The sequence below is a fragment of the Polyodon spathula genome, chromosome 5 (genome assembly GCF_017654505.1).
Source record: "Polyodon spathula isolate WHYD16114869_AA chromosome 5, ASM1765450v1, whole genome shotgun sequence".
Lineage (NCBI taxonomy): Eukaryota > Metazoa > Chordata > Actinopteri > Acipenseriformes > Polyodontidae > Polyodon > Polyodon spathula.
In genome coordinates this window covers 51,070,432-51,214,610 of record NC_054538.1, presented here as the reverse complement: position 1 = coordinate 51,214,610, position 144,179 = coordinate 51,070,432, and the positions used below count along the sequence as shown (strand labels likewise).

The 144,179-nt window shown below is 38.2% G+C and overlaps 1 protein-coding gene across 2 annotated transcripts; it reads right to left on the bottom strand.

Moving 5' to 3' along the window:
- Window positions 1-78,848: 78,848 nt before the first annotated feature.
- On the bottom strand, window positions 78,849-140,164 carry fam120b (family with sequence similarity 120B). 2 transcript variants are annotated; one of them, XM_041250730.1, is made up of 11 exons: window positions 138,703-140,164; window positions 131,430-132,454; window positions 130,033-130,213; window positions 127,780-127,881; window positions 121,175-121,347; window positions 120,885-120,977; window positions 102,473-102,679; window positions 92,990-93,092; window positions 84,746-84,877; window positions 79,444-79,504; window positions 78,849-79,233 (listed from the first exon to the last, which is right to left on the bottom strand). In XM_041250730.1, exons 2-11 carry the CDS (start codon window positions 132,441-132,443, stop codon window positions 79,194-79,196), a joined length of 2,106 nt encoding a protein of 701 aa, XP_041106664.1. In that variant the 5' UTR covers window positions 132,444-132,454; window positions 138,703-140,164; the 3' UTR covers window positions 78,849-79,193. The 2 variants fall into 2 exon arrangements, with proteins under 2 accessions (XP_041106664.1, XP_041106665.1); XM_041250731.1 differs by having other exon boundaries at window positions 131,430-132,451.
- Window positions 140,165-144,179: the final 4,015 nt, after the last annotated feature.

Below are 144,179 nucleotides of genomic sequence, written 5' to 3'. Positions count from 1 at the left end.
AGAGCGTACAAAGGGGTTGTGGCCCATGGTTCTGTTCCTTCTGGCAAGGTACAGAGAGAGAGAGAATGAGAGACAGAGAGAAAGAAAGAAAGAAAGAAAGAAAGAAAGAAAGAAAGAAAGAAAGAAAGAACAAACAAACGGGTCGTTTTATTGTGGTCCAGCTAACCCCTCTCCTTTTATATCCTAGAGCATTAATGGGTCATGGGAGCATGTTGTTTCTGTGACGTGGATTGCAAAGGGAAGATGGAGTGTTTTTCGTTTGTTTATATATTGTTTGGGACTGCAACCCTTTACACTTTATGTGGCTTCCTTATTGTTTATTATTATTATTGTTATTATAATTAGTATTTTGTTGACTGTGCTTTCCCTGACCTGGGGAAGGAAATAAAAACCCCAGGCACAGAAACTGAACTGGAGTCTCCTGATTTTACACCACCACTACACACATTCTGCCACACCTAGTCAAAGTCCAGACCTAAACCCCATTGAGATGTTGTGGCAGGACCTGAAAAGAGCAGTTTATGCTCGAAAACCCACAAATGTCACTGAGTTGAAGCAATTCTGCATGATGGAGTGGGCCAAAATTCCTCCACGGCACTGTGAGAGACTGATCAATAACTATAGGAAGCGTTTGGTTACAGTTATTGCTGCTAAAGGTACCGTAAACAGTTATTGCGTCTAAGGGGCCGATTACTTGCAACTTTCTTTAATAAATAAATGAAATAAGTATCAAAATGTTGTGTTATTTGTTCACTCAGGGTCCCTTTTATCTAATATTAAGATTTTGGTTGTAGAGCTGATAACATTCAGTGTCAAAAATAAGCAAAAATGCAGAAAATCAGACAGGGGGCAAATACTTTTTTACAGTACTGTACTGTACAGTACTGTACACATAGTATATATTACAATTTTAAAAACGAGTGAAAAAGAGGACGGTACATTTTTGTTTGACTAGGGTGGCAAAAATCCTTGCACCAGCCCTGCCTGGGACTGAGCCTTGGGGGGACACCTGTCAAAAGAGAACAAGAGGCAGAGGGTGAGCCATGCCAGGGCACCTGGTACGTGCGATTGGAGAGGTAGGAAGGATCAGCCTCTCAAGTGTCAATATAACTACTCAAGAGAGACCGTCGCACACATACAAACTACCATGGAGTCACTAAAGCAGGACGTGATCAAACGTTGTTTACCTCCTTTTAATGCTCCCATAAGGCCAGTCCATAAACCAGATGGTACATGGAGATTAATAATTGATTACAGGGTATTGAATAAGTTCACTGCCATCTGTGGACCAGTGGTTGCTGCTTCTCCTGATGTAATGGCTGCTTTGTCTTCCAAGGTAACAGTCTACACAGCATTACACATATCTAACTGATTTTGATCTGTGCCTATGAATCCTGACAGTCAGTATGCGATGTAGAAAGTATAATTTACATTTGCTTAAATGAGAATATGCCCATTGACTGAACTCCTAAAATGACTCAGACAAAGAGATCTTGATAATCTCATATAGGACTAGAATACCACCTAAGACTATGACTCCTGCTGTATTGGTCAACCAGGCTGAAACTTTCTAAACAAATGCTGATGTTTATCAGATTTAAGTACCAAGCTTCAAACAGATTTTGCACCTTGCATCTTGAAACTAATAACAGAACCTGTTAACAGACGCGATGTCTGAGGAATGTGTGTGTGTATTCCATATGAAATATGGTAATAAAGTAATAGTGCCATCTACTGGACGATGGAGAGGGTTCAATTTAGAATTAAATTAACATTGTTTTAAATGGTAAAATATCTTAACTGGTATACAAACAGTATTCTTGTAAACTTGTAAATTTATAAACACTGAAAATGTAGTGTATTAAAAGCCATACTTAAATCACTAAAAAAATTATCATTCAGCAAATTGATTAAAATTTAATGAATTCATTAGAATGATAATTAGTTTATGTAACGGTATAGGAAAAGTTATTTCACAAAAGAGTATTTAACTAAATGCACTTTGTAAGATTTATGACCCATAGTTTGAATGAAGATGGGGAGGTATCTTTCAGATGAAGTTACGATGTCATCTGCTTACATTTAAAACAGGCAATAAAATTACCTGATGGAGAGTTGACCAATTGAATGACAATAATCAGAGAGACACACCTATTCTCAAATATTATAAAAAATACTTCCAAGATGGAAAATCAGTCTCTCAAAGCATAAATAGCTTGCAAAGAAATTCTATCTCTCTCAAAGCAAAAGAACACCTACACTCTCAATGGAAAAGCTACACAGAAACATCTAGGTGTGTACAATTGGACTGAATCACTAAAAAGACTCAACAACATTGCTGTAACATTTCAACTTGAAATGATGAATAAAAAGACTGTTACTACAAATGTAAAAATATGCTAAACTGCACAAAGTAGTAGTAAACAGAACAATAATAAAATTACTTAATACTGAAGTACTGTTTAAATCTGTTCAAGCTGGCGTTACATCACTGGGAACAAACCGCATTGATGCGTACAGGAAGAGGAAACCATTTGTTGTGAGGCTTCATTGTATTATGGGATATGCAGTCCTGAAGAAAAAGCCATCTTGTTTTTTCTTCAAAAACCCTTTAACTTGAAGAGGACTACAAACTGAAGACAGGTTTCTAAATGGAAATGTTTTAACCATGAGGAAAAAGCTATATACAGTAATTCTTCATTGTGAGACTGATTCTACTATCTTCACTTTTAAGGATTGGTAACTACTGGTAAACAACTTATGAAATGCCATTGTGCATAAATTGATTGTATGATTAATTCTGTTTAAATTGAGTATGAGGTAATATTAACCTTAATTAATGATATAATATAGTAATGCATTATTAAAAGTTGAATATATTTAGAATCTTAATTACAACTGAACAAGCGTCAATGAGAGAGCATCAGTCTAGAGAAGGACAGTTTGAAAAGGACGCTGGCTGTTTGTGGTTGTCCATGGAGGATGATATACTTGTAAACTCTAATAGAAGGCCTTCCCCCTCCAGCAGCGGGACCACAAAGAACATTCAAGCAAGAGAGGCATGACAACATATATAAACAAGCCTGTTTTCTACTATGTGCCAGTAATACAGTGCTTAAGCTTGGATATCGTCAACTGTCTATGATTTATCCATGTGTACAATGTTAGTGCTTTAAATTAATGAGTGTGCTCAGTGGAGCTACTGTGTGAACTTTAAAGGAAGGGCAGTTTGTGTACATCAATTCTTATAGAGATTAATTATGACTTCTGACTATATATATATATATATATATATATATATATATATATATATATATATATATATATATTATATTATGCTTTTGGTAATGGTTTACTGTAGTCAGCATGTACGATTTTAGGAATGATTTTATACAAAATATGTTTTTTAAAATGAAGAGCTGACAAGAAAATATGTTCAATGCAAGACTGCACTATATATATATATATATATATATATATATATATATATATATATATATATATATATATATATATATATATATATATAAAACTCAAGCTTTAAGTTTCACAACAATACCTGTATAGGTGCTCTGTCTTACCTGTATCTGTTCTCTGTCTTAACTGATACTTTGAACCTTGGGATTCCATCGTCCACCTCAGCTGGCTCCTTGGATACCAGTGGGTGGCATGAACAAGCTGCCTGCTCATCGCAACCAGTGGATAGCTGGGTGTCTGTCAAAAGAGGTTCAAGGAGCATTTCTTCTGCACCACTGTCCGGGAGGCTAAAGATAAAAATAGATTTCAACATTTCACCCAACCTGGCAAATGTAAAACTGTGGATAGCACAGTGCTCATAATGGGTGACTCTATTATTAGAAATATAACACTTAAAAAAACCTCACAGAAAGTGTCAGTTAGTGCTAGATTTTTCAATATTGAAGACAATCTGGATGATTGGCTGGAAACCATGATCAAATATCTACAGTGATTATCCATGTAGGCACTAACGATATTAGATTCAGAGAATCTGAGATTCTCAAGAAAAAGTTCAGAACACTGTCAAAAGGCAAAGCAGTCGTGGGACTCTATTGTTTTTGACAGAGTTAGCGAACTTCTATCAAGCCTTGCTATGAAGCACAATAGAATTGTTGTCTTGGGTGACTTTAATGTACATGTTGATGTAAAGAGAGATCCCCTTGGAAAGAATTTCCTGATTTTACTTTAGTCTGTGGGCTTTGCTCAGTATGTATCTGGTTCAACTCATACCCACAATCACGCACTTGATCTAGTTGATGTATTTCTAGATAATTACAACACAACCTTTAGCAATATTGGGACACTGTAGCGCCACTAAAAAATAAGTGTTTTTCAAAAGATTCTCCCCCTGGTTCAATAACACAACTCGTGTTCTCAAACAAACATGTCGTAAATTTGAACGTAGATGGAAAGCCACAAAATTTCAGTTTTTTTTTTTTTTTTTTTTTTTTACCTTGCATGGAAAGACACGTCATGAATTGCAAGGCTGTGTTATCTTCCGCCAGGTCGACTTATTACTCAAACGTAATGAAACAAATAAAAGTAATCCTCAATTTCTTTTTAACACGATGACTCAACTCACAAACCAGCAAAAATAACCTTCTAGAAAACATCAGTAACAGTAAACACGGATGGCTTTATGAATCAGTTTAATAATAAAACTGATGATATAAGAAACTAGATATCAAACATTGCGGGCAAATCCGATGACTCAAATTAAAATACTGACACTGTTACTTCCTTGAGTCGTGCTACACCAAAACACATTTTTGATTATTTTTCTTTACTGAGCGAACTAGATTTAACTAATCTAGTTATTAAGGCAAAACCTACTACCTGTTAGACCCAATTCCTACTAAACTGTTGAAAAAAAATATTATCTAAGATTGATTTTATTATTTTAAATATCAATAGCTCCCTTTTAGCTTGCATTGTTCCTGACTCATTTAAGGTTGCTGTGGTAAAACCACTGCTTAAAAAACCTACTTTGGATCCAGGAGGTCTTAATAATTTTAGGTCCATTTCCAATCTCCCTTTATATCAAAAGTATTAGAGTGGTGGCAACTCAACTAAACTTACTGCTCGCAGCACATAATATGCAGTTGTAGTCAGAAGTTTACATACCCCAATGGAAATATATAATTTCTAGAAATTTCTTGAAAACATAGAATTTTAGGAAAAAATCTTTTGTAACAAAAGTTTGGCTTTTGTGGATGAGGAAAAAAGTTACAAGAAATAGATGTCTACAATTATTTATTTCAGCCATTTTTTTTTGCAAAACTCCATGCAACAAAAATGCTAATTGAAAAGTTCTGGAATGGCCTAGACAAAGTCCCAATCTAAATCCGATTGACAATCTTTGGTATGAGTTGAAGGCGGCTGTACACAAGAGAAGTCCTCTGAATTTAAATGAACTGGAACAATTTTGCGTTGAAGAACTAAAGAATCATGCCAAAAACTCATTGACAAATATCTTACTCGTTTAAAAGAGGTTATATTGCTAAAGGTGCCTCAGCTAGATATTAATTACATTTTCCTTGGCAGAGTATGAATACTTTTGATTAGCATTTCTGCAATTAGAGTTTTACAAAAACACATCTGAAATAAAACATTGTTTCTTGTAACTTCTTTTCCTCATCCAGATCCAAGAGATTTTTCCTATAATTATGCTTTCGAGAAATTTCTAGAAATTGTAAATTTCTACTCGAGTGTGTAAACTGTTGACTACGACTGTATATGACAAATTTGAGTTAGGTTTCCATCCTGGTCAGTACTGAAATGACCCTTATCGAAGTGGTAAACAATGTGCTATCTTCTGACTCAGGCCTTGCCTCTGTCCTCATCCTTTTACATCCAAGAGCAGCATTCGACACCATCGACCGTCCGGTTTTAATTGATCGCCATGAGAATCTTGTAGGACTGTCAGGTTGCTCCTTATCTTGGTTTAAATCCTATCTTTCAAATAGGTTACAATATGTTCAAATTGAGGAGGACTCCTCTTCCTTATCTAGAGTTACTTGTGGTGTCCCGCAGGGCTCTGTTCTTTGGCCAATCTTGTTTTCTCTGTATATGCTCCCCCTGGGTGATGTTGTCTGTAGACACAGGGCAAACTTTTATTGCTATGCCGATGACACACAAGTGTAGCTATCTCTAAAACCAGATGATTCCACATCTCCAAATACCACAACTACCTGTCTCACTCATATTAAGAAATGGATGTCATAGGAAAGGTCTACTCAATACTTTTCTGTTGATGTATTGTGATTTATGATTATTAAATTACAAGTGTTAAAATAGAAAGTTGTTGGATACATGCACAATTTATAGTCATTCCTATTAGGTGGCATAGGGTTCAAACTAGAGTGAAGACATATTTTCATAATCTATCATATACATAACTACGACTATTACCTTTTTACTGTATGTTATTCTTTTTATTATTTCATCGTACTTATGTATTTAATTGTATATGCTAATTTGTTGGTCTGCTTCTAATGCTTACTGGTATGTATATTTTCTTGTTTTGCCCATGTGAAGCGCTCTGTGGCAACTTGTTGCAAAGGGTACTATATTAAATATTAATTAATTGATTATTACAATCCAATGCAATCTACGTCTTATTTTTGTAACTTTGAAATAAAGTATTGCTTTCAACAAGATTTATTTGTTTTGATTTTGTCTGCTGAACTGTACTGATATAATGATAACATTGAATAGAATCGATTGAATATTGTCTAAATCTTAAATCTATGCCGAATGAATCAATCACATTTATAGCCAAAATTCAATGATTACTGTAAAACATATTCATATGTTCAGTGTAGCTTTTGATTACAATTGAATGTGAATGTATTTTTTATGGTAAGATAGAAGGTATAGTGGTAAAACCCTAGATCAGTAGTAAGATTAATGTCTTGAGATAGTATCCAAATACATGTTTACTTGTCTCAAGCTTAAACATTTAAACACTATGACGTACGCACATACATCAAATGAAAACCCACTTGCAGTACCATGCCGTACATGCGTAAGTCAAGTTTCCCATTCTATTCTACTAGCGGTTTCTCAGCCTAGCGTTTCAGGTTTCATTCACTAAAGCAGTGCTAGTACTGTGGAAAGTTATCTCAGTGCAATGTAGTTTCTTCATTGTAATAAGAATTTTTTTTTTTAACATTTACATTTTATTTCTGTTTCTTCATAAAAAAAAGTTTTCTGGGGAGAGTAAAAAATACATTAACTTTGATTCATGTACTAAGGGTTACTCTAAAATGAATTCACGATACAGTTTATGGTAAACTGCGCTTGCATGACTTAGAAACTCGGCTGTCAGCTGAGCAGAATACCCCAAAAACTGGGCTGAATTAAAAAATGTTGAATTTTTGACGTTTTCTGAAAGCAAAGCGGCCCAGAATTTGGGACGTAAATGAAAACAGGGGCAGTCTATATGAAAAACTGTGATTGCATTAGAGATAAATGAATGTATCCTGTAACAAAACTGTAATAGTGTGGGTGATGACACATTCATGTGACAGACATGGACCAATCAAAATGCGAGACTGTTATGAGGTTCCATCCCAAAAACCGTGCCTGTGTCATATCTCAGCAAGTCCCAATCAAGCGCCCGTCTGTACACAATCAACTAATCAAACAAAACAACTCCAAAATGCACACACAATAAACCCATTCCCCCATGTAAATTACACCAACACTAATTTCCACATGTGCAGGGCAATCACCCTGCTACAGCATCGTTCCAGGATCATTTTTGGCTTTCATTCCTCTTAAATATAAATAAAAATGGATATGTGTTTCATTTAAAGAAGTAGCGGGGTTCCGAAAAATATAGTGTTATACATCCCCACGTGTTGCTACAACTGTTTAAATAACTTAAATGTCATTTTTCTTCTCATTGTTAACATCAGGACAACTTTTTTACACTTAGAACTTTAAAGGCTGTTTCAAAGCTCTTTTCAAAATGGCCGCTCTAGTGCACTGGGGTGGAGCATCAGTAGTTCTCAAACTTTTTTGTTCACGGATCACCTGATTTTTTTTTTTTTTATCTTGGCGGACCATGCAATAAACAGTATAGCTTATGAAAAATAAGCACATAAAAAATCACTATAATATTAAGAATAACCATAGACTTACATTTCTTTTTTTCAATGCGATGGGGGGGCCTGTTTCTGTGAGCAAAGTTATTTTAAAATTTACATTTTAAAGAATGGTTATAGTTTACTATTCATTAACACAAATTTACAGAGAGGAAAAAAACCTGGTGTAGTGTTATTTAGAGGTACACAGTGCACTGCACTTGCTCCTGCATGGTAAACAACTTCCGCTAAGAAAAATAAATCAGGGAAACAACTATTTAAATCTGGTACGTGTGGAAGTGTGCCCTGCCCCTGTGTGTATTTTACGTTTATATGTTGCATGTGGTGTGTTAATGTTGGTGTATATGTATTGGTCCACGGGATATAATGTGGGATATTTAGCAAATATAGTTGTATTTAGGCACAGGGATTGCACAATCACTCCACGTGCAGATAAAGTATTTAATAATATGTGAGACAGGGAGGGCACAAATGAATTCACGTACTTGAATTAGTTCAAGTGAATAATTAGTAATTGAATCCTGGCACAACCTTACATGTAGATGCACGTTGCACTCACTCAGGGGTTGTGTTCAGGGTGAAAGAATTGGAGGTAATAATAATAATAATAATAATAATAATAATAATAATAATAATAATAATAATAATAATAAGGTCACTGGAGAGGTTGTGGAGGTGGTCCTCTGCTACCTGGAGGCAGACTTGAGGAGAACAGCAGCCCAGGTACCAGTGTCTCCAGCGTAAGAGGGAGAAGCCCCACTGCTGTCTCCAGTGTGAGAGGGAGGAGCCACGCCTACCCCAGAGACCGAAGGAGAGGCCCACCAGTCCCTAGTGCTAGAAGGAGACTATGTGCTGCACTAGTCTCCACCACCAGAAGACTAGCCGCGGCTCCAACTTCCACCACAAGAGGGAAACTACCTGCAGCTCCCAAAACCACCACAAGAGAAGGGACCAGGGTGTGATGCTGGCATTCCTCAGCAGCTACTGCCGAGTACACCATTCCCTGTGTGGGCCTGTTCGCCATCGCCTGGGGAGGCCTGTTCGCCATCGCCTGGAGAGGCCTGTTCGCCATCGCCTGGGGAGGCCTGTTCGCCATCGCCTGGAGAGGCCTGTTCACCATCGCCTGGGTGGGCCTGTTCACCATCGCCTGGGTGGGCCTGTTCACCATCGTCTGGGGAGGCCTGTTCTCCATTGCATGGGGAGGCCTGTTCAACATCGCCTGGGGAGGTCTGTTCGCCATTGCCTGGGGAGGCCTGTTCTCCATCGCTGGGAGATCCTTGCCCTGGAGAGCGTTTGCTACTGACCTCCTGGGATTTGCTGGGGTTGGAGGAGCCAGCCTTGGCACTGTCAGCACATCTGCTGACAGCATTGCCAGTAGCAAGCTGGCTACTGGCAATATTTCCACCTATGGACCCCTCGTTGCCTCTGTTCCTGGCCCAGGACTATGACCGGGACTTTTGGGATTTTAAGGGAGGAAGTGGTCTTTGAGGCTATGTGTGCTGCGCACAAGGGGGGCCATGTGTGCTGCGCCCCTGTATGTGTTTTATGTTTATATGTTGCATGTGGTGTGTGTGTGTGTGTGTGTGTGTATATATATATATATATATATATATATATATATATATATATATATATATATATATATATATATATATATATATATATATATATATATATGCACGCACGGGATATAATGTAGGCTATTTAGCAAGAGTGTTGTTAAAATATAGTTGTATTTAGGCACAATCACTTCACGTGCAAATAAAATGTGTATTAATATGTGAGTACGGGGAGGGCACAGATTAGTTTATGTGCTGGGATTCACGTGAATAATTAATTAGTAGTTGAATCCCGGCACAATCGTATATATAGATGAACGTTTCACTCACTCTGGGTTGGGTGTTCAGGGCTAAAGAATGGGAAAGAGTGAGGAGATAATAATAATAATAATAATAATAATAATAATAATAATAATAATAATAATATAATAATAATAATAATAGCAATTGCTACATCGTGCTGGAGCACGGTACTTGTTTGTTGTTTTATCCAGTATTAGTTTCTGTCAATTTATTTTGGCCCAAAGTGCCATGTCCTGTTTTGTTTAACCTTTTTATTTGCAATAAACCGGCGCAAGCAAGCACATTCACCATTTCACTTTGCAGTACTGTGTGTTTCTTCCGGGTCTGACGTCAGCACCACAAGCTATCCATGACAGTATGTTATATTTTTGTGTTAGCTTCTCCAGGTCAACGGCAGTATTAGTAATGCATGGATAGCGAACTTTGTCTTTGCCTCCTTTTCTGTATGTTTCCATTATCAACAAAAATACGTGATTGGCATTTTTAAATGCTTGGTCACTAACAAGGCAAACATTGCTGGTTATGTCAGATCTGTTTACGAAGCGACCAAAACCAGCACTGAAGATTCATTCAACTAAACACTGAAAATCTCCAGTTTAATTGTTTGTGGGATTATTTTCTCTCCATTCAGTGCCTTGCAAAAGCATTCAGACCCCTGACCAATTCTCTCATATTACTGAATTACAAATGGTACATTGAAATTTCGTTCTGTTTGATATTTTATTTTAAAACACTGAAACTCAAACTCAATTATTGTAAGTGACATTGGTTTTATGTTGGGAAATATTTTTAAGAAAAATAAAAAACTGAAATATTGTGCTTGCATAAGTATTCAACCCCCACACATTAATATTTGGTAGAGCCACCTTTCACTGCAATAACAGCTTTAAGTCTTTTGGGGTAAGTATGTACCAGCTTTGCACACAGTGTCGGAGTGATTTTGGCCCATTCTTCTTGACAGATTTGCTCCAGGTTGTTCAGGTTGGTCGGACGACGCTTGTGGACCGTAATTTTCAGATAGTGCCACAGATTCTCAATGGGTTTGAGATCAGGACTTTGACTGGGCCACTGTAGGACATTCACCTTTTTGTTCTTGAGCCATTCCAATGTTGCTTTGGCCTTGTGCTTGGGATCATTGTACTGCTGAAAGGTAAATTTCCTCCCAAGCTTCAGTTTTTTAGCGGACTGAAGCAGATTCTGTATTTTGTTCCATCCATTCTTCCTTCAACTGTAACAAGATGCCCAGTCCCTGCTGATGAGAAGCATCCCCACAGCATGATGCTGCCACCACCATACTTCACTGTAGGGATGGTATGTCTTGAGGCATGGGCAGTGTTAGGTTTGCGCCACACATAGCGCTTTGAGTTTTGGTCAAAAAGCTCTATCTTGGTCTCATCTGACCACAAAACCTTTTCCCACACCGACGCTGGATCACTCTCATGCTTTCTGGCAAACTCCAGACGTGCTTTTAGATGGTACTTTTTGAGTAACGACTTCTTTCTTGCCACCTTCCCATACAGGCCAGTGTTATGCAGAGTTCTTGATATGGTTGACTGGTGCACCATTACTCCACTCCCAGCCACTGAACTCTGTATCTCCTTCAAAGTGATTGTTGGCCTCGCTGTGGCTTCTCTCACAAGTCTCCTTCTTGTTTGAGCGTTGAGTTATGAGGGACGGGTTTTTCTTGGCAGTGCCTGGGTGGTGTGATGCAGCTTCCACTTCTTGATTATTGATCCAACTGTGCTCACTGGGATATCCAAACACTTATGGGATATTAATTTCTACCCTTTCCCTAATCTATGCATTTGTATTACTTTATCTCTAACTTCTGTAGAATGCTCTTTGGTCTTCATTTTCCTTCAGATTCACAGCCTTACCAATGATCCTTCAACAGTGGGGTTTTTATCCAGAAAATGTGACAGGAACTTTAATGGTTCACAGGTGGAGGCCAATGGTAAGGTAATTGTGTCCTCGTTAGGGCAATTTCTTTCATCGGTGCAAACTAGGAGCTTCCACGGCACAGGGGTTGAATACTTATGCAAGCAAGATATTTCAGTTTTTTATTTTTCTTTAAAATATTTCCCAACATAAAACCAATGTCACCTTACATTAATTGAGTTTGAGTTTAAGTGTTTTAAAATAAAATATCAAACAGAACGAAATTTCAATGTACAATTTGTAATTCATTAATATGAGAGAATTGGTCTGGGGTCTGAATACTTTTGCAAGGCACTGTATATAGTTAAAGATCGGGTTTACTGTTGGTAGGTAATCAAGTGGAGCAGGTGATTGGAAAAGGAAATAGATGGGAAATCAGAGCTTGGAGAAGTGAGATGTTCTTTAATAAACAATTATTATTTTCCCTTTCAAGTGGAATGACAACTATTACCGAACGGGAAAGAGCCTCTCTGACCGTCAATCACTGAGCATATATAAAAAAGCTGCCCTATCAGGGCCCTGGTGTGGGGAGGTCCCTCCCACATCCTGCTGAAGAGGGACGTCCTCACAGTAGCATATCGCCATTTTCTCTCTCACCTCACTGAGACAACACACTGATTGCCTTGTGCTTTCCTTTGTGCTGGAAATTAGCTCATTTGTACGGTTTCTACCTACAAATTGGATTCATAACGGTAAGCTACTTAAATACGAGTGCTTTTGAGATTCCTAGTTGCCGTAGTCTCGCTTCGGTAGATTCTACTGATTAGAGTTGGTTTCGACCCCTCTATAGAGATTGGCGCTAGGCTTTTATTCTCAATTATTACCTTGTGTAGTTTAATAATACCGTTTGCTGAGTCGTGTGAGCTTTGCAGTGTTGTAGGGTGACCCTGCAGGCTCACGGTGCCATCCTCTACACCGATTTACTCGGCACTGACCGCGCTCTTCCTCGGGGCCGAACCCGATGCTGATTGAACCCTGCACCAGCTCGAACATCCTCGGCGCAGACACCGATTAACTCGCCACCGGCTGAAACAGCAATGACTGCTCGGCACCGAGCGCGCTTCCTGATGCTGACGGCAAGAGCTTGGCACTGACTGCGCTTCCTCGCACCGACGCCGATTGACTCGGCACCGACCACAGCCCGTTACCATCCACACTCATTGCAGCACCGACACCGACACTGATTGTTTGGGTGATCGCTGTGAAGGTACCGCTCTCCTTCCCCACGTAAGCACAGGCGCTCCCCCTCTCACGTTCCCTCCCATCGGGGACACGATTATGGTGCTGGTGCAAGGAGCCACCTTCACCAGAGGGGACAAAGACCTTACCTTCCCATCTAAGCCTTGCAGGACAACCGACACCATGCTAAAAAAGACATATGCTTCAGCGGCGTTGTCAGCAAGGGCGGCAAACGCCATGTCTATTTTGGTGCTCTACCAGTCGTAGCTAGCGGCGAGACTGCAGGAGCAGGCAATGGAGACAGACGCAGGGGAACTTCAGGAGGTGACGGGAGTGATGACTGACCTGATGGGGGAGTTAGGTCAGGCATCAGGCAAGTCTCTAGCGGTGCTGGTGGCCGCTTGCCGAAATCTTTGTCTGACCCAAGCCAAGATCATAGAGACTGAGAAGGTTGTGTTATTGGATGCCCCTATAACACGGGGGGCAGAAGTTCGGAGCAACCATTGATGTTAGCCTTGAAAGGTCCCACAAGGCCACGGAGGTTACTTCCAAGTTCTCACGCCTTTCTGCCTATCGCTCTAGGTGGCCTTCCCAACCTGCTGGGGCAACTGGACCTGAACGCCACCTTCCAACCTAGACCAATGTAGCGTCAAGGGTGGGGTCATCATATCATTTTGTGCATGAAAGTAACATAATTGGAATACACAGGGGGCAGTCTTAAACCATTCTTTGTGTCTTCTTGGTTTCTGGTCTCCAACTCCCCCACTGACAAAGAATGCTTTTAAAAAGAGCCGTAAACTAAATACTGGACACATGGCTTATCTTCGCAATCACTGAACAACCCAAACAATTCTAAGTGTCTTCACACTAGACGGGAACCAGTCCTTGTCGCACAAGGGGCCGTGAGAGAGAATCACGAAACCCGCTGACTTTTTAAGTGAGCTGCGAGCTTCTGCTGTGAGCTGAGGTTTCCAGTGTGCTACTCTGAACAAAGTTGCAGAGTCATGGGACACATGTTTGAATTCACAGAAGGCAAAGCCTGTTTTTGGAAGATTCCGAGAGAATCGCCACAAGAACATTGATAGAAACTATATAACTTCTCAATTGCAATGCATTAGCTGAACTGAGTTACGTCTGATCAACTGAACTATTCCCAGTGGGAAAACTGCCAACAACAAGGTAATCTTGCAAGCTTTGGAGATCAACAAGCTGATCTCTATTTGAAAAGAACTTATTTGTTTATTGTGAGCCTACGCAATACAATGCGTACAGCAAAGTGCCGTCTACATTGGAAGTGCGGATCTGGAGAGCTGCAGTATTTATCGACACAGATTGACTTCTATATGTGGAAACTGATAAGTATTCAACATGTCTAATATTAAATACTGTATGACTCGAGAAAGTAACTGAAGCAAATGCTATAAAGTTAAGTGGAAACTGTTCAAGGAATAGCATATAACTTCCTGTTTTAGAGTGTGTAAGAAATGTATTATGTTTGTTTGAAATGTGCAGCTCAAAAGGAGTTGCCTCGTAAATGCAGATAATTTCATCATTGCCCCATTTCTGAGTTAATTTGAATATATAATCAACTGAGGTTGATAACATATTATTAGTTTGGTACATCACGTCTAAACTAAATTAACATGGTAAAATGAGATGGCCGAGATGCCCCTGGTTTGTTCTCCTCTCCGACATGTTGTTGGGCCAACCATGGCAGCTTCCGCTACGCAAGGACCTCCTGAGCCAAGCGGGGGGGTTATTATGCCACCCGAACCCAGCCTAGCTCCAACTCTGGGCCTGGCCGTTGAACGGAGCCATCTATCCAGACGAGGTTTGCCAGATGCAGTGGTAGAAACACTTCAGTCTGCTAGGGTGCCTAGCACTAGAGCCCAGTATTCATATAAATGGAAAGTTTTCCAAGACTGTTGCATTGTTGAAGGTCATGATCCTGTGACCTGCCCTATTGAGACAATCCTAACCTTCTTACAACACCTGTTTGATGCGGGAAAATCTGCATCCACCCTGAAGGGCTACCTGGAAGCAATATCAGTGTGCCACAATAAAACTGACTCTGCGTCCCCTGGGGCACACTTCCTGGCAGTGCAATTTTTTAAAGGGGCTTGGAGGCTCTGTCCTCCGATGAAAAGCATGGTCCCTAAGTGGGATCTGGAGCTGGTGCTGGAGGTCCTTACGGGTCACTCATTTGAGCCCATGGCCTCAGCAGAGCTGCGCCTTGTTTCTCTCAAAGTGGCGTTGTTCTTAGCCATTGCATCTGCCAGAAGAGTAAGTGAGCTTCATGCACTGTTCATCGATGACACATGTATGACTTTCACTGGAAATGGCTTGTGGGTAACATTAAGAACAAACCAAGCCTTTTTGCCAAAGGTGGTCTCATCATTCCATATTAACCAACCAATGGTTTTGGAAACCTTCAGACCTCCCCCACATGAGTCAGAGGAGGACCGTAGACAACACACGCTTTGTCCGGTCCAGGTTCTGTGCTGTTACCTGGCTAGGACAGCGTCCTGGAGAAGTCGAACCAGCTGTTTGTCTGCTATGGGTCCCACTCTAGAGGTCAAGCCCTGTCAAAGCAACATCTAGCGCACTGGGTGTCAGATGCCATATGCTTGGACGGACTCCCCCATGCCGGGGGACATTACGGCCCATTCTACCAGGGGCCAAGCGACTTTATGGGCTCTCTTTCATGGTGCCTCCTTGGATGAGCTTTGCAACGCTGCTACATGGACAGGTAATCAGACATTTGTGCGTTTTTACCTCCTTGATGTTGCAAACCGAGCGAGGCCCTCTCTGGGCTCTAGGGTGTTGCAGGTGGCATGCCCTTAGGTGTCATGAGGGCTCTGAGGCTATCGACTCGAGGCTGTACTGTTGGTAATCTGGAGCCACGACAGCTTTGGTACAGCTTCTCATTCAGTAATGGTTGTCATTCCACTTCAAAGGGAATGTTAGGTTATTACCGTAACCCTGGTTCCCTGAAAAGAATGACAACCATTATCCTTCAAGGTCGAGTCCCCAGCTGACCTTCGATTTCGAAAGAAAATGGCGATATGCTACTGTAAGGACATCCCTCTTCAGCAAGAGGTGGAAGGGACTTCCTCCTCACAGCAGGGCCCTGATAGGGCAGCTTTTTTTATATATGCTTAGTGATTGACGGTCAGAGAGGCTACTTTCCCATTCAGTAATGGTTGTCATTCTTTTCAGGGAACCAGGGTTATGGTAATAACCTAACGATTCAAACTTAAACATTCATGAATGGTCCATGTGACAGGAAATGGCTGAGCGGTGAAGTCAGGCCAGAATGAGGAAGAACACACAGGTAACTGCAGTGCAAAAAGACACGGCGTGCATTGTTTTATTTTTAACACAAAAATAAATAAAATATTTAAACAAAAACCAAACACTTGCTCACAGAGCACACGCATAAATTAATAAACCAAACAAAATTTCGAACACAAATAAACCGGAATGAACTCATGATAATTTGCCCCCCCCCCAAAAAATTGCTCTGCCCCACTTTGTCCCCCCAGTTTACATAGTCTAGTTGCGCCACTGCATTGTGCTTATAAAGACCCTGTGCCTGTACTGTATTTTTTTCCAAAAAAACTAAAAACAAATTGCTTATATTACAGTTAATACAAAACTTACCTGAGATTTCTCCTGTTTCTCAAACGCCTTCGATGTTCTTGGTTATTTCGTTTGGGGACCCATAGTAGCTTTTTTATTCAAAATAGTTTTTTTAACTATCGCCACAGTAGGTTTTAAAATCCTTATTCTTTTTACACCTATGCCCATCATTGCCAGATCTTCCTCTTCCTTTCCCCCCTCTGACTCCGACATTTCTTCCTGTATCTTTACCTGCCTCTTACCCATCTCCTCCTGGATGCACTTGCATCATCTTAAATCTCTCCACATCTTAAACCTCTCCAAATAAGACCTATTCTTCCCCCTCTTCTTCCCCCTTTCTATCTCTATTCTTGAATCCACCACCCTCTCTCCCTCCTGATCCATCAAGAACCTCAGTGTCACCCTCGACTCTGCCCTCTCCTACTCTCGGCACGTCTCCACTCTGGCACGCTCCTGTTGCTTCTTCCTCAGCAACATATGCAGAATTCGCCCCTTCCTCACCACCTATTCCATGCAGCTCCTAGTTCAGGCCCTGGTACTGTCCCGCCTTGATTACTGCAATTCCCTCCACCACTGGTAAATTAGCTATACCCACCCTCCACCCCCCGCTTCCAGAGTCCGCTCCTTCTTCGCCTTTGCCCCTTAGTGATGGAACAACCTACCCACAGATATCAGGACTGCTTAGTCCCTGACCACCTTCCGGCGTCTCCTTAAGACACACCTGTTCTAACAGCATCTGTAAACCTACAACTCTCGACCATATTGCATGGCACCCAGTTGTACCAGTACATGCATCAGCTTGTACTTGCACTGAACTACTCCGTGCCTTGCCATATTCTACCACTGCTCTTAACTATAACTACTTCCTGTATTTTGTGTTTCATTTTACTCTTATAGGTATCCGTAGTCAAATTTTTTGTAATTGCTCTTATTTGAAATCGCTCTCATCCATTATTGTACTTACTGTATGCCCTTAATGGACTTTACTCATATAAGCAAATATTTTTTACCATAAGTTTAACTGCTGTTTGTTGAACTCGCTCTTAAATGGAATTACTTACTGTATTCTTTATTTTGCTCTTACATGAAAGTGATTTTATTTTCTACTGATTTTACTGTACTTTATAATTGCTCTTTTCTGTAATGTGATAATGGGTTTAATTTCAACACCAACCCTAATAAAAAAAAACTGTGCTACTGTTATTAAACAGTAGTAATCATTTGAAGCAGTGGTATTTCAAAATAACAGAAGCTTTTTTTTTACTTTAGTAGTCTACTATGTTTTTTTTTTCATTCAAAACGTTCGTGTTCAGCTTTCATATTGACGCATGTATATTAGTAATCAACCCAGGTACAGTGTAGAAATTTGCTTGCAGTTAAAAACGTTTTTCAAGTCAGGTAAGCTTGTTTATGTATAAAATAAGCATAGCTTATTTTGCAGCCAGTCATTTTATTAAAGGCACAGCGCTGAAATCATAACTTAATTAACATATTTTTGCTTACAGTCACCTTGTCATTCGTTCAGCCCTGGTTAAAGATATAAAATAATGCACCCAATCTGAAGCAAGTGAAATTTATCCCCCACTTTTCATTACAGTGTTTAATGCAAATATTTTTCAGGCTTTGTTGCTAGTGTGCTAGTGTCCAATACTAAACATTTAAAATCCACAATGTTTGTATAATATTGTATTACTTTGGTATCATAACTGTTATAAAATGTAGCCTGCATATAATTATTCAGTTCACACAACTCTATGCTAAATAACTGGAGGTTTGTTGAACACTACAAACATCTCATCTGGAATTGAGACACATACCCCCAAATAAGATCTTATGTGGTAAATTGTATTTCAGACACTAGATGGGGCTGAAGTACTACAAATAATCTGCACTGGAGGACTGGTGTTAAGCTATGGAGACTGGTCCTGAGATTTTTTTGTTGTTGTTTTGCAAGCTGCTGAAAAATCTCTACAAATAATCTTTTGCACAATTTGGCTGTATTGTATAAAGAAAAATATAAATAAATTGAACTATGAGGAATTTAGGTCAAATGTACTGTAACATCTAGAATCCTCATGAACTTCTATTGTAAACAGACATACACTGAACTTGGCTCAATAAAGTAGGTACACGATGGCACTAAAGATACAATGTCCTTTTGTTACAGCGCCACCTCTGGCGAAAAAGTTTATGTATGAAATTTTTATCCTGTTGTGTACAAACATATTAATGAATGCATTACTTTCAAACCAGCATCAATTCAAAGCGATTCCGTTCAGGGCCTGTCCCCATAGTTTAATGCCAGTCCTCCTTTTATTTTTTAAGTATAGCACTAACACAGTCTGGCCAGAAGTGGGAGACAGTGTTTGTTTAACCAAGCAAAATATATTGTTTTAAAGAGGAAGCAAGGCTAGATACTGGAGTTTTCTCTTCCTATATCCCCTACAGCTAGTCCCATTGCTATTTTTTATGAAATAAATATCTTTCAAATTTAAATACGTAAGTAATTTTATATTTACAGCATCATTTTATGTCCCCTTTTGAGGAGCCAGTGCTGCGATAAGATGTGGTTCATTTAGTCTCCTTTCTGATTAGATTAGAACTTTTAATTTTACCAATAATTATTCATGTGAACTGAGTCAGGTTTGAACCCAGCCCTCCAGAGATGAAATGAAATTCTAGTGAATCACCCTGCTGCTCAAATTAATCTCAAACTGTTAGTTTTGAATTCAAAGTTGTTAAAATGACATTCAATTGCATTTAACTAGGTATAAATAAAGTAATGATTAAATGGAGATTTTATATTATATTTTGTGTTTCAGTGTTTTGGTCTTTAGTTTTGAAAAAGGGCTATCTAGACTTGCCATTAGATCAGTTTGTACTATTATTTAATGATGATTCGAGACTTCAAATGCTTGAGTTCCAATGGAAAATTTAACTTGCTGGATTGACAGTGGCAAAGAAACTAATAGTACAGAGCTGGCTCCCTCCACATAGACTACCTTTGCAGCAATGGTTGTCATATTTCAATGACATAGTGGTGTTGGAGCTAACTACCACCAAGATAAATATGGCAAAAACTGCCACCTTAGAGACCTGGAGGGGAGCAGCGGCTGAGAGAGCCAAACTATTGATGGATGTCTAATTGGGATGGTTAGGAAATGTGGGGATTGTCGAGGTTCTTGTCTACCTGTTACCAAATTACTCTCATGGGGTTCGGGGAGGGATGAGGGGGGCCACCATGGGAGAGAGGGATGAGGAAGGAGGGGAAGGGAAAATGTGTTCATCATTGTATATAGAGATATTGATTTTGTTATGTATATAAACACATTAAAATTTTGATCACAAAAAAGGTCTATATGCCTCTGGATATATCTTTCAGAAGGTACCAACATTATTATATTTATATGTAAAACTAAACCAAAACCGCTAAAATTGGGAAGGGATTTTGCAAATGAGGTCTATTCAATATTCCACCTAATTTATTAAAGCTGCCGTTAATTGCGGGCCTGGTATTTGCTTGATTATTTAACTCTGAAAAGCAGGTGTTAATCTGCTGCAGTCAGACAGGAGACTATATACAAGGCAAGGTGATGTGAGAGTCTTGTCTGCAGCAAGAAGGAGACATTGTTTTCAAGAACAGGGCGACGAGCCCTGTACAGTATTTATTTTTAGAATGGGGTTTCCCCCTCCGCCCCTGTGCAGTTTATTTTGTATTTGTCTTATGATTTATTTATGTATGGATTTGTTGTATGTAAAAATGACGGCATGAGCTGTGTTATTGTTTTGACGGCAGGGTTGTTTTTGTATTATGTTGCAGCGTGGATGGGAAGCCCATCCACATTTATTTAAAAAACCTTGTGCAGAAGGTGGCCATCTCCCTAATTAAAATTAAGTGATTAATTTGTTGCTAATCGGGAGATGGTCACCTGCATAAAAGCCAGCAGCTCTCTGCCCTTAGTGTGGGTGTTCAGAGGAGGAACGGGAGAGTGAGAGAACAGAAACAAAACTAAAACTAAAATAGAGGATAAGTGAAGGCGATTGTCCAGCTTGACCTGTGTTTTTGTGTTCTGTTTGATTTTTTTTGTATTCAAATAAACAGTGCACGGCACGTCTTTTGCCCTGCAGTACCTTGTGCGTGTTTTGCTTTCTGCATCTGGCCTGACGTCACCACAACACCATCCTCTCACAAGGACAAAGAAACATTTAATAACATCTTGCAAAGAGCTCATTTTTTAACCCTTCTGATCAAGTCAATTTGTAAATTACAGTTTATAATACCGGTAATGTATTGCTTTGCAAACTCAATTTTTCAATACATGTGTGGCATTCTGGTATTTAACAACACTTGTTCAGGCAGTATTGTTAAATTCGAGTTGGAAAGAAAACTTAAAAAAAAAAGGACAGCGGGACAGATGACACAGTTAGTTTGTAGCTAGAGCAAATACAGTTTTTCGACTATATATACGATAGATATATGCTTTAAAATCATACACAGAGTAAGAAATGCAGACAAACATAGGAAATAGGAGAGTTGTAACTGCATAAGACTTATAGATATAAGTCATTTGAAGATATGTTGGAGTCGTAGCAGCTGTATTGTTGCTGACATATTGCTGTACAACAATGGAATGATTATCCACCCATTTGACTCCCATGGATGAAAGTAAATAAAACTTATTGTTTCTGAAGTTTGAAAAGTCTATATGCCCGGAATTATTCTATACAAAATAAGAAGTTGAACTAATATGTGAAGCACAGTAACTGGATGATGCATCGTAATGTATAAGCAACCTACTACAAACTCTGAAGTGGTACATTTGTTTATTAAGAAGCCACTGTACATTCCATATTTTATTCATTTGACCTGGTGATGTATTTCATGTGTTACAAGTACTGCTTGTGCCAAAATCTTCAATTCCATATTGGTAAATTTCAGTTTTTGCTTCTGAGCATCCTCATCACCATGGCTAACACCAGGCTGAGGTCTTTGTGTGCCATTCATTTTCTTTTGGAAGTGTAGCCTCCACTCGCAGGGTTGACCCAGACCCACTATTTATTGTGAGAGGTGTGTAATTCTCCACCGCTAATTGTGGTGAGGGGTATTTAAATTGGTTGATTGCGGAATCGCCTGCTTTACCTAATTAGTCTTATAAAATAGGTCAGTATTTTGACGATGAGTGCGGCTGTACTGAACACGCACATTACGTGGTTTTTGCAGTTGGTTTTTCCATTGTAAATTTGGGCCTTAGTGATTTGGGGGTGCAGAGCCCCCCATAACGTTGCCGTAAATTGTGTTTAGCCGCCGTAACTTCTGATTTTACCGGCCACTAAAAATGCAGCATATGTAAAGAATGGGGTTCCCCTGGTGTTCCGCTATCAAATTTGCACTTTCCCATCATTAATCCATTACAACTATATTGAAATGCGTTCAAATGATGAAAAGAGCATGGAATTGGGCAGGATCTGGATACTAAGCAGGCGGTAACATTACAATGTGATGTAAGGATTTTGCCCTCCAAAAACTTTACACCTCCTTCACGGTGCAAACCATTGTAGAAGTGAATAACTAAGAGCACACACCTGCAGAGACCTGTCATTGGCTTCAGGATGGCTGCTGTGGTACACTTCCTGATGTGGCGACACTTGGCTCTTGTGAGGAGAGGCAGGCACATGTTTGGAGGAGAAGGGGACGACAAAGAAGACCCTGCATATTCAATCCCAGCATCACTTTTTTGGGATGCAGGAGGATGCAGTTCTAAAGCTTCTGCAGGCCATCCTACACCTAATAGTTGAATTGAGGGATGAGCTAGACCCCAGCATCAATCTAGGGACTGCTATCCTGCACATGTGAAAGTGCTGTGTACTCTGCACAGTGTCTGGAGGGATAGCCCAATCCACCTTTTCCAGAGTGCTAGGCACATTTCTGGATATCATGCTAAAAAGGGCAAGCCAGTATGTTGTTGGCTGAGGCTTTTCCAAACAACTCTGTTCCATGCTGAGTGATCTCAGCCGTAAGGACTCTCAGCTCCTTCACAGAAAAGTTTTTTGTTTTTTTTCGTGTACCAAGAGGACTTTGCTGCCCTTCCTCTGACATATCTTTTGGTTTGTACTTTCATGCTCCACAAATGTCATAGAGCGACTACTGCGCTCTGTAATTGTGGATTATTATTTGTTTGTGTTGAGTAATTTGAATTGCTCTTAAGCTTACATAGGGCGCAGTGCAAAATAATTGCCTGGCCGCAATGCAATTTAAATTTTGCATCTGCAATTATTTGCACTGCGCCTATACTTACATCACCCCTTAATCTCCAATATCTGTAATAGATTGTCCTAAAGTGTGCCCAGATCAAATGTATGACAATTGAATAAGCACTACAGATTTATGTAAAATGTTGTTCAATATGTAAGCATTATGCATATGGACAGCGAGACATACAGACACAGATTCATATTCTGCTAAATTAGTTTCGTCTAATTTAATAAGCAGCGCTCCAGATATGTGTAAAAATGCACTGTACATAACGTATGCCCTCCACTACTACTGTATATCCTCCTAATAGAAAACGTAGGATGCTTTTTCCGTTCAATAAGTAAGAGATAAAAAACGGTAAGTGTTGTATCAATAAAAAATAATTCACTGTTTTCGAGTGTCGTTAGGCACAAACAAACAAAACCCAAACAAAAACCATTCCTATACAAAAAAACATTCCTATACTGGAGGATACTATTAGAAGATTCAGCCCTTTTGGCTCTAGAGAGGAGCTAAAGCACCACATGTGGTTTTGTGTGTGTATTTTGTCAAGAGCTGCACAAACACAATCAGCCATTGGGGGTGATACGTGTTTGTTTTGCCAAGTGAAGTTTGTTGACATTTTCTCCCTTCATGTGCCTATTTTATTTAATCTTTCCAAGCGTCTTTCCAAGAGAAATGCATTGTGGTATATCAGTTAATGCTGTTTTAACACTAATTTGAATTACGTTTTTTAATTATGTAAAAAAAAAAAAAATAAATAACTCAGTGACTGAATTTGTAAAATGAAAAAATATATTTAGTGGAAATTGTCTTACAAAGGTCCCAGTTGATACAGACTGTCTCCCACTTTCAAGGGACTGTTAAGAAGTGCTCTCACTGTTAAACTGAGTGCTTGTTGTGTCATCAAAATATAACTAGTAATTAGAACAGAATACATCAACAATCACAACACACATATTGTTTTATTGTTTTTGTAAGACATATTCATTAGAGCTAGGTAATCTCTAGTGCAACATGGTTGAAAATATACAGAACCACAAATATTTTTTACAGGATATTGAGCATCTGAAAAATACCCATTCAACAGTACTCAAACAATGCTTTGTTCCATTTTCACCAAGCTCATATCTTGTTCTTTTCACTGCATGAGACCTGATACTAACTTAACTAAGTTAAACATTAGTTAATCTTATGTCTCTTGAGTCAAGCTTTGCTATCAAGGGTCATCTAAATGGCTGCCGTTTAATCGCCTCATTTAGTGAGTGATTGCAAATGTATCTGTTATGTGTGGATATGCATGAGAGGATTTCTTTGGTACTGCCATATTTAAATTTTTTTTACTGGATTGGACTGGATTGAACCCCCTCCCACCCTGATCAGCTGACAATGGAACATTTTAACTCAAGTGTTTTGGCAACAGCCATTGTTTTTATGTACTTTTCATGATTTATGTTAATTTGTGACTATGGGCTTGGGTGCTGTTTTAAAGGTTACTGGAAGGCTCTTTGCAAGACGCAATGTCCTCCTTCTTTATTGTTTAATTTTGTTCCGCTTTATGTAGCTTATAAATAATAATAATAATAATAATAATAATAATAATAATAATAATAATAATAATAATAATAATAATAATGAGAAACTTATTATACCTCCAGTGCAACTAACGCTAAAAAAAAAAAAAAAAAAAACCCATATATAAACAAGCAAGCAAGAATGTAATTAAATGGCTGCTTTTTGTAGAAATCTGTGTATTCCAATATTTGTTAGAGGCTAGTTCTATAAAACAACCATAGACAAGTATATTAATGCATGTTAAAAAACAGTGCAAATAAAACATGGTGAAAATCTGAGAGACTTTTTACTGATATTTCATATTTCACAATCAAATATAGGCCATTAGAAGTTTGCACAGGTTTCATTGGTCGCAATCAGGCATTTTACAATCAGTTAAACTCATATTTTCAAGACTTTCATCTGTAAATAGATATTTATAGATTTCAGAGCAAATGCTAAAAACTCAGAAAGCCTTCATTTGGTTCACATTCAAAAAAAGAAAAAACAAATGCAATCAATTTTCACCCAAAACTTCTTGATGTGAGGGCAGTAAATGACCCTGATATAATTAGGGATTGTATCCATGCGGGGAGGAATAGCTAACCTAGCCATTCTTTCACACATTGCCATGTATAGGGGGTGGAAGGGTGTTGTGTTGGGAATAGATGCTGCCTACCGGTTACGTCATTAGCAACAGGAGCTCAAACAGTTTAGTAACCCTTGAGTTTCACTCTTTCTGTGGTGTTAACTAATTTAAGGTAGTGTGCTAAAGTCACTAAAGGAGTTTGGTGAGTATAAATATTTGACAAGCCTTATTTATTAAACTACCATTTGGAGGGGTGATGTATCAGTCAAAAAAACAGTTGCTACTCTTGTGCTCCAATGTATTGGTATCCTACCATACAGGACAACTCTACTTTAGCTCCTGTTTTGGTAAGAAAATTACAATTGAACCCCTGTCCCAATTGCTCTTTTATTATATGTGAATGTATTTTGTCAAATATTTAAAAAATAAGGTAAAAACATGATATTTATCAAACCAAAATGAAAATGAAAGACCTAGAAACCTAGAAGTGATAAAACCTTTAGTCTTCTAGTGAGATATCAGGTAATATACAAACTACTAGAAAGTCTAACAAGTTAATTCTCTTAGTGCCTGGACCAGGGGTACTCTTTTTTTGGGTAACATGTTTCCCAAAAAAACTAAAATAAATGAAAGTTCTCAAGGGCTGGACATACCCAAACTTATTTATCCAATTTAGCAATGGTCCTTAATAAATGATGTGTACATTCAAATAACTATGTAGAAATGCTTCCCTGTTTAATGGGATAGCTGAGTTTTCTTTTTCTCCTTCACAATATTTGTGAACTGCAGCAATGTATCACTTTCTGCCAGTCTTAATAACTGTTGTAGGTGTGAATCATTCAATGTACTGCGATGCACGAATTTCACTTGCTTCATTGAAGAAAAAGCACTTTCACAGCAAATAATGGAAAGACCTTCAAAGCAGCGTTCTTTATTGTTGGGTATTTCTGGTAAGGAATCAGAGACCAAAAAGCAAGGCTTGTTATGTAATTTCTCATTGCCTTTAATGATGAGTTGGGTAGCTGGTCAATCAGTCCCATTTGCACATCAGCTTTAGAGAAGCCCAGCACTTCACATGCTTCTGATACTTTTGTTAAATTGACTATATAAGGATCATCAATGCATTGAAGTAGAGGCGCCAGGGTTAGAAAATCCTGAAAGCGAGAGAGACCTATATTTTATCATTATTACAAAAAGTGCTGTTGCAAAAAAAATAAAAAAATCTTCCTCAAAACAAGAATGTTGTCAACCAAAAAAATGAATAATTTTGACCAATGAAAATGCTGTTGGATGCATTTGAGACGCATCAATATATAACCGTGTAGTTTCCCATGTTTACCAATTTCTAACAACAAGAACAGCACTACTTCAAGTATATCTGACTTTAACATTTAACAATGAAAATGAGCTCATAGCTTAATCTGGGTGCAATACATCTTATAACATGTCATAAAGGGTAAAAACTGTACGTTGCCCCTGTCAAATAAATAAATAAACACAATGCAATATTTCTTGATGGCTAAGGCCAAGGTTGAATTAAAAGTGAACGATTTGCGACAGATCTGCCATTCCTGTTTAGCTGACTGTCCAACTGTTACCAATATGCAGAAGAACAGCTACTAAATAATTTCACCTGGTAATTATGAAAAGTTGTAATTATTATTATTATTATTATTATTATTATTTATTATTATTATTATTTTACATTACAGCATTTTTTGTTTTTAGGTGGCAGCAATGTGCTTCCGTAGCTACATTATTCTTGCATCAGTACTGAGAACAATACCAGCTTGTTCTAACTACACACACACACACTGCAGTTGGCTCGACAACTGTATTTGCAAACGGCACTCACTGTGGTTGTTTTTTGTACACACACACACACACACACACACACACACACACACACACACACACACACACACACACACTGAAGTGAGTGCACTCCCTGTTTAAACAAACCACTGAAATCGGGCCACCATTACATGCCGATCGGGAGGTTTTGTGTGAAAACATGGAGGCTGAGTTTGTGTTTATGCTTTTGGAAGAAAGTACTGTACAATCGAGCGAGAGCTCGTCAAGCACAGCTATGCTCTTTTCTGTACACCAGTGGAGATGCCTTTTTGCTTTTTTTGCACTGCTAAATACAGTGGATGTGTATAGTCAGAAAAATTACAGGGTTCAGTCCTGAAATAATAACAACAAACACACTTTAACCCCCTCACTGCTAGGGGTTTTTCTTGAATTTGGGACTGAGTTGTTTAAAAGTCAAGTTTCTCACAGGTCTCTAAAGGAAACATAGGAAACCTATATATTGTTTTCAGCACAATTTGAACTTTTCAATAATGTAATTTACTTGGCTGTATCTACTCAACTGATTGAGATATTTCAGATCAAATGGGGGAAAAAAATGAAAAATTACAATTTCTATGCCACTTTAATGCCCTAAAAAAGAAATTTCCTAACATGGTAATTAAACAAATTTCAAGTGTTTTGCATAGCTAGTGTTAACTACCTATGGAGAACAAAAAAATAGGAGTTAGTATGTTTCTGTCATGGCTGTGTCAACATTTGTATTAATAAATAATAATAATAATAATAATAATAATAATAAAAAACATTTAAAACCGAACATCGTCGGGTCAATATGTAAATGTGAAAGGCTGGCTTTGCAGGGGTGACGTCAGACCAGGAAATATAAACCAAAACAAGGAATGGCAGTGAAACTGAGGTGTTACGGTGCAAAACAGAAAAAGTAAATGGCTTGAGGGCCAAAATAAACAAACACAAACAAACCACAAAATATGAGTACCTTCAGGATGGTTCACAGTAAGTAACAATAGTTCTGATTCTTTTACAGGTTATAAGCCGCCCGTCTCTCTCCAACTCTCAGCCCCCACACTCTGAGAGTGAAATCTTATATAGCAGGTAGTCAGGAGCTAATGAGACAATTGGCGATCATTTATCTCCTGACTACCTGCATTCCACACATGAAGGCAGGGAGAGGAAGTTAACTCACTCCCTGCTGAATCAACACAATATTAAATAGCAGACTGTTTTCGTTCGCCTGCATATATTTAAACAAAAGGGCTTTTCACAGTTCTATTTACATAAATCATAATAGAAAAACAATAATAAACAAAGTGGCGGGACACTCCGCCACACACGCCCCCCCCCCCCCCCTTGTGGGCAGCACACATGGACTTAAAGGCTACCTCCCCCCTTAAAAACCACCTCCCCCCTTAAAAACCCAGCATTCTAGGTCAAAGTCTTGGGCCAGGAAGGGAGGTGACGGCTGCAGCGGACCCTGGGGAGGTGACGGCGGCAGCGGACCCTTGGGAGGTGAACTCGGGAGGGGAGCCCCTGGTCATGAAGGCGGCAGCTGGAGCTCTAAGTCTCCCTCCCTATAACTGGTGGCTCCATAGGCAATGCGGAGCAGCAGGCAACCCCAGGCGATGCGGAGCAGCAGGCATCTTTGGGCGGAGCGAGGCAGGCATCCTTGGGCAGTGTAAGGTAGGGCAGGTGCAGTCCCTCCCATGGTGGTGGAGGTGGGAGTGGCAGGTAGTCCACCCATGGAGATGGAGGCGTTACCAGCAGGTATCCACTCTCTGCTGGTGGAGGTGGGAGCTGCAAGCAGTCCTTCCATTGCGGTGGAGGAGGTGGAGACAGAGGCAGCTCTTGCTGCTCTGCTCCTGGTGGTGGAGGTGGCAGAGGCAGAGACAGCTCCTGCTGTTCTCCTCCTGGTGGTGGAGGTGTCAGAGGCAGAGGCAGCTCCTGCTGTTCTCCTCCTGGTGGTGGAGGCAGAGGCAGCTCCTGTTGTTCTCCTCCTGGCAGTGGAGGTGGTGGAGGCAGAGGCAGCTCCTGCTGTTCTCCTCCTGGTGGTGGAAGCAGTGGAGGCAAAGGTAGCTTCTGCTGCTCTCCCTCATGTAGTGGAGGTGGGACACACTCCCCATTGGGCTTTGGACACTCGTGCTCCCCCCTGTCTTGTTGCTGGATGCTCTTGCTCCCCCCATCTGGGCACTGGATGCTCATGCTCCCCCCGTCTGGGCTCTGGATGCTTGTTCTCCCCCCCGTCTGAGCACTGGATGCATGGGCTACCCCCTTCTGGGCGCTGGATGCACAGGCTCCCCCCTTCTGGGCGCTGGAGACTGCGGGGCCCTGCTACCTGGACCCTGCTACCAGGGCTGCTGTTCTCTTTATGGCTGCATCCAGGTAGCAGAGGACCAACTCCACACCTTCAAAGGGGTGGGACACTCCACCACAGTAAATTATAGATATTTTTAAATGTAGACAAAAACTAAATTCAAAATATAATTTCCAACACGTGTCCTAAAATTTTGTAAACGATTACTCACTCGCAGCCTTTAGGGCACCGACATATTTTATAATATTATTATTACTACGGATGGTGCAGCATAGTCTGGGACAGTTTACAGCAGTCAATAACAATTGATTAGTTCAGAAAATAATTGTTGAAAATAAAATTAAATTTGACAAAAATATCTTCTGTGGGGCTGCTAAATGTTTTAGCCGTCGGGATTTACTCAAATCAAATCATGATCCAAAATATAAAACTCTTCAAATTGTTTATTTGACTTACTGGATTCCAGACTGAACAACATAGAGAAATCCTACAGGCCAGTTTAGGCATCAATCATTCACCGTTTGATTGACGTGATCAATCCACCATTCACATGTTGGAGAGACTAAACCCTTCCACACATATCCTAAAATGTTGGAAGTGATTGGTCAAAGACAGCGTGCCTAAGCCCTGAGTTAGTACCACATATGCCACGGTACAACAGAGACAGCAAATTGTAATCAATAGCGATCAGTTCTAAAATAACTATTGAAATAAGATTAAGTTTGATAAAAATAGGTCCTTAGATCCCCTAAATGTTGTATCCATTAAAAGTTGCGCCAATCAAAGCACTATAAAAAAATATAATACAGACCTTTTTGTTTGCATGTTTGACTTCCGCATCCGACATTTAATAATGAGAAATCGTATACAGGGCAGTTTACACGTCAATCATGCACTTTTTAAATGACACCATTCACATATTCTGAGAGTCTCCTCCAATCCATGACTGACACATTGCCTACCACATTAAGGCACTGACTTCTGGTATCATGGCCCCGCCCCCTTCCTGGATGGCCGGCTTCCGACTGACCCTGCAATGAACTGCCGAACCATCCATTACGGGGCACTCTGCTCCGGTTATACAGTTTCCTCACAGGTCGGGAGGGATATTGTTGATTAGGATTCATTCACTCTCTGTCACAGCATGTCTAAGGAGTCATATATGCATCTTTTTCATTTACTGAGACAGTTCCTGGTGTGCCAAAAGACACAGATGAGGCATTCGGTAATGGTGGAAAAACGAGTTGCAGTCACACTGCGGTGTTTGGGGATACGAATTGTCCCATATTGTTTCATTTAAATTGCAAAACCAAAAATACAATTATTTGTTTTCTTACAACAGAATATTATACAACTGTACTTTGATTAAATAAAATAAAGTATATTGTATGTATGCACTATTTGCCGTTGTTATGAATTTCCTAATCATCAATATTACAAAATCAATTTGGCTCATCAGGCACCTATATATTTTTTTAGCCATGTTTATCACGCGGAAATGTCTGATAAACAATGACATCATTAGTTGCGCAGAAATCCACAGAGCACCAACTGCGGTTGTGTTAGATTAGTTGTAATACACACACAAAGTGTGCATTAACTAACAGAACTGAATTAATAACTGCACTCTATATTTGCGCTGAAAAGGATTAACTAGTGAGGTTGTCTATGCCCTTTGTAACTGAACTGTGTGTGTATACAAACCTTATTAAGAAAAAAAGTTGAACTCACAACCGCATTTAGTCCTTGTGTGTACATAGCTTAAAGGCCCGTTCACAACCGGGCGTAGTGCAAATTCTGCCTGCTTGCACATGGTTCTGCAATCGTTGCAGACCACTGTTTACACCGAACGCGGCAGGGGAAAGTCAGTGGGCGGTATGTTGTTATGTCAAGGGTGCATGTACAAGCAACAAACAGTAAATGTCAGCAGGAAGGGAAAACTGTTTTTATTCAGAAGACACAAAGCTTAAAAAACTGTGTGGATTGGAGGATACATTTCACTTGCTACCAAAGGGGGCGGGACTGGAGGTATATCAGGGGATGTGGCCAAGCAATCTCTTCCTTGTATTATGGTTACGCAAAGACCTACGTGTACTAAAACCCTGGTACTAACCGTGAGTGTGTTGTTTGTTTTGTCCTGTCTAGTAACGTTGTATTTGTCATTGTTAGACGGCTTAACTATCAGGGGCCAGTTTCCAAACCCGAACTTCACATCCCTCCTGTGCACATTACCTGTATTTCAACATCTACACTAAGAGGACTCGCTGTGGACTTGTGACCGTGTTGTCTTTGTGTGTGTGACTTGTATCTTGTCATATTATTTTGGGACTGAACCTGTTGTTTTGCACGGAGCGATACACATTCTTGTGTAAAGCCTATGCTTATTATTTAAGTGTTGCTGGCACACAACCCAGTCAAATAAAGAGCTGTTTTACAGTGAACTGTCTTGGGTATATTATTCCTGAGCACCTCATCAGCAATACAGCTGCTCACTGCAAAGCCCTTTGCCACAAGCTTTCACCAGGATTCTGCCCAAACCACACCCACCTATCTTTACAACTGTCAGTAACAAGATATACCCCACCACAGCTGTAAATTCAAAACTGAAGCTATCAGTATGATGACAAAATTAATCTCTGCTACTGTTATGTATTGAACAGATGAAAATAAGAGAAAAAAGGAGACTGCTTGAAATTTCAAAAGAATTAACTTTCTTTTTATTTTGAGGACTTCAGGCAAGGCAGGAGTGTAGTGTATGTTGTACACAGCTTCCATTTTACTACACTACAATTATATAGCAGTATTATAGAATAGTCAGTGTTCACAGATTGCAGTAACATTTTTTATCACAATTTATAAGCCATGTTCCAGGGTAACATAAAAATGTAAGTGTGAATAACAAACAGATGGATGAATGGAAAGAAAAACTACCTATATATCTCTGGAATCTGATATTTTCAGAAATGTATTCTAAATAGTGTTAATACCATAGTTCATGACAACTGGATAAATGGGGCTTCAGATATATGCAAAATTGTAAGTGTAACATACAGATGAACAGACAGACAGACACCCCTGATATCTCCAGAATCTGATATTCTCAGTAACAGGCTAAATAATATTATTACCAAGTTTCATGATAATTGGATAAATTGGGCTCCAATATGGCTGCCTCCACTATATCTCCTTTCAGGGAATTTGCTCCTCGACGGAGGATAACAAGTGGCATCACACACTAGCTTTAACTGAGCTTCCACAAACGTAAAATTCCCTGTAAATACAATAATCTGTCATGTATCCAACTATACACTGCTGTAACAATTCCTATATTCACACAATCAGTGTTTTGAGATTCAGCTTTTATTAGGGAGCTCCCCTAAATCCCTTGTTTACAAAGATACAGGGTATTAATGCTTGTGACAGAGTAGCTGTGTGTGTGCGTGCATTCGCTGCTGAGTGAGAGGTAGGAGATTGAGACGGAGGTTGAAGTTGATACACCATGCAGGTGAACATATCAACACACTGAACAGATCACGTGGCACCACCAGCAATGGTAGCTCACAGAGCACATACAGCACAGTGTATGAAAGCTTTGGTAGGATCTACAATCTCTGAACTAATCTTCTCTGTTCCATAATAAACTAATGTTGCTGAAGAGCTTGATCATGGTGGACAAACGCTTAGGGCGGATATGTGGCGGGCAGATACGCGACAGATTACTGTAACTTTAAAACTGGATTAATAAGACCATCCTATCTGTTTTGGTTCTTGTACCACTGGGCAATCAACACAGTAGGTGTCTTATCAGTGTTTAATTGGCAGTAGCTCAGATGAGTTGCTGAGCTGAGCTATTGATAACAGGGCCTTTTTATTTCTGTAGGCAACTGTTTAAGTGAGGTAGTTATGTGGTTTTATCCATATGCATACAATGAGCATTACAAATCTTTTCAAGAGCCAACATGTTTGAACATTGGAGGCTGACCTCACTCTATCAAACATATTCGCTTTCTTTACAACTTGGCTTCAGTTGGTTCTATGCAGTCATTTCTAAAGTTAACACGTAAGGACAAATGTTGAATTGCAATATTACTTGCAGACATTAACTTCACATTCAGTAATGATCATGTGTCAATTTGAGTGGGGATATTGACTTTTTCCTTAGGCTAAAATATGTTTAGGATATTTCTGAAACTAGGGTAAAGATTTTCTGAACCAGGATGACAGGATGAGGGCTGATGTTCAGGACAAAAATCTTTTAAAAAGCTCTGTGCTTCCTGAAATTTGCTGTAATGTTTGAGACTGCCTGACTGTACTAACTGAAAGTAAACAGCTGAAGGGCATCACTCAACATAAATCCTTTTCAGTTGCTGCCTGTAAAGACTTGACATCCAATAGTAAACAATTACAAACACAGAGTCTTAGAGAAGTATCAACAAACCAGAACACTTGCTTCTTACCAAAGTCAGATGCTCCATCCTTGTAAAAAAATTATTAAAAAAAAAATCAACAAACGTCATTTCTGTGTTGATCATTTTTGTACATGAACGTCACTGGGTTTGTATAACCTGACGACCAAGTGTACTGTAATAGAGCTGTCCCTTTTATCAGAATACCTGCAGTAAATGTAAACTGCTATATTTCTAACAGACAAACTGAGTTTTAATTTTTTAACTATAATTTCTACCTGTCTTTTATTAAATTTGGAAATTATCAGCGATCAATGTAATCATGGGAAAAGGATATGAATGAAGTTAAAGTTTTGAGAACGGATGCTTTAAAGTATTGTTTGTTTTTACTTGTCTTTTACTGATTTCACCACTAAGTTGTATTTAGAATATTTATGTTTTGCTGAGGAGTTTATGAACATAAGGGGAAAATAATATAATTATTCTGAAAAGACTAAATTTATGAGTTGGTGTGGAAGCTTTTTCTTCTGCTGTGGTTTGTGGAGGAGGTCATTGAATAAGAGAAGAGGAGGTGGAGAAAACAAATAGCCTCAGACTGTGAGAACCAGTCGACAAATCAATCTAAATCAATTTGGAGACAGCATGCAGGCACCTTGTAACTGTTTCACTAAAAGAAATATAACAACTCCTCCCCTCCCACCACAGAAAGGGCCATTCACAACTACCGCTCTCTTTTAAAGTAGTAATATAATTTATTAAACTAAAGACTTTTGGGCAGGGAAGCAAGGCCTGTTGGACTGGAAGTGAATCTGTAAATGTGTTTCATGGTAGTGTGGTACTGAAAGACTGTGGCTGGGAACTGAATTGTCAGTAGGCCTGATGACAAAAGCAAATTGTGACTTTTAACTTAATCACCCTCAGTAGAGGGTGATGCTAATGTCTGACATTACCTCCCTGTAGCCTCTCACAGCCAGAAGACCATTATATTTGGCTCAGGGTAACAGGAACCTCAAATAAAGACAAGCTAAGATAGGGATGCAGCTAATGTGGGCCTCACTTAAAAACTATAAACTAATGTGATTCTCAGTTATAAACCAATTAAACAGTTAATCCTCTCATTAGCAGCATATATGTGTTTTACATTTTAAATATTCTCATTAGGAATGTTGGGGCATTATTAAAGAGAGTCTTTGTGAGTATGGAGTATTGCACATTATCCAAGTTGCAAAAAAACCATTCTAGCAATAACTACAGTATGTTAAACTGGGGCAACCAACTCTGTGCTAAGGAATATTTTGTCTCACGACCACTTCACTAATGGCTTATACCATTGTAGCTGCCCTTGTGCAACCTCCACCCATTGCAATGCATTATTATTATTATTATTATTATTATTATTATTATTATATATTATTATTATTAAAGCTGGGTAATCAGTGTTTAAAACATAAACTGAAAATATTTTCTTAATGTATCCACTTTATTAGCACAACAAAGGGCTTGGATGCCTTTTCAAAGTGGCAGCTTTGTTTTATTTGACATTTTTGGAGTAAACATAGCTCCACTACAGTCATCAAGTGTGGAATTCGTTCAATAGATTAATTATAATTATTAGCAGTCTGCACAAGTCCTCGGTTAACTGCTCACCAGTGACCCCTGTAGTCTGGCTGGGCGCTTGCGGGCTTGCCTGTAAGCTGCCCAGAGCAGCTTTGTCCTCCGACGCTGTAGCTCCGAGGTGGCTGCATGGTGAGTCTGCACGACGACGCACGCTTCGGAGGACAGTGTCTGTTCGTCTTCGCTGTTCCCGAGTCAGCACGGGGGTGGTAACAGTGAGATGAGACTAAAAATAATTGGATATTCTAAATTGGGAGAAAATACAAAAAATAACTGCCGACTACTAAAAAATTATGATAATAATAATAAAAAAAAACATGAATATGTGATAGTACCCAGGGATTTTCTACCCGTGTCGATCTCTAATAATTATATCACAAAATTGCTACAGGAAAAGCAGTGAGGCCAAGCTTTTTTTATAGGCTATCCTGTTGGATCCCTGATACACACATTCTACAGCACAGCACCTGCTTCTGTGTCTATGCTGGGGACTGATGCCAGGAGCCTAGCTAAGTACTACATGGATGGATAAATAAAATAGAAAAGAAAAAACTATCACAACATTGTCAATTCTTCACTTCACTTATTTAACAAGTCAGCAAGATGGTTATTGTTCTGGAGGGATGCATAACTGTGACTAATGATAATCACATCTCATTCCTTCAGGAATTGTTCCTTGTGCAGCATCAGTAATGCCTATGACCAGCTCTCAAAGTCTGTCAGATCTACTGTCTTGCTCACAGAACATGTCTTGAAACAGGTAGATGCATTTTGTTATATACTGTACAGTGTCCTGCCATATTAAAATGAGCAGTCTTGAAACAGAGGTGACACAACACTGAGCAGAAACAAACACATCAGTATATGGTAGCTTGGCCTTTTGCAGACATGTAGGGACTGAGTCCATGTAGACATGGAATCAGTGAGATTCTATATTACACTTTGGTCCAAATTGTTCCATACTTTGATGAATTTTAACCTCAATTCATTGACATTGCAGGTAGTGGTTGAGTTTATCGAGGCATTCCCAAACATGCTTGATTGTTTTCATGAGGAGTCCAAGCTGAAGCCTGTCTTGTCTCTTTTAGGTAGTGGTGAGTCTGGCGTGTGACATGTGGCGTCATCGTCCTGCAGATGATATGATGTAAGCTGCAAAACCCCTTGGCAGAACAATGGCATGGATGATTCTGAAGGATAGCAATGCAGCATAAGAAGTCCCTCGAAGAACACCACTGAACCAAATCACACCTCCGACTCTCTGGAACTCTCTCTCAGGTTTGGTTTGTGATGCTCCGACTGTAGCTCACTTTAAAACAACTCTCAAAACCCACCTGTTCTCTTTTTCTTTCTATGCTCCTTAAGCCTGATATCTGTTATTAGCTGCAGCTACTATTTCATGTATTATTACTATCATGTATTCTGCACTTTCCACTGTGGTTAGTGTACTATTTCATGTATTATGCACTTTCCACTGTATATCATGTATTATGCATTTCTCTATTTGAAGTATTATGGATTTTCTTGTATTTATTGCATATTGTAAAGGGCTTTGTGATGGTGTTCCACTGTGAAAGGCGCTAGATAAAATAAAGATTGATTGATTGATAACTCTGTCTTTGGAGTCTTACCTAAACTTTAACAAGTTCTTAACTATCAGCTGGACAGCTAAGTTGTTTACCAGTAACCAAACATATATACTTTACAAAACCTATTCCCAGGTCTGTTCCCACAGGCTTCCTCTAGGCCTCACACAGAAGAAGACCAATTCCCACCTGTCCACATTCCACAATTTTCTATTAATCAATCAAACATACAAACAATTAAACAAGTAAACAGATGGCTGTGTAAAATAAGTCACAAAACACCCATTTTGCAATATATATATATATATATATATATATATATATATATATATATATATATATATATATATACACACACACACACACACACACACACACACACACACACACTGCCTATAGTCTACACCCCCTTGAACTTTTTTCAAATTTTGTTGTGTCAGTGACTCAGAGTTTCATTCATTTAAATTAGGATTTTTTCCACTTATCTACACACCATACTCCACACTGTTAAGGGGAAAAAAGGTTTTATTGAGAAAAAAATTATATATTAAAAATACAAAACTGAAAGATCATAATTGGATAAGTCTCCACCCCCCCTGAGTTAATACTTGGTGGAAGCACCTTTGGCAGCAATTACAGCTGTGAATCTGTTGGGATAGGTCTCTACCAACTTTGCACACCTAGATTTGGCAATATTTGACCATTCTTCTTTACAAAACTGTTCAAGCTCTGTCAAGTTCCTTGGGGACCATTGATGGACAGCAATCTTCAAGTCATGCCACAAATTTTCGATTGGATTTAGGTCAGGGCTCTGACTGGGCCACTCAAGGACATTTACCTTTTTGTTCCTTAGCCACTCCAGTGTAGCTTTGGCTGTGTGCTTTGGATTGCTGTCATGCTGAAAGGTGAACTTCCGTCCCAGTTTCAGCTTTCTTGCAGAGGGCAGTAGGTTTTCCTCAAGGACTTCTCTGTACTTTGCTCCTTTAATTTTTCCCTTCTATCCTGCCAAGTGCCCCAGTCCCTGCCGATGAGAAACATCCACATAACATGATGCTGCCACCACCATGCTTCACAGTAGGGATGGTGTTCTTTGGGTGATGCGCTGTGTTGGGTTTCTGCCAAACACAACGCTTTGCATTTAGGCCAAAAAGTTCAATTTTAGTTTCGTCAGACCCCAAAACTTTTTGCCACATGGCTACAGAAACTCCTGAGTGTTTTTCTTTTGCGTACTTCAAACGGGATTCAAGGTGAGCTTTCTTGAGTAATGGCTTCCTTCTTGCCACCTATATTGTTGTCACATGAACACTTTGACCAGTCTTGACAATAAAAGCTGCCATTGGCCTCTCTGATCTAGGCAGGGTCTTGGACCTTCCACTTCTTAATAATCATCTTGACCATGCTCCAAGGGATATTCAAGGCCTTTGATATTTTTTATACCTATCCCCTGATCTGTGTCTTTCAACAAGTTTGTCCTGGAGTTCTTTTGAAAGCGCCTTGGTGCTAATGATTCAGTCTTTGCTTTGAAATGCTCTATTCCCAGCAAAGGGAACCTACAGGAACTGCTGAATTTATCCTGAAATCATGTGAATCACTACAGTTTAACACAGATGGAGGCCACTTAACTTGGTGTGTGATTTTGAAGGCGATTGGTTACACCTGAGCTAATTTAGGATTACTATTACAAGGACGGTGAACACTTAGCCAAGCTATTTCAGTTTTTATTTTTAATTAATTTTCTACAAATTTCTAGAATAGTTTTTTCACTTGGAAGTTGTTGGGTAGGATGTGCAGATAAATGAAAAAAAAAAAAAAACTATTTTAATGCATTTTAATTCCATGCTATAAGGGAACAAAAGGCGAACATTTTGAAAGGGGGTGTAAACTTTTTATAGACCTATAGAAAGTCTATATATACATACACACACATGTCAGGATACTGTTTGCACAACAAATGATCACTAATGTGGTGAAAGGATCACTTACACAAAAGTAAGTGCTACATAAAGTAGGTGTATGTATGTTTTTGCCCAGGTTCAGGCCAGTTCTTCTTCAGTAAAGGGCCTACATTTTCACTACACTCAAGCTGTTAATCAATCACCAACAAAACAGTTGTTTAAAACTGAATCTTGAACAACTGAAATGTCATGTGGCATACTTCAAAACTTTACCATGTTACCTTGAGTAAAACAGGGACACAAACAGTGGATCGTAAGCATCTGAGGTAATATCAGAATGACAGAAGTGCACCTTCCAAGTCTAATATCTTTGTTACAGACTATTTCAATGTTATAAATATGATGTTAATCCAAAATAAGTTTTTGTAGTTTCCCAGCCAAGGTTCTATGATCCTCCCATTCCTGCTTTATGTGTCACTTCCTCTAGTTTTCTGACATCTCTTTGATCCTCTGTTCCTCCTTACCTATTAGATTGCAGAATTTGAGACTTACCAGCAAGTTGCTATTTCTTTCTCTGAGATATTTCCTGATTTCTAACTGTTCTTTTAGCTTTCAAACTTGTGAAGGTGACATATTTAAATTGTGTATGGTAGGAAAAACACACACATTGACTACATGAAAGGATTTAAGAAGTGTTGCTGTATAAGTATGTAAAGCATGTGTCTTAATTGACTTGTAATAAAGCATAGTTTTTGATAGTCTTATTTTTACACAGAATTCACGAAGAATTGGGGAACGTTATCTAATAGCTGTAATAGATTATTGTTTTTTGTTAATCAGTAATAGATATAATAAATAAATCGCAAAGGTGGTTTGTTTCAAAATATGGTTAACAAATTTTGAGTTCATTTACTCACTTTTATTATTTTCAAAAGCATAAATGATGTTGTTTTATAAATGAGTCAACAGTATCATTTATAAGAAACATCAGACACTCTTACATATGGAAGCACCTCCCAAACAATATCCTGCTATCATCCCTCTATCAATGTTTGATCTGCTGCATTTGCTCAGTGTGACTGAAATAACTTGCAACAGCTAGAACACATTACCGAATGCATGTCTGGGATGTAATTGTGCATGAGGAATAGTCCTTTCTGAAATGTTCAGTTAATTCAAGTAGAAAACACCTAGAATATCTTGTCATTCTTGACTTCTACTTCAAGCTTGGCTAATGTACAAAAGTGATCTAGAATTTGCTAAATCTTAGTTCCATTTGGCACAAAAAAAAATGATTGGTTTTATTTTAATTAAATTGTTTTACTGAAAACAGATTTATCTACAATTTCACCAACTCTGGTATTCACACAGAGCCAATGGATTAGTATGTAAACAAGCAAACAAACTGAGAAATACAACTGGTGTTAGTTTCACCCTCTGGTCATCAATTTAAAGTCAACCAAAACTGAAATCTTTGGGCTATAAAATTGTTAATTTAAAAGAAATAAGTAAAAATACATTAGCTGGAACATGTGTTAGATTTGGGTGCTCATTAAGTATTAGAAATGTACCTATTTTCAAAAAATTTAAACAACTGCAGGTCCCATTACTGGCTGTATTTGGATGCTTAAAATAGGCTCTTTGATAAAATGCAATATCTCCAATTGTGTACGTTAGGGAGAGTCCTAATTTAATGGTTTATCATCACCAAGATTTAGTTCTGCCTTCATTTAGATTGAATCAATAGCCCCCACAAACTTTTATTAAAACCAGATTTGGAAATTATTTGGCACCATCCAAAATTGACCATAGAGTTGTATTGAAGCGTGACACTAGTGAGCATCAAGCCAGTGCTAAGGGGGAACAAGTTACACGGTTGTGGTTCAGTATCTTATGTGAGCAAGAGGGGAAAGTATAGACAACAAAAGCCCACCTCCTGCCTTTTCTTCACTTCTGTTGGTTCAGTGAAGCTGAGGATCTGGGGTGGAGCACTTTCACACTTCAGGCCTCCCCTCTGCAGGTGATCTGTCACCTTCTACCCGCTAGTTGCTCTCCTACGGGTAAGTGTCAATATCCCAGCCTGGTGCTAATTCTAATCAAAACTCCAAAAAAGGACTCTTTGATCTCTTCAGCTCCCTTTGGGTTCTTACATGGCATTTGGGCTGTGAAGCTTCCTATTTATCATCCATATGTTGACATTTCAGCTCATTAAAGAAGCAAAGGGCTTACTGGGAGGAAAAATAACATCACACTGCCGAACCCCAACATTCATGTGATCTAACACTGAATAACCTACTGCACAAGTGCTAATAGTACTTACTGTGGCCATTCCTGGTGGTGGTGTGAATATTTTACACCGTGGAGGAAGGTCTGTTTTTTGTCTATAATCCTTCCTCCCTCAGACATTGCAATAACAAGTCTAATTCTTGTTCCAATTGTCTGAAGTTGTCTAGTTGTGAAGCTCCCTTTATACCGTCAAAATGGATTCACTATAGAACAGACAATGGGGAATATACACACTGTAAGTTTTATACAGTACCTATATTAAAAAAAAGTGACTTCGGCATAGATTGAGAAAGGATGATAAGTACTGTTTTTGGAATGCTATTTTGTCAAATCCTGAATACATTTGTTTTGCAATCATTTTCACTGATTTTCTTTGTGGAGTATACGTGTAGTACCGCACTTTGGTGTTTTAGACACATTTACGTACCTGACATTGTTAATTTATAATCCCCTGACGTTAATAAAGCAACTAAAATGTAGTGTAACGACTCCCTCCAAGATACAATATTTTTACGTATCCAATGGACTCCCTGGAACCAATTAAACCACATATGACATGTTCTTCTGTTGAGATTACAGGCATTCTGTTGACATGACCTGGTATTGTTTGTCATATTTAGTAGGCAGAGGCCAAATATTGGATGTGCATAAAGAATGAACTGCCCTCTCAGTTCCTGAAGTGTTCGCTCCAGGCCAGGGGTGAGGCACTTTTGTGGGGCAGTGTGAAGCATTTTACTGCACTGTACTCCAATTACGTTTAACTATAATTACATAGAACCTGTAATTTAAAACCACTTATGTAGTCACATTTTAACTAAATTACTAATAATGTATATTATTATAATCTCTAGTTACAATGCAGTTAGTCTGCAGTCTAAATATACACACAGTTATTTGTCTCAAGTGAATGAAGCACTTCTGCTAGTAATGAATTGTTCAAATTCCAGCTATGTGTATAGTATAGTGTTTATACTACAAAATACATGCTGACAAATAGATTTTAGATTTTTGGTTCTCTAAGGCAAATTATAGGCATATTATGAATCCCTTTGAGGCAATAAAAAGGAGTTCTTGATTCGCAAACTTTCCAGTAAATCTTGTATCTTACATCTTGTACAAGGAAAACAATCAATTGACAAAATCCTACAACATGCGCCAACCATTTTTCAAAAGGGGACGACAGTGAAATGAATGTGGTTAAAAAATACATGTTAATATGAACTGCACATATTAACTAATATAAGATGATTCTAGATGATAGTAACTATCAAGATACATTGAGATAGTGTAGCTGTATGCTTAACAATGCACTATGTACTAGACCTTTACATATGAGTGATTGCTGTCCAGTGTGAGGTCTCTATTTTCAGAGAGGATCAAAATGATGCAATACTTTACATTTCTCAAAAAATTTATTTGACACAAGTTTTCCCAGTTACACAGAAGGTCCAAATCAATTTGAATTAGCTGTGCTGTGGATTCAGAGTCTACTACTCCCCCAGGTTTGGTATTATCTGCACATTTGACAATCTTGCAATGTGTATCTTGGTCCAAGTCTTTATATAAACAAGAAACAGTAAGGGTCCAAGTACAGATCTTTGTGATATCCCATTAAGGACATCCACCCAATTCGATTTTACACCTCTCACAATTACTCTCTGCTTTCTAACCAATTCTGTATTCAATTACATGTCCTCCCTGTATTCTTGCTGATTTTAGTTTATGCATAAGTCTTTCATCAATCAATCAATCAATCAAGCTTTATTTTATATAGCGCCTTTCATAGTGGACCACCATCACAAGGCGCTTTACAAGATGCAGTAACACACAGAAAATCCATTATACTTTAAATAGAGAAATGCATAATACATGATATACAGTTAAAAAAAAAAATTAAAAAAACAAAATACATGATAATAGAATAATACATTATTATACACTAAAATAGTATCAGCAACACAGCAGCTAGAAGCAGATATCATACTTAAAGAGCATGGAAAGCAAGAGAGAACAGGTGGGTCTTGAAAGTTGACTTAAAGCGAACGACGGTGAGAGCATCACACACCAAAGCTGGGAGAGAGTTCCAAAGAGTGAGAGCCATGAATCTAAACGGGCGTTCTCCAAGTGTGGTGCACTTTTGCTTTGGGATAACAATCAGGCCAGAGTCGGAGGACCTCAGCTTGCGGGCAGGGACATGTCGGGTCAGCAGGTTGAGGAGGTACTCGGGACCTGTGTGATGAAGGGCATTGTAGGTGAGCAGCGATATTCTGAACTAGCTGGTGTGTGCCGGGAGACCACCATATAGACACAGAGTTGCAGTAGTCGAGTCGAGAGGAGACAAATGCATGACAAAGTATATCCTCATCTGGGAGAGAAAGGTAGGGACGGACTTTGGAGATGTTTCGAAGATGGTAGAAGGAAGATTTGACCACAGAGGAGATGTGGGCATCAAAGGAGAGGCTGCTGTCAAGAAGTACACCAAAGCTTCCTACTGTGCGGGAAGGCAGCAGAAGACAGTTTCCGAGGTTCAGGGCAGCTATATTTAGATTTTTAAGTTTAGTTTTAGATCCTAATAGAAGGAGTTCAGATTTGTTAGTGTTCAGCTGAAGAAAACTGGCAGACATCCAGGCCTCGATGTCTTGAATGCAGGCAGAGAGCCAGACCATGGCAGAGGGGCTACCATGGTTGAGTTTTAAGTAGAGCTGGGTGTCGTCAGCATAGGAGTGAAACATGAGGCTGTGTTGGCAGGTGAGTTGACCCAAGGGAAGTATGTAGATATTGAAGAGAAGGGGCATGTGGGACTTTGTTAAAGACTTTTTGAAAATCAAGATAAATTATATCATAAGCATTGCAGTCATCTACATTAGCTGTAACATCCTCAAGAAAGTCAAATAGGTTAGTCAAGCATGTCTTCCCTCTTTTTAACCAATGCTGGCTATCCCCTATAATATTGTTGCTGTATAAATAGTCTTCATTCTGACCTCTTAATATTTCTTCCGTCATTTTACATGTTACAGTAGTTAAACTAACAGGTCTATAATTACTAGGGTCTGTCTTATCCCCCTTTTTAAATAATGGCACAACATTTGCAAGCTTCCTGTCTTTAGGGACCTCAGTCACGATAGTAGCCAGTGGTCTATTTTTTTATACCCTTGTTTCATAAGCACCTTGGATAAATCATTTCAGGGCACAGTGACTTGTTATTTTTATCTCCTGCGGCTTATTTAATACCTCCATTTCACTGATGCTGAAATATTCAATTTCCAAAGCTGTGTCTGCGCAAACACTCACCACTGGCAGCATATCATTTGTATCCTCTGGTGAAAATATTTAAAAAAAAAAAAACCTTTTTATCATATTCATCCCTTGTTACCTTAACCTCTTTTCACAGTTATTTTACTTGGTTTGTCAAATAATCATGTTAATTTTCAAACAAAATCCAATTAATGAAATTTCAAAGTTTGCTGTTCAGTTACTATGTTTCTGCTGCTTTGATGACAGGTGCTGGCAGCAAATGAGTCCCATGGCAACCAGGCATGCAAAATGCCATAGAACTGCAGCATTTTATATGGGATTTAGGGATGCATTTTTAACGAATCAGTAAGTTGCTCCCCCAATCCCCATAACCCGCACCCTCTGCTGTGCTAATGGCCATTTGCCACTAGGTGGCACAGGGTACCAAAAGACAGACTTTGTTTTAAAGAATCCAGATTTAAAAGACATCCAAGTCTCCCTTTTTGGGTGAGTTTTCAAACACATGCAAGACATCAGCAATGAAAGGCTGTTTACAGCTCTTCTCTCTCTCTCTCTCTCTCTCTCTCTCTCTCTTTTTTACATCTGATTGCTATGGTGTAAAATTGAATTAACATTTACAATGCATGCTATACACTGGAAACTTGATGACTTTTCCCACAGTAGTGAGGAAGATAGATGCGAAGAAAAGGAGGTGGATAGAAAATAAAACAGCTTGTGGGAAAGCTAATTCACTAATCAGATCAAACATGCTGGTGCCTTAAATGTGGAATGTTTCATAGTAAAATAATGCCTTCTTTAGCCAAAAAGGCTTTCTTTCTTTGCGACTATAGAAATAAAATTACATTTAAAAGCATCTTGCATCTGTTTCCAACAAAAAAACTGATTTCACAAGCAGGGAACCATAAAAAAAAAAAAAAAAAAAAAAAAAAAAAAAAAAAAACACAGCAGGGGATCTATAGAAACCTATCCTTGCGACTAGAAAAAAAAAAAAAAAAAAAAGATCCAGAAATACATAAAGCTTTGTTTCTTCTTTGTTATACACATACAGTATTTACCAGAGATCACTGAAGTGAAGCCTACTCTAGGAGATAGACGTGATGATTCAAAACTCCCAATAAATACTGTACACCACAGATCAGCAGGGTTGGTTTAGTCAAGGCTTGAGTAAAGTTACTTTACATGCCTGTTTTAAGACCAGCACACACTGATCTGGCATTTCAATAAAAAATGTCATATGCACTTATCAGTAAAAAAAAAAAAAAATGGTAATGTAGGTACACAAAAATGTTAATAATTCACACAATTCAAATCAATTATTTCAGGACTACATGTCCTTCTTCAGCTGGGTGGAAATAAGCATTGCTGTAAACAAGCTGGTGTAAGCAAATTGTCTTTCAAATGACACGATGCCTAGTATGTTAAGTACACGATGCCTAGTATGTTAGTATGTTCCAAAGTGCCTAATTTGAACATTAATTTGCATTGTTTCTGCTTCCTGGCTGCATTTTTCTCATAGCAGTGATATATCCCACAAGTTGTGATGTCTTCTGCAGTGTGGTCATTTGTGTTGAAATATCTGGCAACAGGAGATGTAGAGGTCTTAATTCTTATACTTTGTAGATGTTCCATGAAGAAATCAGCTAAACATTGATTTAATACAATGAAAAGTTCTTAGCATCTTGTCATTTCTCAGTATTCAGTTATTTGCTTCCAGATTCTAACTAATTAGGTTTACTGAGTTCTTTTTTTTTTTCTTCATGCTTCATCCAGTCTACTGGACATTCCAAAAACAAAATAAAAAATTACCTTGAGTGGATTCTTTGGTCTAACTATTATAAATAGCATACAGTTAACTCTCCTTAAACAGGCAGCACTTCCCAAAACATTTTAATATTTAGTTCCAGTTACTTTCAGTGTTTAATTGGTCAGACAGCATATTTAGAACTTCATGACTGAATAGTCAATTTGGAATACAGGTCAAACCAGTCTTACTAAGAACTATTTGTTCTACATTTTATGTGTAAAAACCTGAGCATGTGGAAAGACAGTAGTTAGGTGATAAAAACGGTGATCTTTTGATTTTCAATGACAAAATGATGTTTTATGAAAGTGTTGTACTTTTAATACTGGATTTATTTACACATAAAATGTGATAGGGCCACTTAAAAGACAGAACAACAAATACAAGTAAAAGTTCTGGTTAAATGTCTGTAGCTGTGTGTCTTCAAAGCCACATGTGCGAACGTGTAAACTGGCTTTACATTTCTATTGATTTAACTCAAGCTGGATAAACAGTCTAATTAAATAGTTCTAGGGTTAGGGAAATAAAGTGCATTTATTTAGAACAAAAACACAACTTAAACAAAGCATTGTTTTAACAGTTATTAAGCCAAGCTTAATTTTCACAAGAAAAAATACATTGAAAGCATAATATTGTCTAATATACATCTGTGGACAAAGGTTTTGCATCAACCTATAGATTTACCATAAATTATATAAATAGTGCTTAGTAGTTTTCCATAAACTGACAAAAAATGTTAAATGAAATCTAACATGAAATATTGTACTACTGCTTTGGCTTCTGGTAGGTTTTTTCAATATCATTTTGAAGTTTCTTTTAAATGATCTCTCAATCCTGAAATTTCTGGCCATACCTATATGTAATCCTGTCAACAGATTGTCTACAATCTCTACAGAAGAACCTTTTTGATTTAATTGGTTCCCGGGGTCCATCAGATATGTAAAACTATTGTATAAAGTCGTACAAAATGCATAAGAAATATAGCTGAAATGTGTCTTATAAGGCTGAGTAGGTTAATTCCAAGTGAAATTCTATCTATCTGTCTATCTATCTATCTATCTATCTATCTACACTGCTGTGCAAAAGTCTTAGACATGTTGTATGTTTCTACTCTGATGCATTATGAGCATCAACAATAAGCTCAAAGCCTTCACTAGTATTTTCTACTATTATAACAACTTTGACTTGACAGCGTTGAATTGACACTAGAACTGGCAGAAGGCACAGGTGTCGTTGTCCATCCATCAACAGTCCAAAGCACCTTTGACCATTGTTCCATAGTCCAATTTCTGTGTTCTTGTGCATACTTTAGCCTTTTAGTCTTGTTCCCCTTTCTTAACAGAGGTATTCTTACTGCAACACATCTTTTGAGTCCTGATTTCGAGAGTGACCTTCGTATTGTCTATTTGATGGACAACACCACTTGTGTCTTCCGTCAGTACTGTTGTCAATTCAATGCTTGTCTTCTTTCTACTCCATAAGAATATTATCTTCAAGTATTGCGCATCCTTGTTAGGCAGCTTTTTAGGTCTTCCAGTCCTGGGTTCAATTACAGATGATGTTTCTCTGTACTTGTTAATTATGCTTCGGATACCACACATTGAAAATCAAGTGATGTGAGCTATTTCACTTAATGTTTTTCCTTCTTTATGCAATTCAAGGTTGTTATAATAGTAGAAAACACTAGTAGAGAATTTGAGTAAATTGTTGATGCTCATAATGCATCAGAGTAGAAAAAACTCAGCAGTGTGTATATATGTGTGTGTGTGTGTGTGGCAGAGCACAGCTCTGCTCTTTAGAAATTGGCAGGGATGGGGTTAAATTCCCCTACCTGCCTGGGTTCATTGTGTTCAGGTGGCTGGGGTTGATTAGATGATTAGTTTAATTAACGATCAATCAGCAGCCAGCCACCTGACATAAAAGGAGGCCTCTGCTTCCCATTAAGGAGGAGGGAGCTGAGGAAGTAGGTTGGTTGTTTGGTTGTTTGGTTGTTTGGTTGTTTGGTTGTTTGGTTGTTTGGTTGTTTGGTTGTTTGGTTGTTTGGTTGTTTGGTTGTTTGGTTGTTTGGTTGTTTGGTTGTTTGGTTGTTTGGTTGTTTGGTTGTTTGGTTGTTTGGTTGTTTGGTTGTTTGGTTGTTTGGTTGTTTGGCTTCCAGTGAAGGCATTGCCCAGCCTGGAAACCTTATTTTTGTAAGTTTTGTTTTCTTTGTTTAGGTATTTGTGTTTAAACATCTTCATTTTGCCCTTGTGCATGTTTATTTTGCATTAATTTATAATAAAAGTATATATTTTTTGAACTGCCGTCTGTCTCTGGGCCTCTGTCCACTCTCCAGCCTGCCACAGTGTGTGTGTGTGTGTGTGTGTGTGTGTGTGTGTGTGTGTGTGTGTGTTTCATATAACTATTTTGAATGCTTTTAATTTCCCATTTATCTAAATAATCTCTAACCAACAAGTAATGTTTACAGCATCCTAATAGTGAAAAGCTAATAAATGCTATCTTTGTGGGCTGGTTATGAAACAGTCAAGATTTGTCATTGAGGGTTGAATAGCACACTGCAGGATGGCTAAACAGAAACATTTTTGGAAATGGTGCAGAGGAACAATGGTACAAATGTGAACATACATGGAGTTCAGGTTACAGACTTGAACACAAAACATCATGCCATATACAGAAGTGGTAAATCTCACCAATATGATTAAAACTGGCCTAACGTTTACTTTTTAAACTGATTTTTATAACTGATTTTCCCAGAGGTGTCAGATGTTATTCACATTTTACCACACTACAGCTAAAAAAAAAAATATTAAAAACAATAATTTACAAAAAATATTTGTGGATCGCTTTAGCTTTTATCTTCTAAACAAATTGGTATTATATGTATTGCTAAATCATATTTCATATAATCATATTGCATGGTATACAGGAATATGATATTGAAAACAGGGTGTCAATATGTTTGTACATTGTATAGCAATGACTGTCCCCTTTTTTTCTGAAAGGAAAATAACAATATTAATATTATTCAACTGAACCATGTTGCAGAAAAGATCAGTTAAAGTTTATTCATTCTAGATTTTTAACATTAAAATTTACCTTGTTTCAAAATCAGGCCTTGAGTCAAGGCATTTTTTTTTTGTATCTAACTAAAACATCAAGCACAACACATAGTATCTCCTGGACAAATGCCCTGGATTTTGGCTTGGGCATATGTACTATTTAAATGAAATACATAAAAAGTTAACAATGCACTCTTTTGTCAGAAGTTAAGATTATCAGTAACTACCACGATTCTAACAAAATATGTACCACTTTTTTAGGACTACCAGTATGGTATTCTTTGAGATCCCCTAGGCTTTTCGTATCCTAGACTTGGTGAGAATGAGGGTTATTCACACTACTTGGAGAAGTCCCTCAGCAGGGAGCATTTGGCTTCAAAACACTTTAGCACTCTTTGGGTTTACAATGTGCCTAGAACAGCCCTCTCCACCCCCTGCTGCCTGCCAATTGTAGGGGTCTATTAACACCATCTAGCTTCATTACATTCTACATTAGGTCTTCCACCACTACAGGGCAACCTGAAACAAGTTATAAGGTCACTGTGGCAGAGCAGAGGCTCTGCATGTGTGTATAAGTGTTTGGTGGCTGGTGGCCATCTTAGTGAAGAAACTGCCTGGAGTCAAGTTGGCCACCATCTGCACAGCCACATGGTTTTAAGTAATTGATTGTTTAATTGATTTTGTGATTGGAAAAGTGTGGAATATGGCCAGATAGTGAATTAATGATTAATTGTCAATCACTGTCCACATGGTATAAAAGGACAAAATAATTTATTTTGGGAGGGTATGTAGGAGGGGAGAGTGAGCGAGAGTAGAGAAAGATTAATATTGCACTGTGATAGCTGAAGCTTGGCTGCTGTTTTGCTTATTTTGAAGAGTTCGTTTGTGTTTTCAGTGTTTATGTTCCTGTGTTTGTTTTATGCATAAAAGTATGTAAAGTAGCACTAAGCCTTGACCAGTCTTGACCACTCACTTTACAACAGTCATTTGCAAAAAGGCTGACAAAGTGGATCACCAAATAAGTAACCAAAAGCAGACAGATCTGATAAAACAGTTTATCCATAGCTGGGATACACACACACACACACACACACACACACACACACACACACACACACACACACACACACACACACACACACACACACACACACAGAGTATATGGAGATATTTCTCCAACACATTGCATGGAATTCCATTGTTTATTGGAATTAGTTTTTGTTAGTTTTGTGATAGCATGACTGCCCTGGTTGGTTGTTATAAAACATTAGGCTGCCTATAAAGTTGAATGTAAAAGCTACCTGTTGTTTTAAACCATAAGAACCGGATATCAGAGCCACATGCCTTTTCCCTTTCTGGCTGTAAGGATGAAAACACAGTAAATAAAGCCAATGGGCCAAAAAGTTTAAAAATCAAGTTAGTGACACTTAGAAAATTGTATTTAAGCGACAAATGTCTGTCTGTACGTTATACACGTGTACAGAATGTGTGGGTAGTCATTAAATACAACTAATAGGCATTGTGAATATTTGAAAATGATAAACTTCTGACTTTACAGGCATCTTATCTATTTATATCCTTATCATTTTGGGTGTGCAATCTACTAAGTGGCCCAACATTGATGTCACTAGCACATCATTCAATTTAACAGCTACTGGAAGTGCTGTGAGACACAACATCATTAGTTGAGAGAAACAGGGTCCAACGATGATAACTTTACCCATCCCTAGTCAACCTTCAGGAGGTTAATCTCATTAGAACGTGTATACTTCTGGCACTGACCATTTCCAGTTACATTTCAACTGAAATGTAATGGACTCACACTGTGTCACACAGTATTCAAAGGAAAATATCTCAAATATAACAAAAAAAGCCACAACAAAATACAATACATTGTAGTATCAAAAATAATATTTCTCCAAATAAAAATACATCTTGCAAACAGAAAATAGTTTACTGGAGGATGGATATAACCTTATCTTATCTTAAGTTCATATTTAGGACTTTTGATGCCATTCTGAGGGCTCAGATACATCCTGTTCTCAGTAACAAGTGAAAAGGAACAGAAGGTGTAAAACTGACCCATATTTTCTAACGTGATCAAATCTCATTCTATAAGGAACTCTGGCGTTCAGATTTTGGTAAGAGACGCCACTGCACCAGTTCTAAGTGATTAAATGCTATAAGACTACATGAAAGATACATTCATAACAGCATTTAATATTATTACACTAGTGTGGCACAGTGGTGGGTAGCACTGCTGCCTCACAGCTCCAGAGTCCTGGGTTTGATTACGGCCTAGGGGTCTGTCTGTGTGGAGTTTGCATGTTTTCCCTGTGTCTGTGTGGGTGTTCTCTGGGTACTCTGGTTTCCTTCCACAGTCCAAAGACATGCTGTTCAGATTGATTTGTCATTCTAAATTGCTCTGTGTGTGTGTGTGGAATGCCCTGCAATGGACTGGCGTCCCATCCAGGGTGTCGTCCTGCCTTGCACCCCATGTCTGCTGGGTTAGGCTCCGGCTCACCACAGCCCTTTAAAGGATTAAGCAGTTAATGACAATGGATGGATGGATTATTACACTACAAAATATACACTGGGGACCTACAGAGTTGGAGATATTGTGCTCTTTTGTTTGATAGACATTAGTATTCATGTTCATAGTATGGGTTTAATAATTAAGTTAGAATATGTTTTTGTTTAAATCATTGCTTTTGTAAAGGGCTGTGATTTATAACAAACTGTGTTTTTTGCATCAGTTTCCAGCCAAAAAAAGGGGAACTTGTATCTGTTTTAAAAAATGTAACTCTTTAACTTTGAACCTGCCTCGTTCTACATGAGAAACAATTCCTCCTTAGCCATTATTTGCTATGTCCGTGGGCCCTTGGAATAAATCTAGAGCTAATTTGCCTGTACAAACACTAACAGCATGACTGCTGTGCAAGTTGCATTCAGGCCCAGGAGGTGGTGACTCCAAATCTGACTACAAGGTAATTCTGTTTTGATTCAGTCTAGCAGCTCATTACTTGGTAGCACTCCTCCAGAAGTGTTAAAGTGTTATGGGTCTCATCGGCTTCAAATTATTTAAAACTCATTCCAGATGTCTTACCTGCTTGAACAGCAGCAGCACAGTTGCTAAAGCGGGCCGAAACACACAGGACATCACACTCAATCTAGTCTCCTCTCTTGTGCCCTGAAACTTCAGAGGAACAGGTTCACAATGTCTGCACCTTTGCAGACAACAACAAAGTTGCATGATACTCTCCTGGTGGCTAGAAACATTTCATGAAACTACATTTCAACTAGCAGCACAACTCTGTGCACCAGTCAAAGAATGACATAAATATTGTGCAAGGGTCTGGAACCATACCAAATGCAGTATATTAATACATCATACTTATATAAACTGCTGTGCAAAAGTCTTAAACATGTTGCATGTTAGTTATAAAATTATATATAACATTATAAGCATCAGCAATTTACTCAAAACCTCCACTAGTGTTTTCTACTATTATAACAACCTTGACTTGTATAAAGAGGGAAAAACATTGAAACCAGGACTGGAAGACCCCAAAAAGTTTAAAAAATAGAAAGAAGACAAGCTTTGAATTGACAACAGAACTGGCAGAAGGCACATTTACTATTACAAATACCTGTTAACTGACTATTAATGTCAATCACCTACTAATATGACATGCAAAAAACTGTGAAATGGACTTCAAGTCTGGAACCACTTAATATAACAACCACAGGGGCAGACTGTCTTAATTGCAACATTAGTAGAATCTGATAGGAACAGGTTCAAATTACCATATGTGCAAGACAGTCCACAGCATATGTAAATCCTTGCCAATTGGGAATCAGTTTAACAAATTCTTTCAACAAGATTGTTTTAAAAAACTGGTTTACAGGATTATGGCCAGCAGGTTTTTGAGGAGCAAAGGTGATATTATTACCGTAATGGTATCACAAAGACCAAGGGGTGTTAGGACTTATAGACTACAAGCTACTCAGCAGCACAGTGCTCTCAGATTATTGGGAGTCTGCTTTGACTATCTAATCTGCCCATTAGGAAACAATTCACAGATAGGACTATGAGGAGCCAGCACCTAATGAGAGCTTAAGATGGAGTCAACAACTTACTGCACTGCTTCACTGTGAGGTGATAAATGGGCACCATTATGAAAACCAAGGCTTGGGTTTGAATCCATTCCACTTCACAAGTAGTCACAAGATGGGCTTCAGAAGATTGTTTGGGACAATTGGTTGCTTGTCTAAGAAAGGTATAAGATTGAAAAGTAATAGGTTTTCAGGGTCATGTGCACTCACAAAGCTGAAAGGGGAAGCTTTTGTGGAACAACCATGAGTGTAGCCTGTGCCGTACCTCACCTTTCATCAGCATATAATAAAATAAATAAACGCCATATAACAACTGATAACAAACAACATCACTATGTTTTTTTCTTAATTAGTGTTTATAGTACTGCTGTATATCCTATGATATAAGTGTTTAAAGTTATGGGTGTACCACATAGACTAACACCTAAACTATGTGTCACAGGCTACTCTAATCCGCTGCGAGCGAATGAGGGTGAGCAGAGGGTCAAAAGTAGCCATCCTCTGTATGTGTTGTAGTTCACAAGCTTGTGGTCAATACCTGAAAGGCTGTCAATTTAATGTACAGTATTGAGAACTGAAATAAATAGATGCATTTCAGACCATAGGAATGTAAATTTCATTCTGCAGAATGAACATCATAAAAAACTACTTTTGCACATGGGCACCTTTGAACCATAGCAACTAGCATACAACCTAACCATAATCTAGCATCTTAAATTCCTTTTTTTTATCTGACACCACTCTGTACATCATGTTTTGAAAATGAGCATTTGATTATTTCCAGGACTGCTGGAGGGTATGCAGATTAGCACTGCAAAATGCACAACAGTTTTATTTACATCGCAAGGTGTCTAAATGAGGTTTCAGCATGAGAAAATCCTCCCTCACACATCCTAGAAAATAAAACAAAATGTTTATTAAAAAAACTGCTGACTGCTCTAGTTTACACACTGCTGGGAAACGTGGCTGGCAGGGGACACCTTAGCATTTATATAAAAAAAACTAAAAATCAAGGAAAGGCTGAATCAATCCAATCTGCACTTCCTCAATATCATTTCAAGTTATACTTCTTTGCAGAAGGGAGCACTTTTATTGTGCACAATTAATTGTACAACTCTGCCTTGTTTTCTTTCTATATGATATACTTCTTTATGAAATTGTGAAAGGTTTAAAACAGTACATTAGTTAAGGGTCCTTTTTGCAATAAACTATATACATGTACAAGTTACTGTCAACATGGCCAAATCATAATTGTATAAAATAATGAAGGAGTACTGCAATCGCTTATGGTTTCATACTGTTAACATTATAGTGTTAGAACGCTGCCACTGCAGCCATACCACCATGGAACCTTAAAGAAGAAGCTAATTAAGGTTTGGCCTGGTTAATACTTGGATGGTAGATCTCCGTTAAGTACTACAGAAAGTGAAGTTAGTGACTCAGTAGCGGGCACTCTTGTTCGGGGCGCCCTGTGTTGCAGCAGGTGCCTCTGAATGAGATGTAATGTAATCTGTGAGGAAACTAAAAATCTGATTTGCATCTTTCAAGGAAAATCAATATGTCACTGTGTGATAGAGCAAAGCTCTGCCCTTTAAATTGGCAGGGATGGGGTTAACTTCCCCTGCCTGCCTGGGTTTATTATGTTCAGGTGGCTGGGGTTGATTAGTTGATTAGGTTGATTAACGATCAATCAGCACCCAGCCACCTGATATAAAAGGAGGCCTCTGCTTCTCATTTGGAGAGAGGGAGCTGAGGAAGCAGGTTGGTTTTTTTTTTTTTTTTTTTTTGGTTGTTTGGAAAGTTTGAATCCAGTGAAGGCATTGCCCAGCCTGGAAATTGTTATTTTTGTAAGTTTTGCTTTTTTGTCTTTCTTTGTGTTTAAATTGCTTTGTTTTTGCCTTTGTGCATGTTTATTTTGTGTTTATTTATAATAAAAGTATATTTGTTTGAACTGAAGTCTGTCTCTGGGCCTCTATCCACTCGCCAGCCTGCCACATTTGGTGTCAGAAGTGGGATATTGCCACCTAGAGGCTTGGAGCAGTATTTTTGTTTTGTTTTGTGGAATTTTTGGGATAATTAAAAAAAAAAAAAAAAAAAAAAAAAAAAAAAAAAAACAACCTGCTTCCTCAGCTCCCTCTCTCCAAATGAGAAGCAGAGGCCTCCTTTTATATCAGGTGGCTGAGTGCTGATTGATCGTTAATCAACCTAATCAACTAATCAACCCCAGCCACCTGAACATAATAAACCCAGGCAGGTAGGGGAAGTTAACCCCATCCCTGCCAATTTAAAGGGCAGAGCTTTGCTCTGCCACACACTGATACATGTCAGCAGAATTCTGGCCTGCTAACCCCCAATTATGCAACAAGACTTTATAATCCCCTAACTAGCAATTTGTTGAAAAGTGTGACCTTGCAGTTGCTTTAAAATGGGGCTCTGGGGGTTGTTGTCACAGTATTTCTGGACAATAAATGTTACATTCTCAAATTATGGTAGCTATGCTAAAGTAATATGCAATATTTAGGGATTAGGCAACACTGTTTATATTCACATATTACATTATTGTGTGTTTGTTTGAGCTAGTCCTCTACCTCAAAGAATTTAATTTTTTTCTTGGTGAAGTCCCATGAAACTATGTTGATTGAGCCTTACAAGTATTAAAGGGTGGAGCAGGGTGGGGGCTTTGTTTAAAAAGGAGTGCAATGGGGTACTTTTCTGTGACTGACAAAGCTGTAATGGGTGTAGTGGGGATAGGGTTTGCTGGCCAACATGTCTGACAATCCGTTAATATATGCACAAGTTCAACAGATTTCTCATCTTAAAAGATTCAAACACCCCAGAATGGGTGGCACCCTAGATGAAGGAGAACATTCTATAGTACAGTGTATACTGTACCCTCTGGGCTCCTTATCTTCGTCTGTGTTCTAGGTCTGGGGAAAAAACAACTAGGCTTGGGTGTATGTGACAGGTCACAAGTGAAGTGAGTACCTTTCCAGGGAAATAGAGAGCCCGAGGATGGTATTGGGCAAAGCACGGCTTACTCAACCCCCAAGAGGTGGTACCTCCAGATGCATGCTCATAAGGAAATGTGAGGAGGCTTATGCTACCCCTGCTCTGTGGGTAACTTTAAAAAAGTTACACTACTTTAAATCTTTTTACTGGAAAAGCACACATATTTTCTCAAGACTTGCATGTGACTTGCTTCACCTTGGTTGATTGGAACTCAGAAGCTAAGCAAGTCATGTCAGGCCTATAGTTGGATGTGAGGCCACCAGGAAGTGGTGTTGGTGGCTCTGCAGGGAGCCTTCTTCCCTTGTATCCAAACATCAAACTAATGCTCTGGCATTCGCCTCTGGGGGTTGTTGGAGGGGCCGTCTCTTGGAGGTCTTGTCAATGAAAATAAAAGATTCCATGGCACTATTCCAAGAATAGCAGGTGTCCTGTATAAATCCTTACTTATATTATGCCAAACAAAAGCAGGTGTCCTCTATAATTTAAAACTTTTGCACAGGAATAGAAACTGTGTGAGATTTCAGGTACAACTGCTGCCACTCTTTTACCTCCAAGGGTGACTATTCAGGGATGGTGAATTGTTTGGAGCATTGTGCTATGAGAAAGGCAATATATACATTTCATTGATTAAGCCAACTGACAGTGCCTCAACTGTAGCATACAATTTAAACATTTTCAGTTTCCCTTAATTTAAGCTACATGTCTTAGTTTAAAGAGCTTTTAAAAGTCACCAGGATGTGATGACAACAAAAACAATGCATTCGTTAACATAACTGATATTTCAGCCAGCATCAAGTTGCTTTTTATGACTGATGTAATTACATAAAGTGTGACTACTGCAGATTGTATTGACTTTACTGATTTTAATAATCTGTGCCTTATCATTACATCACAGGGCGCATAGTATTACTGCAGACTGTGTCCTTTGACTTTATTACACCCATAGAATGGGAATTGCTTTGTGTAAAAAAAAAAACAATTTTATTCATAATGTGCACATTTTAAACCAAATAAATACTTTATAGAAATTAAACAAAATAAAGCAAAATATCCTGACGTATATGATGCCAAACCAAACCACCCCTATTGTTATGACAGAACATGTCTAGTGTTGCTGAAAGAGAGCCTTTGCCAAGCTGCTTCTAACAACCAACCAAACCAGGTCTATAATGCTGAATACTTCTTAAAGAGAGATTGTGCTGAAAGATAAAGAAAAATAATGAACTGTAATTATTTAGAGACACTGAAATATATTATAATTAATATTATCATTTTAGAAACAGAGCAAAATATATTTCTGACTGAAAATGTTTTTTTTAATGTTTTTTTTTTTTTATTCTTTCACATAAAAATAACACATAACATTTTTTAAACAGTATTTAAAATGACTAAAAACATTTTTTTAATCAAGTGTGAACTACAGTTTGTAAATTGCCTATGCAGTCTGCCTTCAGTAGCCCCTTCCTGTTTAATATTCAGGCCAGATTATATTAGGCTAACAATCACGTCTGTTTACCCTCATTAATGACTACACATAGACAACTGTCTGCCTCTACAGTGGTGGCATTGGCACATGCATTCCAGACCAGCAACCCTTTGTGGGAAAAAGCAAAGGAAGAATCTTGATATATGATGTACTTGTTATCATGGGAATTGTAGTCCATTCAATACAGCAGCTATAATAAATAGATGCCATATGCCAAACAAAGAGGCCTCTTCCAAAAAAAGGCTTCAGTCGGAGCCTCCCGGCCCAGAAGTCCCTGAGCTGCATTAAGTTGGCAGTTTACAGCTATTCGAATTTGTAATAGAGGGAATACATGCACCAGCCGTGGTGTCAGACATGACTGGTCAGGTTCTCACACTAGTCAGAGAAAATGTTAACAGGGTTGTATTGAGAAGATTAATGCACTAAAATGCCCCTTTTTTACACTCTGACTGATCCTTTGTATGCATTTTAAATCAATATTATTTATTATTATTCAGTGACCAGATGCACCAGTTCTCCATTAGTGGTAAAACTCTATAGTATATTATAAGGGTTTTTGCCTTTCCTATATAATTGTTTTGCATGTTTTGTTTGGGTTTGAGTTCTAAATCTTGGAATTACACAGAATAAATTACAGCGGTGTAGACTTTTCCACGATTATTTCCCAAGTTCTAATGGGTTGCAAAGAGCAAAAAGTAGACACTCCATTCAGTATAGTAACAGTATTAAAGTAGTAGCATAAACCCTACTGCTAGTACTGCAATCTAATTATTGTTTTCGGCTACATTTTTAGCAATCTTTAAGGATGGAACTACTGAATATGATTTTTTCCCCTAGATTTAAGATTACCATAGTAATTCTTCTCGCTATTATATATTGGCTCCTTGCCAGTATAGAACCATGATTAAACATAGTATGGCTATTCATTCTTCATGGTATTAAAAAACTTTACACTAGTTCTGGTCTCTGATTGTCAGGGCTGTACTTCTTAAGAACCTCTCAACCACATATGACAGAAAATCTTGCATTGTGACATACTTCTTTACCCCAGACTAGGTGAGGTTCTATATTGATAACCACTTGTCCTATTTTCATGAATATACACCTGGGCATTTAGAATATATTCTACATGGATGGTGCCTGTACCATGCTATTAATATTTTTGGCAAAGATATGTGTTTTACTGATCCCAAATCCCAAGTATCTTCACCTTTCCACTTAACAGGTGTGTTTCCTAGCAAAGCTCTTCTACACCCTACCAACCACACTACCAAACTAGTAAATACATTGTTATGTTAATTGATTCCCCCACTTGAAATGCCTTCAAGGCCATTTAGCAGCAGGTTAAAACTTCCTGGCTACTTAGCATGCTTAAGCAACTCTCTTCAGCAATTGTTTCACATAACCTACCCCCAACTCAGATGAATGGGGCTCGTCTCATGTACCAAGTCTGACATATGTTTACTGAGGATGAAAGGTAATATTCAGGGGAATAGGGACACCTCTGATCTGACTGTTGCTGAATACATTAACCGTTGGGTAATGTTGACTGTTGGAAGGTAACTTAAAAGAATGGTATTACCTAGAAAAAAGAGATGAAATTCTATAGTAGATCTATGGCAGTGTTTGAAAGACCCATTCTTTTTCATTTCATTTTTTTTCTTTCAAATTATCCCTTTTATTGTTTTTCTAATGTGCTGAAGTTTATGCCAGAATCCACTGACATCTGCCAAAAAGGACAGTTAGTGATAATGGAGCAACTGCCTTTTACTTTTGAAAACCACTTTTGCACTAGACACCTGTCAAAACTATTACAAAACCTCATAACACCACTTGCATCTTAAAAAAAAAAAAAAAAAAAAAAAACTCACATCCTGACAATAGGCCAGTCCTTTGCTATCATAATATCAGGAAAATACTGGTTTATTTTTCAACAAAATTATACATTTAGTGATATGTCAGCAATGTATGAGAGGAACAGAGTTTAGTGCAGATTATTTGATTACAATCCTCAATGTAAACTACCTGCAAGGTTAATAATATTTATATAAAATCACATTATACCCAAATGATTATGATCTCTAGATGATGATGATCATACGATTGGTGAAAAACCAAGGCAGTTATTGGGTTCAGCATGGAGTCAGGTCCCCAACCATTTCATATTTACATAAAGCTATCCAAGATATTCATTTTAAAAAATGAATAGACCATTAGTTATTCTTGGTTAAACCATGTGATCTTAATCATGCAACAGCGCATGCAAACCATGTTCAACCCTTACAAGTTACTACTGTAAGTGTTGTTCATTTTCAAACTACTTTAAAAAACATTCTGTTGTGTACTTGTCTTATGTGTGGTCACTGTTTTTGTGGGAGTATAAGCATAATATACCTTAATATAGCAATAGACAGCTGTGGTTGCCAAAAGAAAAATCTATTTTTAATTCCATCCCTTTGCCTGTGGTACCAGTGTGGGAGACTTGTGGGAGACATTTGTGACCAAAATACTTACTTCATGACTACATCTGTCTCATTCCTTACCAGAGCAGTGCTAGATCAGTGAGGCAGACTGGGGTCATTCCTCTTCAAGAAAAGTTACAATACAACAAAGAGCATTTTTGCTTTACCATCTTCATATAGATTTCCCCTCAGAATTTTTTTTTTTTTTTTTTTTTTTTTTTTTACCCAGCTGATTATTTTTTATCTTGTGTGGTTGAAGTGTTTAATCTAGATATTAACAAAGCCAGGGTGCCAATAGATTCACAATCAGACACATTTTCTCTAGATAGAATACTTCAATATTTCTAGTTAAAGGGATCTTTTCATAGGCAGAGTTCTAACATACATGGGTCTTGAGATGCTTTTTCTACTGTTAATCAGTCTTTGGAAATGCGTTTAAAAGCAATCCCAATATTGATATTTGTTTATTATATTTCTAAATTGTCTGCTGTTGCAGAATTTAAAAAAAAAAAGATTAAGATGAATGTGGGTGTGCTGCTCTTTTTTAAACAACAAAGCGTATTAAAACTAATCTCTGTTAAAAGGAAAACTACAATTTTTACTGTACATTCTTTTACCTCTTAAATAATGATACTTTTGGGGAACATGTAACAGTTAGATTTATAGAGTAAGAATGCCTTTTTTCTGATGTGTGAGTATAAGAATGCTTCAAGATAAACCAGGTTAAATGTTTACTCCAGCAGCATGTATGTGGTTTTAAAACCCCAACAAGGATGGTGCATTTATGAATAAAATGTATTCAGAATACCAATATCAAAGATATTCCTATTATAATAATGTATTTCAAGTACACATTATATATATATATATAATTTCAAAAATAAGTAAAAACAGTAATATCTGTGAATATGAGATCCAATAACACCAGCAGTAGTTAACTTCTATAAATAATCTGTTTATAACAAAAAAAGCCGTTTTCTTTTCCTGAGCCATAGTAGGGCTTGTAGATGAGTCACAGCATCTTGTTGCTGCAGATAGTATAACAACATAAGTACACAGGGATACAGTTTGTGTGCTTGCAGTAGAACTGCTTTTATGGATTAAAAACTGGAAAGCCAATAGGGTTGGTTTCTAAATAGGTAGATTGCACAGACAGGTAAAAAATAGAAGAGTGGTCCAGGAATCACATTTTATTAGAAATCTTGAACAATTCAGGTCTTAACTGGTTGAAATCGCGAGTGATCTATTATAGATCTTAATATATCATTAAAGGAGTAAACTATAATTCCAATACTATAGTCCTCTGGTTTTATAACCCCTGTGACAGACCCTGCACTGCCTAAGATTTCCACAAATTTCAGAAGAGAAAAACAGGATAGGTATGTACATGACTGGAAAAGCACAAAAAGTTTGAAGTTTCTAGAAAGTAAAACAAGGTGACAATAAGATTAAAAAATGTAACAACATGAGTTAAGTAATAAAACAATTAACAAGAGATTCTGCAAAAGGCCATGAAATCAAGCAATAAGTCATACCTCTGCTTTCCATGGTAATATATCTGGTTTCATTGCTGAGAAATAAAAAAAAAAAAAAAAAAGATCTTAAAGACCAAGTAGCAGGGTCCGAAAAATGCATTCTTTTTATTGTTAACATCTTGACAACTTTTTATACTTATAACTGTTTCAAAGCTATTTTCAAAATGTCCGCTCTAGTGCAGGGATAGTGTAAGGATTATTGCCCACATTGTCAAAGAGCAATAACAATCCATGATTTGGTATGGAACTGAAAACCCAGAGCACTTGTTAACTGTTTTTTTTTCCTGCAGTGATTTAAAGGACAGATCTCAAACCCCAGTGCACTACAGCAGCCATTTAAAAAAAAACAACTTTAAAACAGACTTTATAGTAAAAAGTTGACAGGATTACAGGTATGTTATTTAAACATTTGTAGCAACACGTGGGGACATGTCACGCTATATTTTTTGGAAACCTGCTACTTAATCTATAATTGGGAAATCAAACGTAAATAACATTCAGTCTCTGCACAGCATGGTATCAAGATCATTTTTAAATAAGGTTCTTAACTAAAAAAAAAAAAAAAGTTGTGTAAACCAGCGGTTTAATGCTGTTTCACCATCTGTTTCGGCTACTTATCATGCTGTGTGGTGATATGTAATTTATTGTAATGACCTGTCCCAATCTGATTCCTCTTTAACAGTTATCAGCTTGGCACATTGGGTGACAGTGCCCAGATCATCTTCCCAGTATCAGATATCAGGTAGTGCACTTAGTTGCAGTAAGATTATAATTTGAGAGATAAAAATAATAATAATGCAGAAGCTTCTTACGAATGAGTCACCATTATTTGTAATTATTATTATTAGTATTATTTATTTCTTAGCAGACGTCATTACCCAGGGCAACTTACAGTTGTATACAAAATTAAAATACATATCAAGAATTACAGTACAATTAAGAGCAAGATACAAAATACAGTGACTTCAGTCCTAATAAGAGCAAATACAAAACACAGTACGATTCGACATTGGGGCAATTCAAGAGCAGATAAGAGTGTTGATAGTTACATCATGGTTAGAAACGAGTGCAGGTGAAACACAAAATACTACGGATGGGGTTAAGTGCAGGATTAAATACAGTAAAATAGGGAGCAGATAAGTGCAAGTTAAAGTGCATTAAAGGCAGAGTGCTATATTGGGAAGAGTTGAGTTTTACAGGTGTTGTCTGAAGAGGTGGGTCATGAGGAGGCGCCGGAAGGTGGTCAGACTTGACATCCGTAGGAAGGTCATTCCACCACTGCTGGGTGACGGTAGAGAAGGAGCGGGCTCTGGAAGCAGGGGAGCATAAAGGAGGTACAGCCAGTCTTCTACTGCACATAGAGTGGAGAGGTTGGGCGGGGATGTAGGAAGAGATGAGGGTCTGGAGGTAGCTGGGTGCAGTCTGGTCAAAGCATCGGTAGGCGAGTACAAGAGTTTTGAACTGGATGCGAGCGGTGGTCAGGAGCCAGTGGAGTGAGCGGAGTAGTGGAGTAGTGTGAGAGAAGCAAGGCAGAGAGAACATCAGGTGAGCAGCAGAGTTCTGGATAAGCTGGAGCAGACAGGTGGTGGACGCAGGGAGGCCAGCCAGGATGGAGTTGCAGTAGCCTAGGTGGGAGAGTACCAGTGTCTGGACAAGCAGTTGCATGTGGTTGGTGAGGAAGGGTCGGATTCATCTTATGTTGCTCAGGAAGAATCAGCAGCTGCGTACTAGAGTGAAGATGTGAAGGGAGTAGAAGAGTCCATGGTTACTCTGAGGCTTTTGGCTGAGGAGCATGGTAGATTTGAGAAGAATTGAGATAGTGAGATTAGAGGAGGAGGAAGATGAGGAAGGGAAGAAAAGGAGGTCAGATTTAGACAGGTTGAGTCTGAGGAGATGCGAGTGTATCCAGGAGGAGATAGCAGACAAACAGGTAGAGATACAGGAGGGGGTGGTAAGGTCAGAAGGGGGGAAGGAGAGGAAGATCTGAGCATCATCGAGCGTCATGAGAAATGGTATGAGAAACCATAGGATGCGATGAGGGTGTCCAGGAAGCGGGTGTAGAGAGAGAACAGGAGAGGACCCAAGACTGATCCCTGGAGGACTGTTGAGAGAGGGTAAGGTGCGGAGGCTGAGCCGCGCTAACTTACCTGGTAGGTGCGGTCGGAGAGGTAGGAGGAAAACCAGAACAGAGCAGTGCCAGAGATTCCCAGGTCAGCGAGAGAGGTGTTAAAGAGTTTGCGGACATCAGAAATTTTAGAGGAGAAGAGGCAAAGTCATCAGAGGAGACAGAGGAAGGAGGAGGGGGGGGGTTAAGGAGGGAGGAGAAGGTAGATAATAGTTTCCGGGGATTGTTGGTGGAGGATTGGATAATAGTTTGGTTCTTGCCAAGCAGAGCACACAGGAAAGCCAGGGTTGGGGAGGGGCGGGCAGGTCGGGAGGTTAGGGGACAAAGGGAGGAGAAAAGGGTGGAGGTAGCAGAGTCTACAGAGTTGGAAGAAGGAGTCGATAGGAGGGAGGTGAGAGAGAGCAGTGGATGTAAAGACAGAGGGGGAGAGAGAGCGGTTGTTACGGCGGGAGGTGACAGTGGGGGTAGGTGGAGTAGGGAGAGAGGGGACAGAGAAAAAGAGATGAAATAGTGATCAGAGAGGTCCAGAGGGGAGACAGAGAGGATGGAGGTGCAGCAGGCCCTGGAGAAGGTGATGACCACTCGATGGCCAGCTTTGTGGGTAGGAGGGGATGGAGAGATAGGGAAGTTGAAGGAGTGATGGAGAGGAGTAGTTTGCATCTTCCAGAGCACTGATAGGTTTGGATTTTCTCCAACAGCCTCTTCTCACACCCTCACTTTGCAAGGGGACTGAATGAACTGTGCTAAGACAATACTTAAGCAATACAAAAGTTTCAATGCATTTCAATGGGAACACACAACTATAAAAGCTGTGTGGAAAACAATCAAATTGGAAATCAACCTATATTCAATTTAACCACACTCACCTAGTACTAAGCACAACAGTGGATCACCCAATTAAAACACCACCTTAATAATGTTACTTAAATATAGCTAATGTTAAGAGTTGGAGTGAGGCCTCTAGCAGAAAAGCAAAAGGTCCTTGCTCAGATTGCCACAGCTCAGACTGCATTTGACTTGTGGCCCTTAGACTAGCTGGCGCTTAGAACGACTGGCCTTCTAAGACACTGATTGCCAATTTATACTATCTTGTAGGCCTTGAGCCGTATACTTTACACTAAATTTGCATCAAACTCACAATTCAACATGCCCCAACACAGTTTGGATCACTTAATTACTTTTCAAAAATGTTTTATTTAAATGCAGGATGCTTACCTAAGCAAGCAACGATTCTAATAAAAACAATCCACTTATCTATTTCAACACGATTCAAACAGCAACGTGAATTCCAGCCAGGGGAAGAAGCAGATAGCACATGTGTTTACAGATTATGCTCTTCAAAATTGTTATGTGAGGTGATAGTTTGGTTTAGCTAATAGTGTAAACCTACCAGCTTGTAATTTAAACATGAAAATGAAATTAAGAGTTACACAATGTTAGATATAGCGTTTTAATGTTACTAATTGCTCGTCCAAGGATATATGCATTATGATTTATCATAATTAATAATTGATTATTTGGTGCAGCGCAGAATGTTTTTCATGTGTTGGCTGAACAAATGAAACAGTAACATCAAATATGAAATATCAATAAGTGCAGTGTCATTCACTGTCGTTCTTCATGTAATTAGCCATGGCTTGCATTACAAACTATTTTACAACATAAACCCTGTGGTAAACACATGGACTTGTGTACATTTGTGTACACTTACTTTCTGTAAAATCTAGTGAACAGCTTATATAACAAAACTTGATTAGTACATTCTCCAGCACAATCACAAATTATGCAAATATGTGGATATAAGGACATTTCAGTCCATTTCTCTTATACAAACACACACTTATATTTTTCATGATACTGATGCTTTAACTTTGTATTTAGAGCCAAGGATGTGGGACTGATATACTTGTGTTTGACTGGTTCATATAAATGTCTGTTGGCACAGATGCTAAAATGTAATAACATATTTGTTATTTATTCCCAGGGCCAATTGAAAACAGAGGGAAGCATTCATACACTGTGTGAAATACAGCTGGGGTTCTGGATCTAGTGAAACCTGCCAATGTAAGTTTGCAGTCTATACTTGAAAAGAGGGTCCCAGTTGTCCATTCTCCATAACTTCCCTATTGTCCATTCTCCATACATCAAAATGGTGTACGCTCATAACAGACACAATACAGACATAGAATCGATGCAAACTGGAAATGAATGTCTTTGTATACAAGCTAAATATACAATAAATCATTTTTTTTTGAGTAATGTATCGCACAAATGTACCAAGCTAATGCAGATTATCTACCAATACGAACAGACAGATACCAATATAAAGACTGAGATATAGTTTTGAATTTTAGCATACAAATGTATTACAGCAAATTTAAACAAGGGTATTTTAATGTTAGAAAATAATCCATACATTATAAAAATAAATAAACAAATAACAGAACTTCTTCTATATGCACTCTTTTCATCCACTTTAGATAGTCCATCTAACAGATAACAGTTTGAAAATAAACAACCCACTTGTAAATGTTGCATTTAAGTAGCCTGTTGAAAATAGTAACCTTCAGAAGGAGGCATGAAGTCATCACTCCACTGTTCAAAATCAACACCCGTAACTGTCATTCCAGTGCACAGATTAAATGTGAAATTTGAGCATAAAATGTTTGTGGTGCCATCACACTGAATAGCTCCATTGCCTCAGCAACGGGAACACTTCGTCAGCTCAGCTAACAGATGGTAAGTGTGCAACAGGCAGCATATGTTCCAATAAGCACCAACATCAGCACAGATGGAGGGTGGGCAGGAGGCTGGCGCTGAAACATAACCTGACATTTCCTCCTCATTTGGTGTTGCATTGTTACATCTCACAAAGAGAGATTAGCAGGGAAAAGTGAATAGCAGTAGAAAATCTGTTTAAGAACAGATTACTAACAGTTTTTTTAGGGTTAAATGTAACTAAACTGCAACAAGTGGTGGTATTTATTTAACAGTAGAAAAGGGTGGAAAAGTCTGATTTATAGTAATGATTTATATGTATACTTTAAATTACATATTAGTTGAAACAGTGCTCAGCATGTTATAATAGATAACAACATTTAATAGTACAATTTTACATATTGCAATTTATAGCAGCGTTCTTGTCAAATTGTTTATTTAAAACTCCCAATTGTGAAAATCTATCTTCAAATTACTGCTGCTCTGACTGTATTTTTTTTTTTTTAAAGATATGATAACATTTCAAAACCTGCCATGGGGATGCAATAGGGTAAACAGGGATTTTCAACTTCACCAGTCCTCAATGGGTTTAACTGTTCTTGAATAAAAAGTACATCAGTAATTAGTTCTGTATTTGATAGAGGCACTAACTATCAGCTTTGTATCAAAGCCCGACACATCTGTTGTCCACCGTGACTGAAATTCACTCGCAACTGGGGATTCAAATTTGGATCTTGTATAAGAAATGAATCAGTTGTGGAGCCACAGTCCATTACACAATTCAACGTGTGTTACACATCTCAGGGGTTTAAAGTTTTTGTCCACCTCTTGCATAAAAACAATAAACTCTCCAATTGATTTGGCTCTTTTACTGTGAATTTTAATGATCAACTCTACCTCCAAGGTAGCACTCTTACTACTCCCTAAAAAATGATAATGATTGATATTCTGGCACTAAGCTCATACAACTTAAAAAGTAGATATTATCCTTGTTTTTGTATAAGAAAAATATGTTTAGTTACAATACACTGAGAGATACTGCACACTCCTGGCAACGCTAATCCCCACATCAGAAGATTGTTTGAGTTAAAGTGCCAAACTCAAGTTCCTGTGCCAATGTCTTTAAGACAATCAGAGACTAGTACACTCTGGAGGACAGACAAACAGCCCCGCCTGCCACTCCCAAGTACTCATTTTAGACTTACAACTCGGTTGAGTCAATCCCCTGTGGGGATCAAAACAACAACCCCCCCACCACCACCACCACTACCCATGGGTCTTAAGCTAACCACTGTGCCCTTAGGCTGGTGCTATATTTACCATTAGTACATCTAAAACTTAACCATCATTAAATACAGAATTCATGGTTTCAAAAGTGAATGTTTTGAGGATGTGGATTCTTAGCCCACTGGGATAGTTTCAGCCCCAGGCGTAGTCTACAGCTAAGAGGGTTTCAAACAAGATTTTACGTTTCTTGTTCATTGTGAATGGTAGGTTCTTTCTTTAGTTTTATCTTAAACGTTTTATAAATTGGTGGCACTTAAAAAAATAAAATATAAATAATTTAAGAATTTCAATGGAACAGTTATAATTCCTTATGGAATTAGTTATAAATATGTGCCACGTTTTTAAAATTCTCAGAAAACTACTTCACACTTGAGGCTTCAAAAATGGTGTCATAAAGCTTGTTATTTCAAAGATCTATCAGCCTATTAGAAAAAAAAATATTGTTCTTTTTTTTTTTTTTTTTAACCCTTCCATCACGGTGCTGCAAAAAATCATTCATATAGAAACGATGATGTAATTTTGACAGACGCCCATTTTAAGCAGTTTCAAACAACCATTGGTTTCTGACAAAGGCGCCAACAACCAATCAGGGATGGTATTATACACGTTCAAAATGAAAGTAAACATTCAGCGATCACACGTACAAGCTTACCAGAAATCATACTAATGTTCAGAATCTAAAAATAAATGAAGAAAATATTAACTGTAGTGAAATATTCATAGGATAAACATCACGGATGACTCTCCAATCAAAATGCATTTCACTAAAGCCCCAGGCTGATAGAAATACATTTTCATTGTGTGAAAGCATTACAGTATCTTAGGTTTATACCATGATTTTAAAAGTGCAGCATTACTGGAGAGCATACTAAATTGTTTTACATAACCAAGAATGCTTACTGACCTGAAATAATTTGTATTTATTTATTTTTATAGAAAATGAGTTGACAGTTCTATATGATGGCTTATTTCTTCACATTACACATCCGTCAAACAATCTGGTGTAAAAAGAAAACCAGACACAATATTTATACAATTCCTTCTGATCCTAGTTCCTGGCAGTTGTGGTTCCCCCTGATACTTTTACAGTTTTCAGCTAGGAGATCACTAAATTACACTTATGGAGACATTTCTAAAGAAAAATTAATTTGAGTACATTTTAAAATGTGTACTTTACATCCAAACTAGGTAATCGTAGGGTATATTTAATCAAAACGTTATTCTCTTAACTTTCAGACTCGGCTGTTTAGAAAGGTATAATACAGTACACCTCTGGTGGATATTTGTCAGTTGGACCTCAAGCAGGTAGAATGTTCGCCGGAGTGGAACGGTTTAAAAACACTTTAAAACCTAGATTTACCTTGAACTTGTAATGATTCATCAGGTACCATTCTGCCAAGAGAAGTTTTAGGAAAATAGTCCCAAGAATATTCATAAAGGATCACATACATAATTATAAAAAAAAAAATTGCTTATAGTTTATTTGGACAGCGCCAGATATCTCAATGGAGCAATATTGCTTAATTGTCCATGCGGAGCTCCAGTCGAGCTGATTTGGCAGTGATTTGGCAGTTGGCTGGTTTTGGTGGCTAATAACATAAACTTGGACCACTTGTGTCTTTGTTTAGTATTGGCTGTCCAAAATATATGAACTGAGCTTTCATTAAGGCGAGTCAAAAAGAAAAAGCCACCACTTGTGCAGATTGATTTTAAGTTTGATTCACAGTTGATGCTGAGACATTCCAACAGACGAGGAGCAGTGGGAGGCGTACTCCTGGGGCGCCCTGATTGTCAGCTAAGATCCGCTCGTGTGCTGGTGAGTATCGCTGTTCACTTTATTTGCTAAATAAAAGAGCTATTTCTTTTGGAAGATGCAAGTTGTGCACTTAGATTCTTACCGCTGATAGATATATATTTACCTGTCAACAAAACAACATAAACCATACAGGTCTAACATGACTGCTCGGAAACAGAGCTCACCTTCTGCTTCCAGCAGCAGCCCTGAGCAGAGTGCCTGTTTTCTTTAAATACCCTGCACCTGGCTCTAATTTACAGTATTAGCTAGGTGCAGGTGATTATTAAACAATACATCCATTAACAAATGTAACTGAACAATAAACAAACAATTAAACAAGTATGTTTCTGGCAGGTTGTGTATATATTATTGATATACACACACACACACACATACACATACACACATGCATACAGTTGTAGTCAAAGGTTTACATTCTCAAGTGGAAATTTAGAATTTCTAGAAATTTCTCAAAAACAAAGAATTTTAGGAAAAATCTTTTATGTACCAAAAGTTTTGCTTTTGTGGATGAGAAAAAAAAGTTACAAATAGAAAATATGGACTGGAGAGGAGTTGAAAACTATTTTACACTAGTCTGCGCAGTCTGCAATACATATTTAACATTTGAATCAGTGGCATACTGGCCACGGCCCACCTAGGTTGCACACAGGCCCACCCAAATCTGCGCCTATGTGAACGCCAAGTTTAAATACATTAAAAACAAAATTAAAAAAAAAAAAAACATCAACTGTGCGCCCCAAAGGCGGGTGTTTAAGTTTAGATCAAATAGGCTATTTTTTTTAAATGCCGCAGGCTTTAGCCAATTAAATCAAAGCAGTAATTGTGATGCAGTATTTGGGTCAGACCTTCCTCTCACACAAAGAATCATGTGCAATCTATGTTTAATTGAAATTTGCGAGGCAGTTGGTGCAGATCTGTTGAAAAGTCCCAGTTGTTTATTTTAATGTGCATTTTTAAAAGAAGTTAGTAGCAGTGCGGCGGTCAACATCACAAAACAAATATGCACAAACTTTTAAGAGGTTAATTTAGTAGAAGGGCTCAAGAGAACAGGATTAAGATAGCCGGCCATATGCTGACAAATAGCTTAAAGCTGTCGTTTGAAGAGATATGTGCGATTTTCTGGAGTGTCATGACTAACTGCAAGCCCCGAAGCTTTATCCTGTGTAAAGTGGAGCGGAGATGGGAGGATACTAACTAGGCAATGGTAAATAACTGACTGACTTTCCTTGTATTTAGTAATTGCTTAAAATGTAATACTGTGTTCTTGCTGGTTTGGTGACGCTGCCTGATTGACTTTTTTAAAGTGCATTCAATGTGAATATATGTAAGTAAATTTATTTTCAAACATTTTAAATGGTTTACATGGGTGTGGTTGGGAGTGTTCTGTCTATAGACAGTTTTCCGACTTAAATATTTTTGGAACCATGAAAAATGAGTGTGTGTTTGGAATGTGTACTGTAGCAATGACGCGCATTGGTGAATCGAGAGCTGATTTTGTAAGAAAAAAATAAAAGTTGCTTTCAACTTCTTGCAATTTACCATGAAAAAAAATAGGTATTTATTTTCCTTACAGTATTTAACACTGAAGTCATGCATTTATCAACGCCGTGCATTTGGTTACTATGGGGTCAAGCAAATACTGACTTCATGATTTGAGTCATATGACAATGACCTTGCGAGTCAGTGGCATGTATGATGTTACAATTTCTGCATATCTATGATGAAACAGGTCTTCACATTACCTTAATAGCTAAAGAGATCATTTGCTTTTATAAAAATAATTCTAACAAGGGCCTTGAATTCAAGTTTTATATGCACAAATCTATGTTTTCAAATTCTATTCCTAAATGCAGAGTTTCTTTGAAGAATTTAAATATTATTTTAGCTTCTTAAAACAAACAAAAAACAGTAAAAGCCTGATTACAATAAAATATTATAAGATTTTTAATTTACACCTTTACACCCCTGGATTTTTATTTATTTATTTGTTCTTCTTTTGTTGTATTACTATATATATATATATACACACACACACACATACACACACATACAGTGCCTATAGAAAGTCTTTATCTACACATCCAACCCCACAACTTCCAAGTGATAAAAATATTCTAGGAATTTGTAGAAAGTTAATTAAAAATAAAAACTGAAATAGTTTGGTTGGATACAGTACAGTAAGTGTCCACCCTCCTTGTAATAACAATCCTAAATTAGTTCAGGTGTAACCAATCACCTTCAGAATCACATACCAAGTTAAGTGGCCTCCACCTGTGTTAAATTGCAGTGATTCAAATGATTTCAGGATAAATTCAGCAATTCCTGTAGGTTCCCTCTGCTGAGTAGTGCCTTTCAAAGCAAAGACTCAACCATGAGCACCAAGATGCTTTCAAAAGAACTCCGGAACAAAGTTGTTGAAAGGTACAGATCAGGGGATGGGTATAAAAAAATATCAAAGGCCATGAATATCCCTTAGAGCACGGTCAAGACGATTTTTAAGACGTGGAAGGTGTATGGCACCACCAAGACCTTGCCTAGATCAGGCCGTCCCTCCAAACTGGATGATGGAGCAAGAAGGAGACTGATCAGAGGCTATGAAGAGGTCAATGGCTACAGGCTTTTATGGTCAAGACCGGTCAAAGTGTGCATGTGACAGCAAAATCCCAAGCACTCCACAAATATGGCCTGTATCAAGAATCCTGGAATCCCATTTGAAGTATGCAAAAAAACACTCAGGAGAGCCATTCTGCAGCCATGTGGCAAAAAGTTTTGTGGTCTGACAAAACTAAAATGGAACTTTTTGGCCTAAATGCAAAGCGTTGTGTTTGGCAGAAACTCAACACAGCGCATCACCCAAAGAACACCATCCCTACTGTGAAGCATGTTGGTGGCAGCATCATGTTATGTGGATGTTTCTCATCGGCAGGGACTGGGGCACTTGACAGGATAAAAGGGAAAATGAATGGAGCAAAGTACAGAGAAGTCCTTGAGGAAAACCTGCTGCCCTCTGCAAGAAAGCTGAAACTGGGACATGACAATGACCCACAGCACACAGCCAAAGCTACACTGGAGTGGCTAAGGAACAAAAAGGTAATGTCCTTGAGTGGCCCAGTTAGAGCCCTGACCTAAATCCAATCAAAAATGTGTGGCATGACTTGAAGATTGCTGTCCATCAATGCTCCCCAAGGAACTTGACAGAGCTTGAACAGTTTTGTAAAGAAGAATGGTCAAATATTGTCAAATCTAGGTGTGCAAAGTTGGTAGAGACCTATCCCAAAAGACTCACAGCTGTAATTGCTGCCAAAGGTGCTTCCACCAAGTATTAACTCAGGGGGGTGGATACTTATTCAATTATAATCTTTCAGTTTTGTATTTTTAATATATAATTTTTTTCTCAATAAAAACTTTTTTCCCCTTAACAGTGTGGAGTCTGGTGTGCAGATAAGTGGAAAAAAATCCTCATTTAAATGCATGAGACTCTGAGGCACTGACACAACAAAATGTGAAAAAAGTTCAAGGGGGTGTAGACTTTCTATAGGCACTGTATATATAATTTAGCTTGTAACTTTGTCTGTATATGTCTGTAATTGTATATACTGTACGTGTATTATGTTTTCTTGAATAAATTTTAAAAAATGATACAATTTATTAATAATTTGTAAAAGTATCTGTGATTTTAAAGCTTCATAATTATTTCTATGTAGTATTAGAAATGTAAAGAAATACAAAAACTTGGATTTTGCTATTTAAGGTTTGCTGTTCACTTTTCTCCTGTGCGTAAGATTTATTTTAAAGGCAGCAAAATATGGAAATTGTAAGTTCCTCAATGTGTATATATATATTAAAACTGTATTAAAATGTTTTTCAATCAATCCCAAAAGCCTGAACATTAGTAGCAACAAAAAAAAATATTGGAAAACCTGTTGTAGTAAATCATGGCGTACATTTTGAAACTGTCTGCAGACACTGATGCTGTTTCTTTGCAGTTGCTGATGACACAGATTTGGGAGAAAGAATGTTGGCTAATTTTGGCCACTGTACACGCTGCCCTTTCCAATACGCTAGTGCTGTAACATCAGTGTTTGTAGGGGGTGAACATGTATTCCATGAACCGTTTCTGCAGTGCCTCTTGATCTTCCAGAGTGAAACAGTTAAAGATTAAACTGTAATCATTAAAGTTTTGTGAAAATCGCTCCTTACATAGAGGGTCAATAACTTACACATTTAAAAAGAAAATGGGGATCTCATTTGTTCTTTTTTTCTGTACTGTTATTGTTCTTTGAGTTCCTCAATAAGAAACACAGCGCTAATGCTTGTATTATCGGTTAAAACCGAAACCGAAACATCAAGCCCTATGCATAATCCAGTTTATATCCTGGCCGTCATATTTGTTTACATCGTCAAGTCAGAAAAAAGTGACAGCGATGTTTTAATCACTATTTTAGTGTTTGGGGAATCGTTATTTTGTACTAAGTTTTTTAATTAAATCTCTGTTAAATCACAGAATCAATGTTCAGCTATTTTCTCTTGAGAGTGCTGCAGGGGAGAAGAAGAGTGTTCTTTTGAAAAGGGAACCAATCACATGACAGATGGAGACTATTGCCCGGTAGTGTAAGGATGCCAGGGCAATAGTTCAATCTAGCTCTGATGATGAGGTTTTAACCAATCACAGGCCAGGATTTCCAACCAATATACAGTCTGCAATATGAGTTCTGTCACTCAAACTTGTACAAGAAATGACTCTGATAGTGATTAATGTCTTAATTTTGCAATCCTATTTTTTGTTAAATGGAATACAATAAAATAAATAAAACGGTGAGTAATAGTAGCTTTTTTCGTGGTATTTTATAGTGTTCTTTTTTAAAAACGAATGTTATTACTTCATAATAACGTGTCGATGGCCACTTTGTTTATTGCTTCGAAACAACGACAGGGATTATTAAAAAAATGTGTTGTCCACTTTGTTTTTACCTGAAATACACACAAGACTTATTTTAACCGTACTACTGTATTGTATTCTGTTTTGTAGTTGTTTCAGCAAAGTAAAGTAAGGCCTTGTGGCAATGTTGCCCCGCCCCTGGGTGTATTTCTGTGATGTATGTTGAGTGCAGTATACTTCACGTGCAGGTCAAATGTAATAATATGCGACCACAGGGAATTGCACTTTATTAATTCAGGTGCAGTTGTACCGAGACTCCAATTGAATGATAGATTAGCAGTCGAGTTTTGGTACAGCTGCTAAAAGCAGCATGTTTTCACTCACTTGGGGTTGTGTGTTCGGTGAGTGGAGAACGGGATTGGAGACAGAGGTAATAATAGTGATAGTAAATAATAATATCAGCTCACCGTATTTGTCTGTGTAGTCCATTTTGTTTGTCTCTTTATTTTGGCTAAAGTGCCGTGTCCTGTGTTTTGTTTGTCTTACAACCTTTTATTTTCTGCCTGTTCATTTATTAAACGCTGAGCGCAAGCAAGCGCTCAGCTTCACCAAAACTCTACCTCTCTGTTTATTTTGTGTTGGTTCCTGGTTCTGGTCTGATGACATCCACTGCAGCCGTCTTTGTGACAGGCCTTTATTACTTCTGCAATATTTTTCAACTTTAATACAGTGTTACATACAATGGCTTTGATACCATTTTTAAAATGAACAAATATCAGAACCAATATCTAAATATTGAACGAATATCGGAACATGAAAATGCCATGTTCGTCCCAGCTAAAACGCATGTGGCAGATAAATTTACATACTCATGCTTCCCTGTGACAGCATGAACAAGCCTTTTTATTTATTTACATTGTATGTTAATTACATATATTTAAGTTCAGGGCTGTTGTACTCGTATTTGGTTCATTGATAATTTTAATATGCCAAGCAATGCAAACACAATCAGGACATACAATATAATTTTGAAGCCTGAATAAAAGGTGAAACAATAACTTCTGAACCTTGAAGTTAAAACAGCTCTGTATCTTGAAAATATCAAATTGTACTGGTACCAATCATTAAACTTCATATTTACAAACTGTAAAAACGAGAACTGACACAACCCTTTAGAGCCATAAGGGCACATTTTAAAAACATTTATGCCAGTCTTTAATTAGAAACAAACAAGTTAAGAATGCTAAAGGGATAATGAGAGTTAATTAAGGACTGGAGTAAATGCTTTGAAAATATGGCATATTGTATCTCCAGACTAACTGCCTGATCTGCATTCTTCCTGGCAGTCTGAATGCAAACTCTGCAGCTGTTGATGCAGACTGGCAACAAAACATGTCAGTCCTTAGAAAAGAAGAATAAGAAACTCCCTATTAATTGTTACTATCTGTTTCTAGGGCAGGCTCATCACATGTGTCCATCTTTAAAGTACAGACTGTCTGATTGAAGTCTTAAACATTACTTTGGTGGCGAATTGCAATCCAAAGTTAACCAAAATATATACCATTGAAAGCCTCTGAAAGACAACAATATGACTGCTGTCTAATTGGATACAAAGTAAGCCAGAGGGTTCAAAGATAAGGGATCATCTGGCACTAATTACTTATTTCACTGCATACTAAGAACATTTTGGCACGTATGCTCTATCTGCCCCTCTTCATTTTAACATCCACTTGATCCACAATCTGTGCTGCAGCAACAAATGTTTCTGTTTTTCTTACAGGAATGTAACATCTTTGTTATACAGATTTTAAAACTATTTCATTTTCAACTTAACAGCCTGTTCTGGTAAATGGGATACCTTACAGCTGGCTGGTCATAGGGGAGTTTCAGGCTGCAGTGATTTTCAATGAACTACATGATTAGCTCGATAGCAGGTGTTCTCCTAGTCAAGTGGATGTGACTGCTGACTCCCTTGATCAGATTCCAGAAAATATATCAGGTTAGTTTAAATGTTGGGTTATACAATAACTACCATATCTAGAAGAAGGGTTTGTTTTTTTAAATTTTTTTTTCAATTTGTTCCACCAGGTGGATGGCAGGTGGTTGTGTTTCTTGATTATTTGTACATTCTCAAACATTCACGGTTTACACATATATAGTATATTACAACACTTACTAAATAATAGTAATTTTTTGGGTTAGTCAAATACTTCTAAAGAATACATTAGGTTTATCATTCACATGTACTGTAAGTATCTATTTTAGAAATGAGAATGGTGTATCTTACATATTTAGCAAATAGAGGTGGTGCACAAAAAAAGAGACAAAAGAACACAAACAACACAAGCCCCTTCTACTTTTCACATTCTTTGTGGTCAGGGAATACCAGAAACCAAAACAAATCATATATTTCTTTCTCCCAGCATGTGCTGTTAGTGAAAAACATATCTGTATAAAAATACCACAATGGACTGCCTTTGTTGCATATACTGTACTAAAATAACTCAACAGTCTACACATCAACGCTCACAAAAAGTATTTAGTCATTTGGAAATCTCAATACTTTGTGGGACTTCCACGGGCCTTGATCACAGCTTGTATTCATTTTGGAATGGTCTCAGCTATTTTTAGCACAGCAATCTAGTTTTCCTACAAAGAAACCTGAATCACTGTCAAGGAAGACATAATTGCATTTAATTCCGTCCTTCAAAAAGTACCATTGGATAGGGTTCAGATCTAGCTCCGGACTTTGTATGTGTAATCTCTGTTACCATTTTTAGTATATGTGCTAAAACTAAATACTTTATAGGAGTATTAATGGTAGTATTCTTGTTTAGCAGGTATTTTGTTGCCCCAAACAGCATTCCCAATGTGACATGCTGTATTGCACCCAGTGCACATTTTACTGCCCTCTGTGGGCAACATATTACCTGCAAAACAAAACAGAATACCTGTGCAGATAATACAAAAGCAGCCATTTTAAAAGTTAAGTTAAAACCCACTAAGATAAGAAAGCCATTTTATAAAAGTGCGTTTTTAGTCTTGACTTGAAAATTGTAACGGTCCCAGCATCCCTGAAACAACAAAGGCAGAGCACTCCATTATTTAGGAGTGCTACAAGAAAAAGCCCTGCCTCCTGTGTGGCTTTTGTTGACCGTAGAAGTAACCAGCAGCCCCACATCCTCAGAATGTGATTTGGAAGATACAGGGTCAGTAACTTCTGCAAATAACTAGGTGCTAATCCATTTAGGGCCTTGTAAGTTAAAAGCACAATCTTAAAATCAATTCTATACTGCACAGGGGGGCAGTGTAAAGAATTGTACACTGGTTATCCAACGCATTAAACTGCAAGCCTTGGATACTATGTTGCATTCTTCTGTCACTGGTCTGGAGGCTCAATAAAGTGCATGCAACAAACTAAACGGCCGTGGAATTTTCCAAGTCATTTAAAAACACACTGCATTATTAGAGATAAGACTAGTGGATTAGTAGAGACCACAACTAATTTATCTGAAATAACTCTTAAGTTTCAAAAACTCATTTACTTTAAAAATACAAATCACATTTTTACATTTTTCTTTGTAAAAATATATTTTTGGATGTAAAAACAGCTTTATAAAATAGTACTTTTGTTATATTTTCTTCCCAGAGGCATTACACACTTGTGCCCAAAAGACAGCCAGAGTTTAGTTACACAAGAAAATGTACTAACGAGAGTAGACAATTCGGCCCATCTAAGCTGAGTCTTAAAAGAACCAAGTGATTCTGCATCAGCAAAATGACTGCTAACCCATCCCATACCCTCACTACTCTCTGTGTGAGAAGTGTGAACTTCCTTCTGTCCTTAGTCTATCTTGACTTAATTTCCAACTATAAGAAACTAAGAAAATGTACAAATGAGAAGAGGCCATTCGGCCCATTTAAACTAAAATAATTCTACCTGTGGTTAATCGAACCCCGGTCACAGCCAAACTGTCTTACAGCTACATTTTCTAATTATAAGTTATTTGCAAATAACTAATAACTGATTTCACAGGCATTGACCAGCATTAACCTTGGACTTCATTACCTAAAGCAATATTATGTAATCCAAGATTAGCACTAATCGGGATCTGAGAAACCACACAATAATGTTCAATAAGAAATATACATTGTGTACCCCACTCCCACTACTTTTTGACTGATAGCCACAAAACCACAGATAGACCAAAAACTAGTCTTGAAAGAAAGGTCTTATTTGAATGTGTTTATTGATTAATTAATTTAATGTTATTACTGCAACAATATAAGGGCCAATAAAACAGTTTTCCATTCCACAAAATCAAATAATCTGAAGCACTGTAGAAATTGGAATTATAGTTTTTTTTTTTTTTTTTTCCCCAGCATTTTAGGTGCTTCAAGATAAATGTCAAAATACTTTAATTAAAAAATAATAACAATTGAACTGATAGATCATAAATGCTGAGAGTTTGCTCCACATATACTTTCAGTGTTTACTGGTGAACCACCATTGGTAATTACTTGTATACAAGTCTTCCACAAGTCTTCAATGTTTCCATATTGCAGGTTCTCCATTAGGACCAGCCAGGATGAGGGTTTTGATATTGTGGCCAGCTACATTAAGAAGAAAAACAAACAAACAAAAAAAAAAAAAACATTGTTAGTTAAGTTTTGAACTAAAACTGTGTTGGTGGAATTTCATATGCTACCGTGTAAGAGCAGCCTCTCTTTGGAAAAACATTTTCTGCTTTGGCTATTTACTACATAACTGTAGTTCTCTGATAAGCAAGACGTGTAGGATCTCTAAGAATTTGCTTAACTTACCGGGGAGCAAGCTGGATCCTCTGTCTGTTTTGGGCTCTGTATCTTGGCCTATGTCTTTGTTCTGGGGATAGACATGTTAAAAATCAAAAGGGAATTCACAGTACCTTCCTATATTTCTTTCCTCAAAAAAATAAACAAAAACAAAGTAATTGGCCATTTGTTTTTAAAAGCATACACAATAAGGGGTCATAATGTATGGGGAATATCATCGCTGATGGAATAGTTTGTAAAAATGAAGTAAATATATAAATAATCATACAATACAACTATCTCATCATTGATATGGACAGATGTTAAAAACAATAATCCAGTGAAATGTTTGGTAATTATCATAACCCTGGTTCCATGAAAGAAATATAACCATTACCTCCTAAAGACCCCGTAACCTGAGTAGATATACCAAAGCTGCTCATCAGAGCCTGTGACGCAGTCATGCCCATCCCTGAGGGTATAAAAAATGACTTCTTGCACAGATCTCAGTGTTATTTTTCCTTCAAGTCTGCTGCAATTGATGCAGTGACCTTAAAGGTTAATAGGTACATTTCTATTACAGGGAACCATTTCGTACTTGAAACGTTCCCTTTATGTAACAAATGTAACCATTACCTAATGGGTAAGTGTGCCAAAGCCATTGCAAGAGCAATATTGCAGAACGACAGGATTGCTACAACACTAAGCTGAGAGGCTGCCTTGTGCGTTACCATTAGGAACCCCAGTAACAAGTAGCTAGGGCTAAAAAACTAGGTAGAAACTCACCTCTGTGCCTGTGTTGTAAGGGTTGAATGAGAAGCCACCCTTAACACTCCAGTTCCAAGCCAGGGTTTTGAGGATCGACAACATTAAGTCTGTAGAACCAAGTGAAAGTATGGGGAGTAGCCCACACCGCTGCATTGCATATGTCTTTGTCTTTGCAAGCAAGAAAGCCACCATTAAAAAACTGCCACACCAGGAAGTGACTAGGAGTAAGTTTTGGCATCCTGAAATAGCTGCCAGATAGACCTTTAATGTAGAGGTGGATTTCCTCTTGTTAAGCAGGTCCTGCAAAAATTGCAGTATTACTGCCATGGGACAGGTCGTGGGGTCGAACCCCTGAGGCAGGCACCAAGTCTGAAAGACGCCCCATTTGCACCCGTACTTGGAACACATGGATGCTGCTCTGGCATTTTGCAGGGTGTCAGTAACCCTATTAGACAGACCCAGACGTCTCAAATGTAGTCGTTCAGGGGCCAGAACCAGAGCTGTAGACTTGATGGTCAAGATGCCACAAAAGTACCCCACGCCTGCTTGAGCAGGTCGCAGTGCTTGGGCAGTGAGGAACAATACCCGCCATTGGCGCCTGAAGCCGCCAAGCTTTTTTCAAAAATTGCCCTGCCAGGAAGTGAGCTCCCGGGGAGACATGGCAAGCCAAAATTTCTGCCACATAGACCTTTAATGTAGTTTGTCACTCCAAGTAGATGCACTGCCCGCAATGAGGAGGTTCTCTTGTGCCCAGAGCAAAAGTTTGCGGGCCAAGGCAACCTGAGGCCTCTCTGGTGGTTGATGTAAAGCAAGCTGATGCCTTCAAGCCCAGAAGTTTCTGGAATGTCACTATCACTAGCGCTCTGTTGAGCTGAAACAGAGCTCCAAACAGGTGGTTGCTCTCTGCACTCTGCCGTCCGAAAGAGTGGACAGCACGGACCTGGCATCCAAGCACACTCCTAGATATTAGGCAGTCTGAGAAGCTGGATTCACTGTAAGGCCCAACCGTTGAAGGTTGCCGGTAACAAGTTCCGTGTGGGCCTCTGCCTGTGCTGGAGGCTGGGCACAAATGAGTCAGTCATCCAGATAATTGAGTACTCAATGGGGGTGGATAGCTTCCATGCAGTTCGAAAAGGCACAGGAAACTAGAGAGGCCATATGGCAAGACACAGAACTCATACGCTGTTCCCTGAAAGACGAACTGTAGGTTCTTCCTGTTTGCCGGTTTTATGGGGATGTGGAAATAGGCTACTTTGAGGTTCACCGTGGAGAACCAGTCGCCCGGCCTGATTGACTGCAACAGCTGTTGCATCATCAACATTTTGAAGCTCCTTTGCTTCACATACAGGTTGACCTGTCTGAGGTCGAGGATTAGCCTAAGCCCACCATCCCGTTTGGGCACTAGGAAGTACCTGGGATTGAACCCTTCCTCCAACTGTCATGCGAATAGCTCAGCGGCAATTGAAGCCTACACTGATGTAAATTGAGCAGGGCCCAACTTCTCCGCATCATGCACCCTATATACGGTGTTCATCGACCAGGAAATAGCAGGAGCTGTATCTGTGTGACACCATGACAACTGGATTTCAAAAAGAAAATACAAGTGCACTGGGGGGGACACAGAGAGGTGGTAGGCTCATCATCAAAGATGGACTGCCTTGTCCCACCTCTGTAGGCCAGGGCACTTGCAAGACTGCAGTGGTCCTCTTGATCAGAGGTAGAAGCTCTGCAGACAGGGAGAGCTTAACCGCAGGGGGTGTGCTGTCTGGACGCCACGTCCTCAGACGGTAATGCTAGCACCTGTTCGCCCACCTCCTCAGAGGTGGCGATTGACAGCATGTCATCCTGTTGCCAATCTGCGCTCATTGTCACCTGGGGCCCCAAAACAGCCTCTGTGGGAAACAGCTGTGTGGCAGGGTGAAGGTAAGAAGGTGGGGTAAAATCTTGCCTCTCGACAGGTGGTGATAATAGAGCTATCATCCCGCAGGTCCGCACCACGATGGAACATACCTTAAATATAGAGTCGACTTGCAGAGGCCATCTCGGGAAAGGCAATTAACACAGGTGTTTCAAGTTGCGCATTCCTCAAAGCCAATGTTTTTCTATGGAGTTGATCAACTAGTGTTTGGTCATAAAGAATTGACGAGGAGCTGTTGGCTTGAATAAGGGAAGACTGTAGCAGAAGGTGGACGCTTCCATCCCGCAAGGATACTGTATATTCTGTAAATAGTGGTGATTGGGACTGTGGGGAACTGTTTGTGTGGGGCTGTGTTTGTGTTGTGTTTACTCACGTAATGGAATATCAACTTTGTTTGCACCTTGAGACAGTGACTATAAGTGTATTTATCTACACACCACATACCACCCAGGGACAACCTGCCCAGAGCTTCTCCATCTGCTCTGAGTCCGCCAATCGCTCGGAACAGCAATCGAGATTCTTCTTCTTCTTCTTCGGGGGAGGAGGAGAAGCAGAGGATGAGGAAGACCGTGAAGAAGGCTTCCTACGTGGGCTACTTTTCCGGGTGTGTTGTCTGATCTCCCTTGGCACAGAGCCGTGGCGTTAGGATGCAGCCACCACTCTACCAGAGGGTGATGGGGAAGAGCGCTGCGCAGGTGTAAGAGACACTGCTTGTCTTCAACAGGCAGATTGGCCTTGCATGTGTCGCAGGGATAAAAAAAAAGAACTCGGGCATGATGCAAGTAGCAATGCGTGTACAGTAAACAATGTACAGGTGCTGCCTCAATCTGCAACAGCAACAGGGCAAGACCCGAACAAGACCGGCTTTGTACTGGACCAGGGATGCAAGCACCAGTCAGAAGCAGGTCAAAACTGGGACATTACCAGTTCAGTGACTGTAGCATCGGTCAGTACGGTACCGTGGCCGGAAACTAAGGAAAGCCTGCTTATTAGGGGTACTAACAGCCCTCGTAATAGTGATCCAAAAGCAGTCAACAAAAACGGCAGTGAAATAATGAGGAATGAGACTGCAAGCAATCTCAACCGAAGCGCGTATTCCTGTAAAAAAAAAAAAAAAAAACACTGAAAATACGATAAAAATATTTCTACACAGAAAACAGTAATAACAATTATAGTTCAGAAAATAAACGTTTCTCACTTAAAAAGAGAATTTTTATTTAACTCCAGCTGAAGCTAAGCAGCCTGTGAGGAGCGCACACCTGGGAAGGAGCGACTCAAGTCGCTGGCTTCATGAGTGGCACAAGGTCGCTGCAGGACATAACAAACAACAGGCTGTAGTAGGTAATTAATTAAAAAAAAAATGATTACAGCATATATTAAATACTGCATAAATTATGTAAAAACGATAATTAGCAAAAATTTCCCGTCAGGTCAGTCTTGAAAGGGAAAATGGCGCAAAGATCTGTGCGTGCAGTCCTCCTGTACCCTTGCGGGTGGGAATGACTGCGTCATAGGCTCGGCTGAGCAGCTTTGAATATAATATTCAGGTTTCGAGGTCTTTACCTCTTAGGAGGTAAAAACCCATTAGATAGTGGCTACATTTCGCATTGAAAGGGAACAGGTAATGAAACTTGATTGAGAAAATCAAAAACACTGTGGTGGTGGCAGCTCTGTAAAATTACATACACAAAAGTGAGTTTTATTGTATAATACACATTACATGTACTGTGCAGCAGGTTAGGATACGATGTGATGGTCCTGATGACCTATTTTTCATTATGTTTAACCCTTTACAGTCCATTTATTCAGCTCTTGTCAGGTTCAATTTATTTTAACACGCACTGTTTATTTTACACGATATATATTTTTACAATATATTTTTTTCAGAGTAAAACAGGTTTAAAACACACTGTACCCACAGTAAAGGACACTCAGCATTGCATCTCCAGCCAAGCCCTATCCCTTGTTCGCTGTATTTTTCACATCTCTTCATAGTCGTGCATACCGATAAATCCTCGTTTTATCACCAAACTTCTCAATAATGCGATCCAAGTCATTATTTTATTACTATAACATCTCAAAAAGCTCTGCATGTCTGTGATATTCTTTGAGCGTTGGATGCTGAAGCAGCTTTCTTCTTTGTTTACGTCCGTGTCATCTCTGTGATGCAGGGCCTCTGTGTATTGCTCAGATACGCCGCTTTTTTTTTTTTTTTGTCTTCTCTCGGCTCCTATCGGTCTCACTTGGCCACTAAAAGGTTTTCTCGGCTTTTTCCAATGAAAAAACCACTAGAGACCTGTGCTTGACGTCTTTTTGAAGATGTCAGACAGGGTCCGACATCGGACTAGAAAGGGAAAATTGTAATGTCTGACCTGGTCCGACAAAGGGTTAATGATTAACTATTTAATTAAAAGCAAAAACTTTCAAGATTTAGGCAGAACATTCATCACCAAACAACCATTTTATGGACTAGAAAAAGCTAGGTACTGTATTAGGTCATATATCACGATCAAAACCACTGTCACAATACTATGCACCATTGTTTATCACCCCTACTCAGAGGAAAATGGAGTTGTACATTTTCAGAAACATGAGTTTATATTAAAATGACAGGCATAAAAAAAAAAGACAAAAGTGTTCACATACCTTGAGTCCGTGAAGGACTCAATTGAAATCCAGAAGTACAGGGATCATTTTGAGGAGGAAAGAACTGTCTTTGCCCTTTGTGGGAATGGGGTCCTCCATCTCTTGCATGATAACTGCTACATGCCTGTTTCGCTGAGAAAGACACAAGACAATTTCAAGAGGAATGTCATGTCATCTGAAACATTCACTTCTAGGATACTACTTAATACTTGTATTATTTAAAGAATACAGTAGAACCTGTCATATCTGGTTTAATTGATTCCCGGGGTGCACTGGATATATAATAATGTTGTATCTCAAATGGAGTCATTATTCTATGCTGCAGTTGCTTATTTTTAGCTATTTCCGAGTTTTATGTTTTTTTTTGTTTTTTTTTCCGGGTTGTTTGCTTTTTATATACTGTATGAAATTATTGTTCTCGGTTACTTTCCAAAATGCTTAGGTGTCTTTTTCTGTCAAAATATGTATAGTAGTGACTCAACAGCACACTTAAGTTGTACCTTCTTACCACTGCTGTCTTCCACAATGAAATCCTTATGGTCATAGGCACCATCCTCTGGGGTTTTTGTGTGCAGGCATTTTTTTTAAATTTAGCCACAATTTGTAATTCTGTTTTAAAGCCTCCGTATCTTAACTGTAATACAGCTTTAAATCCTATGAACAAGCCTCCATTCCTAATTAAAAATCTTGTAAGCAAAGTTTCCAATAGAAACGTGGGAATGCGCTGCCATTCAGTAGTGGGGTGAAAGTATTCAGAACAAATCAATGATAAATGCAAGTCAGAAAGGAGGGACATTGCCCAGCTGCACGTCGAAAGGTAGTTTGTTTCAGTTTTTTTTTTGAAGTATGCTTTTTTTTTTTTTTTCTGTGTTTATTGGCTATACACCAATTTTATTTTTTTGAAATCGGAGTGTTTTGTCCATTAAAAAAGAAAATCAAAAGCCCTAATTATAACTTAACAATGTCAGGTACATCAGTGCATCTAAATCACCAAAATATAGTACAGAAAGTACACTATACGATACTTTACAAAACAGCATTCCACAAACAGTCAATGCCAAAGTAATCCATTGTTGTTTTTTTGCGCTGTTTGTGTTAACCCGAGACAGAAGCAACAACAGAAAGCACACACACAATCACAAACTGGCTTTGGAGGTCAGCAAAACAATCTTGTTTGAGCTTTTTAACAGTACAGTCATTTTATTAATCCATTGCTTTCTTTTATTTAACACGGTTAAACTGGGCAGTTATGTAAAGAGACAAAATGTAAAAAGTGAAAGTGAAGTCCCAAATGCACCGCCTTTTATTTATTTTTTATCTGCAACTGAATCCATTATGTCCTGTTAAGAGATTAATTTAACTGTTTTAGAACCTTAACAAAATGTGCAACGAGCAGTTTGCATCACTAAATGACACATGCCAGAGGTCCATACGTTAATCTTACAGGATCGGATAGGACAGGTTTTACTGTACGTTTTGTAAAAGGGAACAAAGGACAAAAACACAAGGCAGGAGAATGAGAAACAATGAAAAAAAAACTATAATATTTTAAAATCAAGCTATTTACTAAATTCAAAAAGCTAATTAGACACCAGATTATCACAACCAGATGGTGCTGTGGTCAGGACAGCCACCAGACCAGTGGACTTCAATGGTGTAACTTTGAACTGCATAATAGTGAGAGAACCAACAGATGGATAGAATTAGAAACTAAAAAGATTTTACTCCTAAACTTAAACAACCACAAGACCAAGGATGGCAGTGCAAGAATTAAACATTAAAAGCACCCTAATTTTATTTTTGTTGTGATGTTACTTAGAATAGAAGACTGCACCATTAAAGGAAACCAAGGAAAGCTATAGTTATAGCAAAATATCGACTATGTCAAGAAATAACTGCAATTGTAGTATTTGAAAAGGACAGTGGGTGGTGCCTAGTTCAAGAGGAAAGCCCTGTTTGTCCTCAAAACAACAGCACAGTCTTTGAGAGCATTTTAATATACACAGTAGATACATAGTGGGATAGCCTTGCTATTTATAAGAATTTAAAAGATTATTTATTAAAAGATATAAACACTTTTGTTAAGTTTAGTGGATTGGTTATATCTTTTTATTACTGGACAATTTAATAATGACGATGTCATATCAACCACCCCTTGCATGAAGACATTTCCCCTCCCCAAAACACAGAGGCGGAAGTGTTTAAATCAACACGTCATTTGTGTCAATTGTGTGTTTTTACTTCAAAGTGGTCATTCTGTGCCAATTAAGATTTCATTTTCATTTAATCAAAAATAGAGCAAAGAACTGAAAACGTGCATATCGGTACCATCTACATGTCAGACTCCATGGATATGTAAATAACACCAGTACCTTTACATTTTCACTTCCAAAATGTCTTCTTCAAAGGTATGTGGACATTTAAAGAAACATGTGTTATTGTATACATTTACACATCAGTCTGACAACTCCTTATGTGTAAATGTAAACAATAAAACTTCCAGTTATTTTCTTACCCATTAAATATACTGTATGTATTTTTGCTGTTCAAAGCTGGCTATCCATTTGGTCAGCCTCTGCTTAGACAGGACTTGACCATGGGATTTAGAAAAAAAAAAAAACGTTCAGACTGTCTCCAAGTTTTCATCCTGTCAAAGTAGTACGCCAGGGGCCGCACAAGGCAGAGAGTATGGAGCTGTCACTCTCTGTCAGACCAGAAAGGAGGTGGATGGAAAGCCTCCTATTCCACAGACTGGTTGACATGAAGTGCCGAGATCGTCAGCAACAAGGCAGGATTGTTACGGAGCGTAACCTTTGTCCTGGCCTCAATACAAATTAAGCAGGCTTTTGCAATTGAGAATGCCTGCATCTCGCTCACCCGCTTTGCGGCGGTGATAACAAGAAAAATGCTTTGAGCAATAAATATTTCAGCTCAGCTAAATGCATGGGCTCAAACGGAGGCTTCATGAGTGCATTAAGCGCCACGTTTACCCTCCAGCGAGGAAAAATGTCCTTCACAGACGGCTGAAGCAGCTGAGCACCTTTCAAAAATTGCCCGGGCAGGAAGTGAGCTCTTGGGGAGACAGAGTCAATCTTGACATGGCAAGTTGAAATAGCTGCCAGATAGACCCTTAAGGTAGAGGGGGATTTCCCCTCATTAATCACGTCCTGCAAAAATTGTTGTATTAACGCCATGGGACAGGTCGTGAGATCAACCTATGAGGCGGACACCACATCTGAAAGACTCCCCACTTGTACCTGTACTGGGAATGTGTGGACGCTGCTCTGGCATTTTGCAGGGTGTCAATAACCTTACCAGACAGACCCAAATAGCTCAAATGCAGTCGTTCAGGGGCCTGACCCAGAGCTACAGGCTCGATGGGTCGGAATGCCATAAGGTCTCCCTGCCTGACCGAGAAGGTCACAGTACTTGGGCAGTCTCCACGGCTGGTCGCTCAAGAGCTCCATCAGGGTTAATAACCAGTCTCCTGGGCCAATATGGGACTACTAGGAGCACCTTGGCCCGGTCCTGCCTGATTTTCTCCAAACACAGCGGGAGCATGGCGAGTGGTGGGAAGGCATATAACAGTTGCCTTAGCCACTGTTGTGCCGAGGTATCTATTGCCAGCGGGTCCCCGTCTCCTATTATGGAGAACCAGAAGGAACAGTGGGTTGATTCCTGGGAGGCAAAAAGATCTCTCTCTGCTCTCCCAAACCTCTCCCAAATGAGGCTCACCAACTTTGGGTGAAGTAGAGCTCCGTGAAATTCTTCTTATTTTTTATAATTTTCTGTTTTATTTTTCACAAATTTCATTTTATCCGCTAAAAATTGTTTTATTTTGTTTTTTTACAGATACTCACTAATAAAATAACTCAAATAGATGTATATAAATAAAAACAAAGTATACATCATGTTTTAACTATATACATTTTTTTATTAAACATTATCCGCTTTTTTTTATATTTTTAACATAAACAGACCTAGCAGAGAAAAATTCTCATTAGCGCCAGTAACAGTAATGTACATGAAGTTCCCACTCTCTTTAATTAACTGCCTATTTACAGTAAATAGTGCTGATGCCCTCTATAAAAACACATTAAGATAAAATAAAAAAAAATATATATATTTATACTGCTGTACTATTGTGGGGCTGTCATCATAATTGCACATACAGCAATCTACCCATTAAATAAACGATAGGAATAGTATTTCAATCCCATTCCACTGAAGCAGGGTTCCAGTATACAAGTTTGGAGATTCTCAGTATTTAAACATTAAGCAAAGCAGATTCATTCATTCAAAACCAAGTTTGGACCACTTGAAATAAAACAAAGAATTAGCATACTAATACAAAATACAAGCCATATTTTCCCCAAAAGGAATAAACAGCTAATGCTTAATGGCGGTATCAGCATGGCCCTGGAGTCCAAGAACACTACTAGATAGGAGGCTGCCTGAGAAGGCATGAGCTGGCTCTTGGCATTATTCACCATAAGGCCTAACCTTTGAAGGTGGCCGGTGACCAGTTCCACGTGTGCCTCTGCCTGTGCTAGAGACTGAGCACTGAGCACTGAGCACAAATTAGCCAGTTGTCCAGATAATTGAGCACTCTGATGGGGCCAGGACAGCTTCCATGCAGTTCGAGAAGGCACAAGGGGCTAGAGAGAGGCCAAATGGCAAGACACAGAAGTCATACGCTGTTCCCTATAAAGCGAACAACAGTTACTTCCTGTGCACTGGTTTAATGGGAATCATCTCTACGCAGGGTGGAAGAAACTATTAAGCCTCTGCGGTGAGCAGCCACATGCTGGTTAAGAACATCACCTCTGGCAGCAGGTGCAGCCGACTGTGTCGGTCTTTAAGGCTGCTGGGACCTAGGTCGAGCCAGCCCCTTCGTGGATTCCTGCACTGCAACATCTTGTCTACTGCTGGACCAAACGTATGCCTTGGAGTAATTGGGCTGCCCAGCTGTGGTGCTGTGTCTCCGTCTGGCACACGTTTCTGGGAAAGCCAAAGCTAACTACATGAATCTACCAGCGTAGCCAGGTGTCTACCTACAGCCTAACCGTTGAGCTTTGACACAAGTCAAGCAGGTTTTTGTTAACCAAGCACAGCTCAAGCAGCTGTTGTGGTGAGAGCCTGTGGTTCTCAGAGAGGGAAGAGGCTACCAGAATGCTGCTCTAGTTCCCTAGCCATGCGGCAAATGCACTAGCTGAATAAGGTATCTTGAGGATCAACTCAGAGACCTGGCACTGCTTGTTAGGGAAGGCAACGTCCTTGGATAGGAGAGCTATAATTACTCGCCTGGACCAACGTGTCAATAGAAGCCTCAACTGGCGGAAAATCGGCCAAGGCCAGCTTCTCCTCATCATGCACCTCATACAGGGCTCAGCAGGAGTAACGGACGCAGATCACTCCTTAGAGCTGTGGGATAGCCGTTTCTCACGTGTGTGCTTGGAAAAAGGGTCACAAAACCTGCAGAAGCTGCGATTTGCCAGTGCCTCTTTGACGTGCTCTGCCTCCAGGCAGTAACAGCACCTGCTGTTCTTGTCCTCTATAGGCAGACTGGTCTTGCATGTCACACAGTGATAAAACCAAGGCATGATGCAAGTAGCAAGCAATGCAGTGTACAGTACACAGTTGTAAAGTTGCTGCCTCAATCTGCCTATAGGTATTGACCGGGTGAGTCAAGACCCAAGAGGAGTCGATTCAGTGACTTCAGCACTGGGTTGGTACAGTACCGGGTCAGAACCGGGATGGTACCGTGTCAGTTCGGTACTGGTGTGGTGACTTTTAGCACTGGGTGGTACAAAAACGGCACTGGGACACTATTAGTGTGGCAACCTCGGTCCCACTTCGGTACCGGGTCGGGAGCAGGTCGATGACCTTGGTAACAGTACGGGTCCACCAGTTCGCAGTTACCACGGGTGGCAACATACAGGGCCACTGGCAAAACCACTCAGTCACCAACGCGAGACTGAGGGAAGCCTGCTTGTTAGAATGAACTAACAGCCTTTGCAATGGTGATGCTAAAAAAGCTGTCACCAAAACGGCATCAGATACTGTGGTTGAAATGAATTAAAGCAACAACGATCAAAGTGTGCATCTCAGTCCTGCTCAGTTCAGCTGAGCCCAGCAGTTGCCCTTGCTGCATGTGTGCTGAGCACCACATTGTAGACAGGCCTGAACGAAGGCACAAGAGAAAATACTTTCTCAACAAAAAACAGTAATTAAACAATAAAACATAAAAATGTCTCTTATAGTGCTAAAAACAAAAACTAGCGCAGTACGGTATGGTACAGGTACTATTACAAGGATGGCACCATACTGGATTTTTGGAATTTTGCAAAAAAATTGCTGAAATAAATAATTGTAGACATCTATTTCTTGTAACTTTTTTTCTTCATCCACAAAAGGAACTTTTAATACACAAGATTATTGCTAACATTATTTGTTTTTGAGAAATTTCTAGAAATGACAAATTTCCATTGGGTATGTAAATTTTTGGCTACAACTGTACATATACACCATGGATGTCAAGTCTCAAGGTTTACCCATGATGCTCACGGTTTTTCACAATTTTGAAACGTCTCACGGCCATGCAATGGATTCTCACGTTTTAATAACATTTTAATAATGTTGACCAATAGTAATAATCACATTCACACACTAACGGAAGATTTTATTAAAACTGAAAACATTCACTGTTAAATGTCATTTTTTTAGTGTGTGGCGTTCTTGGTTTTATTTATTTAATTTCGTCTCCACAAAAGGAGCAAAAGCAGACAGTATTTTCTTTTCATGACTAGCTACAGTTGTGTTTTTTTTTTTTTTTTATGTACTGCATTCGTGTCGTTGCTTCGTCCTTAAGTCAAGGTCAGTGGCGTAGCTGTCAGCCATGTGCAAAAATCTTGCTCTGTCACCAGCACCGCCACCCCCCACCCCACCCCCCCCTTCCAAAACAAAATGGTCTGGTCTAGGTTAAGGTTTTTCATCAATCCCAAGGTTTGTCAGCAGGGGTTTCACTGGTTTCACTTAGGGGTTGACATGTATGATACACACACAAGAATGTAAGTAAGATTTACAAAACAATATTAGGAAAGATCGTGTATTAAACATTAAGTTCACATTATTATTCTCTCTCAGGTTTACAGAAAATAATGTACAAGAAGAGTTCCTCACAGCTGATTTTTAACAATTTGTGTACATTTATAAACATGGTGCCCAGTGGCTCTTCTCATAAAAGCACTGGTTCGAATCCTGGATGCACTTGGTTGCCAAACCTGGCTGGGGACCCACAGGGAACAATGCATTTGCGCTGTAATCTGTGATTTTTAGTCCTTCTGCTCTGCAAGTGGGTGAGCCAACATTTGAACAGGGGTAAAATAAACAAACAATTGGTCACAATTTAATAAATAATAAACTATGTGATTTGTTGTTCTTTAATAACCAAGAAGTTGGATTCAAAATGAATGTAAGATTACTAAGCAGATTTTTTAAAATTAATCTTATTATAAGTTTTCAAATACTTTCAACTGCTTTATTAGAATACTTTTTTGAATGGATTACTTGTAATATAAAAATAATGCATTGTTTTTGCAACTGGTGGTAAATTATTTAAAACATTAACCACAAATAACAGTTCTGAATTCTGTTAACTAGTCAGCGATAATAAGCATCTAATCTAAAAATTAGATTAAACATGGATACACTCACTATTTGGCAGTTATATAAATTCCATTTTCAGTTGAAACTGCAAGCACCTTCCGGCTTTGAGTGTGTCTGTGTTTCAAAGCAGCACAGACTGGAAAGAGTACAGCAGATGAGAGCTGCAGGAGTTGGCAGCAGCAACAAAGCCACAAATAACATGGCACTCTTCGATATCTCTTTCCTTTGTGTCTGTCAAAAGCATGTGGTAGATCGATACACCAGTCCACTGTCCACCACTCATTAAAAAAGCTATAATATTCAGTGAATATGTAGGCGTTATCCTGTGAACAGAAATCCAGGATGGAGCAGGTGGTTTCTTGGCACAGATGTGAAAATCCTAGAAAGGAACTATTTTCATGCCATTTGCTGATGAAGCAGATGTGATACTGACCATAGCAATCCTTCATGTATTTTCAAATATGTAGTTATTTGAACAGTGAAGCTTTTTCGATAGAATAATTACATGTAACGGCAATGCATTAAAAGGGTAATGGTTTTTAAATGTGCTCAAAAATCTTTAAAAACCCTTCAAACCTTCTAAAGGGCCTCTTGGTTTGCTCTCGATGTTTCTCCTCTTTCTGATGCATGTACTGGTGATGATAGTTTTCAGGTAATGAAACTTGGTAACCAAGGACATCTGTAGAAATCATAAGAGATAATTATTATTACAATCATGCTCATAAATTACTATTTGAAACCAAATCTACAAATCAAAATTCTGTCTTTTTGCAACTTATTATTAGGAATATTCCTGAAAGGGTGGCTTGTGTCTCACTGGAAGGATGGCAACCCAACCACTAGCACTATGCTGGGTATAAGTATGTTTGAACATTCTCCATAGCCATACTAATAATTACACCGCCTAAATTGACATATTGTGGCTGTAATAAAGAATTACACATGAACAGTCTGAGCTTGTGTTTACGAGACATTAGCAGTTGAACTAGTGGCAACGGCTTCACAATACATAGCTCACTATACTGGGATGTAATTGCTCCTACTGAAGCAGGTGTGTGCAACTTTTGAAAAAAAAACTAGGGACAAAATGCTGAAAAAATCTAGTTGCCCGTCTTAAAAATCTAGTTGCCCCCTCCCCGTCACACAAAAACACACAAAAAAGTAGAATATAAACTTGTAGGATTTTGGTTTTATTTATAGTGAACAGAATCAATCCGTGATTAACAGGGGCGGATCTAGCCTTATAGCTTGACTGGTTCACTAAATTCTTCAAAATACACAAAAGGTTCCCTGTGACCCCACCTCACCTCAACAAATTTATTTAAATGTTTCTTTCAATACAATTTTGAACACATTTGCTAGTACACTTAAGTAACACGCTACGTGTACAACTAAAATAAGCAATACTTAGAGTTAACCAAACATACTGTAAAAAAAAAAAAAAAAGCTTCTGTCTGTTTTTTTCCCTAATCTTTTTCTATAAGCTGAATTCAACTCCTGATGTCCAAATCATTTAGTTTGCTGCATCACAGATAAAATTAAAAAAAAAAATCACTACCAACTATTGCTGTTGGTTTGTGGAATTCAGATTTTTCTTGACGTTCTTTCAGTTTTGTATCCGCTGAACCCCAGATTTTTAAAGGATATGTCTATAACCTGTATAGTTTCTCTGCATTTTTTACTATTCCACTACCGTTACAGTAATCTTGTTCAACAAGAAGCAGTATGCAGGGATGCCCACCCATATAGCTTCTGGCTTAACACAACACAGCACTAAGGAAGCCTGCTGTCACTGTGACAGCCTTCACAATAGTACTGCAAGCAGAGACCAGAGTGGCAACGAAACACTGTGGGAATGACTGCAGGCAATCAGACCCGAAGCAGAGCCGTGCCCAACACCTACTAGTGAATCGGAAAGGTAACCTTGTTCACTGTACAAAGTACCGGCAAGAACAGGAGCAGGTCTGGGACCTACAGTTACCACAAAAGCGATAAAGGGACGCCCGTATAGAATGTTTTTTGGCTAACCATAGATGGAAATTCAAGGAGAGCCCACTGCTAGAGCCCTAACAGTCTTCACATTAACTCTGCAAGAAGATCTTAATGTGGTACAGAGACACTGTGGGAAAAGCTGCAAGCAGCTTGACCCAGCTCGCGCATCTCCGTCAAACTACAGGTAATGTCACATCGGGAAAGGCATTCCATGCGTCCCATGCTGTCGTCTTGCCTTTTCCAGCAAAGCACGAGACTGCGTCACACCCTGAAACATTGGCAGTGCCTTTGCTTTCCATGAACCTAATGCTGATGCAATGTCATATGCAGCAATGTACCTCAAGTGTCTGCCTACACTAAAGAATATTCATTCTTTAGTAGCTGGAATGTGTTGTATGTGAGACACTATGATTGCAATCACATCTGTGTCTGCTGTCCTGACCATGATCTGATGTTCATGGTGTGCTGCATCTGACACATGCAACACTATGCGCGGGTCTGCATCTTCATGCATACATGGCTCTGTGGTACTTTTGTCCTCCCTAACGGGTGAACTCAGTACTAGTTCATCAAGAGTACTGTACACTTCTTTGCCATCCGCATGAATCAAGGCAACTTGTTCTGCTAGAAGATGGAACAGTTCTGTTTTGTTTTCATTCACAGACAGAAAGCTTTGCCAATTTCCTGGCACATGTGAAGAGGGAACCACCCTTCTTCTCATGCCTGTACCTCTTTTCTCTCACATAGCTGTCTTCAGACTGCCCAGTTTAAACACATCCCAAACAATGTACAACCTGTCCACTGACTGTAGTTGTGTTATGATGTATGGCATAAATACAGCATCTATGTAATCCTGGAATGTCTTCGATGCGCCTGTTGACAACATTTGAACTACTACAGCACTGTCCAATACAGCTACATTCACTTGTAGGCTGCCTTCTGGAGCATGGGAAATAGCCTCTAGTTACACAAGATCTGCTTTTGTGCCAGATCGCATTTCACCCAGCTTAGACAGTGATGGGGGTGAAAGTTGATTTTCATGTGTGAAAAACTGCTCCAGATTACAATCCAGAGACTGGCATGCAATGTACAGCCGTGAGCAGCGTTCTCTCTAAGCTTTCCAGAAACTGAGGAACTTGCCGTTTTGACTGAGAAAGGTTAAATTATCAGTGGGAAACCTTTGGCTATGCATTAACCCTTTTAATATATTTTTTGATGCATTATATAATTTTGAAACAATATTCCAACACAAGTATCTTAACAATTTTACAATTTACTTTAAATTTAAACATGACATTTACTGTGGGTCTGCCTCTGATTTTGAATCATCCTCTGATCCTATGCAGCCCTGTCAGTTGTTATCATAGATATAGACCGCATGCTTAACTGGTGGCCTGCATAAAATTGCTTTATACTACTGCATAAAACACTGGCATCTGCACTGCCTTCAATTGTAACCATCTTTAGAGCTACTAATTGTTCCATTCTTGGGAATACCAAATTCCGTTTTTCAAAAATGGCCAATTCCATTTGTTCCCACTTTATATCAACATATTAATAATTAAATATGGCATTTGAAAATAAATATAATGTTGCTAGTTAAAATAAGTAAATGTAATACATTACCACAATTATTATTTTTTTTTTTTTTTCAAATCAGACTCTTGTTGCTGTAATAGTAAGTAAAGCACCTGAAGACACTTCAAACCTGTCATAATGTTTACAGACATCACTTGGCTCATTGCTGGCATTTAAAATAAGCAGGAAAACATAAGAATTATATTACAACAGTTCAGAAAACCAAATGTCCAGCACAGTTGTGAGAATCGTATTTAGTCTTCCACTAACACAGCAGTTCAGTCTACAAATAAAGGTGTTTTGAAAATACCTGTTTAGCTTATTGCTGGCATTTACAATAACAATAAATATGAAACAGTTTAGTAACAGTGCAGCAATGGCATGTGAGAGTAATCCTATGTACAGTACTCCACCAATTAAGTTTAGCGTTTTACTGGCGTTATAATAACCAGGATAAAATATGAAACACTGATAAAGGCATGTTGAGTGACTCGTTGCTCTGAAACAGGTTCACTGCTATATAATTACCTGATTGTAATTTAAATAGCTCCCCTTTTAATGTAAACACACAATTAATCCTCTCAATTGTTTCTTTCCTAATTCTGCAGTGTTGTTTGCAAGATTGAAAAAGAAGCATGTCTCCAGACCGAATGTCTTTATGAAACCAACAGTGTGTACTGTAGTGACTACATCCTTTACACAGTAAAGTGATGAGTTTCCTTTAAGGATTATATAGCTAGAAAAACCATTTTGAGCTATTTTTCTTCGTCGTCAGAAAATAAAATTCAATTAAGAAACGGCCGTGGTTTAAAATTGCTAATTATAGCTTCATTAAAGGCAGGTATCGTGGAAAGAAATAAACTAAACAATAATGAAATATGCAATTAATTTAGTTTACTTCGGGAAAGCTCCACCTTGAGCGCAGTAGCTTAGGTCTTAGTTTTTCAGCATATAATGCAGTGCTTTGTCATTGTTGCTGTCTTATTTGCTTTCTTATTCTCTACGTGTTCACTGCTGGAATTATGATATTTAATAGTATTGACTCGTACATGTTAACGCAAATTACAGCAAAACTTTGAGAATATTAGCGCACCATCCTCATATAATCAGATTTTTTTTAGCTCTGTCTTACTGAAACACTGCTCTTTTTTCTTCGTTGGTGCAGCCGCCAAGTTGAGTTTCAGCAGACACATGGAGTGAAGTCACATGATGAATGAACTCGCAAAAAATAAAAAAAATGGACATGGTTTGTCTTCTTCATTACTATACACTTAAATGTGTATTTTCGACTAATGTGCTGATTACATTTTTACCAGGTTCAGAAAGCTTGAGATGATTTCTGAAATGGTTGTTTTTTAAAAGGGGAATAAAACAAAAAGTGTCAAAATATGATTTTTATTTATTTATGTTTACTGGACTATTTACACTTCTAAATAGTGCCGGAAGATTGTGCGTCACTGATTTTAGCATTCAATTATATGACGAGTTAAAAACTGTAAAGTTCATGAGCAGCACCGAGCAGCACTCTCTATAGAGGCAGAATGGCCGGGCGCCTGCTTCGTCCACCCTGTACCAGTAGATTCGCTGGTGCCCGAGCGAGCTGTGCACTAATGTGACGTGCATTTTTCAGAGGGTGCAAGACAATCAGCTGCAAGTCATACACAAATACGCTTGTGTTAATGCTTTGCATGAATGGTCTTAAAAAAATAGGTTTACATCGAGAGGTTGAATTTATGATAATAACTTGCAAAAGTTAGTAAACTGAGTGCGAAGGTTGTTGCCAGTTACTGCGAAAAATGCGCGCATTTTAGTCTAAGAAGGAACGCTGGCTGTGAGAATAAAGCACAGTCATCCTTCAGAGCTGCTTTGGAGGAGCTATTTTTAGGGAAAACAGTGGTAACTTGTGCAGTGGTTCTGTAACTGGTTTGAAGACAGTGACCAGAGCTATAACATCCTTTGAACAAGACACCTGTACACTTGGCACTTGTTCATCGTGTTTTGTGGATTCTTTGCTGCTTCTGGTGTCCTCAAGTTCTTGGATAAGCCGGGATACCTCTGATCCTGCAATCATTCAACATCTAAGTGCTACTGGATTATCAGTCAGCCCTACTGAGCCTCCATCTGCTTTCACTAGGGCGCTGACTTGTTCATATGCCTGGTCCAGCAATTGCAGAGAATGGACGCTTTGTCTTGTGTGCCACAAATCCTCCTAAGCAAAACTCATAGATTGCCGGGTGCCTGGTTGATAAAGTGCACATCTCTCTGATGTGGACCCAGAGCCATCTGCTATAATTGATGTAGTTCAGAGCAAAAGACCCATGGAGTTAGCAGTGCTAATGTTTCCATATACTTCCTGAAACTGCCCCTCAGAGAGATGCCACTAGGTTTAGTACGCACAGCTCTAGCTCTAGGACTTAGTGACCAGTACTTAAATTGAGGACTTTCTGCTCAAGTTTTCTTACACCAATTGTTGAAAACCAAATGCTGTTCTCCGTGTGGCACAGATTGCACATGTTATACACCCGACACTGCAAGATGTAGGGGGCGGCTGCTGTTGTCTGTTGGGCATGTCTTGTTCTTGTGAGGAGTGTGTCCTTGATGAAAGAATCAGCTACTCCAATTCTAGCAATACCAGCACTACTGATAGCATTTGTCCATCATCTGCCCTCAAGCCAGACTCCTAGGATCTTGAATGCTGTCATTTCAATATGCAGTCCGCCAAACATGATGAGGAATTTTTCTTCCCCATGCATGTCAGGAAAGTTCCACTGGATAGTTTTAGCAATAGCAAACAGTGGCTGCAAAGAATGTCCTTAAGAATATATAATAATAATAAACTGAACAAAAATATAAACACAACATGTAAAGTTTTGGTCCCATGTTTCATGAGCTGAAATAAAAGATCCCAGAAATTTTCCATAAGCACAAAAAACTTATTTCTCTCAAATTTTGTGCACAAATTTGTTTATATCCCTGTTAGTGAGCATTTTTCCTTTGCTAAGATAATCCATCCACCTGGCAGGTGTGGCATATCAAGAAGCTGAATAAACAGCATGATCATTACACAGGTGCACCTTGTCCTGGGGGCAATAAAAGGCCACTCTAAAACGTGCAGTTTTGTCAGACAACACAATGCCACAGATATCTCAAGTTTTGAGGGACTGTGTATCTGGCATGCTGACTGCAGGAATGTCCACCAGAGCTGTTGCCAGAGAATTGAATGTTCATTTCTCTACCATAAGCCGCCTCCAATGTCGTTTTAGAGAATTTGGCAGTATGTCCAACCAGCCTCACAACCGCAGACCATGTGTAACCATGCCAGCCCAGGACCTCCACATCCGGCTTCTTCACCTGCGGGATTGTCCGAGACTAGCCATTCAGACAGCTGATGAAACTGTGGGTTTGCACAACCAAAGAATTTCTGCACAAACTGTCAGAAACCGTCTCAGGGACCGTCTCGTCGTTCTCACCAGGGTCTTGACCTGACTGCAGTTCGGCATGGTAACCGACTTCAGTGGGCAAATGCTCACCTTTGATGGCCACTGGCACATTGGAGAAATGGGCTCTTCACGGATGAATCCCGGTTTCAACTGTACTGGGCAGATGGCAGACAGTGTGTATGGCGTCGTGTGGGCGAGCGGTTTGCCGATGTCAACGTTGCTGATGTCAGTGAGTGCCCCATGGTGGCGGTGGGGTTATGGTATGGGCAGGCATAAGCTACGGACAATGAACACAATTGCATTTTATCGATGGCAATCTGAATGCACAGAAATACTGTGACGAGATCCTGAGGCCCACTGTCATGCCATTCATCTGCCACCATCACCTCATGTTTCAGCATGATAATGCACAGACCCATGTTGCAAGGATTTGTACACAATTCCTGGAAGCTGAAAATGTCCCAGTTCTTCCATGGCCTGCATACTCACCAGACATGTCACCCATTGAGCATGTTTGGGATGCTCTGGATCGCCGTGTACGACAGCGTGTTCCAGTTCCCGCCAATATCCAGCAACTTCGCACAGCCATTGAACAGGAGTGGGACAACATTCCACAGGCCACAATCAACAGCCTGATCAACCCTATGCGAAGGAGATGTGTCGCGCTGCATGAAGCAAATGGTGGTCACACCAGATACTGACTGGTTTTCTGATCCACGCCCCTACCTTTTTTTTTTTTAAGGTATCTGTGACCAAACAGATGCATATCTGTATTCCCATTCATGTGAAATCCATAGATTAGGGCCTAATGAATTTATTTGAATTGACTGATTTCCTTATATGAACTGCAACTCAGTAAAATCTTTGAAATTGTTGCATGTTGCGTTTATATTTTTGTTCAGTGTATTATCATATATTAAAATATTTCAAATTAGGAATCTATACTAAATTGCAGAACAAAAAAAGCATCAGTTGACACAGAAAGCAGGCATGCAATCCATTACAAGACATGTGTATCATAGAAGCTGAAACAATATTCTATATTTATAATTAATTAGGGTCTTCAAAATATTTTTAATAAAGCAATATCTGTAGTTTAAACAGAGCAATTTGATTTTAAATATATGGGATTTAGAAAAAAAAAAAAAAAATTATTGATTAAAAAAAAAAAAAAAGTATTGGTTTCAATTACGGTGACCAGATGACACTGCCAATTGAGTTCCATATCCAGAAATGTTCAGCATGGGTCAATATATAATTGTACCAAATTTCATGCTTCTAACCCAAAGAGCAATTTTTTTTGCCTAACCACACCACTACTGGAAGAGATGACTTTTGGGGTGCAGCGGAAGCTTCCGACACTATGGAGCAGCAGAGAATCACAGTGCCCGAGATTTGTTTGTTTGACTTATTATACAAGTGTTTTCTTTTGTGCCTGAGTTCGACTCTGTTGGCTCTTCAACGGTAATTTTCGTCTCCAGTCTTGCAATAGCTGGTTTGCTACACTATTATTCTGTAACTTTATTTTTGTTTTTCAGTATAATCACGCACAACAGGACTAAATTTAAAAAAAACTTCTTCATTAACATATTCAACAGCTCAAAGGATGGAACTTAAACTGGTCAAAATGTGGAATGTAAAAGAAAACAAAAACCTTGTGGAGTCTAGTTTGTGCAATCAACACAGACATGCCTCTTCTGAACATGTGCTGTGCACTTACCACAGCTGTGGTTGTGTTTGTCTCTGCAGCACTTTCAATGTCACGATCAGTAACCTCATTGGGATTAGAGTAAGTTTCATCACTGCCTTGGTTTGGTGTATTTTCATGTCCAGATTTGTCTTCTGATAACCCCTGAAAGTACTGCAAGACTTGCTGTGCTGTCCTACGTTGTTTTGGTCTTTTCATTTTCACAGTATTTCTACAGTTGTTGATAAATAAATCACGTCTGAAAAAGTCTCCTGTTGTAGCTATTCAAAATAAATGCAAAGCTTTTAAATTCCGCAGCTCGATCATGTGATCAATCTGATGTGCACGAAGCCAAACCCACTGTTTTTACTATGACGGTCAAAATGACAGCTCTGGTAGTTCTAGTGTTAAAAGGCTTTTTAAATGGTTTTTAAGAAAAATAAAATTAAGTTCTTGTTTCAGATATCTTTAAGTTAGGTTAAAAGTGTTTAAATCTAAAAAATACATTTGATCACAACACTAATAAACAGTTTGATACAAAGAATATATCTTCTGCTCAGAAACATTTCACAGATCATAGAAAACATTTTTTTTACCCCTATCCTGGTGCCACCTTAAGTAACAGAAAATGTATTTTAATATAAAGTTAAATAATATTTCATGTTCTAACACCTATCTGGTTGAAAAATCACAAATAATGGAACAATATGTACCAAATTACATGGGATACAATACTTGATGTAACATGAATAAAAATTAGACTACAATACCAAAAAACAAATCATTGGAAACCAAACAGAAATCTAACTTTCTAATACATTAAGATTACTCAAAGTGTTCTGCCTCTATATACAAAAACTTTAAAAAGTGACGTTACCCCACATTAGGTAACCGCCAACACATGGCCAAAAAGTTTTGTATAAGTCACTACTCAAATGGCTGCTGTGATATAAGGCAGTGACGCTGTAGCGTTGACAGTTTTGTTAAATAAGTGACACAAAAGGGTTAATTGTTCGATATCCACAATCGAACCTGATCCAGAGAATTTAGTCAATAACCCAGTGTCAGTCTTTATCATAGGGAAGGCAAAAACATGATCCCTATATGGCAGCCATATTAGGTTACAGCTTAAAGAGAAGGGTGGCGTTCGATTTAGCATAAATATGAAGTTGCAAGCTGAAATGGTTTACAAGTTATTGGCAGTTGTGGAAGCAGCAGACTTGCTAATTCATACAAGCCCCCTACCAGCGATGCTTAATTATTACAATTTCAAAAATAAAACACAAACTTGGAATCAAGAAACCACCATTAATTTAACCAGCATATTCCCATTACATTGTATGACAATGCCAGTATACCTACATTTCCTTCCAGGAGTTCCCCTTCAGAACATCCAGCATGTGACTGCAAGTACTTTAAGTGGAATAGCTTCCCATCAAACATTTCCCATGGCATCAGATCAGCCATCCTAAATGGAAATCCACATGAGCTGTTGGCTGCAATAAGTATCGTCAATCCTCGGACAAACAGGGAGCCAAGATGTACTGCTCTGGAGTCCACACAGGCTACCTGAAAAATAACAAGATATAGAATTAAAGGGTGCACTTCCTACCTGCAGATATAATCCAGTGATAAAACGCAAGGTTATTATCATAACCCTGCTTCCCTGAAATAGAAATGTAGCCATTATCAAATGGGATATATCTCTTATAGCCCGAATTATCTGAGCACATATCAAATCTGCTCCTTTATGAGCCTCAGACATCATCTCCACCCCCAGGAGATAAAGATGAGTGACACATAAGGCTCAGCACCATTTTCTTTCAGACCTGCTGGTTTGGAGTGAACGCAGCGACCTTGAAGGGTAATGGTTACATTTCTATTTATGATAATAACCTACATTCCCTTTCAAGTATGAAATGTATCCATTACCAACTGGTATTCACTACCCAAGCCATTGCAAGTGAAGGATTTGGAGCACAGGCAGATGTGCTAAAAAGGAAGATAAACTGCCTTTAGCATTCTAGCCGAGGACCAATAAGGATCCATGGCACATGGTCCACAGTAGTGAGGTAGAACCCTCATGCAGTGTATATGCTGCAAGGTTAAACTGAGCATTTAACACCAAAAAGGGTGTATGGCTAACTGCCCCAGATATAAAGTGGAACACAAAACCAGGGATCTGCTGATCTACAACATTCAGTTGGCAGAATCTGGTAAATGTATGAGGCGTGCTCTTAATGGACTTTACTCATATAAGCAAATATTTTTACTTTAAGTTTAACTGCTCTCAGTTGAACTCGCTCTTAAATGTAATTATTTACTGTATTCCTTATTTTGCTTTTATATGAAACTGACCTTATTTTCTACTGTTTATACTGTACTTTATCTGTAATATGCTGTTCTATAATGTGATATTTTGTAAGGTGATACTTTTGACTCACCTACCTGAGCATTATTATTTTGGTGGAAATACTTGGTTTCCTCTACCTATTGACTTCCTGTGTCACAGGTTATAGGAACCCATCTGACCCCATAGTTTCCTTGGTGACTATAAGGCTCAAGTAAGATATTATTAACTGTAAATGGGTTGAAGAAAATACTTTCAGGATGTTACAATGTTGTGGCTGGAAAACAAAAAATCTACAGCTGAACTGAACAATAAATGACTTGTGAGAACGTTATAATAGAATTGTTGTCACACCTTTGAGATATGCCAGTTCCTGCCAAGCCTAAACCAAATTTTTCACCTGGATTATCCACTGTTATGTTAAAAATCGCCCATTGTTTAAGTATGTTATAGCAGTTTACGGGACATGAAAATAAATATAATTTATAAGTAAAAGGAAAATATGAAACAGGTGTAATAACACAAGTCTAAACCTGCCTAAATTAACAAAGTAATGCCTTATCAAATAGAATAGCGGAAAATAAGGCCCTTTATTCATTCACACAAATTTTAAAATGCCTTCATATACCACCAGACCTGAAGATATAAAAGATTAATAATGACCAAAAACAAAAGGACATAGACCTTGGATGCATTCATATTACAACTACTTTTAAAAAGATAAAAATCATGATGCAACTGTAATAATTACAGTAATGCAACCCTCATTCAAATAAATATTCCAACCTTATCTGGTTACATGATTTTATCTGCAGGTACTTAGGTTTAGATCAAAATGACTACGAGTCACTGCAAAGCAGCTGCCTTCAAAGTTAACCATTCCTTTTCATTAGGTGCCGCTGTGATAAAGAGATAAGACGGACAGATTTCGGAGTTGGTGCTTACAGATTGTTGAAAGATCTGCTTGCCATCTGTTTGGAGCCATTCACACTTTAAAATAACAACAACACCGAAATCCTGCTGGTGTTGTTATTTCCACCTCAGTCCCCTTTAGTAACGACATGTAAATGCAGCATGACTAAACAGGAGCCAGGCTGTAAAGGTATCTGTAGAGGAGGAACTGGAAAAGCTAGTTCTTTGTGCCCAGTAGTAAATATTTAGTGTTAAACAGCTCCCTGTTTATATTCTGTTTATATTCTGAGAAAACAGTTTTTTAGCTATGATTAGGACTGAAAATCAATGCCCAGTGGTTTTTTGATGACCATGACTACTGGTATTTTTTTGTGTGCACTGTAAGCTTTTAATGAGCTCAACCCAAACAATACATTTTATATTGGGCTATTCCTTCATATGTTAGACCTGTGTTCACCTCTGTTGGTAAGTGGTAAGAGTGTTTCATTTTAGAGACCTCCATACTTTTTATGCTGGGTAAAGAAAGTCAGTTACATCTCCACCTAACGCAAGCCTGTGTGAGCATTATTGTGGGTTGTAAAGAGGAAATCTTAGACACAGCACTGTTGTAAAACAAACATTTTTTTCTTTATTTGTTTATTGGAAAAATGTAAATATGCTTCTTGTTTTGAGTGATTTTTTGTTTGTATCAGTAAATATTTGTACTAATTTAGGAAAAAGTGCATTCTTTTTTATTTATTTATTTAATTTAAATCTTAGTTAGCATCAGTAATGACAGACGTTCGAATTGGGTACTGTAGCACACGCGAGTGTGTTCTGGGAGGGAGTTCACTTAAATGTGCTGTGTAAATGACACTTAAGAATAGATTTCAGACAGAGTGCAATCCCACTTTCTTTTAACTGCAACTTTTTTCAGAGAAAAAAAATTAATAAATTTTACTCAACATGTTTCTCAGTTGTGATTGAGATATACAAATGGCTTAACGGGTATCAGTTGAAAAGTTGGACTAAAACACCGAAAATCAGAAGTCCTAGTTATAGACTTCAAACATAACAGGATTATACAATAGACAATACTTTTCGGGTTCCCGAGTGGCGCATCCAGTAAAGGCGCTCTGCGCGGAGTGCATGATGCAACCTATAGTCTCTAGATCGCAAGTCACTGGGGGTTCCTAGGGGGCGGCACACAATTGGCCGAGCGCTGCCCGGGTAGGGAGGGATTAGGTCAGCAGGGCAATCCACGGTTCACCACGCACCAGCAACCCCTGTGGCTGATAGGGCGCCTGCAGTTCTTCAGTGGAGCCATTCAGATCTGTGTTGTCCTCTGGCACTATAGGTCTGGTGGCTTGCTGTGCATCCACACTGCAAAAAATGATGGATTGGCAGGAGCACTTTTCGGAGAATGTGCGTTTCAGCCTCTGTTTCCCAAGTCACCAGGAGGGGGGGTGTTGCAGCAGTGAAAAAATAATTGGAAATTCCAAATTGGTAAACCGGGGTAAAAACCACTGGTGACGACTAAATACTTTTCAAACATTACTGGCTGTTATTCTGAGTGGTAACAATCGGTACCTTTATATACAATTTTTTTTTTTTTTAAACAGTATTGAGGGGAAGTTTGAAATGGGAGACTAAATTGCCATTACACAGCAAACAAATAATAATGGGAATTCCTGTATTCGAATTTAATATGCACTTTTTTATCCATTGTTTGCTTCTCAAAAATAGCCTGCGTCTTAAATTTGAGAACAGTAGTGATGCGTGTATTAAAATCATCAATAAAAAACATGATTACCCAAGCACACAAGCAGCAACGACGAACCAAAGGGTTACTGCCCGATCTCAAATCATCCATGACATACAGGCAGCCATTTTTAAAAAAGCGTCATTAACTTCCTGAGGAACTCAAAGTGAAGCTTTTACAATTTCAGCATTTCTAACAAACAGTACCAGTTTGGACAGATCGAAAATGCTGATCAGAGGTCACAAATTGGGAGAAAAACAGGTGTGAGTAATCATGACAGGACATGAGAAGCAGCACATAACTGTAATGCTCTGCGTGACAGCAGACAGCTGCAAACTGCCTCATTATGTATAAATGAGATTATGTCTTTGTAAATGCTTATTTATTTGATGTATTTTTTCCTGAAATTGAGGGTGGAAAATTTGGGCTGCGTCTTAAATTCAAAAGGAATACAGGTAGACTTTTAAATTAAACACCAAAAACTACTTTTACATGGACGGTAAGAGCTGACAATTCCGAAAAAGACAGGAAATTGTCAGGTAAGGTTGCCACTAACAAGGCTTTCCAGCACACACTGCTTAACTGGTACAGTAGGTGGGCTCACGTCAGACAACATGTGTAGTCATCACTGGGCAGGTGAGGTCAGATGTAAAATCAGAACCACCATGTTTTTTTTCATGTTGTCATAGAATTATATGTGAATGGGAAAAGTTAATTAGAAAAGTTGGAATATTAACAAATCTGGTTATGTGATGTGCTTGACTTACTATCTCATGTGCAGAACACAATATCTCATGCACAGGACTTATAGTTAGTACTATATAGATATTAAGTTGTGTACACGAGATTGTAGCCTCCCTTTTTAATTTACACTATGTCCCTTTAGGGGTTCAGTAGTTATGAGATCATTGAAAGGAGACAAATAATATGTTACACAACCATTTTCCAACCAATTGAACTTTATAGTTCTTTCTTATCCATTTATGACAGTGACTCTTCTACAGGATATCTATTAGGCTGTTTCAGAGAACTTTTGAATCCTCAGCAACCCACTGGTGACTACCATGTTGTCTGAAGTGAGCCCACCTACTGTACCAGCTAAGCAGTGTGTGCTGGAAAGCCTTGTCAGAACATGGGTGAAGTAAGAGCGCAGTGGCATCACCTTTTTTCAGAATTGTGAGCTCTTACTGTCAATTAAAATGTAGTTGTGTTTAATATCCACTGTTTTTTTGTTGGAAGGCTGATTTTAAAACATGATATTTATATGTAGTGGAAAGTAGATCCCTCCATTTAGATTATAGTCCTCTCTGTATATCTTAAAGGAAGTTTTTGGTTTGCTATTTTTGTTTTTTTTGTTTGTTTGTAGTGCACTTCTTAGTTTTGGTATAAGGAAAATAATCTACTATTATAACAAACACTCCCAAGTAGGACCACATTTTAGATACATCTAAAATGCCTGAAACCAGGCACTGCTTAAGCCTGCCTGCCGCAAGTCTGAGCGCAAATGGAGGTCATCTGGACTAACAGTTCACAGATTTGGACCGATCACCTCAGTAGCTACAGGCACGCGCTCGCTGCTGCCAGGGTGAAGTACTTCTCTGAAATCATATCTATGGGACATGTTAAACCAAACATTCTCTTCAAAACAACTGATCAAATCCTGCATCCAACCGTCGTTAACTCCACCTCCCATTCATCCTCATCTCTTACCTGCCATGATTTTTCCTTTTTTTCGGAACAAAATCGACACCATTTATTCTACTCTCCTGCCACAAACCCAGTATAGTACTTGACCCCCTTGACTCCCCTCAAATTGCCCCTCCTGCCCCTCATTGCCCCTTCTCTCCTCTTTCCATTACTGATGTCTCCAGCCTATTGTTGAAATCAACTACTGCCACGAGCCCCTTGGACCCCTGGCCAACAAATCTCATCTGTCTCTGTGCTTCTGACCTTGCTTCTTCCATTATGCACATTCTCAACCTGTCCATGGTTTCAGGCCTGGTTCCTACTGCCCTAAAGACTGCCTGAGTAATGCCAGTGATCAAAAAACCCTCTCTTGACCCTCTCAGGCTGCCTTACTTAACTTCCTTCTTACACCCAACTTTCCTATTCTCTCCAAAACTACAAATAATAAACACAGGGGTGGGACACTTTGCCACACATCCCCCACCCACCCTCCTTGGGCAAAGCACACCTGGCCTCAATGGCCACCTCCCCCCTTAGTCCCAAACATATTTCCGACCCAGAAACAGGGGCAGCAATGGTTAATGGGGGCGGCCATGGTAGGACATCCTCTTCCCAACCCAACACCCCTAGTGGCCAGGCTGACCGTGCACCGGCTGGCTCCTCCAGCCGGGACAGTCCTGGCAGCAGAAAGGCTGCTTTATTCCATTGCATCCCTGGCAGAGGAAAAACTGCCAGGAGCGATGCTGTCAGCAGATGTGCTGACAGTGTGTAGGTTGGCTCCTCATCAGCAAACAACCTCCAGGTGATGTTGAACTGGCTTCCCCAGGTGACGGTGAATAAGCATCCCCAGACGAAGCAGACCTGGCAGCAACCCCAGGTGACGGCAGCAGCGGACCCTCGGGAGGCGATGGCAGCAGCGGACCCTCGGGAGGCGATGGCAGCAGCGGAACCTCGGAAGGTGAACTCAGGAGGGGAGCCCCTGGCCATAGAGGCAGTAGCGGGAGCTCCACCTATCCCTCGTACCCTGTACCCGGTGGCTCCACAGGTAATGCAGAGCAGCAGGCAATCCCAGGCGATTTGGAGCAGCAGGCAACCCCAGGCGATGCAAAGCCATCTGGGCGCTGGACGCTTGCGGCCCCCCCTAGCTCTTAATTACCTTGTTAACCCCTCGGTCACATTCTGCACGAGTTTATTAAAGCTTCATGACTATTAGCCAGTTTAGCAATCAGCAGCTGACAGTCACACATTCTCACGAGGTAATAAAATAATACAAATATACAAAACACGGCTTTTCACCATCACATTTATACATAAAACAAACAATAAATAAACACAGGGGCGGGACACTTTGCCATAGGTTAAAACTTAAAATGGTAGTTTAGCAAAGGTCAAAGATTTAAATCTGCACATTTCACAGTCATTGTGGATTAAAGGACAAGTACTTACAAATGGTTCCAAGTAATTCCCATATACAGTTTTTAAAAAGGGATATCAGATTCCCGATCTTTAAGCCTTGAGGGAAATAGTTTCACGTCTCAAGGAATTGATATGCAAACAATCATTCTCCCATATGTATAGAGGGTGCTGGTGACAGAGGAAGAGCAAGCAACCAGACCCAGCAGAAGCCAGAACGGAAGACAAACAAATACAAAGTTGCAGAAGAGATGGCACTATGATGGAGGTGAACAGGCAGATTGCTTGTACATGGCAAGGGCATACAGAACTAAAAAGCAGAAAGAAAGAACACACATCAACAAGAACAAAACAGCATTAGAATTTAATTGGCTATGTCTACCAAACCAGCCTGGAAGCAAATACCTACATGGAGCTCAAGCCAGATGGAAAGGAAGTGCACTCTGGAAACACACTAACATTCTAACACATATCTACATAACCACCACAAGTTATAAAGTGTATTTTATAATGGAGGGCTTTGTACTGTGATATTTTGTAACAGTTGTAACTCACCGTGTAATAACAATAATATACAGAGGCTATCTGTCTATACATAGATGACTACTTGTCAAATTGAGATAAAACTTAATAAGAACTTTGTTTTGCTCTAGCTCAAATGGATGGGTCTGCTCAAAATCTGTCTTGTTCCATAACTTCTGAACTACTGGTCCAATGCTGTGGAAGCTGTATTGTGATTTGAATTTTTTCAATAAAAAACACCCAAGGTAACGAGTTTTGTTATAATCCAAGTCAGTGCTGTGTTAAAATATCCTGATGTCCTGATTTGTCATGGAAAGTGAAATGTTTATATGTATTTAAAGATGTGTTACTTCAGTATAATGATATTGAATGCATAACACTCAAATTAATGTAAATAAATACATAAATAAAGGATGTGATTTTAAATGTCACCACCTAGTCTCTCTAAACCAGATTTAGCCTCTCAAAGATTTTGTCTCCATGACCCAACTTTCTCCCTGGCAACAGAAACAGACGATGTTTCAGAGAAAGATCCATCTCAATGAAACAAGATAATTCTCAAATGACACACCCTGTATCAGACAACACAACATCACACAACAGAGAAAAAGAAAAAATACAATACTCCAACAACTAATCAATGCAATAACACAACACCCTTTTCTAGAGTGCTCTTAAATGAAAGTTACTGGGTACTGAACTGCAACCTGGCCCAGGTATTTTTATAAAAATGTACTTAAATTTTACAATAAAAATATCAAAACTCAAATATCTCACTCACTATCTACAGAAAATGATTTTTTCCATCTGATTAACTGCACTGCATATAGAAGAGGGAGGGCAATGGTTCTAAAAGCCTACGGCCATCTGTCTGCCTGGCCAAAAACACCCCTCCCCTTCTCTTGAAAACTCAAGTAATGTATAACAACACTAACATTCCTGTCTATGAGTAACAATGATTGTGCTGACAGGTGCATGCAGCCAAACAGCAGGTGACACAAGCAGGTGCACGTGCTGCTCTTGCTGCTGTCCTACAACAGACCGGCACTCACCCCTCACCCCCCCCCCCCCCCCCGGCCCCCGCCCCCCAACAGCAACACCTGCCGTTGCACACACAGATTGGGCTCAGGAGACTCAGGGGCTGGAACACCACCAACCTATGCAAACAGTCAAACTTAACCATTTTGTGTCCAGGATAGGCCTAAATAAGTTTTTGTGTAGAAGTTTTATAACAGATACACATCTAAGAAATCAGTATTCTGTAAACACTTAATGCAGAGAACGGGTATGTAGCTATACAATCTCTATCACAGGTAAGTACAGTAGAGCACCGCAGCTACAGTATGCACAATAGATCTAGGATTCCTTTAATGGTGTGTACATTTTGTTTGACCCAAATTGTATGGCTAGGGGAAAATAAGAAGAAAATGCACAACAAATAAAGCAAACATTTCTTTATACATCAAAAGAACAAATGCTATCCAATTTCAATAAAGCACCTGAGCCTTAGACATACCTCTTTTCAGAAGGACACCACTGCCTAAAACATAAATACATACACATGCATTTACACATTTCTAGGCTAAAACTGAAACAGAATTAAAACTTGTGACTTGCGTTATATACACTTTAAGAGAGATTCATCAAAGCCCGGTTCAATGCACTTTTGATGGCCAGACATATAGTGTAAATGGACTATGTCTGCTCTTGGTATACAACTGAATGGAACGAGGGAGAAAGAACAAACAAAGGAACCACGAGAAGTGTCAATGCAGAAAGAAAATAGCGTATAACAATTTGTTTTCAAAAAGTTTGTTCTTATTTTTTAACATTCATATTTTGCTTCATAATTTCAAATTCAAATATTGTACACAATAGTTCTTAGCATAAGTGAAAACTAAAGGTATAATATCAGGGTGAATTAAAGAATTTTGTACTGAAAAGATAGGAGGTTGTGCAAACTTACATAAGACTAGACTGACATGCTCAGGGTTCTCCCCAGGAATTCTGTACAGCTGGGTGGCAGAGTATTATAGCCAATAGCACTTTTAACAGAATAAAATTGCCTAACTTTAAATATATAATAAGACAAAGAATTTGAATAATAAATAATAATACACCATAAATCTTACACAGGCTGCTCCATTTACCCCTTGATCATTTGCAATCTTTTTTGTGCCTCTGGCAGAACTTGCTCATCATACCACCCAATTGTTTGCTGTAAAAAAGCCATTTCCATTTTTTTCCCCACATATCATACCCACTATCACAATGTTTCTTTTTTTTTTTTTTTTTTTTTTTTTTTACACACTGGCCCCTCTTGCGGTTCTTCCAATTCGCTTTCTACAAGTTGCTGTTCGTTGACTATATCAGGTCGCTCTTTTTCATTTTCTTTTTTCATTTCAGTTTGGTAATTTCCTAACTATTTTTGCTTCGAAAATAATCGGTTATTTTTTTAGCAGCCACTTCAACGTTGTAGTCTCTTGAAGTGCTTAAAACAGATTTAAAAAAAACCCTGAACCCCCCCCCCCCAATTGTTTAAATGTAGTGTCAATACGTCACAAATCTGTCATGTGATTCCAAGTGATCTAGCCTCTTAGCAGAACAATCAATCCTTATAGTTAAAAAGGCACAGTAGCACCTGCAAAATGGGCGGCTCTTAGTTTTTCAGCTGGCCGGCGACAGCCACTTAGCTGCCTGTTGGTAAAAGAAACCCAAGGCGTCTGTACAGCTAGTGTGTTATTAATTCTAAATATACAGTCTTATTTTGAAATATACTCAAGTAAAGAAAAAACATAAAAATCTGTGTTTTAGAAGCTTGATCCACAGTGTTGAGACATCTCCCTGTAATTTCTGACGAGACAGAAGGTGCTAATGACACTACCCAACAGAAGACTGATTTATTACTTTCCAGATCAAATGCTGTTGGTAATAATTAGCAATGACAGCAGAGAGACACTATTGACTCAGTTACCTTCTTATCAACACAGGTGTTTAGAAAGTGTGTCACTGTCTCCCTTTCAGCCCTAGGCACACAGCCCTTGAATGAATGAAGCCATTCCCCAGACTACACAGCTTTACAAATATCTCAACTAGAAAAAATGCAGATACTTTTACCTTTCAACCTGTTTGATCAGAATTTTCAAATATTTGCACCAGAATTATTCATAAATCTGGAACTAGGGGTTAGTTCTCTTTTCTGTGCTATGTATTATCCCTTAGAAAAGTTTCCCATAGTAAACCCAGTTTCCCCAGTGCGGGTGAGGGGGTACTGCCCCCACCCAAAAATGAATTTCAGGGTTTTGCAGGGGGTCTAAAACTGCATATCCTGGGCTTAAATATGTGCCTTAATAGGGATCCAAAATTCAAAATAAGTGTATAACTTGTTTTTATGATTTTAGGTGTCCAGACTTAAAGAGCAAGTAAAAGTTACTTATCTGTCTATGAAAAGTAATTGCAAAATAATTTATTTATGTTAGAATTTTAAAACCAGAAACTCAACTTAGCACACAGTAATTTACACAGTAAGCAAAGTCCACATATTTAAGTAAACCGGCTTTGCAATAGTTTATTACAGAGAAAAAGTGGTGAAAGAAAAACAGAACCAGACACCAATGAAACAGAGCAATTATATTTCAGACACAAAAACAAAACAGGTCACATGTATAGATACCATAATACCAAGTGAGTAAGAAGAGAAAAATGTGAATTTCCAAATTAAGGACATAAGATAAGCAGTATTAATTAGTAGTAAATCTGAAAACAGAAAAGGTAAGCCATGAGCTGTTTTTTTTTATATATATATATACAATGGACCAATTTTAAGTTTCTAAAAATCTTAATGGAACCACAGTCATTACAATTACTTGTAGTCTTCCAAGATTCTTAATATACATACAGCGTCGTTTCTCATGAACTACAGAGTCAGAGAATGCGCAAGTGCATTAATAAATAAACAAATAAATACATACATTCATACATTTAAAACACTGTTGATTTTACAGTTTTCAGAATTTCGTTTCTTGCATTTTCTGTAAACATTAATGCAATTTCTACAGTAAGTTGTATTTTTTCTTTTGTTTAATATTTTTTCAGTTCTGTTAACTGTTGTTTGATTAAAATAAATACAAACAATAAATAATGTATTAGCATTTACTTGAACAACGTAGCATGAAAGTAAAAGTCCAGTACACACAACTATCAAGTTATAGGTAAATAAAATGGAAAAACATGGAAATTATTATCAAATGGAAAAGAGTAATGTTGAAATGGGAAATCACTTTGGTCTACAAATGACACTTACATAAAACAAATGGTTTTGGATATTTCATATTCATTTTATTAATAGAGATTAGCACAAACAGACATACCACTTTCTTAGGAGATTAGCATGATCTACTATAGGAAATCTGTAGCAGCTTCCCTTTTTGGCTGGTGCTTGTAGTCTGCCACAAAACACTGCAATAAATGGCTAACTAGCTTTAATTTGTATTCAATGAAAGTACAACTACTTACTGTAGAAATCACACTGAGGTTTATGAAGCACCCTGGAAAAGGGTAAAAGCTATTGACGTAGATTGCATACACTCTATTTAAGACTTTCAATGTAATACTGTTGTAGCACAACTTTGCCAGAACATGTCGCCACGAGAGGCACTAAGATCGATGAGCCAACTATACAGCTGGTGAGTGCATAGAAGTAAAAAAGTGAACCCATTCATTAATGTCTACATTTCTTTTTTTTTTTGATGCTCAGTAGACAGTGGAGACAGAGGAAAGAGATTTGTAAATTACTGTACATAGGTTTGAACACACATTTCCATTGACTTAAACTTCTTAAAAAGGGGGTTTAGCCAGTCTTCTAAAATAAATAACCTTTTTCTTTAATCATCTTTAGTACTATGCCTATTTAAACAGATAATCACAGTATGTGTTTATGCGTATTTGTACATGTGTGTTTTTGGTGCGTGTGTGTGTGTGTGTGTGTGTGTGTGTGTACTTTTTACTTACATACATTTTGTGAGTAGGCAGCAAAAGATCTGACCGGTAACCTACATCTTGTAACTCATATAGTGATATTCTGCGTTTTAATAAAGACTGAATCAGCAAAAAAAGCACATAAAAATAAAATAAAATCAGTCATATTAATTAATTGCGCAATTCATCGTTTCCTGAATTAATTGTATATGCTAGGTTTCAGATCGATCTTAAGTCAATGCATAAGACATTTTATAATGCTATAGCATACACTGTATTTCGTACAGTGATTAAAAAAGACGATCTTACATGGAGAAAGTAGGTTATTTGTTATATATATATATATATATATATATATATATATATATATATATATATATATATATATATATATATTCATATATATGAATATATTGGACAGTGACAGTTTTATGAAACTTAAACATATAAATAAATGTCTTTCAACTTAAAACTTACAATTGCCTATTCCATTGTAGTTTCCCGATGTGAACACAAAGACCCCACAACACTAAATATGATTTTAAAATACAAGGGCCTTTTATATATTACGGTTTGTCAAGACTAATTAAATCATGGGGTTTGCTGCCTAGGGCCACTAAAGGCTTAATTTCATAATACTGAACACAACTGGACAATCTAATTTGGCGAAACCGTTCCACCTTCTTGCCGTGGAACATGCTCTGCTTGTTCGGACAAACAGCCTTGTCAGCTCAACAAGCAGTCCCACACGGTGAAACATGGCGGCACCCCGCAATTACAGCTGATTCTCTTTATTATAATATTAGATAAATGACCACTGTACTTGCAATACTGGCAAAACATAATACACATAGGATCGACTTACAATGATCTGTACTGTACAGCACGATTTTTTATATATTCCACCCATAATAATATTACATGATGAAGGCTTACCTTCAGGACGCCCACTGTAGTAATGGATCTAGAGTATGTTATTGATAACTATGAGTGTTCCAAGCACTCCCCTATTAACCTGCAGTATAATCTATACATAGGCTATACAGGCTATAGCTTGTCATAGATCTGCTATTGGCTAACTTGGTTATTGCTATTCTAATAGTATTTTATTTGCTACCTATATTTAAATTCTGTTTATTTCAATGAGTAAAATTCAGAAAAGTGACATGTGAAATTTGCCGGCCCCAATTTAACAGTGCTGTGGACTCAAAGAGCAACTTATGGTAATGAAACAACAGCAGTGAACACATCCATACCAAATCCTGACACTGAACAATTTATTGGCCATTGCTTTGACCAGTATAAATGCCCCAGGAACTTTCTGACTGAAAAAAAATCATCACAAAGCACAAACAACAGCATCCCCAAAACTCAGCCATGACACTGGAACAGAAAAATAGAACACATTAATTTTGGCTAAAACCTGTTCCTGTTCCACATCAAACAAGCTCAATGTGTCAGAATCTGTTCACCTCACGAAATTCCACTTTATACTAAACATGCCATCAGTGTGCTTAAAAAACACTCAGGGCTGTATACTTATTTTATTCGCTTGTAAAGGCATCATTTTGGACTTGAATACAAAAAGTAAAAGGATACTGATTAAAAATATCTGATAACTAAGGTAATATTTAAAAACCTAAAAGCTGCTTAAAACTAAAAACTATTTTGGAAAAATACTTTTTGCTATGGGGTAACATTTCTTTGCAATGAACCAAATAAAAATAAATAAATAAATAATATATATATATATATATATATATATATATATATATATATATATAATATAATGATACATAAAATACCATTTAATGGCACATAAACTAAATATAAACATGACCACAAACTACAGGCCATATGCAATTGAATATTCAATAGATTAGAAGGATACTTTATAGCACAGACAATGGGCCATATTCACAAATCTTTAAGTTACATGTTTTTTCTACTTTGTTGCTAATTTTTAAAATCTGATTTAAATTAAATTTGATATTTTCATTAAACTGTTTAAGCCTGCTGTTGAATTCTTTAACAAAAAGGTTTATGCATATAAAAACATCATTCATCGTGCATATGTTCCATTTTTTTCTTGCGTTGCATATCTGCTTGTATTTATAATTCAATTTAGTGCATTTAAATGCAGCTCTACAGAATTAAAAGATTCAGTTGCTTCCTGGTTTCTTGTCATTTCCAGTGCAGTTTTATAATTGTTGGCCAATGTTCAAACTGCAATAAGACCATAAGCACAGGAAGTAAGTTGGTATCAACAAGAAAAAGTGTTGTACTGAAACATTTTGTTAATCACGTTGTGATTGTTTTCTTTTTTTTTTTTTTTTTTTTTTTAAGTTCTTCTGCATCTTTGGGGCTTCTGCTATTGTTTATACAATGCCCCTAGACCAGTGATTCCCAACCTGTGATCCGTGATTAAACTCCAGGTGGTCCACAAACAACTTCCAAAATTCAGTTACGCAATTCTTGCAAAAACCAATGCCTACACAATCTCACATTGTGCTACCAATATTAATATGCTACACAACAAATAGCTTTAACCACGTGATATATAATTATAAGATATGTATATTATGTGCATTTGTCCTTTTTTGTTTGTCTGCATGTTTTCTTTTATTATGGGTGTGCAATAAGGCCAGACTGTGTCCGTATACGCAGAATATATCGACATTTCAGAACATCCTTAGCCCCCCCCCCCACCACCACTCCTCGAATCATCAGACATCAGTCCTCGTCAAGTTTTTTTTTTTTTTTTCAGGGAGAATAAAAAGTGGAATTATGGATGGTTGCCTCAAACCTACCTCAAAAGACTTAGTGGTTGAGTTTGTCAAAGTAGATATGATGGTGCATAACCACGTTTTTACCTTCAGCATTTAATATGTATACTGTAAGCATTTTAAAAAATACTTTAATTCACGATGTGCAATTTCATTATTTGAATTTGTTTGGATTTAAAACATCGTTAACATAAAGCAAACAATCTTCTTCAGTTTTAGAAGACGTCAGTATATCGTAGTCTTTGCGCATTGATACATAACTTTTTTTTGTTTGTTTTTTGTGTTACAGAAAACAATATAATTTTCTGAAGAAAATCATTAGAAAGTAGACAGTTGTGTGTTTATGAAAAAGCAAGCTTCTCCCATGTACCCCATAGTACATGCTGATGTGTAAAACCCGTTCATAATATGAAAAGACAATATGAAGACATGATTTCATACTACAGAAAAAATGCAAACTTAAGTTTTATTTTGAGTTCCATAGTTTTGGGTTTACCCAGTTCCTACACAAACATACACTTTGCAGTCCATTTGTTCAGCGCTTGTCAGGCGCATCAGGTCCAATTTATTTTCACACACGCTGTTTATTTTATGTGCTGTTTAAAATATTTTTTTAAAGAGTAAAACAGGTTTAAAAGGCATTGAATCACAAATGGACTCTCAGTACAGTATCTACAGCCAAGCCCCACCCCTTGTTCGCTGTATTTTTCACATATCTCTTATAGACGTGCATACTGATAAATCCTCTCTTGATTACTCATTTTATCATCAAACTCCTCAAAAATGCGATCCAAGTCATTATTTTATTACTATAACATCTCCAAAAAGCTCTGCAAATGTCTGTGATATTTTTTGAGAGCTGGATGCAGAAGCAGCTACCTCCTTTGTTATGTCCGTGTTATCTCTATAAGGCATGGGGCTATGCGATACGTGTTCTTTTTAAGTTCTTTTCCAGTCCGACATCGGACTGGAAAGGGAAAACTGTAATGTCGGACCTGGTCCAACATAGAACCAGAAAGAATGAAATCAAAAAAAGATTAAATATGGGGTTATCAATCAATCAGTTTATTTTTATATAGCGCTTTTCATGTAAACAATGTGCTTCACATAACAGGTAAAATATACATTGAAACCGTTTTAAAAAAAAACAAAAAACAGTTATGTCTGATTCTGTATGCTGAGAAGATTTGCCTTAGAATTTGAACCTAAAAAATTCAAATAATGAAATTGCACATCGTAACTTTTAAAGTATTTTTTAAAACGCTTGCAGTATACATATTAAATGCTGAAGAAAGGTAAAAACGCATGCACCAATCATCAGCTACACTGACATCTGTTTCATCCAATGGAAGCTCTGAAAGTTTTGTTTGATTGGGTGACTGAGACAACTCCGTCTAACCAAAAGAAAAAGAAAAAAAAACCTAGAGGAGGACTGATGCCTGACAATTGAGTCAAGGAGGAGTGACGACTGAAGATGTACCGTACACCGTACACCAGGGCTTCCCAACCCTGGTCCTGGGGACCCCATGTGTCTTAAAATTTTAATTCCAACTGAGCTCTCAATTACTTAACTAAACCTTTAATTGAACTGATAATTTGCTTAATTAGACCTTTTTACTTGTTTTCAGCTCTTAAACAGTTGCAGATTTCAAGTTAGCTATAACACAACTTGAACTGTGCAACTTTTTAGGAGCTGAGAACAATTTCTTTTGAAATGTTTATTTTAGTTCTAGTGTAAGTGACAAAGTCGGGGTGAGTAATTATAAAGACAACAATTTTTTATTTTTTTTTGTAATTCTTTTTTTATATATTTTTTTTCTGTTTTGCCATCTTCCAGTTCATTTAATTGTTCTTCATCCAAATTGGCTTTACTACTTTTGAGATTTTTTTTATTTATTTTTTTACAGGTAATTAGTCACTCAGTTTTACAGTTAAATCTGTAACTGTAAGCAAGATGGCTACCAATGCTTTAAATTCTGTCAGTGCAGTGATTTAGAATAGCACTGTATATAATAACACAATGTATGGACAGCTGGAACCTTGCTTGACCAATCACATTGCTCGTTTCACATCGCTTTTTTTTCAGTTTCAATAACTAAATAACAAATAAATAAATAAATACACAAACATTAAAAACTACAGTTTTAGTACTTTTCATTTTGAACAATATATGTGCTATAGTCTTTTGTCAGGGGTATAGAAATACAGTTTCTGGAGAGGTTAGCTGCATATAGTAACAGAAGTTAATGTGAAACAAAAAGAGGCAATATTTGTAGCTTGACTTGTGAACTGTACCACAGTGTGAATGATCGATTACAGCTCCATGTTGTTATATGGGTTTATTAGCCAGGTTTAATATCTCACAAGACTATAGGCCAAATTGAAATTCTATTAACACTACTTCTGGAACTACTGTGTACAGTCTGTTCTTCATGCTGTCATATTTAACCAAAATTCTATAAATCCTATCGACACTGTGCCACCAGTCCCATTTCAGCCCACCAGAAGTGGTAAGTAACATCATGTACACTCTTTTTCAAACTGCTTCCCACCCACCTCGTCTTTGTATTCCATGTTGTTTTTTTATACGTACACCGAACAAAGCTGGCAATCAGCAAGTGCAATAAGTTCCAGTAGAAATGGATAGATTCATTTGCTACACGAGGTAACACGACCCAAGCCCCATTATTTGTCAGGAGGTTTTGTCAAACAAAACACTTAAACATGCAAAATTGAGATGCCATTTATCTACAATGCATTCAGAATGTGAAAAAAAAAATGTTTTAACAAAAGAAACACTTTGCCATCAGCAACTTTCAATGCACAAAATGACAACATCCCATGCTGACCTGGCAGTGAAGATTCAAGCCCAGGAATCTCTGAAAGTTAGGTGCGTTATATAAAAAATGTACTTTCTACATGTACTTATACATATACACATACAAAATGCTGTTGTGAAAAAATGTGTGGCAAGTCGTCTGTAGGAAAAATCCAAACACCAAGGTGGTCCCTACATTGAAAAAGGCTGGGAAACACTGCCCTCGACAGATTTATAATACAGTAGGTTTGTACAGTTTCAATGTTGCCGTAAACATTTTATAAGGAGTAACGTTAAACACTACAATCATTAGCATATAGCACTTCTCAGATACAACCGAGTCTATTAATTAGTAATTTCTAAAACAGAAACTTGAATGTAAAAGATGATTACATATTATTTGAAGTAACTCAAACATTAGTAATTATGTATGTTGAATGACCTAAGCTTCACACCGCTTTAATAACGGATGCAGACCTCCCTTTAGCAGCACTGGAAACATTAGTAAATCCATCCCATAGAAAAGGCAGGTCAGTAAATGGACAGCAGTACTTCATTAAAGTTCATACCTGAGTACAAGCAAGTTGGTCAGGTGATTTGGTGCGAACACAAAGAGTCTGAGCCAGATATGCATCTATGTCTTCCAAGCACAGATTGTTTACCTGAAACAAGTGTACAAAAATGAACAGTTTGAGGTCATGAAATCTCATTCACCAACACATGCAACAAGCTAAAACAAATAACTGTCTCCTACAGAAACATCAGAGGGGCTGTATGGACTATAAAAAGTAAAAATACAATCACATTCCTATACAAAACACATGAAAATAAATGTCTACATGGCATCACTTTTTCCTACCTGTAAGGCAATGTATATTAGTAGACAACATGTGCCTATTAGATGTGTCTCCAAAGCACAGAGTTCATCTGATAAATCGTGTAGGTCGAATAAAGCAAGGAATGTGGAATAACGAAGACTTTTAATCCCTGGATCATCAGAAAACCACAGTATTTTCAGATCTGGCCTTCTGCCTGTAATTGAAAAACAAATCACTTGATTCAAAATGCTTTGAAATATATGCAATTAACCTGATTTTGAATGTTGTAGGAACATCTTACAATGAAACATCATTAAAAGATCAAAAATTTGAGCCCTTATTTTTGTAGACAAATGAATGAATGCTATACAATGAAAGTCTCTTTATTTTGCATTCCACTATAGTGCCGCAAATGATAACGATGTCATAATGGAAATTGATTAACTTACCTAATGAGATGGCTGGTGCTGTTTCAGCAATGTCACAGCCTGAATACCCAGTTCGACTGATAACAGTTTAAGCCTTAAATTTGGTTCCACATCCAGCCTATTCCCCCAACAAGTGCAGAAAATCCACTTTCATATGAGTATCAGTCAGATTTCGTTGTATGAAGACTCGCTTTAAAGAGCTGTCACATGAAAGCTCAGTTAGACGGTCTTCCTCCTTTGATGTCAAGCTTTTGTGAATTTCACTGTCATGTGCACAAATGCATTTCTAATCAACTTGTTTTTGGAGTCGGGGTCACAGCGTTTCATTTCTAAGTGGCACCAAATATTAGCTGGCTTCAAACTTTTGTTCGACAACATCTCATAACATATGACAACCTATTATGTGTACTTCCGAGGGGCGTTAGCAATGACCCTCTATTTTATCATCTCCTTTCATCAACTGTGTCACTCCTATTTAGTAATCTTGTGTTTAGTTTTCGTTTCAAGTATCACTACAGACCCATGTCTAAATCGATTATTTGGAATACAGAAGAACACTCACCTGCAGCAATTTTTTTTTCTAGAATCAAGAAATCTCTGATGATGATGCCATCCCTCTATCCAAATCCAGCAGATGAAATGGCTAAAGAAATCTGCCCAGTATCCTGTTTTATCATACCAACATAGCGACTCTTTGACTCCGCACAACACTGACCTTCCACATCATCTGCTGCGATGGTACAGTACTCAATCATGCTGCTGCTGTATCCAGTATTCCGACCACTAAACAAAATCTTTCTTGGCTCGCATTTCTAGCATGACTTTTTAAAGATCGACATGTATACAGAATCCTGAAAGCACTGCTCGTAAAGATATTTATTTTCTATAGCAATCCAGTGCTGAATCAGCAGCAGCGCCTCTTCCCCAGCTGTTCAGGTCGCCAACATTTTACTCTCAGTAATACAACACCAATTTCACTTGATGTCTATTGCTTCTCCAACTCTACTATCAAGAGTTGGAGAAGAGCTCTCCGGCCATCTCTTTCTCATCTGCCTATCTCTCTAGCCTTTCTTAGCAATTTGATTTCAATCCTCCGTCAAGGCTGCTTCTCTCCATTTGATGACTTAACAATGGAAACCATGTCTATTTGCATTTTTCAGGTTTTTGAGCTGTTCAGATATCAGTTCCTTCCATTGCCAGGTTCCCTATTCTGGGTATTCGCTGCAGTGATTTCATGCATATTCTAGTTTCCCATTTTATTCTCTTCCTACACATTTCAAAAAACAGATCAGCTTCGTCAAGGACAATGTATTCCGCTTTCATCATATGCTTCCATGCTGAAATATATCACTGAACATAAACCCAAGTCTCCCTCCGACCCCCTGTTCATCAATGCAAGCAGGTCTGTTATGTCAAGACATTGGTTTTCCTCTCAGCTCTCCACTTCGATTTCCAGAGCAGGACTACACTCTGCATTCATTCAGAATCAGGGCAGCCACTTCACCAGCAAGAACAATGATTAACCAGCACCTAATCAAAAATATGGAATGCTGGACTAGCAGTCGTTCTTCAACATCCCAAATAGCATCTGTCCATCAGTCCATTGCTAGTATGCCCAGAGTGGGGAAAACCTATCCACCTTGCCACCAAAGGTTCCCACTAAAAAATAAAATAAAAAGGGGGTTTTCCTTTCCACTGTGTGAAGGGTCTTCACATAGTCAGTAGGGTACAGTTTACTAACCCCTTTGTCATGTTACGTGTTATCTTTCCTACTCACATTAAATGTTTTCTGTATTTTTTTTTTTTCTTTTCTATAAGCATTGGCTGTTCTCTTTTTTCTTCTCATAAATCTCTTCAGTGGGGAGCCAGGGGTCTTTGCGGGGTTAGTGATTCCACTTTCTCGAACCCTTTGTTAAGCATGACTTCATTTACCTCATAGAAAAGGGTTCTCCATCAGCCAGAGTGGACCTCCTGCCAAACCCCTCCTTTAGCATACATGAACCCTTGTCGTCTTCTCTTTCAGGTTCTGATGCCTCTATTTTATCTTGTTTGTTTGGTCTCCTCAGCGATGGATCCCCCCTTCTATTATGTTGGGCTTTTGAAGAGGTGGAACACCCTGCTCTATATGTTTTAATAACTACTATCTCCATGTTTTTCTTTCCAGTTCAATGCGAATGAACAGATTATGATTCTCCGTCCCCTTTTATGCTGTCACGCATGACCCTTGGTAAACAAGTGCAACCGCCCCTCCAATCTGCGGCTGCCACATAGTTTCCCTTCAGCTGCCACGTCGTTTCCCTTTGGGTCAATACATTCTTGCAACTGAATCTCGCCGCCTTCCAGACTGGCTGACTTCCTGACCCGGGGAAAGAACTGTCAGACCAGCCCATCCAAAGAACTCTCTTCTCGCTGCTTAGCGCCCTCACAGTTTGGGAGGGAGATTTACCGCCAAGAATCATTGCATTTGTCAGCAGTAGGTAGGTGCCTCAACAAGCTGTGGTTACCATAAGAAGCAGCACTACATTGTAAGAAGCAGCTTTCTGAAGTACTTAATGTTTGTGCCTCACAGCAGCACTACACTGTTCCAGTATTCTGGCATTGCGCTTACACTACTGGTGACAGCAACTTTTAAATAATGTCACTAGTGAGACTGTGGACTTACATTTATTTAATATGTACATGCTTAACTGTGCTTAAATGTGTTTATATTTCTCAATTAAATAAAAGTATATGCAAAATGTTTTTTTAGCCTTTGGAAATACTTGTCTCGGCTGATGAGTTGTCTCTGAACTCCACTGTCACTTGTTTCCTTTTCACTCACTTTCCTCTTCTAAGACCCTGTTTTTATCCAGTGATCCATTGTTGACACACATCCCATTAGTGGGTCGAAACATGTGGGATTGCTTCTAATGTGCAGCGAGTTGCAGCGTGTGATGTGATTTAGTCAATAGACTTTTTACTATGTGTGCGGATACAGCGGCAGACGCAACATTCTGACGAAGATGATTTGCGTTGTGAAATTGGGGACTGGCCAATGCGAGCAGACTTTTTTTATTTTGTTTTCCCATGGACCCCCTCCGATGGCCTCGCGGACAACAGGTTGGGAGCCACTGAATTAGACAATAACAAAAAAATACACAATTCAAAACATCATTCCAGTTTTCTTAATACAAACAGTCTATTATAGTCTATAATAGTGACAATAAGGGACTTTAAAGATTGCATTTATAGCTACATTTTTCATTTTTATGTATTTTTTTCCTCTCAGCTGTACTGTACATACAGCATATTGGAGAAATACACTTGTGACGGGGTGCCTGTCCCTTATTAATTTATTTATTTTTGTACTATTATGATTTATTACTGTTTTTATGTATATATGTATTTGTTCCTTTTATTATTAATATGAGTTTGCATTTGTATGTTTTTTAAATTCCTCCCTGCCAAAATACATGTGAGAATGTAGCTGGAGCCTCAATTGAGTAATTGTTAATTATTGATTAATTGAGCTCCAGCCACAAACTATAAAACTTAGGAGATCTTTTGCCTGGAGAGAGAGCTAAGAGGAGGAATGTAAAACAATACTGTGAGTACGAGAAAGACAATCGCTACCAACTGAGACCTTGTAGGTACTCGTTCTAGTTAAAGATTACTTGTCTTTTGTTCTGTTTTACTTTGGCCCACGTGCCGTTTGTTTTCTGAGTGTTTTTACTGTTTGCTTTGTTTAATAAAAGCTGAGTGCCGTAGCGTTTCAGTTTGTCCCGCCATTCATTGTTTTGGTTTTGTGTTCCTGGCCCGTGACGTCACCGCAGTTACGCACTGCAACCACTCTGCCACAATACTGTACAAAACTGTTTTCTTAGTGACATTCACAACAGAACTCAGAAAAATACCCATGTATGTTACAAAACTAGAAAGCAACTCAGGAATAATATTCCAGCTGTCTTTTTAAATCGTTCAAATATACACATATTTTTTTTTCTCAGTACAATGCACTATTTACATGTTCAATCTCAATGTTTTAATGTCTATGTTTTCTTTCTATGGAGTGTAAAGCTGTGGAAGAGTTTACTAATGTCATTTGAATTAGTATCTTTGCTACAAAGAGAGACGGCCATCTCTCTACTAACTTCCTGGCTCCTTTAATTTCAGCTGTTGAAAAATGCACTGTGCTTCCTACCACTGAAATTCATTCTAAAGTCTGTATCAGCCATGACTAGTAACCTAATAACTTTAGTGAACAGACGGCTAATCTGCTGGTAGGGATTTTCATGCAGTTTACCCATACAGTCATCCCATTTGGCACTTTCAAAGCTACATGGCATCTTTGGTCAGAGGCTGACGTTTTGTAAGATATAACAATTACAGTAGTGGCAGATGCATTATCAACATTGTACAGACATACAGCACTAATGTGTGTGGATTCCTTCAGTAGACAAGCCACTCCTAGACTCCAGGGCATAGCTCACTGGATTCTGAATAAACAAAACAAACTAAACATGAACCCTGTCACCATATGAAATGGCTGCAAAAACAGCCTCCCCCCTGGGAATTAAGGCTGTACAACAGCAATCAAGATATCTGATGAGTCCTTTTTGGGATGCTTTGAGGAGCAGTCAAAGTCATCAGAGTACTATACATTGTTTCACATTATTTTGCAGATGTTTCAGGGCTTTACTTACTTTAAGAGAAGTCATGTTCAATTAGTTAACTGTAAACAGCAGACTGTACAATAGTAAAAATGTTTAGATTAAAATATACATATATGTTATGTTGTATATAGATATACAACAGTAAATATCATCACTATTCTTACTGGGCTTCGCTGGCTACCAATGAAGTTTTCGTTTTAACCTTAAAATTGAAATACCCGCCTACAAAACTCTTAACACAAGGAATTGAGTGGTTATTCAAACGGTTTCTTCTTAAAATATATTTGAGAGTGAGTTAAGTATGATAAGGAAACTGACAATTGCACCTCATTGCAAAAATAATAACGTTAGCATCATTTTTATCTGGTGGACATATATGTCGCTTTTACCTTAAAGGGTTCACATACTTGCTCCCACCTGCATTACAGATATTCTGACTCATAATGCACCAAAGTGACAGCTCAGGTCTTCAGACACCGGTTTCTTCGCCCCAGATATTAGGGATATGGATACCCTTTTATGTTTTAGACGAATATTTTTTTCTTTACACTGCATTTTACTTAAAAAAAACAAAAACAAAAAAAAAAAACTTTGCAAGCCAAACACTTGTTTTGTTTTTATTAGTTAGTTATGTCTGCATGATAAAGGGATTGTAGAAGAGCTGCACTCACTCACATTCGTTTGCCTCTTTTAAATGTTTCAGCACTTTCACGCACAATTTTAATAAAACACAATAGTAAACATAAACAAACAAAAAGTATAACTCTTACGGAACACTACCTATACACAGGAACACCCTAACTAACTACTGAACAGCTAAGCTGTTTACCGGTGAACATAAACAAATAATCCTTGCGGTACAGCTTTGCTCACTTTTGTGACTGCTTGAAACCAGAGCACACTGCCTTCTGCTTCCTTCTACTCAGCAGCCTTGAGCAGACTGACTGCTGCTTCCAGTTCTGGAGCAGCAGGTCTAATTCTGTGGGCTCAGGTTCCGGAAGCCCCATCTCCTGCCTCCATCTCCAGGTCTCATACTTCATTTTTTCTGCATTTCTATTTAATTTCTCAATTAGATCTTCCATTTTCTAGGTCTACAGGAGTGCCCACGCACACTGCCACCATACGTAAAAGAGCTGCACGTTCGTTTGCCCCTTTTAAACTGAGACCAGACACGCAGAATTTCAGTTTTAGAGCTTTCGCACTGCCTTTTAATAAAACACAATCATAAACACAAACAAACAAAAAGTGTAACTCCTTACGGAGCACTACCTAGACACAGGAACATCCTAACTAACAACAGAACAGCTAAGCTGTTTACTGGCGAACATAAACAAATAATCCTTGAGGTACAGCTTTGCAAGGGTCACAGTTTGCTCACTTTTCTGACTGCTCGAAACCAGAGCACACTGCTTCCTTCTACTCAGCAGCCTTGAGCAGACTGACTGCTGCCTTTTTATATTAATCAGCTCACTTTAATTTACAATAATGCCAGCTGGAAAACAATTACACAATTAACAAAATGCTACAGGGATATACAGTTTAAATTGTTGTTATTGTTTCCATTACCTGGGAGATTGACAGGTACAGCTGTAACCAGCTCTGCGTGCTGAAGAGGATTTCCAGGGTAGACAAACCACTCCTTCACTGAAGGGGGTGATTCAATGTGATCTACATGGATGTAGAAAAAAAGAAAAAACAAGCTCAATTCATAGATTACTTATTTGGCTAATCTGATCACTGTTTACATGAGCTATCCCGAAAATAAGCACCCCAGTAACACCACCAGTACTGTGTGTGGAGAGATGCAGTTAAGAGGGGCATTCGTTCAATTATATACTTTTATCTTAGAATGTATCAAATAATAGTACGGGTATCAACAGAATTGTACTGCAGAAATCTACACAAAATAAAGCACAACAGACGGGACACAACATACATTGATGATGTCACACAGTAAAAATGTTGCCTAAGGAAGCAGATACTAAGGGAAAAATACTGCAACTCAGAACCATATAATAATGATCATTAAGCATTTTAACCAAGCTGTTGTATTCACTCCTTCCATGTCTTTCATTCAGCTGCAGCTTCTACCACATGGGTCAGCTACTGAACTAAACCCCCGTTTTTCTGTGCACAGGATGTGTTTCCGGGGGCCGCTAGCTCATTATCACTATAACTATAATGACCTGCCAATATCACTAGCATATGTTCAGCCAGGCCGTGGAAATCAAAACTTTCCCATACTAGGATGCGGTTCATCTTCTGGTCTAAAATAGCGTACCCAATTAATTTAATGTGAATTGTGATGATGACAGAAAATTAACGATAAAAAACAACCTTGTGTCACAGTACAAAAAGCACCATAACACTGATTATGGCTCAAGACAAAATGGGTAGTAATAAAACACTGCCTATACTAAACAGTAAAATGTTTTCTGTTTATATTTGGGGAAAAATATTATATAGAGAGAAATAGAGAGGTTTGAGTAGCCCTGCTTTCTTTACACAGCAAGCAGTTCAATTAGTCAGTCAGCAGTGAAACAGTTAATAAGCTTCAAATAATCAGAGAAGACAGGGTGGGGTTCAGATTTACATGTACCTGTATACTGGAACACCTTGGCGGGACACTTCGACCTTCAGAAAGTATTTTATAGGCTTATTTCCTCTCTGCTTCTAATCATTTTTGTGGTATAGCAACAACTACAAACAAGTACCTTGTAAGATTTAAATATAAGCTTATCATATCTTTTCCACGTTCATCTAAACTGGAATATGACACCAAATCATGGATAATAATGTATAAAGGGTATGTTTTATTAGTTTTAATGTATTTAATAATAATGAAGCTTTGCTGTTGTTAATATTATATGTGCCTTACTATTGATTAACGATTCTTTAAAAAAACAAACAAAAAGAAGGTCATATAACCACAACTATACAGCCTTGCTGGTTCAGAGGATTTATGTATTATGTCAGAGGAATTCAAACCCTGCAAAGATGGTGTCAGCAACTCCAATTGTCACGGAGGTATGATGTTTTCATAGAAGTACAACCACAAACTGGTTCTTTCATGCACAAGATCCACAATCGAACTTGACCCGGAGAGTCTTAGAATAGTTGTTTACCAGAAGTGAAGCCAATATGCTAAAGCATTTGGTCTTTATTATTTGGAAACCACATACAGTAGAACCTCAGAGTTAGGAACACCAAACTTATGAAGTGACTGGTCAACCAAACACCCCACTTTTAGCTGGAAATATGCAACTACTCAACCATGCCTACAATGCAGCCAGAATCCAGCTTATGAAAATCACAGCGTTAATCTACTGGAATGGTAAGTACTTGGAAACGCAAATGTGTTACACTTTCAACTGAAAGAAAACAAATGCACAAAGGAGTCTGAAGGACCGAGCAAGCTGCACAAATGCATTTTGTTTAAAACAAAATTAGAACAAGCAGTAAATTAACCCAGCTTTTCCTGGACATTTAAATCTGTGTTTTTGTTACAGTTATAATTTGAATAATAAGTTAAATTTAACATTTTTCAACATACAGGTCTATTTTAAAGCATTTCAAACCAAAACAATTCAAGTATTGCATTACTGTGCTCTATCCTTGTATTATTCGCCAGATTAAAGCTGTAGATAGCTGGTGGTCACAAATTTTCAGAGTTACAGGCATTTTAGACTTACGAACCACCTCCATTACCAAGATTTTTGTAACTCTGACGTTCTATTGTAAATACAACATGGCAACCATACGTTAGGTCCCAGGCCAAAGTAAAAGGTACTGGTACTACATTCTGCTCATGTTGCTTACCTTGCTTTGCACCCAACAGGACTGAGTAGATATGCTGACGGGCAGGCCGGTAAACGAGCGCATGTCCAGGAAGATCAGGATCTTGGTCATCCTCTAAAGTGTTGCTGCAACTGACTTCTCCAGCACTCAGGATGTTGAAAACCATAAAATTCTCAGCTCTGATGTGCTGCTCTTTTGCAAACTTCAAAAATAACAACATTGTGTTAAATAGGTTATCTTCTTGTTTCCCAAAGGTTGACCTGAAAGTGGAAATATGCTTAACAATAGAGCTTGTAAGACATATCTCTAAATTGAGTCCTTAATACAATAACCAAAAATTTGCTGTCTTCAAATTGCAGATATTTCTTTTCTGGGAAAAAAAACCCTTTTCTTACCATCACTGACAATCCATTTAAATAAAACATATAAGCTTCTACTTCTACCGTAACAAGCTAAGCTGTCAAACTGAAAGGAATTCCAACCGTAGTTGCTGTCTTCTCTCGTGCTTCTTAAATATAGCTCCAATATAAGAAAAATTGCCTACTGCTATTAAGGCTGAGGGCATATTTTTTAAGCAGTCAAAAGCAAACTGGCAGCAGCTGAATTTTAATAATAAGGCCTAGAACTTCAGGCATTACAATAACTAAATTAAGGGGGAATGTGAAGAATAGTGACCGTGAACAGTAAGAATTGCCAGGAAGGCAGGAAGGCTACTTTATCAAGTACTTGTGGTAGCTAATGATGTGCTGGTTTCGCACGGATACACTGAAACAATCCACTACCAGTAATGTGCCAGTTTCAGGAAGCTCCACATTCCATCAAGGGTCAAACACCAATTCATGGGTTTATTTTTATTCAAGTTTTGAAACAAATCTGACCATCTCAAAAAGTGCTGATCTAGTAAAGCCCTTGTTAACGTGCTTAGAAGAGAGATGGATATAATATTTCAGTTTATTATTTTTCTTTTAGTTGAAGGAGCATGGACTTCATATATGACAAACCAGAATCAACTAGTTATTCTGTCCTTGTGAAGATGTGACATATTTACTATACAAACAAATTTCTCAGTAACGTTGTGATATTAAAATTACCAAGATAAACATTGCCTTATTGATCTCACTTATTTTAGTGAAGCTGTGCACGTAGGTTTTCAAAAGTGGGACAAGTACCTAAATCCAACCTAATGTGTGGTCCCATATAAACAGCCACATTAGTTTTTCTCAACCCTTTATACAAAATTGTCTGAAGTCAATGCTATGTTATATATCTAAACTTTTAAGATGAAATGGTGCTCAAACTGCTTTGCAAAAACAGCTAAAAACTAAATTAAGTGAAAAGCTTGGCCACACATATACTTCCAAAAAACGACATCGGGGGATTGGGTTTTGTTAAATTTTGTATATAGATTTTAAAAGTACCTGCATAATGTCTTGGTTGGAGCCACTTCTTAGTTCAACCTGGGCCCTATAGGAAGAGTGTTCCTTTCGATAAGGAAGCCAAGGGGTCTGCTGCTCAGGTAGAAGATATGAATCAATTCCTTTTTCAAGCAAAGCCCTGTCTGCTTCAGACACCGGCAGTTTTGTAATTTCCTTTAACCCTTCACTTAAACACAGATGCCTTGAAATATAGTTTGCTACTGCTAAAACTTTGTTTGTTTGTGTCCATTTTTTTTCTTTTTGCCGATACAAATCCATGCAGCTATGCCGAAGCTTCTGTAATTGGTTCTCTGGCACAATGTCATTGCCGAGAATGCAAGCCAAAAGTGGGAGGTCACTCTTACTGAGTTTCAGTGTCTGGCAAAGATTTTCCCTTGAGAAATGAACAGTGACCAGTCTGCTAAGTTGCAGCTTACTAATGGATAGGTATGGGACAGTATCATAGATGAGGTAATCAGAGTCTTGTCCAAGAATGCCCATACAGTTATGAAACAGTCCATAACTGGCAATTTCATAATCTGCCTCTCGCACTGAGCACCACGTTTCTACACCAAGGGATTTCAAGGCAAATCGTGAGAATGTAGCCAGGCCGGAGGGAATAAAGAACATCTCTCTTCCTGGTTGTTGTCCAGTGGTCTTGATATACTGAAAGATTTGGCTGATTTCTTTGTTGTTTCTCAGTCTGCGTTTTACCCACTCTGCCCTCTTTGTCTGCTCCACCACTCCATCAAAGAAGAATACCAGTTTGATGCCTGCATTTGTGAATGCTCTCACGAAGGTTTCAAGGTTGTGCATATACTCTCGCCACTGCCCACCATGCACCCAAGCTTCAGAAGTGTACCAGTGCTTCAAACATGCCATTGCATCGACCACCAGAGTAGGGGTACACCCAGGCTGGTCACGCTGGTACTGCTTAGCCATCTCCTGTAGATTCACCTCCACACAGACTTCTGAACTTACATTTTCCACAAACCACTGCAACCCTTTCACCCCCATCACTCTTCCTGCTATTAGTGAGAAAATAAGTTATAACAAGTTAAGAAAAACTCATAGAAATGCAAAGTATGTGTAATACCATTCAGGAAAAAATACTTTGTCTTCCTAATTGGTGGTTGTTTACAACTTTTAACATTACTGACTTGAGGAATCTGTAATCCTACAACTGTTAGAGATGACTAGCCTATACACAGAATAAATACAGAATGACCCTAATATTCCTACTGCAGTAAAGGCATCACAAGCAAAAGCTATAGAGGTAAGCATTGTAAAGCATATAAAAACATGGAAACACATAGCAAACCTGGCAAAACTGTTAAATTGGAGTGCACTTTCACTGTAGTAAACTTTTAAAAGGGATATGTCAACATTAATCATAAATCATTATAATTACCTGTATATTGTGGCAGATATGTCTATTTATTCAAGGTAAAAAACATGCATCATGAACAATTTTCGTTAATCTACAGGTGGCAGATTTATTTTTTCAGTCTGGTATGGGCTAATTGTGTTTTGTGAAGACCATTTGTTTTTTAATTTGTAGTGCTTCTGATGGTCAAAGTTGATAACGAGTTTAGATTTTAACATCATGAGTACCATGCATCTATGGGCCACATCACAGATAGTATTCAAGATCAGGGGTGTTAATTAACTGTTAACTGTCCTTTAATTATTTATATATATATATATATATATATATATATATATATATATATATATATATATAGTGCCTTGCAAAAGTATTCAGACCACTGACCAATTCTCTCATATTACCGAATTACAAATGGTACATTGAAATTTCGTTCTGTTTGATATTTTATTTTTAAACACTAAAACTATTATTGTAAGATTATTTTTAAGAAAAAAAAAAACTGAAATATCTTGCTTGCATAAGTATTCAACCCCTGTGCTGTGGAAGCTCCCAGTTTGCACAGATGAAAGAAATTGCCCTAATGAGGACACAATTACCTTACCATTGGCCTCCACCTGTGAACCATTAAAGTTGCTGTCACATTTTCTGGATAAAAACCCCACTGTTGAAGGATCATTGGTAAGGCTGTGAATCTGAAGGAAAATGAAGACCAAAGAGATTTCTACAGAAGTTAGAGATAAAGTAATACAAATGCATAGATTAGGGAAAGGGTACAAAATAATATCCAAGTGTTTGGATATCCCAGCGAGCACAGTTGGATCAATAATCAGTAAGTGGAAGCTGCATCACACCACCCAGGCACTGCCAAGAAAAGGCCGCCCCTCAAAACTCAGCGCTCAAACAAGAAGGAGACTTGTGAGAGAAGCCACAGAGAGGCCAACAATCACTTTGAAGGAGCTACAGAGTTCAGTGGCTGGGAGTGGAGTAATGGTGCACCAGTCAACCATATCAAGAGCTCTGCATAACATTGGCCTGTATGGGAGGGTGGCAAGAAAGAATTCAAAAAGTACCATCTGAAAGCACGTCTGGAGTTTGCCAAAAAGCATGAGAGTGACCCAGCTGCGATGTGGGAAAAGGTTTTGTGGTCAGATGAGACCAAGATAGAGCTTTTTGGCCAAAACTCAAAGCGCTATGTGTGGCGCAAACCTAACACTGCCCATGCCTCAAGACACACCATCACTACAGTGAAGTATGGTTTTGGCAGCATCATGCTGTGGGGATGCTTCTCATCAGCAGGGACTGGGCATCCTGTTACAGTTGAAGGAAGAATGGATGGAGCAAAATACAGGAAAATACTGCAAGAGGATCTGCTTCAGTCTGCTAAAAAACTGAAGCTTGGGAGGAAATGCACCTTTCAGCAGGACAATGATTCCAAGCACAAGGCCAAAGCAACATTGGAGTGGCTCAAGAACAAAAAGGTGAATGACCTACAGTGGCCCAGTCAAAGTCCTGATCTCAATCCCATTGAGAATCTGTAATTTGAAGACAATCTAACATGGTGAAGCTGAAACTTGTTTCATCCTGGTATGACAGAAGTCTTTCTTATTGCTTTATTTTGATAAATTTAAAGGAATGTATTACTTCCTTCAGCCCTAAAATATATAACCTCAGATCACTCTTTTGCTTTTCTATTTTTAGCCTATAGTTTTCCTGACAACAGAATGCTGGCAAAATAACATTATTTATTTTTAACTGGCAATTTTGTTATGTAAATACCCAGTATGTGTAATAAAAATTAATTATGTGTTATTAGACTGTCATCATACTGCAGATAAAATGCTGTATTTGTGTTGTATTTGTGCTGTTATGTGACCTTCCATAAGATATTCAGTGGCCCAATTCACCAAGGTGTCAGTGTTATGTGTTAGATGGATTTCTCAATAATGTAAAAATGTTCCAGTATAATAGAAGGATGGCATCCATGTGCTATATAGGAGATCAAATAAGCCTTATAATAGTGGAATACCATAAAAGCAACTTAATTTTAATGACAATAGCTCCAGTTGATGATTATCAGTAAAATGGAATGAAATATTAGGGTTTTCATTAGGCAAACACATATAAAAAATTAACTCAAAGATATAATTATAAGGGCTTGAGGACATGCACCGGCTGTTGAAGTTTTTATTTAAAAAAAAAAAAAAAAAAAAAAAAGATACATGCAAAACACAATTGCTGATGTGAAAGTCTGAAAAGAGTTTTCACTATTATCCTATGCCATACATACATATCAAGGGATATGGTAGAGGTGCCATATCCATACCCCCCTCCCCCCGTAATACCAATCTTAAATTAGCTCAGGTGTAACCAATCGCTTTAAAAATAGCACACCAAGTTAAGTGGCCTCCACCTGTGTTAAATTGTAGCGATTCACATGATTTCAGGATAAATTCAGCAGTTCCTGTAAGTTCCCTCTGCTGGGTAGTGCATTTCAAAGCAAAGACTCAACCATGAGCACCAAGGCGCTTTCAAAAGATCTCTGGGACAAAGTTGTTGAAAGGCACAGATCAGTGGATGGGTATAAAAAAATATCAAAGGCCTTGAATATCACTTGGAGCACGATCAAGACGATTATTAAAAAGTGGAAAGTGTATGACACCACCAAGACCCTGCCCCTCCAAACTGGATGACTGAGCAAGAAGGAGACTGATCAGAGAAGCTACCAAGAGGCCAATAGCAACTTTGCAAGAGCTACAGGTTTTTACGGCCAAGACTGGTCAAAGTGTGCATGCGACAACAATATCCCAAGCACTCCACAAATCTGGCCTTTATGGTAGGGTGGCAAGAAGGAAGCCATTCCTCAAGAAAGCCCACCTTGAATCCCATTTTGATGTATGCAAAAAAACACTCAGGAGATTCTGTAGTCATGTGGCAAAAAGTTTTGTGTTCTGACGAAACTAAAATGGAACTTTTTGGCCTAAATGCAAAGTGTTATGTTTGGCGCAAACACAACACAGCGCATCACCCAAATAACACCATCCCTACTGTGAAGCATGGTGATGGCAGCATCATGTTATGGGTATGTTTCTCATCAGCAGGGACTGGGTCACTTGTCAGGATAGAAGAGAAAATGAATGGAGCAAAGTACAGAGAAGTCCTTGAGGAAAACCTGCTGCCCTCTGCAAGAAAGCTGAAACTAGGACAGAAGTTCACCTTTCAGCATGACAATGATCCAAAGCACACAGCCAAAGCTACACTGGAGTGTCTAAGAAACAAAATTATAAATGCCTCTGAGTGGCCCAGTCAGAGCCCTGATCTACATACTGTACTTTATTGCAAGCTATTGAGAGTGTTAGAATAAGGATAATTAAAAGGCACCTGTCTTACATTTTAACACACATGCTGAGACAGCACTCCAGATAAGCTGCATACTGGGTGTTTTATTATGCATTGAAAAAAATATGAATTATGTATGAGATTTAAATATAATGCCTACAGAATACACATGCAGCATTTTTGCTGCATAGCTTGAGTTTACGCTATCAAGCCTCAATGGTCAATTGTGACTATACTGGATGCGGTAGCTAAAGAAGGGATCACAATTGTAGCCTATCTGAGAATTGCCAGAAACTAATGACCAATCAGTCCAGGTTTTCATGGTAAAATAAATAAATAAATAAAACATACGGCTGAACTGAGCTGTCTTAGCCCCCCCCCCCCCCAACCTAGCCTACCAATTTACCTGTTATCTGTTACCTAATTTGTAGATAGTAAATCTATACATTAACAAGGCGATCAATAAGGAACACAATATTATAATTTCTTTATTTGCATTATTGAAGTATCTGTACAGCTTTTTATTTTAAATATTAGAAATATATTGTATGTGCAATGCAGTTTTTTTTTTTTCTTGTTTTCTTTAAGTATTGTATATTCATCTGCAGAGTAGGAATAAAAAAAAATCTGTTTCTGTGTTTATTTGCTTTACAGCCCTGTTGTTTGTGGTCGATAAAGCAAATAAGAATAATTGTTGTTTTTCTTGTATGACCAAGTTTTTGTACAGTAGTTCAAAGTAACATTACAGTTAAAATGTAAGGCTGCAGTTAATGCCTACCCCATAAGTTAGCATTAAAGTAAGTATGCGGTAGTAACTCATGAGGTAATGTTGCATTTTACTCACTGTGCAGAGATTTACAGTCGCAGACAAATGTATTGGAAGCCTACACTTAATATAAGATAATTCAAGAAAACAAGGCAAAGACAAGCATTTATGGACATTAGCAACTAATTAATGTGACAAAGACCAAAATATACAATTTCTGGTAGTTTTCATTACGTCTTTATTAAAAAAAAAAACAAAAAAAAAACAAAAGCAAAGGCAATTTCAAACATTTGTTCAAGAATAAAGTATTGGCACCTTTACTTTACAAGTCTGTACATTTTTTATAGAACTAATTAAAAAAATATATAGGTCTTTTCAATAGTAATTAAGTAAGCAAGAACACCCAACACAATGGCATTACCAGGCATTATACAACCGTTTGGGTTTGGGTGCTAATACTTGTGCCATGAACGAATACTTTAAATTTATATATATATATATATATATATATATATATATATATATATATATATATATATATATATATATATATAAATATTTTTGTTACATGATTAGAAACTGTGTATTTTGCTTTTTGTTTTATTAAAAACTGGTTGAAGTTTACTCCTTAATCTATTGCCTTAAACTGTGGTTTAAGAAGCTTAAGGTGCTAATACTTATGTCTGTGATGAACCTTCTTTAATTTTTGTTACTGAGTGTGTCATAATTTGGGGGTAAACGGAAGCTGCCTGTCCGTCCAAACACCTCTTGCATATTTTTATGATGAAACTTGAAAATTACATTTAGCACGTTATTTCAGTATAAGACTCTCGAGATAAATAGGTCTGTCTCTCCACCCATATGTATGTCTCTTTTTGCATATTATATTAAACTTATGCACATATATGCAAGGGAGCTGGAACTAGGGGTTCCATCATATACAGGGGAAACAGTTTTGTTCAATGGCTTTCAGCACCCCCACTACAAATTGTTCCAGTGCCACTGCATATATGAAGGCATACATATCAACCTTACAGTTTTACATGTGTATACAGTGGATAAAGTTCATGGTTATCTTGAATGTCGAATGACCTTTTTGTTATACAGTATGCATCTTTTTAAATTATTAATTCTATTTAGTGCAGCTGCAATATTTAATCTGGGAAGAGGCTTTTGGGATTACATGATGCAGGGAGGGAAGCAGTTTACCTGTAGATAAATATTACACTATACAAGGGCAACATTATTATTTTCCCCTGCAGCTCTGAAAACAAGATACAGCACAATCTATTACAATGGGTAAGTGACAACTTTCCTTCAGAAATCTGTTATTTGGCTCACCTAAAAATACAAACTGCAGTTTTAATCAAATATTTCACCCCAAAAGGGCGTCGAGGAAAAACAAGCATGTTCCTTAGGCTTCTCGCGCTACTTCAAGATAATTGCAACCACAGAGGTGCAGTGAGCATACTTCAAACAAAACTATAACTGACTAGGTAACAACCAACAGGAAACCTACACAAATACCCAGACGGAAACTACGACTGTTTTCAGAAGAGTTCAGTAGTACTGTATACCTTGACAGTGAAGAGTGGCCTTATTAATTCTCATAACAAGTAATTGTTCTGTTAATGAGATATACATATAAAAACACTAATTCAGATTAAGTGATGTCACACGGCAGTGAATGAGTCCGTGATGAAACAACTATCCAAAGAAATCCTTAAAACAAGATGGAAGCGCAGGGATACCAAAGTAAGAAAGCGGTTTACTTGTGCACTTACTTTTTTGTTTGACAGACGTTGTGTCCAGGTTAAATTGATACACTTCTGGGTGTTAACACTGACTGAATCAGATGTCGGATATTTTCATAAGTCTGTGTTTTGTGACCGAGAGCACCTGTGCATTTCACACGGTCTCGACATATTAAATTAATAGCAGCAAGACAGCTATGGTGTTTTTACTTTTTTTTTTTTTTTTTTTAAATAATGTCACTATAGTTCCAATATAATTAACTTTATTAAAATATATGCTTCAAATTAAAAAGGTCCCTGTGGGTACTCCACTGACACAAGTAAAGTACGCCACTTGAACTTTCACTTTTATTCTATTTCCGGTTTATTCAGCTGACTGTGCGTCTCTTCCGGATGCAACAGGAACACGGGGGTAAAAAAAACTATTTAGATGGTCTCATAGTACCTACAGCAAATACGCTTAATACAGAAAGAAAAAACTGTTGGCAATAATAACATTGCAATGAAATACAAAAAAACTGAAAAAAAAAAAACTAAAAATGTAAAAGCTAATATCGATAGTAACTTAACAAAGATTTCAGCCTTCAAACACTTTCAGAGCGCTTCTGCAGTTCCAATTGTCTTTGTGTTTTAAAAGTTATTAAAATAATAACACATTTTAAAAATGTCACTGGATTCCCATGCTGTGTCAGTATATTAACTACTACAGTGGTGATTTGAAATGTTGTTATTAGCTAGTTGGGAGGACCATTCAAAACGGTAATAATATTGTTGTTATGCAGTACGTTTATAGCAGAATTATAGTTCACAACGTATTATTTAGATGTATTCTATTTATTTGCTGCAATCGCCTTTTTGGGTCGTTTCCTAGTGTATAGTGTATTTGGCCTACTGCAATTAAACAACAACAACATTTATGAACAAAGGGAGGCCATGTGGCCCGTTAATGCTAGTCTGATTCATAACTGATTGATCCCAAAACTTTGTCAAGAAGGATCTAGGATCCCAATAATTTGGTGTTCTACCTGTAGGAATACAAAACGTGCACTGAAATACAGAATACATTGCATTTTGTATTATTTCGCTGTTGTCCATTTCATATGCGACAGTAAATGAATAGATGTGCATGTATATGGTACCTATTAACACAAGAAACAAACAGAAAAAGAATATACAGCGCATTTTTAGTGGAGTAATGCACAGAACATTTTGAAGAGTCATGTTCACCAATTTCAACAATAATCTGATTGTCAATGTTTTTTTGTTTTTTTTTAGGTTTTGCAGTATAGAGCAACAAACTAGTAAGAAGCATCTGGAGCATGATTAAAAAAAAATTAAATGCACTTCAAATTTGTAAATTGAACTTTATGGTAGGTTAGTTAGGCCTATACACTGCATCAACAAGTTTCACTATTTACAGAAATATACATTTGCAAAGTAAGAATATGCAAACCAGCTTCTATTTTAAAGTTCTTCCAATCTGAATACAGTATGTATGACACGATTATATATATATATATATATATATATATATATATATATATATATATATATATATATATATATAAAAAATAAAGCACCTTTGCTGTTTTAAAAAATTCAACAATCGATTCAGCAACAACAGATTGATATCTTTACACTTTTGCAGGACATTTAAAACTTTTGAAGTCAATTTATGTGTTAGTCTGATGTTTTTTCTATAGGAAGAAATAAAATAACAGCATGTGTCTCTGGAGTAAAGATTAATATATTTAGTGACTGTGCAGACAAAGCCTGTCCATTGTGGCCATGTCTCAGTGAATGTGAATAGGATGGAACATATGCAGCCTGTCACTGCAGGTGCCTACATCTGTTCTTCCCCAGGCAGATGCTCATAGAAAGTGAGAGAGCATTTCTAAAGAGGAACCGCCCCGTTTAAACCCTCCATTCACAATACTTACCTTCTGCAGTAATCCCGGTCGCATTGCTCTGAAATGGGGGTGGGCTTATTAGAAGGTACACATTGGCTAACTGTCGGCATTTTGGTATTGCAACAAAACCTAAAATCGGATCTGCTATTTGAAGGCACATTATCTATCTATCTATCTATCTATCTATCTATCTATCTATTAAAAAAAAGGTTGTGTTATGTGTTCCTGTATAACTTTTTTTTTTTACTTTGTTATTTATAATTAAGAAATTGTCCCATTACTGATTAAATAAATCGCACGCACGCCCTCCTTGGCTTTGTAAATGTAATCATGGGGGTACTGTAACACGAACAGCCAGCCTGCTCTGTGGCTAGCTAACTTGTTGAAATTTAAACTATTCGTCTTTTGATCTTTCTTTACACGTAGTTTATTTGGTGCAATGTAAGATGACATTATTTAATACATTAAACATGTTAATAAAACAAGAAATATCTAAGTGTTTAAAAATAAAATAAAGTTGTAAAATATTAACAAAACTTTACATCTCACAAACGATCGCAGTATGGAAACATCTGAACTGCACACTGCAATATACGTAAATAAAATATGCACGCTATAACATTATCAGTTTAATCTTTGCTTTCGGAGACTGAGTTTAACTGGCTATGCTCTGCATTCTGAAGTGGACTTGTTACTGATGTCGAAGGCAATCTGTTGGTTTGAAGACGTGCAAGATATTGTCTTCTTTCTCTTTTCTCATAGCCAGGGGGTATGTGTAATCCTATGCACAATGACATTTGCTAAAATTGCCCTTGGGAACCGGCAGATGTTCCTTGGCAGACATCGGCACGCGACTGGCCTCAGCCCTCTAAGAAAATTCAAATCGATCCCATCCTCCCCCAGACCTTCCTTACACACACACGCACACAAAGTAGTGAACACCACCCATCGCAAAACTTTACCCAGATGACCCCCAGCAACAAACTCAAAAAGAATAGGGCCACTCTTAGATTGGTTCATACATCCTGATGAGCAGCTGGCCGCAGTAACGTGATCTGGAGACAAAGGAATGCCCCCTCGGTTCTAGGATCACAGGTAAACATGCTAGCTTTGTTATGAAAATTAGGTTAGCGACAGGATGGGAGCAGATGATTTGCGCTATTTTTTGTGTTTATTTTTTTTAAAGAGGGAAGGATACATGGCTGCTTATCCATCATCTGCCCTCTCTGTGTGCCAGCTGAGCCACGCGACGTACCCTTTCTTATTCTAATCAGCACATGCCTTAGCAACTTTACACAACACTGATGCAAAATGTATTAATCCGTTCATACAAATATCCAACTAGTTAAAAAAACAAAACAAACAAAAAAAAAACCACGTATTGCCCCTGTTCTAAAGTGTGCGTTCTCCTGTATCTGAAAGCAAAACCAAACACTACAAAATCATTTTTCTTTCTTTCCAAAATACTTTTTAACCCCCTCATGTGCAACCATTCACTATAGTTTCTGGGCGTCAGTTGGTTCGGGTATCTGTGTTATTAGGTATTTTCAGTTTACCTAGAACTATATTTTAAAAACATGAACACATTACAAGAAAACTGGGACATATATTATTGATTAATACAATTATTATTATTATTATTATTATATTATTATTATTATTATTATTATTATTATTATTATTATTATTAATAATATTATCAGATTATGGATTACAGTTATCAATAATATATCCTAGATATAAATGTATGTGTTATATAGTACTTGTGTCAATCTGTTTAGACTGAGCAGAAACGTCCAGAATATTTGTTGTACTGTATATGTGTTTCAGAAAAAAAAAAAAAAAAACATTAGTCAGTTTTATTTTTCCAGAACGTTATACTGTTCTGTGTTTACCTTTCCATTAGCAGTGTCCTTTTATTATCAAAACGAAAGTCCCATCTTCCCTAACCATATGGCGATGGCCATGCCGTTGCAGGTTCTTTAACATGCTTTTAGTCCAATTTGGATGAAGGGTGTGTAATGTGGAAGTGAAGTAGTATAGAGACATGCAGTTGGAAGTGAAAAAACGCCATTTGGTTAGGAGCAGATGGCTGGCTAGGGGGCTGATCGCGTCTAAAGGCGTGTCATCCCCTTCAGATAGAATCCCCAAGGGCTCCCCCTGTATTCAAAATCAATGAAAATTAAAGTGCAAAGAAAGGATGAATAGTTAGACCTCGAGTCCCTCCATTGTTCATCCCAGCTACTGGTGGGCAGGAGTTAAACTACAACAGGCTCCTATAGAAACACTTAAGTTAAACAGTCTCCCATAGCCCAGCCTCTGGAAGAGGGAGAGAAGAAGAAAAAGGAGCTTTCTGCCTGATTTAACCAATACAGAATCGCGTGGCATAAATTAAGTTTGAAAAGAATAAGTGCACTGGGCAGGAGTCTGATGGATTTTAGGATGCCTTTCAGTTACGCTTTGCTGCAGTAATCGAGAAATCTGTGCCACGTCAATTTAATAAATGCCCAACTGGGGGAAGGGAGGAGGTGTTGGGACATCTTTTTGTCTAAGCCCTTGCGCGTGGAACCACCTACTTTTAGACGTGTTAACTGTTATGCAAGGACAACACTAAATTGGTATAAAATACTTTAAACAGTGAAATAATTTAAACATCGTTACTCACAAACTCGTTACTTGTAAATATGTAAAAATAAAAGGTAAAGCAACATTGCAGGCTAGTAGCTTATTAATTCGAAACTGGCATATGCTTGTGTGCTCTCAGTAATTATATAACATACAATGTGTTGATAAGTAAGACAAGTAGGCCCAGTAAATGACAACAAACTATAAACAAATACATGTATTTCATTAATTGTCATTGTTATTAAGATTTGCCAATGTCTCTTCAGGGCACTAACACGTGATCAATCAATAATAAACTGGCACAGCAATTACATTTATTTTTAAAAGTGAAATTGTGTCAAACTGTGCTGGAACTCATCTTCTCATCTTTTGTAATTAAAGTTGCATTTCATATATGATTGCATATTTTAATGACAGGGTGGCAAGACAATAATAAACGTAAAAAAAAAAAAAAAAAAAACATAAACAAATGTTCCAGTGTCTTATGGTGGAAATAATGAGGTGACGGTTGCTGCAGTTTTTTGGCTGGAAGGATGCTTTTGTATTGTTGTAGAGGCTGCAGCGTGCGCCGAGGGGAGCTCTTTCTCTCAGTTATATTGTACTTGTAGAGCGAGCAGGTGCTGCCTGAATTACCATACAGCTGAGAGCACAAAGAACCAACTTATTCATCCTTCACACAGTAACAAAGTGCCTTAATGACAGCCACGCGAACGACACACACACCAACCCACTTTTCACCCAGCTTAAAAGTGTTGGGAAAAAATCTATAGCTATACAAAGTTAACAAAACCTTTACATACTTTTAAAAGTCCCCTCCCCCAGACACAAAGGCAAAGTGTTCAAACCTTGATAAAGTTGTACACACTTTCTAAAAAATAATTCCCAGAACTTTTGATCAGTGAACAGCAAGTGTGTTAACCTTGATTTTATCCCCCTAGAACGACATAAATAGCCTAGGACTATTATTAAGAT

Coding starts and splice junctions, on each gene's coding strand:
- fam120b (XM_041250730.1), bottom strand. CDS start 132,443: ATGGGGGTGAAAGGGTTGCAGTGGTTTGTGGAAAATGTAAGTTCAGAA. Junction 121,348..127,779: donor TGTACCTGTCAATCTCCCAG/GTAATGGAAACA, acceptor TTTCAATTACAG/GCAGAAGGCCAGATCTGAAA. Junction 79,234..79,443: donor AGGATCCAGCTTGCTCCCCG/GTAAGTTAAGCA, acceptor TTCTTAATGTAG/CTGGCCACAATATCAAAACC.